We start from the raw sequence: 131,768 nt of genomic DNA, 5'->3' as shown, positions 1-131,768 counted from the left end.
GGGATTGGCGTTGAAGAGGTTATGGACAATAACTGGGGCAGTAGTGAAGATACGCCCATGGAAGATATGGTAGATGGAAATGGATATCAACAGTCTCGGAGGCAATCAGGCACTGAAGGAAGTGGTTTGACTACCGGAGGAGGGCTCAAAATGGATCACCAAACCGTATTAAGGCTTCTCAACAGCTATCTTTCCAACATTCATATTCTGCATCCTGTATTGGATAGGTCCACTATTACCAAAATGACTTTTATGTTTGCAGACCGTGTATCATCTACTCCAAAAGTAGCTACGCCTACAACTCCATATTCTACAACACCCGGCGCATCAGTAGGGCTAGGCCTGGGAGTTAATGATGGTGGAGACGGCGGTATGCAATCGCCAGGTGTCAATAGGAGAGGTTCCTTAGCATCAGTGAAAAGAAAGCGTAGCATATCTTCCACAGGTATGGGGCCAATGCAAAGCCAATTAACCTCAATGAATTCGCAAGGCTCGGCTTCTGGACGCAGTCCGTCACAAAGAATTCCGAAAACGATCCATTCAGCATTGGTGCTCTTAGTTTTGGCTCTGGGGGCGGTTTGTCTGCATAAACGCCCTGTTCCTGGTCCGCTTCAACCAACGTCCGGCTCACCACCGATTCGTAATAGCACGCCATCATATAAGACTTCTACCCCTCCATTCTCTGCCTCTACTCCTCCATATCACCACAGTTACCCACAACAATCATCTAAACGACCAAAGGGCCGAGAACTAAGAAACATTGATGTTATTCCTGGTTTAGCTTACTTTGGAAAGGCGGTAGAAATAATGGGAACTCTAATGGGAGGGAACGAACTTGAAAACGTTCAGGTTTGCCTTTTGGCTGGGTTGTATTGGGGCCAGCTGGGGAGGGTGCTTGACAGTTGGAAATGGATCAGTTACGCCTGCATGGGATGCCAGATCCTGGTCAGAATGTAAGTCGGTTTAACTTGCCTAAGTTCTAGCCCTTGACCTATGATAATAACAGTATGATAGGAGATTGGAAAGCGAAAAGGATAGCTTGCGTAAAGACCTAATTTTGCGTGCGTTCTGGAGTTGCTTGCAGCTAGAAAGGTTTATATCCCATAACTCAAGCAAATATAATCTTCAAACTAACATTTGTTTTTATTTCTCAGTGATGTGCTTGCAGAACTTGATCTTCCTCCAAGCGGAATAACAAGGCTGGAAGATTCAATGGCTTTACCAAGTTCTATCGCCTTACATCCGGCATATGACTCAGAGACAAGGGAAGATGACCCGCTCATGTGGATGTATTACTTGGCTCAGATTGCCTTGCGGAAATTGCTCAACAGGGCGCATACAACGCTGTACACCAAAGGTGTGTTTTGATCCACCGGATATATGAGTCTTGGCAGGCAATGGATATGAACGCAAACTAATATTTTACCTGACAGAGTCTAAAGATCGTTTTGATTCTCCCCGATCTCTAGCAATCGCTAGGGAATTAGATTTTCAACTTGAGCAGTGGAAACTACATCTCCCGGAGCCACTCCGGTGGGATGAAAGCGACCCCCCAGCAAGTGATATAAACGCGGCGAGGTTACGTGCCAAGTATTGGGGTGCGCGGTACATAATTCATCGACCATTTGTATATTCTGTAATCCACGGGAGCGGCGGTACCGGCGGTAGTACGTTCTCTTCGATGTCCCCTGCGAGCGAAATGTCCCAACAAGGTTCCCCCTCGGCGACCACGCCAAATCATATTTCAAGTATAAGACGACCAAGTGCCACGGGAGAAGATACGCCCGTTTCATTAGAGAAGAGTTGCAGGAAATGCCTGGACTCTGCAGTCCAAAGTACCACATCATTTCATGCGTTCGATCCCGAGGAGAACAGACCTATTATAACCAATGTGTTCGGCACAGCTCATGCGTAAGCAATAATTCCATCTTTATTTAGACCTACATTTAAGGCATATATTCGTTCATCTACTAACGTTATAACTATAGACAATTCGGCAATCTTCTTGTTCTCCAAGCCGCATATCAGTCGTCTACACTGAAACACATGATTGACCCTCACGTTCTCAGTGATTTGCTCACAAAAACAAAACGTTGGTTACGGACATTGGCGCCCATTTCTTCAGCATTACGAAAAGACGCTCAAATCCTTGAAAACTCGGCATTGAAGGTAGAATATCAGTTGCAGGGACGGTCCAACAATTACTGAATCGAGTCTTAAGTGCTGCGGTACAGGCGGTACCCCGTCCCGGAGACAGCACCCCTCCTGGGTTGGATTTATAGGTCATTTATGTTTATACCATCATTCCGGGTTTCTATATTATTTTCACCTTGTTTATTCCATTTGTTTTGGGGGAACGGTCACCGCGATCGGCCATTTTGTTTTTTGGTGCGTCTTTTCATATCTTGTGTTGTACGAGTCAGGCGGTTCATATTGAACATTTTTGTCACAAAGGGGGGTCCGGCGTTGATGGTTTCATTTAAGCACTGGCATTCGATACCCTGTTCATTGAAATTCATTTCTACCGAAGCGCGCTATCATCAAGATCTCACTCATTGGCTGAAAAGTCGTTCGCAGACCCAAAAATATATTGTCCGAAAAAAGAAAGAAAATGGGGGAAAAAAACAAAAATGCCAATGCCAATGCCAACCGATAGATAGCCCTCCCCGAGGAGTGATACATTTATAGGGAAAGAAAAAGGAAAAAGAAATAAATCCAGAAATAGTCGACATCAAAAACCTCCGTTTAACCCGCAGATATATCAGTTTATCCACTGCATGGTTCCTTCTACCCTAAACTTCGCAGAACCCCTTATATCCTGGGAGCTTGCAGCTGCATACACCTCAAACTCTGCATCCTTATCAACAGTCCACGAACGCATCTTCTCGTCCCAGTATCCTAAAGCGTACTTGTCGAGGACATAGCTCGCCGTTTTTGTCTCCCCCGTTCGTAGGTCAACCTTAGCAAAGCCCTTCAACTCTTTGATAGGTCGAATAAGTCCAGTCTTCGAGGTTTGAGAGACATAAAACTGGACAGATTCCTTCCCGGAAACCTTTCCGGTGTTTGTGATATCCACCGATACGGTGAGCGTGTCTCTAAGGACATCGCCGGAAAGACGGGTGTTCTTGTACTCAAAGGTTGTGTACGAAAGACCGAATCCGAAGGGGAACAGAGGCTGGACCTTAGCTCTCTCGTAATGGCGGTATCCTAACCAAATACCCTCACCATATATAACCTTTTCATTTTCCCCCGGGAAGTTGTGGAAAGTAGGTGTGTCTTCAAGCCGGCGAGGGAATGTAACAGGGAGCTTTCCGCATGGCGAAATGTGACCAACCAATACATCATAGAGGGAGTTTCCGAGCTCCTGACCTTGGTACCATGCTTGAAGCACAGTAGAGGCCTCATTGATCCAGGGCATAGTGATTGGAGATCCAGACTGGTTGACAATGATCGTATTAGGATTAACTTCGAGGATCTTGGCAATAAGATCGTTTTGGGGGCCGGGCAAATCCATAGATTTCATATCGTAAGCCTCGCTCTCCCATTCGATGTTTTTCCCTCCAACATATACAACAATATCCGATTCGCGGGCTAGCTGGATGGCCTCTCCCATCAAGTCCTCCTTGACTTCTTCCATGAAACCGACCCGTGAACCGTCCATCACCTCATCCCTATAAAGTTCATCGGTGTAGTGAACTGGAATTGGATCTAGCTCACGTGAAACCCCTTCGACAGTGACATTATATGTCCTACCAGCAACCATGTCGAGTTCACAGCGCTTTTCCGGAGAGGCATAGGCCATAAACATCTCAGACCTTTCCGACTCCTTTGTACGATCCCAGATGTTGATGAGTTCTTTCCCGTCAACCAAGAGACGCCCAGGGCCGCATGTGCCCATGCTGAATACATGTCGTCCTGATGTTTTAGGTGTCAGAAGCCCGACTGCGCGGTAAGAATATCTCTTTCCCGGCACAAATGACTTTGGTAGATTGTCATAGCACGAGAGCAATGTGCTCTTCCGGTGTGCGGCATGGACTGGTAGTCCTCGGTGGAGCATGTTGTCAAAGTATTCCATGTGCATGCCATGTTCGCCATTCTTTGGTGAAACACAAGTCTCTGGGAACAATGGAATCCATTTGTGTGCAAGACAGCCTTTAGCGTATTTGACCTTCAAGTTGGGATATTTAGCGGAGGCGTTTTTGACAAATGAGTCCAAAGGCGTTTGACGATAGTGGGGGTTTAATGAAGCGGATCTGTGATCTTTTAGTTAGCAATTTCATTGACGAAACAGTTGCACGAGATATTTCATTGAAGTGCAAAAAGGTGACCTTCCAGAGTTGGAAGGGGCAAAAAGCAAATATTGACTCACCCTCCACCGGCAGCCACTGACTCCTTAGCATTTGGGCCGATAAATGCGATTTGTTTTGTCGTTCCTAATGAAAGCGGCAATAATTTTTTCTCGTTTTTGAGAAGAACGATTCCCTCAGATGCAGCTCTTCGGAGAAACTTTTGATGTTCTGGTCGGTTGATCGCTTCTTCTTGCTCCTCGACCCAGTCTGGGTTCTTATATTTTCCGGTCTTGTAGATCTGAATAGATTTAAGCTTAGTTAGTATAGGTAGATCACCAATAAGATCAATGCGCAGGGGTAATAATGATGATAATAATAGTAAGGAAATTTTAATTACCAATTCCAAGATCCTCCGTACGTTGATATCCAAAGTCGACTCCTTCATATAGCCTTTCTTAACTGCATCGACTAGGTTCTTTCCCCTCTTCCGGGCAGGGCCCGGCATTTCCAAGTCTAGGCCTGCCTCGACACTTGGGACGATACTGTTCATACCAAACCAATCACTCATAACCACACCATCAAAACCCCACTCCTCTCGTAGAATTCCAGTCAATAAAGCCCTGTTGTTGCTGGCATATACGCCGTTGATCTTTGAGTAACTCGCCATTACACACATTGGTTTTGAATCGCGGAGCGCAATCTGGAAAGGTACCAGATGAAGTTCTCGGAGGCATCGATCAGTCATAATTTGGTTTACAACGAACCGTTTGGTCTCCTGGTCGTTGGCAGCAAAGTGCTTGATTGTTGTTGCAATGCCATGGGATTGGACGGCATTGATGTAGGCAGCAGCGAGCTTTCCTCCAAGGAACGGGTCATCCCCGGAGAAGGATTCGAAATTTCGACCGCCGAGCGGCGAACGATGTAAGCAAACTTAATGGTGAGTTGGTTTAACTTGAATACTTCAAAAGACAAGTGTCTAACAAAGGTGCTATATCTTACCAGTAGGTGCTAGTAGGATATCTGACTTCTTGTCCCGAACCTCAGTAGCAAGAAGCTCGCCAATACCGGCGATGATATCGACATCCCAAGTAGCGGCAAGGGATACTGCGCTTGGTGTTAATGCCGCAGTAGTTCCATCGACCATAGTACCTCCCCGGGCACCGACAGGGCCATCCGTAGTCTGAAATGAATAATATTAGCGTTGTAAGAATTGACTATAAGGGTTCCTGGTGTGAAGCTAACCTTCAACTGGGGAATTCCTAGGCGGGGAACAGGGTATGTCCTCCACAGGTCCACGCCTGAAAGCAAGAGAGATTTTTCTTCAATGGTAAGCTTTGAGAGCTTTTCATCAACCCAAGTTTTCATATCTATTGGGAGATGCATTTTGCTTTCGGTTCTGATTGTTGATAACAGATTTAAATTTCTTGCTGATTGATGTATGTATAGGGCTTCTTCAAGAATGGTGCTGATGAGTATCTTGAGGCTGCCTGTTTGAATTGACGGGGACTCACGGACAAGATATATGTACCCCGTGGAGCTCAAGGATAATGGTGGTGGTGGTGTCTAGAAAACTCACTACAACCTAACAGCTCTAGTAGGGGTAAGCGTAGTTTGTGTTTGAACATAGTAACACGTTGTCACCTATTACGGTGATCAAGAATTTGTAAATGTCACTCTAGTTTTTTCCTTCGAAAAGCGTGTGAAAGATTTGGATGAGGAGGGTTCTGCGTTAGCCCCAGGGCCGGAAGTCTATCCGTTCACGCGAAGATGTATGTACTGTATGGATGGTGGGGTTTTGGATCTAGCCCTTATGCAACCAATAGATATAGATCCCTGAAGGTACATCCGTGTGGGGGTATAACCTTCTTGGGAGCCATGTATTGGACATAGACTGACAAGGGGATTTATGTGTTCAATGCACTGATCACGTTCACTTGATATGTATCAATAAGACTTCCTCACAAAACCATTTGACAGTGTAATTATTTTCGTTATTACTCTTCTTTCAAGATTTCAAGGCGTAGTAGGTACATACGTACGATGTAGAGTTTTTGTGAAACCGTCCCAAGTTCTTGGGACAGGCTACTGGCTATGGCTGTATATAAAAATTTTCCTTAAGGTAGACATGTAGATAGATGCAGAAGATGGAGGTTATTATACTCGGATTGGCTCTTATGAAGTACCTATAGCACCTAGTATTGCCATTGCTGTGCCTCAACCCATCCCGAGGCCATTATGCAAGAGAGAGCGTAGGACCTGGTCACCGAAGGAGAAATAGGGGACAGCGTACCTAACTGGACTGGCCCAGTTGCAGACTTTGGAAGGCCAACGGGTCTAGTTTTCTCTAATTCGGCCGATGGATCCAATCAAGCACAGTGACTAGGTACCTAGAGTACAACGGATAGGTAACCCTGTGTCCCGTATCTGCGGCTACTGCAGACCCCACACTTCTGTGATTTTCTAGTAGAATAGAGCAGTTTTCGATGCATTCGAGCCGTTTCAAATTCAGTCGGCATGATTCTAAACATGGTTTTGAATTCTAAGAAAGTAAACTCTTCAGTGTAGACCTGACGTATGCTCATACTCAATAGAGTTGATCACTTCAGCATCTAAGTAGAGAAGGCACATATAGGTACATACTCTCGGGCACTTCTTACTCTCGGCTGCGAAACTTAATTGCATAAATGTAGGTACATGGCTGTTAACCTGTTCTAGATGTCCCAACTACATGTATGCCAATCAATTCAGTTATAGTTCTGAGCGGGCCAATCAACATTCATAAAGCCATGGTTACAAACAATAGCTTTTCAAGTTGTAGAATTTGCCGCTCAGGACAGAATATGATAGGCAATGTGTATGTAGCGCTTTGCTTCCGAGTTATCCTCTCAAACAGAGCATGTATACGTACTGTATGCAGATTACTATTTGAAAGGTATAGATACTTGTACAAACCACAGTGCATCGCATTTGGGACGTCAATTGTTGCAATTTTTGTTGATCGTAGTATTGGAAAAGAGTAGTTATAACCCTAACCCCACCAACCTTGAAAGAAATGATATCATATTATTGAGGGAAAACCAAAGGGCTTATTAGCGCATGAAGATGTCCGAACGCAGAAAGAGTTGTTGAAGTTCTCGAGTGGGGAGTGTTTCCGATCCGGCAATGTTAAGAATAGTTTGCGAACTTATAGGGCCTGTACACACATCTGCAAGGCGGTGGAACCAAGGACCGAAATTCCTACGATCCTAGCATATCCTAGCAAATCCGCATGTCAGCTGATATTTCTTTGAGGAACCGGAGCTGAATACGTTGAGTTTCTTTTTTGTCGTGAAATGGTCTTCACCAGAGATGCCTGTCACCTCTGGAGCAATAATCCAAAGTCATAATCCGCTAGGTTTCACGCGGGTGTATAGAGCATTGTTAGTGAATAAATCTTGGAGTGCCTAAATCTGACGTCTGATAATCCAGAGACTTCAATTTAGCATAAAAAGTGTCGCCCATCCTATTCTCGATCATCGAACTAGTTAGGTACTATCGGTGCCGGTAGCAACAGCCGCAGGTTTGTCTACCCGGATTGAACAAGCAATTAATCAATCCCTGGTGCTGGACCCACTATGTTTTGTTTTGAGGGGGATAGTTATACCCCGTCATAAGCTACCTGAACATCCAAAGGATAAGCTGTTGATCTTTAAAGTACTGCCGGTAGCATGCGGGGGTTCCGGTTTCCATCTTGGGGTTCGGACTTCCTGCCTGTTAACTGTTGCTGCTGCCATGGGCATTATGACATGCATCAAAATGACACCTTTGAATGTAGGTACTCTGGAATGTCGACCAGTACCGTGACTGCAAATGGTGTTCATCACCCACTCTCACTACTCTGAATCAAGGGTCAAAAGCCTTGCATCTGGCTGCTTCTGCTAAACTGGTTTCTACCGAGTGTAACATCGAGATAAACGTCATATTCCTTGTTCAATTTTTGCACCACTCGGCATATATCAATCCTCGCGGATTCGGGGAGTAGTGCGCCGTGTTCAAAGCAATAGCATCAAAATCATCAAGGCCTGTAGTGGGCTCCACTTCATAGAATAGGATAAGACAGAATAGTGTATAATGGAGTATAATATAATAAAGTCAATCAAAGATGGGGCGGAAATGTGGGGGTATTGTTGTCCAATCAACGTGCCTTCTAGAGTATTTTGCTTGTGTCATTGTAAAAGTTTGTTTACCTGACAGCATACCACTTATAGGGTTAGGGTAGTTCCTGGGGCGGACCGAGAAGGTTTTACTAACTGCATCCGAGTGCTTATTGTAACAACCATGCGGTACGTACTCTACATGTATGAAATATCACGCTAATCGCGATAATCTATACTCTATTCTTGCCTCATCTTATGCGTGCTAGGCAATACTGAGGACTGGGTCTCGTCTAGCTAGCTCAATTGATTTGCGCTCCAAACAGTTCACACATAACATAGAGCTCTAGGTATCTGAGAAGATCTAACTAGGTAGCTGCAAGGAAATTCTAACGGAATTCCCCGCCCATCGCGCTCCATAGTAGCTATGTATATAATGCACCTGCGTTGTAGGTTTGGGACTGAGTCAAAGTTGAGCGCCTACATCAAGTCCCTATTCTTGATATAGTCGGTGTGTCGTTCAGTACCAAAGTTTTCAACTATTGTAGTGAGACTTCTCGGATGTTCACCTCAAATCCGCATCAATAGGAAATAGGCACATAGCATAACATTGATAAGAAACCAAATTATACGCTAGAAGTTGATGAGTGGCGTTTAAGCAATCGAAATACCAAGGAAGACATTCATCACGGAAAAACTGAGTGTTAAATGGTCACCTCAGGAACACACGGGCCATGTATAATGTAGGTACATGCACATGTAGGCAAGAAAATTTCTTTCGAGTAACGGGTGATCGAATTATCATGCATCATCGACATTGCATACAGGTCATGTGTGATGCACCGCATTTCGACCGCCATTGCAATAAGCAATGCCCGGGATCTCATCGCTCCCCGGGACTTATTTTCAGTTAATGAAGAATTGCTATATAAACATTCGTTTCGTTCAAATCGAAAGCCCATCATGTTATTGAATACAACTCTGAGGATCGGGTTAGAATCATGAGTAACCCCCCACTCCAGTTCACGGCAGTTAAGGCAGACATTCCAAAAAGCAATAATAGGCCGGTCAAAAAAAAAAAAAAGAAGAGGAAAACCCCGAGTCCCTGTAACTGGCTCATGCACAACGGAGAAATCACGAGGAATCATTGGCTTGGTCCGGAAGCTGGCGAGCTAGCTTGGCCACAACGACGTGTGCCAATTACACTCGACCAAAGCTCTGAGGAGTAAATTTATACTGTAGTACTAGTTATCAATATCAAACCTTTTATTGACTGAGTGTTAGGCGGCCATTAAACAATTAAGAATCAACCACCTAGCCGTTGAACTGGATAGAAAATTACCAAGCTGAAGAATCTAAGACGCAGTTTGTGATCGGATTTCACTGCCAAACTGGTCAGCAAGCGAGCCTGAGGTTTCGCACGGGGAAGTTTGAAGGATCCGAAGCTCAATCGTTCTCTACAATGTTAGTTATTGAGAAAGGGATCAGGATTTCCACTCCCTTTTTGGATCTCTAACCAGTACATAATACTCAATTCCTATACCAATAGTAGGATACAGAAAGGGTGTGCACACAACAACTTAAGTATATTCGAATAATTCGGTTTCAAGTTATTACTGATTTCTGCAACAATGCCTCTGATAATACATTCTACATATAGTTTTCATCAACAGATCTGGAGCGAACATAGCAAAATATCCTCAGAACATGGGCTAATTAGATCAGCGAGTGATCCATTGTGACACCTTATAATGCACATACATCCTAGCAAAGTCTAGCTATAGCAAACTACTCGTAGTTTTTTGGCGTTTCCGGACGCAACTGCTATTGCATACACAGAAAAAGCTCGCCAAGGCTATCTTTTGTATGGCATGCAATAGCAGTTTCGTCCGGAAACGCCAAAAAACTACGAGTAGATGATCATGAAACAACAATTACTTTTTTCATTAACACGATCTAGAACCAACCCCAGCCAAAACCATCTATGTTTGTAAGTACATCTGCCGGATGGACGCCTCATTTCCTATCACATCTCACCATCAAATATATCACCCCATTCACCGGGGAGTTGGGATACAAAAACCCGAGCCTAGTATCCAATGCAAATGTCTAGATTATCTCCAGCCAATCCTAATTATTAACGCTACAGACTAGGAACGTCCTTGAAAAAGCCGCAACCCGACAGCTCAGCTAGGTATAGCTATGTAGTGAGTAGAATTAAACCCCCATAACATAAAGAAACTCGAATAGTAATTAATGTTTTGGGTAATACCTGCCGCAAAACTACATTGCTGTAGCTCAAGTACACATCAGATCGAGAAGTATGTATTTAGATATGATGATTGGCCCTAGCTTGAAGAACCGGATATCATTTTATATAGGATTAAATTTTAACGGGGAGAATTTGTGTCGATGCTTAATTTGTAGCTTACTTATCACTGAAGTGCAAATAAACACTAACCCAGATCCCTGTCAATAGTGGTGCTGGCCCTCACTGAATGTCTGATAGGCGCTTCACATGGCCATAGCGCTTGTTTAGTACTACCTAGTTAGCGAAAGTTAATTTGTTGTCACCACTCTCCTCGTATGCATCTAGATGTCATGTCAGCTAACCAATTACGCCTCACCCTGATTCTGTCCAGTGATAATTGTTTTGAGAATCTCGATAACGTCTCGGATCTCGATAGCGATTGTACAAAGTAATAAACGTGCTAACTAGGGTTGAGAGCGATTATATACACGGGTCCAGTTATCTACCTACCAGGTGGTTTCACCATGTCAAAAGTTTATGCAAATGCTTAAGGTAAGCATGAGGAACCTATATCGAAGACACGTGCCTTGACAGCAGAGTTTCGTTAATTCGCAGATGAGGACAAATCAGAAGGCATCATCAATAATAGTGTTCTCGGACTCGTTTTCATCCCCCGATTACTGCTGTGCTGAACCCGGCAAGGTTTTCCACTCTCACGACCTCCTAAATTTGCTTTCTACATACCCAGCGCGTCATTAATCTTTCTTAAGATAATGGCCGCAGGCAGCCGCACGTACCCGTTTATTAACGAGATTTTTGCGATTTTTTAGACAGCTATCATCCTCCAAAAACCGGGTTCGAGCTCACCTCGTATACGTACCTTAGCTGGTTGACGGTTGCTCGTTACTAGTCGATTGATTGGTTATCCACGATATCAGAAAGTCCAAAAGATTATATATGTTGCATACAGATACTCTATTTCCCGGCTATATCTGCAGCTTGCAGGCCTCGATCTAGCCCAAGTTTCAAAACTTGATAAGAGGCTTGCCCCACCTCCCCCGTTCCCCACCAACTGAATTAGGTAAGTATCATGTGCCTATAATCATGATGCACGGTCTAAAAAGTGGTTTTTTGGAACGAGGAGTAATCGATTGGTCGAAATGAGAATGATAGCAGGGATTACTAGACTAGTACTCTATGTACTTCGGATGTAGGGGTAAGAGTGTCCCTAGAGAACTGTTACAGATGCTGTCCCCACAGTCTAGATTTACTCCACTCTAGGAGTACATACCGACGGCATGTATGCTAGAAGATAGTGAGTTGGACACACGAAAGGATTCAAAGGAGCAGCCTAGATTCCCTTCTTTCGCCGAACATTGGATAGGCTAGCTAGTGTCGTGTGCATAGCTATATATGCAGCAATATGCGCAGTCCACCATCCGTTGGTACTTCCTCCAGAGAGGGAATCCTGATTTCGGAAATTATATGGTATGGAACGAATATTGGTTGAATGTCGCAGGATCAACTACTATCTAGATGTTCTTGTGAACCGGAATTGTTTGAGTCATCAGAGATCACTCACCAATCGGCATATTTGCCGCACCATCTTCGCCAAAATATCTGTTCTGGGTGACGTGAGTGTGCGTACATATTATAAGGCTGAAGATCTTAGGTACAAGGGCAGAAATTGCAGCCTTCCAGATTATCAAGTTTAATCTACAAAAGAAGGCCCGTGTCGAGAATTCGAATATTCCCCGGTCCATTTTTGAACTGGGCTTAGGTACGTAGTAGCTTGAGAGCTTCCACCCCCCACCAAAGATTGGGGTGGGTGCTTTGACATATCACTTGACAGGGAACGCTGGGATTAAATATTTCTCCGAAGAGGTATTGAAAAATTATAAATCGTTGGTTCATCTAATAAAATCTGACCATGTAAAAAACAAAAAGAAGGCCTTGTGGTATTGTACAGCTCACAGCACATATCTAAATCCGGGTGACTTGTCGCCCAGTCTAGCCATCTCCTGGACTGTCAGCCCATGATCATCACCAATTCGTTCCCGTTTGGCATTGATCCTCTTGTATCCAAAGAACAAGATGCCCACAGCAATCAAACCGGCCCCGATAAATCCAAGCTCCAACGCATGTCCCAGGGTGTACCTAGGCGCGTCATTGCTCCTATAAAAGTTTGACGCCATGGCGCCACCAAGGTTTCCAACTGCGATCTGAATCGCCATTCCGGCAGATCGTTTCAGGGAGCCAGACAAATTGTTTGATAGCCAAGTGATATTTCCGGGGCTGTCGGCGGTTAGTTTAAATTCTAACATTTGCTGGTGGAGAATGGGACTTACAATGCTGGGTAGATACCACAAGTGGCGATGAAAACACCCGCGTAGACCAGTCCTGGGACACTTGGTGGTGCGGAGATGGCGATGATAAACCCAATGGCTGTAAGACAAAGTCCCCCAAAGACGAAAGGCGATCTGATCCCTCTGTTGTCACTGACCCAAGCTGTGATGACGGAAAGAATCGACGCAGTGATGTAGATGGGACTACCAACAAGGTTAGCAAATCGAGTTCGTCTAGAATGTCAAAGTGAGAGGGTACAAACACAGTGAGTAGTTGAGCCTTGGAAGACGAATAGCCTAAGTTCTTGATGATGCTGGGAAGAAACAAGCTGATACCGTACAGAGGACAAACAATTCCCCAATAAACCTTGAATTACACACAGAATTAGTTCCTGAACACATGCGCACCTGATGGAGGAGCTCTTACAAAAATGTTCACCCAAATCTGCCAATCACTGAAGGCGTCCAGGACATACTTCCACTCAAACTCCTCTACTTCTGCAACAGCAGGCGCATTCTTCGTGTTTGAGCGGATATCCTCAACCATTGCTGTTTCAACCTTCTCGTCTGTGACGACAGCTGCTGATTCCCTCACATCAACGGAGCCTTGGTACCGTAGACGCCAAACAACGAACTTCCTCTCCTCCTCCGTCAAGAATGAAGCGGTTTCTGGGAAATCGTAAAGGAAGTAGAAGGCTGCGAATGCGACGACAACTGTGAGAAGCCCTTCGAGGATGAAGCTAGGAGTACAGTAAGTACGTGGACAATCCTCAATGATGGTTAGGTTTCAAATGCTTACATCCACCTCCAGCCCTCGAGACCTCCGACACCATCCATCTTTGCAATCCCGAATGCCAAAAGCCCCGAAAATGCACCAGCAACGCTGGCAGCACTGAAGAACAAAGCCTGTCTCCATTGTGCTTCATGTCGACAATACCACATAGTAATGTACTATGTCCATCTATCAGCACTCAGCCCAATTGGCCAAATTAGGGGAAATACATACATAAGCTACACCGGGAAACAACCCAGCTTCCGCAACGCCTAAGAAGAATCTAGCAATTAAAAGACCCTTATAGTTCTTGACAATGCCCATGAGCGTCATAACAAGACCCCAGGCCACCATGATGCAGGGCAACCAGACACTCGGCCTCAATTTCTTCAACACAAGATTCGACGGGACCTCGAAAAAGCAGTATGAGAAGAAGAAGATTGTCACTATTGTCAAGTCGTTTATTGGTTAGCCACTAGACCCTGAACAATAATAAAATCGTAAAGTTTACTAACAAGTCCAGTTGTACTCTGGCCCAGTCATTCCTAAGTCATCCACTAATCCCTCAATCCTCGCGTTACCTATATTGCCTCTGTCCAAAAAGGAGAGGAGATATAGCAATGCCAGCATAGGAATCAACCTCAGGTCCATCTTCCGCAGAATGGCCTTCTCGTCCAAATGGGCAAAGGAAGCCCGGGTAAGGTGCCCATCGTCAGGCAGCGCCGGACGAACTTGAGTGCTTCCCTTCTTAGAAAACATGATATGATATTTAAAAAGAAAGAGAAAGAGGCAAGATAGACAGAACAGTATTTAAATGCTACTGCCGCTGCTGCTTGTCTTCTGTGGAAAAAAACAGGGCAGTTGAGGAAGATATATATTTAACCAGCCAAGCTTTTTTCAAGGTAATACAATTCCATGTAGCTGTCTGTTAACTACCCAGCGATAAGGAGCTGGCCGCCGAGCTCTCTCTCACAAGGCCAAAAAATCTGGGGAAATAAGCGATTGCGGGGTTCGGCTTCTCCGACTTCTCAAGACCCACTCTACCTCTACTGTACAGGTTGTGCTTCGGTATCTTCCTACTAAACTAAAGTACGCCAGAAGTACCCCACATATCAGAGCTTGTTGGATATCTGGGGTAAAACAAGGATCATTTCCCGCGTGTTTTTTTGTCCCTACTACCCAGAAGGGAGGTGATAGCGCTGTTAGTAGTTATCTAGCGAAACAGGGAAAGATGTATTCTCGAGATCGACAGTCGTTAGATACGTAACCGTCATGCGGGTAGAACCCCGGGTTGTTGTGCACCACCGGCTGCTTCACCGAGGGGGGGTTGTGGTGCTTGACCGAGGTTCATGAACAAAATGCTTTATAAGCTCCATCGTTTTCTTAGAGATACTTTCTTTTCTTTTCGAAAAAACAGGCGTAACGATTCTCGGGCAAAAGGATAAAATACGCCATCGTGTTATGGCTTTCTTGGTTGGTCAGGAATGGGTTTAATTTTTGTTATCTTTGGCGGCTTGCAGAAAACCTAACCCTGGTCAAACATCCAGAACCAATGACGATGAGAACTTGAATTTTGAGTGTGCGTCAAAAAAAGGTTTACGACGTATCTATTTGAAATATGACATCGTGCTACAAAACGGGCCACAATTGTTCCGAATTTCTTGAGCTTCGTAATTGATAATTGTTCCCCGTCTTTGGGAACAAAACACACGTAGCTGATCACTTTGATACGTGATAGTGATAGTCTGGCTCAGGGCTCAGGGGGGTGGGGGGTTCAGTTACACTAAACTCGTTTCCTGTTAAGCTTAATCTTAAATTATAAATGTTAATCCCACTCCACTCCACGTCTCCCGGATTTGCCAGGAACATCAGCAAGCAAGGGAGAAGGTTTCATTACAAATTCAAATATCACATTCTGACTGGCTGGCTGTACGTAGAGGGCTCAGCTGGGCTGGATAAAATCAAGATGAGTTCCATCCACTTGTGAAGCTAGGCCTAAGTGAAGCTCGACCAGCTCATAGGGCCCAAGCTCACGCCTCCCCTCCACATCTGTTCCGCACCAGCGGGTCTTTGCTAGTACTGCGTTATCAAAAAAAAATCTTGTTTTATAGGGGCACTATTAATCCAAGAGTCCACTTGGGTATTGCTGAAACGCGGGAATATTTGTTTTCCGTCGAGCTTTCAAGAGTGACGGTATAGGTACATACGCTGGGTACTTAATGTCCCTCTCCTGCCTGTATAGCAGCTAGCTCGTTATTAGATCTCGCGGGTAATACGGGCCTCCTATATCCTACTAAAAAGCTGAATGTCCCATTGGCCAGAGATATCTTTGTTAGATCGAAGATGCCAACCTTCTCAATAGATCATTGGGCCAAATCGACCCTATCTCTAAGTAGTGCGGAGAAGTCCTACTAACCGCACCCAGTCAATGGAAGTCTCCGCTCCCATAAATGCCAAGCTCCTGGACAGACGGATATCCCACGATCATCCAGCGGTGCCAATCTCACAGGACAAGAATATGTGCATGCGCTCCCCACTCCACTTTTCACTTTTCCCCACTTGCGTACGTATGCCCCCACTACAAGTATTTCACCTCATCTATATAAAGTATGGGTTGTTTGTAGATTGGGGGCGAGTGATACGTTGTGACTCCAACCACCCTCCTTATGTTGCATGCACTAATGCATGGGACGTCTATCTCCTTACCAGCGTCCATTTCGCCGGTGAAGCCACCAACAGGCAGTTGGGGACGTATGGAGGTCCGAGCTTTTCTATACTGGCGGGCGAGGCCTAACTCCGGTGTTCTCCACAACTGAAGTTGCCATGCTCTGGATCGCGCCACCCTTTAGTTCTGTGAGGGGCGGATAGAATAAAACGCGGCGCAGAGCCCTACCATTGATAGCAGCGGCGGCGGCGTATGGAAACTGCTTCGATGGCCATTGAGTATTGCTTCCACGTGCTCTATGGGGACTCTCACACCCAGCCTCGGCCCGCAGTGACCATAAGTTCACCCGCGCTCTCCTTTGGAGAGTTAGAGAAGTGTGGCGAGTTTATTACCCACCTTTTATCGGCCCGCAGATCCTTAATAAAAAGCATATATATGTGGTTTATGAATCCACGAAAACGTAACCCTGCCAACAAGTCGACAGCCTATGGCGCGGTAAATGTGTCAAAAGTAATTTTACCAACGGTAGTAAATTATTTTGCCACCGGTGGTGAAAATAATATCACCATCTATGCCTTATAATACCAATTTTTATGATAAAAGTACAGATCTTTTGGCCAAAAGGGGCCATATAATGCCAATATATATAAACATTGTCTACCGGTGGGGAATCCCACCACCAGCGGCAGGTATATCGCAGGTATCATAAGTTTTGTCCTTGATGATTGAACATTTACTAATGTAGTATAGCACAGCATATATATAAAGACTGAAATTCAGTGTTTATCCCCTGGGCCGGTGAGACACGCAGATTCCAGGACTTCCTATTAAAGCAAAGCCAAGTCACGTTTCCTCGAATGATAGAGCGTGGCTTAGTGATTAAGCATCAGGCTCAGTGACTTTGCCACTGGAAATCACTACTGAGATAGGAAGTCCTGGAATCTGCGTGTCTCACCGGCCCAGGGGATCCTACCGGTGGGAAATGAACTAATGTGGTATAGCGTGATACAAAGACTGAAATTCAGTGCTTATACCACCGGTGGTGAAAATAGTGCCATCATTTATACCTTATAATGGATAAAAGTACAGACCTTTTGACCAAAAGGGGCTATATAATGCCAATGTATGAGTCCTATTGTCCACTGGTGGTGAATTTCACCATTGGTGACAGGTATGTTACCACCAATGGCAGGTATTTCACCACCGGTGGGAAGCTTTCATAAGTGTTGGCATTAATGATTGAACATCTACTAATGAAGTATAGCGCAGCATAAAGATTGAAATTCAGTGTTTATACTGGCACAAGGACTGAAATTCAGTACTTATACCACCGGTGGTAAATAACCTATCAACCGTTGGTAAAATCACTTTTGACACATTTACCGCTCCATAGGCCGACGGTAGGACATCTCAAGTGTTCTATTGGAACGTCTAAGCTCACCTATTTCGTCCAATAAAAAAATGTGTAAGTAGAATAAGCCGCTAACATAGCACGAGAAACCATATGGACTTTTGGTACTGCACGAAGCCGGTGAAGAATTAATCCGCGCTCAATCTGTGTGAACAGTGTTTCTGATGGTTCATGCCCGTGCTCCACAGACCACCCCAAATATGGACACAAGCCTCGCCTTTTGGGAACGGGAGAGGCATCATGTATCCATACAGAGTAGGCGGGTGTGTATCCTGTGGCGAAGAAAAATAAAACGCTACCAATTTTACTCTAGATCTGGGGACTAGACTTTCGACCTACCTTTCTGTATTCTAACCAGTAAGAATTCCTTACACCACAGGCTATCCCTTAGGCGGCCAGTCCTAATCGAAATCGTGACCGAACCAGATATGGTAGTTATGCTCTGATAAACGCAGTTCCTGTTTGTTCTGTCCTCGAGTTTCTTCTCACACGCTAGAATGCTCCACCTTTTCCACTAGGGACAGGGAGAGAATGAACAGTAATTACGTTCAACTGAGTACACCCCAGCCATATCTGGTTCGGTCACGATTTCGATTTGGACTGGCCAAGGGATATACATACCTACCCGTATCAAGTCTCGAGCCATACGTGCCTAGAGACAAACGCGATACCTTTGGTAGCATCAATAAGCGCTCTACTCGCCTACCAGCATATAAGAACTAGAAAACACGAGTGACAAGCAGTCAAGAATTATCCATATGGAGTGGCACAGTTCTTCCCATCCAAATAATCCTCGACTTTTAGTAAGCGCGTTATCCGGTTCCTATGCTGGTAGGCGAGTAGTAGAAACAGCTTGGAGTAATCGTTTGGGTTGCAAAACCTCTGTAATACTCATCCGAACGACTCAATCGATCCCAGGCTTGAGCATTTTCGAGATAATCGAGTGACCAGCCATGATCTGGGTCTCCACCTACCGTATGTATTCCGAGTTTCAAGCTTGGCACAAAACCTCCAACGAATTTTCTAGTCGCTTTCCCTTCCAATCCCGTAATATTTGGTAGGGGACAAATATCCTCAAGCCCTAGGAGCCTTACCCTTTCGTCATAGGAGGGTAGATGTTCTTACCCGATCCGGGATGTCCAGATCCTAGTGAAAGGCCTGGTTATGTCGGAAGGCTTATCTCAACATCTCTTCTTGGGTTTGTATCAACTCACAGGAGTTCTTCCAATGGTATAACCACTAGCTCTGTAGAGTGCTGGCCAAATTCCACTCCGCTATGAGGAAGTGCTATCCGACAATTCGGCACCTACCTGAAAACTGCAGCTGCCTATTCCAACAGAATAATTTCCGGCCTGTGATACTCGCATACCAGCATAAGAACCAGAAAACCGAGTAACAGGCAGCCAAGGATTATTTGCATGAAGAGTTTGGTCACATAAATAATCCTCGACTTTTAGCAACCGCATCTCCCGATTCTTCATGCTGGTAGGCAAGTATTGGGCCCCTTAGACGCAATTCACCTACTTTAAGAAATGATATCTCTGGAATTTGGTGAAAGATCGTGATAATATCACGGGCCGAGTAAGCCGAGATTGAGCCAGTGATGCCCGGTCCAGAAAATTTCATGCATAACAGCCCTTTTGTATACAGTACATGACCTACCTGTATCCCTTCTCACAAGACCAGCCCAAGACCTGGTTGGAAAACAACCATCCAGTTGAGCGGCGAGCGCACTCCTCTCTCTGGAGCTGTTTTGTTTCTTTATTTACAGAGAGTTGTAACACCAGGGCCAAGTAGTTTAGGCGCTGCATCATGAGTAGTCACTCGCCTGTTTGCATCAACTCACCTGCTGAGACGTTTTTTTCCTCTTCTCTTTTTTATCTTTGTGCAGTATTTGCCCAACCTTTTCGTTTCACTGCCCCCGCGGAAGAGTAGAGTATATAGCGCTTTGGGGCTGCCCTGCCCAGCTTCGCCCTCTGGTTTTCGTTGTAGACCCTCCTTAGTGCTGTTTTTTCTTCTTTTTTTTCCTCTCTTCCTTTTTTTTTTTTGTAGGTTTTTCAGAGAGAAGAACAGGGCCGAAGAGGAGTCCCGGTATACCAGAGCGCATTGTGATAGTGTGCGGCAGACCAACCCCGGCGTCTCTTGATATTGAGACCTTTATGCCCTGGCAGATAGTCCTGCGGTATACTTGAGTGAACCTACCAAGAGAACCGTGGACACCACAGGGTTAGGGTTTCCAGCACCGCCCTAGCGGCGTCCTCGAGTGATAGTAGTTATGAATTGAAAACCCCCCGAAATCTTACCTAGAGAGGAATATAAGCGCAGTTGGCGGCCGTATAAAGACCAGCCGAGAAGTCTCATATCTTTTAGGATAAGAAGGTTCTGGTGCTATCTCTCTTGCTGTGGTGTAGTATAATATACTTGCATATTTTTTTTTATTTTTTAGTTGTCAAGCGCTACCCATTCTTCCCCAATTTACACCACTACAAACCAAGAAGGATAGCTAGCGTCTGACATAACAGAAGATTCGGTAGGTAGGTGGGATAATGGGGTAGTATAAGGTACTTACATGTATGGAGCCCAAGATATTCAGAATTAGATCGAGGGAGACGGACGAAATCAGTGCTGTGTCGAAACCGCTGAAGACGTGGTAGTAGTGGATGATTCTTGTCTTTATTGCACTGCACTGGAAAGCTTTGAGTTGATGATGCTCGATGTGCTTTGGTGAGTGTGTAAGTGGTGCCGTAGAGTGGATGTAGTTCTTGTAATCGAGAGTCCAACCAAAATCACAACCAAACAAAGACAAAAATTAGTGCTGTGTCAACACCGCGACGAGGACGAGAAGGCCGGTGGGGAAGACGTATCCCCATAGCCCAGGACAGACAGGGTTGGATGCGGTTAGGTGTGGCAGAGTAAGTCCACACACACATATATATACCTGTGAATCGAGACCCCATAATATAGTAGTGAAAAAAAGGATCAGCGCCATGCCAACACCACGCCGTGTCGTGATGATATGAGGACGAGAAAGCGGGGCCACCGCGGGGAGTTAGCCCCCGCTAGCACTTACTCCACCTGCTCGCGCTATTATGTGTAGTGGGTGGGTGGGACTAGCCTTATGTGTTATGGCGGGCCGCTACTATTGTTGTCTAGCTAATGTCGGCGGATGTGTGCGTCATGGGATGTCACTCGGACATTTGTAACCTCGTATGCTGCAGAGTTGGACCACAGCGTCTCGCTCACCGTCCTACGTTTCTACGGAGAACTAAGCCCACAGATGAAGTATAGGCCTGGCCAGTAACGAGGTCTATTTCAACCCCCGACCCCGCCAGAGACTATATATTTACCTAGCCCCCATAACCAACAACCCAGCACGATAACTCCTCCAAAAAAAAAAAGGTCACAGAATTCAAGCACAGAAAAAATCAAAAAAACAAAAAACAAAAGAGAGCTCAAATCAAAGCAAAGAAAGGAACGCAAGGAGAATATATATGCAAAGCAAAGCAAAGCAGAGCGAGGTACAATATCTAGATAGCCCAAGTATAGTTACTATCTATCTAGCTGTTTTAGTTGAGAGTAGTTGTTCCCTAGTTTAGTTGGTTTCGTTAATGGTGATAAAAAAAAGGCAAGAAAGAAAGCAAGAAAGCAAAGATAACGGGAGTAATAGGTTTAAAGCTTAAGGAAGAGCAATATATGTCCGCGAAGAAGAAGAAGAAGAAGAAGAAGAGCAAGCAGCACAGCAAGTCACAGAAAGAAGACAAAGAAAGAATCAACAAAAAGGAGCACCAATCATTACACATAACCTCCATCTCCCCCCTCTCCTCCCCCTTACACCCCCCACTCCATCGCCTTCCTCCTCCCATCCCCCACATGCACGCCGCCCCTCCCACCGCCCTCCCACAGCCTCAACCGCTCATCCCCCATCCCCCTCCACTCCCTCCTCATCCTCTCCGCCCTCGTCTCCCTCAACTCCCTAATCGCACACTCCCTCTCCTCCTCCACAACCCCATCATAATCCCCGCCGTCCACCGCCAGCACCACCGCCGGCCCCTCCTTCACCGCCACCCCCAGCGCAACAACAAGCGCAACCACAAACCGCACCCACAGCCACACATGCTCCACCGCATCCTCGCCGCCCGCGCCCCGCGTCAGCGCAACACTCACCCCGCTGCTGCCACCGCCGCCGCGGTCAGTGCATGATGCGCACCGCCGCACGCGGTCCCGGTCTTCAGCGACGCCCTCGATGCGCCGCCGCGCTTCGCGAGACTTGTGTTGGAGCAGCTTTGCGCGGCGGCGGGAGACGCGCTCGACGCCCTTGCCGACGACGCCGGTGAGCATGTCCATTGCCGTTTTTCTGGCCGTCAGGAACGTGCCTGTCGGGGAGCGGATGCCAGCGCCGACCATGCTGACAGCCTTGATGAGCAGCGGGGTGGGGTTGTTCATAGCGTCTGATACAAGCGCGAATGTGTCGTCGCTGGGCGAGGTCTCGTCTGCAACGGACTCGTTCTCTGCGCGGGCAAGCTCGGCGAAGAGGCTGTCTGACGATGCGAGGGGCGGGCGGGCTGCTGAGGGCTGCTGCGGGACTGGTGCGTCGGAGGAGGAGCTTGATGGCCGCGAGGAGCACATGCTGGACGGGTCGGCGATGGGCATGTTGAAGAACGTGCGCAGCGTTGGAAGCGTCGGTGATGTTTCTGGCGCAGGCGTCGCTGACGAGGACGGCGGCAGGACGAGTGCCTTTGGTGCAGTGGAGCCGGATGGGAACCGGCGCATGCGGCGAGTGCGCAACGGTTCGCCCGGCGACGGCGGAGAGGACGAGGTCATTGTGAGCAGGACCGCATCGATCGGGTCCGTGATGCCATAGTCCTCCAGTCTCCTCCCCGGCGAGCTGCCGGGCGACGTAGTAGACGTACCGCCGTCGACACTCCCCCGCCTGCTTTCCGCTGGCGTCGTCGTATTGGTATCGGTGGCTGTCCCAATCGTCACGCACCGCTCCATGCCCGCCGCACCATCAACCTCACTCCCGCACCTACTCCGTCCCACCCTGCTCCTGCTCCTACTCAAGCCGCGCTCTCCCCTCGTCGCCTCTGCCAACATGCTGCCTAGCGCCTCAACCCGCACCTCCAGCGCCCTATTCACACTCTCCAGCTCCACCGCGCGCCGGTGCCAGGCATCGCACTCCTCCTCGACCTCTCTGCCCCGCTCTAGCGCCTCGTCCAGCCTCTCCTCCAACGTCCTGATCTTCCCGCGCAGCGTATTGTCCTGTGCAACCTTCAGATCCACCTCGTCCTTCACGCGCACATTGAACTTTGCCTCCCAGTCCAGCACCTCGTTGCGCAGGCTGCGCGCCTCACTGCTCAGTCGCCGCAGTTTGACGGCGTGCGACGTCCCGCTGCTGGGACTCGTGTAGCCCTGCAGCTGCGCCGATAGGTCCGCGACCTGCCGCTCAAGGTAGTCCACATACCTGTCGCCCCTCTGGCCGCCCTCACTGCCGCTGCGATTCCTTCTATGGTTCACGCCGGGGAAGGGGGGCTTTAGCCCACCTGTTCCCGCAGCCGCAGGCGACAGCCCCATGAGCGCCGGTGGGAAGAAGGGCGCATCGCGGCTGCGTCGCTTGCGGGCCGAGTTTGAGACGTTCTCCTCGTCGAGTGGGGGTTGCGGGGGTGGTGGTGGCGGCGGGGGTGTCGGTGTGGTTGCGGGGGTGGTGGTGCTGTCGGCATCTTCGGTCTCCCAGCCGTTGTCGTCGATCTGCGGGGAGGGGGAGGGGGCGCGCGAGGGGGGGTCGTCGGCGCCGGAGGGCCCGTAGGAGAGGCGGGAGGGGCGGACGAGAGAGTTGCGGAGACGGAGGCGGCGATTCTGGGGCGAGGGGTCGTAGTCTTCGGGGGCCGACATGTCTGGTGTATGGTATCTTGTGTGTGTGTGTGTCTCTGCCTCTGTCTTGTGTATGGTGAGAGAGGAGGGAAGGGGAGAGGGGAGGGGAGTGGTGATAGTGAGATAGTGAGATAGTGAGATAGCGAGATAGTGGTCAAGTGAGTGTGTGTGTGTGTGTGGTGACAGGTCGGTATGGAGTGAGTATCGGCCCTTCACATGTTCCGCACGCACGTTCCTGCTTGCTTGTTTGGCCGACACTGAGTGGCCCGGGTGAATAGGATAAGCAATCAAACGTCGCGAATCCCGAAGAAAAGAAAAAAAAGAGAAAAGAAAAAGAAACAATTGCTAAAGGAGAGGACGGTCTATGGAACGGATCCACAGACACAGCACAGACAGTCGAGCCGGTCGATCACAGGGAAAGTGAACGAATGGCTGTGTGTGTGTGGGCGAGCGAGTGAGAATGAGTGGATGGGGGTGGAGTGGGGGGGAGAGAAAAGAGAAAGGGAGAAAGGGAGAAAGGGAGAAGGAGAAAGAGAGAGAGAGTAAGAAGAGAGTGAAAGAAGAAGTGAAAGTGAAAGTGAAAGTGCAAGAGAGAAAGAAAGAGCACAGAGAGAGAAAGACGAAAGACTTCCCTGTCGTGAAAAGGGGTCAGGCGCCTGCAGTCAGCACTCTAAGTACATGTAAGTGAAGTGTCTGTCTGTCGTACTCTCTCACTCCCTCACTCTCTCACTTAACTTACTCTCACTCATTCTCTCACTTCACTCTCGTTCTCGTCTTTTTCCCACCACTTTCCGCACGTGCATGCCGACGGAAGAGGAAAGACGTTGCCTGGCCCTGGCTGCTGCAATGCAATGCACGAGTAAGTCAGTGAGTGAGCCAGAGCCAGAACCGGAACCAGAACTGTTGAGGGCAGCGATCTGTGTGTGAGTGATCTGACTGAGATTCCCTGACCTTTAATTTCAACACAATAGGTAGCTGCAGCAATAGGGCAATAGGAAATAGAGTAATGGGGTAATAGTAATAATAACGACCCCTCCCCTCTCCATCCCTTCCTCCCCCACCCCTTCCTCTGAGTACTTTCCCATAACTACAGACTCAATTCCACTTGGACTACATGTCTCTTCATTATCCCATTCATTCATTCATTCATTCATTCCACTACCTGCCTGTCTGCCTGCCTGCTAGCTAACAATAACGAAATACCCACCCACAACAACAATAAGTATAATTTTGCGAAAGAAAAAAAAAAAAAGAAAAAAAGAATTCTAGCTTTTAAAACCCCGCAGGAACAATGCATACCCATCATCCATCATTCATCGCCCCATAACCACAACCACAAGCACATCTATATAACCCCCAGCTTGGCAAACCCCTCCAGCACGTACTTGTCCACATTCACCACCCAGTCCTCCCTAAAGCGACCAGGCCCACCGTTCTCGCCCTGCACCTTTGCCAGGTGGTGCTTGATGAACTCGACCACGTTGACGGCGTGCACGGGGTCGGATTGGGTGAGCTGCCAGTACGCATTGTTAGCAAATGACGGAATGTGAAACCGAATGTATTTCCGGGGAAATCTCCGGCCCGGGGAGGTGCGAGTAATATGGGGAAATAAAATAAACCGCCCCAGACAAAAGAGGAAATCTCTTGGAATGGGAATGGAATGGATAGGGAGAGAGTGGGGAATTAGAGGGGGAATTGGGTACATACCGCCTTCCGCCTGGAACTCTCGGGGGTCACGGGTGCATTCTCGTCCTCGGGCTGGACCCAATAGATCAACGCACTATCACCACCACCACCACCACCAACAATCAGCACTTCATCCAAACAAACAAACACAAAGGACGGGGAAAAAAACATACTCTCCACCCTCGTTATCCAAATGCTCATTCACAAGATCCGTCCACACAACCATCAGATCCTGCAACCTCCTCAACACCCACCCCTCATTCGTCTCAAGCAGCTTCGTGAGCGCCATACAATTGAGCTTGCGCGCCTTCGGATTCCCGATATTCGAGAAATGGTCGAACCACTCCTCGAGCAGCCAGCCCATGACCTGCTCCACGCCCATGCCCTTCCGCTCGCCAAACACACGCATGTTCTCCACGAACCAGCCCGTGCTCGCCAGCACCATGCGCGACAGCACGCCCAGGTAGTCCGTCATCACGACCGTGTCCAGCGGCGGGTGCACGCGGTTTGGCCCCGTGGTCTGGTGCGCCTGGTAGCTGGCGTGGATGCCCTCGAGGGCCGTTAGGAGGAAGCCGCTGCCGATGAGCTCGTGGCCGACGACGGAGAGGGCTTGCTCGCCGCCGAGCGTCTCCGCGGCGCGGATGATGATCTCGGCGACGTGCGTGATGATGCTGTTGTATTCGGGCTTGAGCGTGCCCAGGAGGGAGGCGAAGGCCGCAAACATCTGCGAGCGCAGGTTCTCGATCATCTCGCGGGGGGCGAGCAGGACGTAGGACTCGAGGATGTCGAGCACCTTCCGGAGCGTCATGGTGCCGTTCTCGACGCAGGGGATGAGGAGTGGGGCGAGGTCAATGAGTTCGGGAGAGGCGGGGGAAGGCGCGGAACGGATGGTGGCTTCCCAGAGGTCTAGGGCGTCTTCCAGGAGGTAGACTTGCATTCCCTGCAGCACTAATTGTCAGTATCATCCCAAGGTGGGGGGGAAGAGGTAAACCTACGGATCCGGGCTCGACAGAGTACTTGATGAGCGGGAGCACAATATTGTGGTACTCCAAACTCCTATCCTTCATTGCCGACACCAGCTTCGTCAGAATGGTAAGTATGGCCTGCTTGAACAAATGCTCCTCCCCAGTCTGCTCCCACAGCGGTGGCAGGATGCGGACAATGGCCTCAGCGTAGGGCGCAATGTGATGCTCTAGTCTTTCTACAATGAGCCCAATAACCTCCAGCAGGCTCATGCGCGTCTCCGTCTCCTCGACCTCATCGATCAGGCCCATAAGCTTGCCAAACAGGTCATCTACATAGGGCAAGAACGAGTCAACCTTGAACTCCCACTCGTTGACACTACTCTTCAGGCACCGCGCAGCAGTCAAGCGCACAACTAGGTCGTTGTAGGGGTCGTCACGGTTGAGAAGGTGTTGGGTGACTTTGTAGACGGTCGTCCGCGACTCCGCCGACACATTGACCGACACCCACTGCCCGATCAGGATCGCGATTCTGCGTCGCAGTATATTGTACCCCTGCTGCTGCACCTGTATCTCATTAACCAGGGTATTATGCAGGAACCCATCAAAGTCCAAGCTGGGATGCAGCACTGGCGCCGCTAGCCCTACGGCTGTGTATATGGCATCCTTGGCCAGGACGTCCGTCGACGAGATGGAGTTATTAAACACCCGCATGAGCGGCTCCGCAAGGATTGATTTGTAGTTAGTCACCAGGTCCATAAACAGTTTCTCCGCGCAGGGGCGGATGACGAATTCCCAGCTCTCCGTCGCGTTCTCCCAGTGCTCTGACCATGTCTCCGGGTTCTCGCTCCAGCCCTCAAGGTCGCTGGGGCACAGCACAAAGTACTTTGTCACCAGCACCTCCATGCAGTGTGTGACTGTCTGCGGCGTGAATAGCTGTGTCTTGAATATTTCTGTAGCCTCTCGGTTCTCGTCCTTTTCTGCTTTGTGTCTGTCTGCATATTTGTCAATAAACCTGCAAAACCGATACTTGACCCCCCGCACCCTTGTAGACGTGAAAACAACATACACTTGAATGTCGCGACGGGATTGAAGATCATCTTTGCGCAACTCCGGAACAGGAGCATTCCATGTAGCGCGACCTTCTCTCTAAAGTTTCTCCTGTCCTCCTCCCCAGAACTGCCTTCATTGCCATTAAGGTTCTCCTTGCTGCGCTCCACCAGCGTCTCCCCATGCGCCGCCACAACCTCCCAATACTTTCCCAGCAGCGGCAGCGTGCCGGGGAACAGCGCAAACGCCGCCGAATGGCTCGTCGAGGCGTCCAGAAACAGCTTCCCCATATTCACCACATGCTTCCTCAGCAGCGCCAGCTCCTCGCCGCCGCTCGCCGGCAGCTGCGACTCGGCGTGGAACAGCACCCACACCTGCCCGTACAGGATCTGCCAGAGCTCCTGCACCTCCGGCGCGCGGTTCGGGAACTCGTACCCGGCGATGATCAGCCGGCGCAGGATCTTCAGGCACAGCAGCGTGATGGTCATCATCTCCACGGAGGTCTGCTGGCCGCCGCCGAGCTGGGCGTGCCAGAGCTCGACGTGCTTCACGTAGACGCCGCCGAGGACCCTGAAGACCTCTGGCGTGACGCTCTGCAGCACGGCCTTGGTGCGGACCAGCCGGCCCGTGGCCAGCTCCTTGACGACGTGCAGCAGGATGGAGAGCGAGTGCGTCAGGCGCAGGGTGGTGGTCTCGGTGAGCGGGGCAGCGGAGGAGTCGCGGATCACGGTGGTGAGCTCGGTGAAGACGTCCGGCCACTCGAGGGGGTACTCGAGACGAGCGACTTTGCCGACGATGACGGCGTTCTGGGCGGCCAGCTGCGAGCTGGGCTCGTCTAGTATGGCGGAGATGAGGCGTGCGCGGATGTAGGATTTTTCTTCTTTGTGCATTGCGCTGTGGGTCGCCGGGGGGGGCACACACGCCCGAGAAGTCAGCTACCGCCCACAACCCAACCATAACGAATGCGAGGGGGGAGAGAGCGGGGGGAGAGAGGTAAAGTACTTAGTGGCTGCTTTCCGCCAGTATTTGTCGACGCCCTGCTTCAGCGTGATGACCGACATCCACCGGATCACTACCGGGAGTGAGCGGTTCAAAAACATATCCTACCCGCGGCCAGGACCCAACCAACAGCCCACCAGTCAGTCAGCCCGCCCTTTGCAAATCTTTTTTTCATTTCTCTCTCTCTCTCGCCAGTATATATTATTCCAGCAGCAGGTAATAAACAAAACAAACCTGCAGCATACCCCAGTACCCCGGCACCAGCTCCCAGCTCTTCAACTGGGACGACGCATTCTGCACCAGCTCCTGGGACTGCGAGGTCGCGGCTTGGAGCACCTCAAAGAGGTTTTCAGACGTGAGGGGGACGCCTGAACTCATGGTTGTGCGGTGTGTGGGGAGGGACTCGCTCGTTGGTATGGTGAGTGTTGGTGAGTGGTGAATATGTGATGGTTGTGAGCTGAGGTAGGGGACGGGATGGAGGTTTGGGGGGGCGGTGGGGTGAATGGGTGGTTGAAGCTGCGGGATGATGGTGGGATGGGATTGATATCAACTAAATTTGTAGGTAGGTACATGTCAGTGAATCTGCATGCTTGGCGGGGGGGGCTCTGGGAAACGAACGAGAAGAGATGTGCCTATGCTATGCTATGCAGAAGGATGGATAGTCTTAGAGTTGTAGAGCAGTTGTTCACGAGTCACGTTGGTCTTTGAGTAAAGAAGAAGATGAGAGGGAAAGGGAAAAGGAAAAGGAATGGCCTTTGTCACAAAAACATTTCTTTTCTTCTTTTCTGTTGCCTACAATACCAACAGCTGTTGCAACACTACTATGTAGGTAGGTAGAGAGAGAGATTGTATGCACCGATATCCTAGAGATAAAGGATGAATTTGGGGGGGGGGGAAGACGACGACGACGAGGAGGGGTGCGAAAATGGATCTGTCGTCTTCTTCTAGTGTCTGCCTGTCTGTGTCTCTGCAAGTTCTTGCCTGTAGACTCTCTCTCCTCTTCTCCTCTCCTCGGCCTCCAGTGCTCTAGAATACTCTACCGTCTACCTACCAACACCCGTCCCATCCCCATACCAGAAATGCCTCGACATACCCCGCTGCTACAAGTTCCGTATCATGCAAACATGAAACGCGAGGGGTTCGGCGGATGCGGGTGGTGGGAAGAGAGTGAGTGAGTGTGTAAGTGGGTGGTGGTGGGCTGGGTGGGAATGGGATGCCTAGGGCTCGGGGCTGTCGCGGCAAATGCCGAGGGAACGCATTAATGGCTGGATGCCAAGCATGTAAGCGATGGGGTTATGTAGGCTGGGAAGTTGTTCCTGAGCGAGTGCACTTTGGTGATGAGGGGAGAGTGAGTGAGAGTGAGAGCGAAAGAGTAAGGGGAAGGGGAGGATCAATGTCGTGGATGTGAGGAGGTTGGCTGAATACAGACGGTACATGCAATACTGCCCTACTAGATACAGTATCACTCACATCCATGATTTGCTCTCATCCATACAAACCTGTTGATGATAGACACTGACACCGTGATACTAGCAAGCCTGCCTGCCTGCCTGCCTGCCTGCCTGCCTGCACTTTACTGTCTGGGATCCCCTGCGCAAAGAGTTACTGCTCTACTCTACCTACATGCACCTACGAGTCTAACTGCAGACTCTCTTCACAAGCAATCACTCGGCACCTCCCTCCCAACACTCAACCAGCCAGCCAGCCCATCCATCCATTCCATAATCTACGCGCACCACGTGCATCCACTCACTCCACAAGCATTCTTTTTCCCACCACCTCGGCAACTCGCTCGCCCCCATGCACCCAATCGCGCGTCAACACCAAACACCAGCTGGGTTACGGCTACCCTCCCTGCCACTGCTGCCAGTGCTGCTGCTCCTATCTCAACCCAAACTCTCACCTCCGTCTTCTTCTTCTCACGCCCCCCACCCACGTCCAATGTTCCCTCATCGGACACGATGGCCACCACGACTACAGGGACAGCAGCAGCATCAGCATCAGCAACAGGAACTACAACAATCGCTACACTACCACAACCAGCAGACTGGCAGCTTGCACATCAACGCGCCCAGCAACGCATAACTACCCTCCAGGCTAATCGTGAGCAGGAGGTCGCCTCTCATGGGCCCATAGGTGCTTTATTCACGACTCGAGGCGGTGATATCAAGACTGGTGCTAGGCCAGCCTTTCGGGTAGGACAGTTGGACACTGAGCTCTTAGACGAGGAGCTGTTGGAACTGCTGAAAGGGCAGCTGTGGAATGGCCTCAAGTATTTTCGGGTATGTGTGTGTGTGTGTGTGTGCGTGCGTGCGTTGTTTGCTTTCAGCTGGCTTCTGACGCTTTTATTTTTTTCTTTCGCCTTTTCGCCCAATCCATCGCAGGAGAATATAATGCTGACTGGTGATGATTGTAGCCGTCTCTGAAAGAGAATTGGGAGCCCGAGTTCATGTTGCTGCTTCGGGCGGCATTATTCAAGCTCACGATTTGGGACCATAACGCGACGTATGGCGCCGCCCTCCAAAACCTCGTCTATACCGATGCGCGACGATCAGGGCCCATTGATCATCCACCCACAGTTCTCCAAAAGTCTGCGTACGGCCTCATGACCGTTGGCGGGCGATACTTCTACCAGCGGCTACACCTATATCTCCTATCACACTCCAATCCCGAAGACGTAAGCTTCCACTCCCCCCCCCCCCCCTCCCCCACTTGGTCCCACCCAGCTAACCCCCCCTGTAGTCTACTCCCTTGACCGAGCGCATGTCGCGCATGATGGACACCCTCTCAACCGCCCACTCCACCGTCTCCTTCGTCTCCTTCGCCGCCTTTCTCCTCACCGGCCACTACCGCACCATCCTCGACCGCGTCCTCCGCATGCGCCTCGTCTCCCCCTCCCACATCGTCTCCCGCGAAGTCAGCTTCGAATACCTCAACCGCCAGCTCGTCTGGCACGCCTTCACCGAGTTCCTCCTCTTCATCCTCCCCCTCATCCGCGTGTCCCGCTGGCGCCGCTGGTGGTCCCGCGCCCTCCGAAAGCTCCGCGGCTCCAACTCCGCCGACCCCACCGCCGCCCAGGGCGAGCTCGCATTCCTGCCCGAGCGCACGTGCGCAATCTGCCACAAGGAGACCGACACGTCGGGTGACTTTGGCGCCACGGGCGGAAAGGCGACCGATGTTGTCAACCCGTATGAGGCGGTCGGGTGCGGGCATATTTACTGCTATGTGTGCATTGCGGGCAAGATCGAGCTCGAGGAGGGCGACGGGTGGAGCTGTCTCCGGTGCGGTACTATCGTGAAGCGGTGCCGGCCGTGGCGTGGCGGGTTGAAGGGCCTTACGGGGGTGGGCGACTGGGGCGAGGAGGTGGATAGGAGGAAGGTGGGGTTCGATGACGAGGAGGAGGGAGAGCTGGAGAGTTATGGGGAGCTGTACGATGAGACGGACGGCACGGAGCGCGCGGAGGACGAGGAGGATGATCTGAGTGAGGCGGGGACGGAGAGGCCGGATATGAATAGGTTGGGGGCGAGCCTGAAGAGGAGGAGTGGCAACTCGTTGTGGGCGGAGGAGAGCCTCGATGAGAGTGCGTATAATACGGCTGAGGACGAGGATAAGGAGAGTGAGGATGATAAGAGGGGAAGGTCGTAGGAGGAGGTGGTGGAGGGTGGAGGTGGTGAGGGTAGGAGGTGATTTATTTTGTTAGCGTTGATGATATAAAATAATAAACGTAGCGTATTATAATTGCATGGCTAATTGACGGTGATAACATGGGGATCAATCGTAGTCTTTGCTTCTGTTTTGCTTGCTTGGTTTTGTGTGTGTTCTGATGATACTCTGCTCCAGAAACCGTCAACAGCACCATCCAAACAAACAGAAGGAAACCCACACAACCAAACATCAGACAAACAACTCCACACTCCACTCATTCCTTATTGTGCATGTACATTCTAGCATGACCGTGCGTATTCCACCAACCAAACCTTATTCCCCTGCCGTTATCGCTGGCAATATATATCATTGACGCACGGCCTGCATGCCCTATAGTTCCATAAGAAGCCATATTTTGGTTTTCCGCGGCAGAAACGCTCGCCCTGTATAGATCTTGACGTTGATTCTTGAGTAAGTCACTTCTTCTCCTGCAGCCGTTATGGTGGATATCTTTAAAGGAGCAGCGATCGTAGGCCGATGCATGAGCACGGGATCAATAAGACTACCTCGAGGTATCTGGCTATGGTGTGAACTTCACCATGCCTTGGGTGAGGGTACTCTGGGGGCCGAGCTGTTTCCGTCACATGGCGGCATTCGTTTCCTTATAGCAGAGGTGCTGATTTTTGTGGTGGGTGGGTGGGTGGGTTGGGACATATGGGGTAACTCCCATTCGATCCAAAACTGAAAGCCGGCAAGCAGGAGTTCAGTGCCGCTCTCTGCCGCACCGTAGAATGGGCTATCAAAGTTCTAGCACGCACCTGGGAGCTATTGACAACCTCGATCCACCTCCCACCGGTACCTGCGGCATGAGGAGTCTGTGTTATCTACACTTTTCTGCTTGGCCAAAAACACAGCTATGTCGATGTATGTGGGTCCATAGATATCCTCAACCTAAGCCCATGTGTATGCAATTTCCCTCCTTCTTTTACGGTAGCTAGCTCCTTGAGGCACCGGGGTCGAAGCCGAGCTAGCTGGATATATCTGTCAGTTGCAATTGACTACAGGGCACAAAGTACGGCACGGCAAAATCTAGCCTTATATAATCTCACGGGATCTGGACAAGCTGGCTGCTCTGTGCTCATCAGATATATCCTAATTACCGGGGCTGGGATGCATAGTTGATATAAAAGACTGGCTTGGAGCGGATCATGGGGAATCACTCGTTTGGCGTACTTGGCTTGGGCGGTATCCCAGTTCTGCGCCAACGACGCTGTGCTTAAGCTTTGGCATGGGATTATACCAACGCCGCGATAGATACTGCCTAAGGATAGGGCTACGAGGAGTGGTGATCGGACCTGCTATTTTTTTTTTTACTGTAATGAGGGAAGCTACGGAATTCTTTTCCGGAATGAGTGATCCAGCTTAATGGATAAGCCTACAGGTATTGTATGTATTACAGGGCACGATGTCTGATGAATAGGCGGATCTGCTTTATTAAGAACCGCAAACTACATGAGCTATCTACACCAGCAGGGCCCACAGCTCCTTCTCCAGATCCCGATATCTCCCTGCCCTCATCGAATCGAGCTCAATCAACTTCTCAATCCAGCCCTTGACCTCCACCTTCTCCTTCTCCTCATCCACCTCTTCTTCTTCTTCCTCCTCCTCCTCCCCTCCCCCCTCGGCTGCCTCCTCACCCTCCACAACAACCCCACACACCCCACCAGCGCCTTCAGTATAAACCTACACCCCGCATGCTCCTCCAACAAATCCCTCAACGCCTCCACCTCCTCCCCCACCATCAACAACCTCACCCCCTCTCCATCCCCACCACCACCGCCTCCCCCTTCCCCCCACCCACCGCGCTACTCCCCACCAACCACCAATGATAAAACCACACCGCACTATCCCACGGATTCGTGCTCGTATACCTCCTCACCAGCTCCAACTCATCCTCCAAAAAGTCCATCCTCTCCTGCCCCCCCGCGCCCCGCTCCTCCAGCAGCCGCGGGATCAGCGCCGACCGCTGGTGCCACGCGCTGTAATTCGACATCCCGCCCGCCCCCTGCAGCATGGCCGTCGTGTACGCAAACTCCTGCTCCGTGAGCGAGCCCGAGATCTGCAGGACGAGCAGCCGCCGGTACATCCAGCCGTGGAAGTTGCGGACGTCGCGGCGCAGCAGGTGCGTGGCGAGGGTGAGCTCGGCGGACCAGAAGGGGTTGTTGGGGAGCGGCGTGGACTGGTGAAGCGTCCAGAGGCGGTGGTTCCAGAGCCAGTAGCATTTCGGGTGGGTTTTGAGCAGGGGGAGGAGGAAGGTTAGCTCGTTGTGCAGGTTGGCGGTGAGGGTCTGGTGGTAGGTGTCGTCGGGAGGGGTGTCGGTGGGCGGCGGGGCGAGGTGCGTGTGGAGAAGGATCTGACGGCGGTAGTTCCAGATTGTGTAGAATTCGGGGTTGAGGCGGAGGAGTTGGGAGGTGAGGTCGATGGCGGCGGGGGTGAGGTCGTTGGCGGCTCTCTGGTGGGGGGGGGGGGAGAAGGGTGTTAGTCTGGTCAAAGTAGATACCCCAATCCAATCCATGCCATGTCTACTAGGTATAGATATTTGCCCCCAGTGCTGGATTAACTACTGAGCCGCGAGGGAACGAAGGGGCGTTACTCTTTCCAGCACCTGGGCGCAGAGATCGCTGTACTCGGTGATCTTCTTGAGCTCCTTTGCACGCAGCTGCTCGTCGCGCGACTGGGCGGTGTACTCGCTGCGGGAGATGCCGTGCTGGAGGAGATGGGATGTCAGCGGGGTAGATCTAGATCTGGAGGGAGAGAGAGGACTACGCTGGCCATGTCTTGTGTGTGTATTTATGGGCTGTATTGTCTAGAGGAAGCTATAAGAGAGAATTTATGGAGGGCCAATAGTTGTAGTGACTGTGTTTGAGTTGAGGTTGTAGATGCGAGTGAGTGACATCCATCCCTGCCCGTTGCTGTGTGACAAGAGCTACCTCGTGTGCAGGTTACTACGGTCCTTTGGACGTGGGAATCTTCAACACCACAGACAGACATCACCGTTCTCTCTCTCTCTCTCTCTCCCACAGCTACAGGCGATATCTCTAGAGCAGAGAGTCTGCCTATCTACCGCTCAGTATTGGACAGCTTCTTCTTCTATCCTACTGTCTCCTACTACCGCTACTAACTACAGACACACCCCTTTCTCTACTCTACACCTACATCCTCGATCTCTCCCCCGAACCTCTCCGCCCCCCAATGCACCACCCCCGATAGCCACAATGACGCTCAAAGGCATCCTCATCGTCGCCTACCTCGACCTCCTCATGCCCCTCGCCGTCTTCCTCAACGTCTACCTCTACTTCTACCCCGTCTTCCACTTCTGCTCCTTCCACTCCCCCCCGACGGCACGCCCGCCCCCTTCCGCCTCCTCGCCCTCGGCGACCCCCAGCTCGAGGGCGACACCACAATCCGCCGCTACGCAAGCCAGCACAAGCCCGGCGACCCCCTCCTCAGCTACCTAGACCCGCAGCACCTCTCCCGCGACTTCCACCGCTACCGCAAGATCATCGACCTCTGGGGAAATGACCTCTACCTCTCTCACATCTACAAGACCATGCGCCGCCAGCTGGACCCTACACACACCGTGGTGCTCGGCGACCTGATCGGCAGCCAGTGGATTGGAGACGAGGAGTTCAAGCGCCGCGGCGACCGCTTCTGGGAGGTCTTTTCAGGCGGGAACAAGGTCAACGCTTCGGACCTCGAGGCCGGGAATGCAGACAGCGAGCACTGGAAGTACAAAGTCATCACGCTGCCGGGAAACCACGACATTGGCTATGCAGGCGACATGAACCGCGGCCGCGTCGACCGCTTCGTGGACATGTTTGGCCCCATCAACTACGACCTCACGGTCACGCCGCCGCACGACAGCGGGGATGCCGCCCCATCATTGAAGCTAGTTGTCCTCAACAGCATGACGCTCGACGAACCCATTCTCGACCCCACCCTCCGCGACGACTCCTACGCCCTCATCAACCGCATCGAATCCAGCACCGCCGAAAACACCAACCCCAAGGAGGCCACCGTCCTCCTCACCCACCTCCCCTTCCACAAGCAGTCCGGCGTCTGCGTCGACGCCCCCTTCTTCACATACTTCCCCGCCGGCCAGGGCGGCGGCATCAAGGAGCAGAACCACCTCAGCGCCGAGACCAGCTCGCGCGTGCTCAGCTCCTTCTTTGGCGCGCCCGAGCACGGGAAGCAGGCGGGGATCATACTCACGGGGCACGACCACGAGGGGTGTGATGTGCGCCATGCGCGGCTGGAGGAGGGCTGGAATGCGACGAGGTGGGAGCACCTGCCGACGGGGGTCGAGAAGAAGAGGTTGCAGGAGGCGGAGGCGGCGAAGGGCGGCGTGAGGGAGGTTACGGTGCAGAGTATGATGGGGGGTTATGGCGGGAATGCTGGGCTGGTTAGTGCCTGGTGGGATGAGAAGGCGCAGTGTATGTTTCCCCCCCTCTTCTCTTTCTTTGATGTGTGGTTGCTAATGAGCATAACAGCATGGCGGTTCGAATACTCGACCTGTGCGCTAGGAACACAGTATGTCTGGTGGGGCGTGCATGTGGTTGACATTATCTGTGCGGTCGCCGGGTTCCTCCTATATTCGGCGCATCAGAGGGATGCGGCGCGGAACGTGAGGAAGGCCGCGGCGGTGCAGGAGATGCTGGATGCGCAGAAGAAGACGGCGTAGTTTTGTGTCGAGAAGGAGGGAAGAAGAGGGAAGGGAGGGTAGATAGACTTCATGATTGATGATACCTTTTATTATATAGATAGATGGATGAATTGATTCTGGGTTTTATTGTTTTTGTGTTTTTGTGGTTTGTTTTTTGCATTTGTGGTTGGGTTGTGAAAAGCTGGTTTCTGCACGGTTTCTGGTTGTGGTTTTGTGGAGGGGGGAGGTGGCTCACTCGTAGACGGTGTGGAAAGTGGTCACTCGGACGGACTTGGCTGGTTATCTCCATTTACAAAACACCACATTCGCCTCGGCCTCGCCCGCTCCTGGATATCATAACAGCACACCCATCTTCACCTCCAGCTAAGAGGAATATCGGTCTAAGTATACTTATCTAACGTAGCCTCGGAAACAACCACAGAAAGCACAAGTATAGCTAGCTAGTGCCAGTTCTCACGCGTATAACTATGTGGGTTATGATGTCAATGATAGAAGGAACCGTAAAGCTCCCACTCGCTCGTTCAACAGGTGATAGTAGGTATGCAGAAAAGAAGATGGGCAATCAAGTGATACGTCCTGGACTCCCGACCGCCTTACTAGATACGATGATATGTACTAAGTTACTGAAATATGGGTTTAGGTTGCACCTATAGAGTGGGCCGGGAGATCGATATGAGGTCATGTCTTCGAGAGCTGTGGCCGAGGCTATACATATAGGAAAAGCTTCATATTAGAAGCTTTCAGTTGACCCGAATCACCATCTTCCAAGTACTGAAAGCAAAAACTCATGCAGCTAAAGTTGCGTCTACTTCTAGATCTGCAGCTGACATGTTACTTTCTGATAAAACAGTTCAAGCATTTAGGACAGACTCTTAAGTGGCTGCACGAGTTTCAATTCCTTTCACTTTGAAAATGGAAAACAGAGATCACTGAAATTAAGCTGGTAGAGCCGGTGAGAGAAGTGCAGGAACGGTCGGACAGAGTCGATAGAAATCGACGGACTTTAGCCCTAGCTCCTTCAATGCATGGGGCAGATCACTCTCAACCCCTCATAGTGCTCTCATATCTAGAGGTTATAAATGTATCCCTCTGCGGGGTGGCGGGGAGCGGGAAGAAATAGACGGAAGTGAAGATCCCTCTTTGAATCCCCGGACTGAGCCCATGACCAGCTATTGCTTGATAGGATATTTTGTTCTTCTGCGGGGGGAGCCTAAAGTAAGAAACGGGAGACGAGGGACAGGGAAGCAAGGTGAGAGAGAATGACCAATAAGGAAGGCCAAGAAGCCTCCAAAAGATGCAGAAATTCAACAATTCCAGGATCAAGGAACCAGGAATCGGAAACCAGGGAACAGAAAATCTAACACCCAGATTACAGGAGCCCAGGGACCAGGGACCAGGAAATTCGGGAGCCCTGCGCAAAACCCGAGAAGGAGGCTGCTGCCCATCCCTAAAGAAAGAAGAAGAAAAGGAAAAAATTGTGTGGAAGGGTGGCCTTAGAGTAGCCTATAGCCGGCACCAATGCCAGAGGAGTCCCCACTGTCAAATGGATTAGAATATGTAGCTCTAGCTTAATTGTCTTTTCCCTGTTTGCATATATCTAAATATTCCGATTTCGAAAAATAAGGTTGAGAGTATCTTGGTTACCGGAAGTGACAACAGTGGGGAAGATTGAATGTAGACTGCGCTCCACACCCGGTCCTGCTAAACTTAGGATAAGTCAAACTTCCCGCCTTTGCTGTCGAATTCAAGCAGGATGTACTTTCCTGTATTCTCTAATGCTTGGCAATTCGTCTATATTCGTATAGTACCGTGGCTAGAAGCTTAACTTTGGATTGGCGTGAGAGGACACTTGGACAGATAAGTATGGACACGGTGTGATTTGCTTAAGGACCGAGTTTATATCGTGCTAACTGTCTACCTCTCCATCGATATCCTGTGTCTTCCTTATCAGCTTCATCTCCGCAGATACCAAACATCATCATCATCAAAAAAGTTAACAACACCAATAATCCTCAGGTACCAATCACAATCCATCACTCGCATCCATCACTAACACAACCCATGTCCAGTAAAAGCACAACCCGCTAAACCCACACCTTCAAAAGCGTACCAACCACAACCACTCACCCACACCCACTTATCAGAGATAACGCATAACCACCATCCCGGAGCGCAGAGCACCGGGGTCTAAAATAAAAAGTCTATCCCAACTACGATCTTCTCCAAGAAAGTAACCTACCTGTTATTACCTAATTAGCCATGGTGCACCCACTCGCCCTCTGTGCACTCTTGACTGTCTTCTTCCTGCTTGTGCGTGGAGGCCTCGAAATCATCATAATCTCTCGTGGTGGGGGTGCGGGAGCCGGTGTAGGGCTGGGGGCGGGGCGGGGGCGGGGGCGGGGGCGGCCGTACACGTGCGCGACGAAGGCTTGTTTAAGCTAGGGATGGCGACTGTGGCGCTCGGGTTCGGGGTGTTGTGTATATGCACGGTATTGATATTGAGGACGATGGTGAGACGTGCAGGGTGATGGATGTGATCGGCGGAGGAAAAAGCTATAGCATTTTTTTCTTTCTTTTTCTTCTCTTTCTTTCTCTTTCTCTTTCTCTTGCTTTCTTTTGTTTTGACGACGAGCTGTTACAAACATGATTTTTTTTCTTGTCATGGAAAAAAGACCGGCAGAGCCCGATATCGATATCTGTTCCATCTGCAAGTCTCTTTTATCCGAGGACCTGTATGTAGTTGTCCTACAAGTTGTAGTACTATGCGGTTTTTTATGTTTTCTCCTGCATGTAAACCCTTGTTGTAAACTCCACTGCGCAATATCGTAGATATCTAAATATCGTGAGAAGAGACCGGCATTTATAAAAGTGTTAGAAGATATGTACCGGTACTGGCTTGGAACAGAAGCCCGGCCCTATCACTCCATTACAGAATCGTGCTACCCGTACTCTAGAGGAGTACAGACATCATGCATCCTATCGCACCGTCATGCACATGTTAATCCGAATCGAGCCGGATTCAGGTTGATCGTTCTTTATATTTAATTGATAGGGCTCCTCTTCCTGATGTACTAGTACCGTAGTAGCAAGTACTCTTGTGCGGCTCCAATTCAAACTCTTTATCTCTTGGAGCTTTGGAAATTTACCCGCTTACTAGAGTACATAGTCAGATCTATATATGCTACATATATGTAGCTCAAGCTGCGGGGCTCTTTCATTCTAGAGATTTGTGCCTACATTGCATAAAGCAAATGTATGCCGGACCCCGAGGCCGAGGACCATCGTGAACCTTCCCCCTAGCCTAGCCGCAACTCTTTTTGGTTTCAAGGCCGGTGATCAGCTGATATCTACAAATCATGTCATATTTTTCAAATGTGAGATTGACCATTGAAACGTCACGTCCCGAAGGAACAATTAATATGCAGTTCTTGTTTTTTTCTGGATCGACAGTCCGGCTGTCCTGCATATGTCGAGTGGGATTTTCCTTCCGCTGCCGACTAATCTCGGAATTCAATATCATGCAGCAGTACGTATAGACAGGTCATAGGTGGTCACTCGCCGGATGGGACCAGGCTTGCTACAGCGAGACAAGTCAAACACAGGCCTTGCATGTTGAATGTGCAGACAACCCTTCTTGAAACTTCCGTAATAGGTATTGAATTTACGAAACCTAAAATTAATTCATGACTCTTGGAAATTCATGACTCTTTGGCTTTATAATTTATAAGCCATAGTATTTTCCTGTAAATTTTATCGATTTATAAACCTATAAATACTGACCATATAAGTTAAAAAGATCGCCCCCAATTACTCCCACGAACGACTATCCCCCAGAATCACACATCAAAATGAAACTTACAGAATATTTGTCCTATCTCGTTCTCCTCACAGGCCCAGGCGCCCTGGCCCTCGTTGCATCTAGAACACCAGGCTCTCTATCCAAACGTCTCCAATATAGCCTCGACGGGAAGGCCTCCACCGCGGACGACTCCAAAGTTAGTGCTTCGGCAGAGGCCCTCTGCTCCCAATACATCAATAATCGATTGGGTCTATTCGCAGATACTTGCAACATTGTGGGATCTGAGGGGCGAGCCTCAATCGCTCGGTGTTCGTCCGAGGATACCAAGGCTCCGTTTGAGTGTGAGGATTTTGAAAAGATTGTGGACATTGGAGAGTATCAAACGCAGGGGAGGTTCTTGAAAAAGAAAATGTGCATCATCTTTTTCAGAGGGGGGATGATGTATATTCTTTGTAGCCCTTCTATATCTGGAGGCCTACAATAGCTATATTGTCACGAACACAGTGGTCGGGCGAGACAGTTACTCTCTTTGTGGAACGCGGTTGATATTCGTGGCGAAGGCTGGGAAGGTGAATGTTGGCTTGATACGAGACGGAGAAAATTTTTTGGCTTTTGAGATTAGGAAAAAACAGTATACGTACTATGATCATTAGTTCCTGGTAAATTTCAAGTATGTGTGAAAAGTTTGTGGCACCGCTATGGCCAAAGTTTCAAATTTGGAACATGAAAAGTAATCCGAAGTGAAAGGCTTCATTCTCACCTCCAGTAAACATTTGGGTCATGGTAATAGAGCCCGATGGAGTCCAAATAAGTGAGTTAGCAGTGCTAGTAATAAAGTTGAAATACCTTTAATGCTGATGTCCTACTCACAGTGCATAGTGCTTGTTCTGATAGTAGCACTTAGGTTCAAATGAAATATTTTCCTCACATACGATTCCATGGCTTTCCAACTTCTGTTACACCCATGGAGATAGAAAAGAGTCGAAAGCGCGTTTTATAAATTAACTTCATGGCCAGTGTCTCGAGTAGTGCAGGGTAGAGCTTCGGGAATCAACTGTAGATCAACTCCACATGTGTAGGCCTTCGTCCTTAGCTCTGGGCATGTTAGACTGTGTTAGGCTATGCCAAGCCAATATTTGGCCTCTACTACTGTAGTAGCTAGCGAAAGCTTGAATTTACTTCTGCCAGCTCTGTGATTTCCATGAGCATAAACCTTAGCGTAACGTGTAGTCTTACTTCACATATGCTTTCTTTGAGGCCAGGGGAAGCCAAAACCCCACGTAGCAAGAACTCGGCTCACCTCCATGCGCATCGAGGGTTTTTATAAGTAGACTCAACTAAACAAGCTTACATCTGACATACGCAGTCATTCCTTGTAGGTTTGTCTATATAAACTGCTCCCTCTTAGGATCCTCCGTCTTAAGGAGATATTATTTAATCGATCCGAAGAGATAGATAAATAAAGAATATTTCCTCTCTTGCCCAAATTTGAGCGTCAAGGTACGTCTCTATTATTGAGTCCAGGCAATTTGTATATGTATGGGTATCAAGCCTTTGGTTTATGCTATATTTTTGGCCCAGACGTACAGAAAGGCTCATTATAATAACCTGGTGTTTATATTCGCATATTTATATTTCATAGCCACTGGATTAGCTCCCTGGAGTGACCTTTAGCCCCAGCTCACTAGGTCAAATCTCAGAAAAACAGAGAAAACGGGCGCCAACTCCCAAGGTCCTGCTCTACCGTCTCTGTCTTTCTCGTGGATTAGACCCGGATGACAAGGCGCTGCCATCAAGTAACCAGATAAATTATTATTATAATTTCTCCAAAGGGTGTAGGAGAAGAAGATAGTTGGGGTTGATGTTGGGGTAGATCAGTCAAGGCCGGATTCTTGGTATATACCGTTTCCGTACTCCAAATGGAGGTTGGGTATAATCGCGAAGTGAACTCAAACTACTGTATGCTCCTATGCGAAATGTAGTAAAAATACTCTCCTCCTTCTGGTGGTATTGGTCCGCAGCTGGTATGGGATCAGGGCCTGATGTAGTAGCATGGTGGACGTTATGCGAGGGCTTCTGTGCAGCTACATGTATATAGCCAAGAGCAGCATCCACGGTTCTGCCGGCGAATATGCCAATAGCCACTGATTTATATAGTCAACATAATTCCACATGAATTCGGTTTAATAAATAAGTAGCATATTTGTAAAGAGGTAAAGTTATAACCTCGCCTCACTTCACTTCAGTTGGGCACGCGCAGAGCTAGAGATGGCAACGAGTGATATCATGAGAATCAACCCTAACCCTTATTGCATATTCAGATAAACATCAGCGTTCAAACCCGCTACATGTAGAGGAGAAATTTACTTGCTTCATTTTTCAAAGATTTGATAGACAGTGGTTGTTTCAGCAGTGAAGTTTATCGTTGTGGGGGAGCTTTGTGACTGCTAAACACGAAGCCCTAATTTTGCATCCCACCGCCAAGCCCCTGCCCACACAACCAAGCCAGACCACGCAAATTCCCAGACGAACATCGCAGTTGACGACTACAGCACCACGACAAAATAACGACCCCTCCACGTTACCGACCGACGGATACCTAGAACCCTTTTCCCGTACTAACACCAACAAAAACAGCTCAAAATGTCGAAGCGTGGGTACGTTACGGAAACCCCAAATTTTTTCCCCGCCGAATTGGACACGGCGAACGAAATGACGACGATGGAAGATGGAGATTAAATGCTGATTTCATGGCTGTTTTGCAGACGCGGTGGTGCCGCCGGTAACAAGCTCAAGATGACCCTCGGTCTGCCTGTGTCCGTCTCCCAGATTCCCTTCCAGGCTGCGACCGGAAAACTAATAGATTAAATAGCGGAGCCGTCATGAACTGCTGCGACAACTCTGGTGCCCGTAACTTGTACATCATCTCCGTCAAGGGAATTGGTGCTCGTCTCAACCGTCTCCCTGCTGCTGGTGTCGGTGACATGGTCATGGCTACCGTCAAGAAGGGAAAGCCTGAGCTGAGGAAGAAGGTCATGCCTGCCGTCGTCGTCAGACAGAGCAAGCCATGGAGGAGATCCGACGGAATCTACCTCTACTTTGAGGACAACGCTGGTGTGGTATGTATTTCCGATATACCTCGGCGGGGAAGAAGAATTGGGGGGAATCAGTGGCTGGATGCTTGCTGGTTGGTTGATTGGAGAGGGATAGAAAGGCTAACGGTGGGGCCTTGCGAATAGATCGTCAACCCCAAGGGTGAGATGAAGGGATCAGCTATTACTGGACCCGTCGGAAAGGAGGCTGCGGATTTGTGGCCGGTAAGAGCTCACTCGCCCATCTATGTTTACTAAAGTTCCATACTAACAAGTTATATAGCGTATTGCTTCCAACTCAGGCGTTGTCATGTAAACAATCTTTTTTTTCAAAATAGGGTTTTTCTTCAAAATTAAATAAACGGCTGTCCTGTCTCCCTTTTTTTCTCCCTTTCGTCCCACATGGAATATGTGATCTTGCAGGAAGCATGGGTTTGCTTCTGGTGCTAGGCGCCAGTGCTGGAGAATAGGTTGAGAATGGGTGTAGCGATATAGTTTGATATCCAACAAATATATCACTCTGGAGCCTTGAAAAGTAGCAGTGCTATGAGACTAGAGCAAGCTTTCCGTCATTCTACCAGTCCGTTTCCCCCAAATCTATAACTTGTCCCGAACCACCTTCAGCATATACAACACATCCTCCCTTTAGGGACAATGAGTGTGATTGCCTATATTAGGTGGAATATCAAATTCTCCTCCTATTTAATAAAGAGCGACTTGTTTGCATTTACGGACGTCGAGCTTTATATTTTGCTTGGATGAACATCTACTACTGACTTTGATACGCTGTGTATTCTTAAAAATAAACAAATTACCGAACGAGAACCTTCATAATTTACGTGATAAGTCTGTGTGGTATCACATACTGCATACATAGCTTCTAAGAGCTTACACCCTTGCATTCCGATAACACGGAGGGGCTCCATGAAACCAAAACAAGAAAAGAAAGAAAAAATGGTATAAAAGATAACAGCCAATCGTTACCGAACGATAATCTCCTTGAGATAAATCCTGTAACTAGATAAAACTTGGTGGTGAGACAAATACCCATGGGTGCTAATATTATATGATCCATATCTTATCATATACTACTGATTTCCTCAGTAGGTGCGATTGACCCTTATGATAGCGGGTGATCGTTGTAACTAGCGCTAGCAACTGCATCGGGCTCTATCGTTCCCGCTGGCTTTCTGCAGCTTCAGCACGCCTTTCTGATTCCCGCCTGGGTCTCTTCCTCTCTGGCGCTACTGCAACATCCACGTTTACCCGTGGCTCAATAGGACGTTTGCGTTCAGTTGAGGGTCCGGCTTCTGTACGTGGAGGTTTCTGAGACCGCGTTTGAGACGTTAGAGAATGGGCTGTAGAGTCACTGTAGAGAAACGGGAGTGCAAAGTCGGTTGATTTGAATTTGAAAACTAAAAAGATTGACAGGAATTAGCATTCGGATATCTAGAAAGAAAGCCGTAGGATCTAGCCACCATGTTTGCACTTCGGGTCAACTCCATCGATGAGTAGGATGCTCTTCACCTCCGGCAATGGGCGGTGCCTGATTAGTGTAGCTTGGTAGTCCCTGACAGTTGCGACCTCCGGTTTAGGGTCCTTTCGGCTTCTGATACGGTGAACTTCTTTGTATACACATTCCGGGCTTGTATTTGTGAAGGCGTCCTTTGAAAACGACGGGAGTCCCTCAAGAGCCGACATTTTTTTGTGTGATTTGGGAAGACGTGAAGCTTCGCCAAAGTAGCTAGGAATGAAGGAACAATGGCGTCCTCGTTACCCGGATGCATTCGCAACCCTAACCCGATGAGTTAACTGCCCCTCCCCACCAAACCAAAAATAAAAGAGTCATACCTGACCAACTTGCTCGGACAGTAACACTTGCAAAATGTCGTCGTTCAATTTGCTAATCGCTCAAAAGGTTCGTAACAATAATTAGGATTCCTTATTTAACTCAGTTACCAACGGTGTTTATTACCAGGCTCAACTTGCACACATCTACCCCGCGCTCATCGCGAGCAGTGTCATTAACGGATCAGACCCTGTCCAGCCAGTTGCGGTTGTCATCAAGGAGGTTGAACTCCTCGACAAAGCTGTTCCCGAATCCTCAATTGGTGTTCAGCTTGAGGGCGATGATGTCGTCTACGGACCTGAAGCTGTGCTTAAGAAATTGATTTCTGCATACCCACAGCACCTCCGTGGAAGCCAGGGTTCTTTGGTAAGAACCGAATTCCCGGCATTCTTATAGAATCAGGATTTAACCTTATCATATAGGAAGACGAATGGATTGCCTTTACTCTTACCCGCCTTTCCGGTGGGACTAAGGACTTTAAATCCACCTCTGCTGCGCTCGAGGAACTCAACAACCACTTGACCCTTCGCACATTCCTTGTGGGATACACTCTTACCATCGCCGATATTTCTGCATGGGGTGCTCTCAATGGTAACGGCCAGGCCATCTCTGCCATCAAGAGAAACCACCTTCCCAACTTGGTCCGGTGGTTCAAGTACATTGGTTCCATCGAGCGGGTATCTACTGTCGTTGAGAGCTTCAAGGCGGAAATGACTACCAAGAAGAAGGCAAAAAGCAAGGAGGGCAGCTATGAGATTGGCCTCTTGGACACCGACAAGGGGGTTGTCACCAGATTCCCTCCTGAGCCATCGTAACTACTCCCCTAACCAGAGACCCCGAGTATCCCAATTCTAATCGCATGAATTTGACAGAGGTTACCTTCACATTGGTCACGCCAAAGCAGCTATGCTCAACCAGTACTTTGCGCAGCACTACGGCGGAACCATGATTATCCGTTTCGACGATACCAACCCCACCAAGGAGAAGCAGGAGTTCCAGGACTCCATTCTTGAGGATCTCGCCCTTCTTGGAATCCACGGTGACAAGATCACCTACACTTCTGACCACTTTGACCGCCTCTACGAGGAAGCTATCAAAATGATCAAACTCGGCAAAGCCTACTGCGACGACACTACACAGGAGCAGATGCGCCACGAGAGAATGGAGGGCATAGCCTCCAAGAACCGCGACCGCACCGTCGAGGAGAACCTCGCTGCCTTTGAGGAAATGAAGAACGCCACCGAACAAGGCGTCAAGACCTGTCTCCGCGCCAAAATCAGCGTCGACGACCCCAACAAGGCCATGCGCGACCCCGTCATCTACCGCTGCAACCCCAGCGTACACCACCGCACCGGCGACAAATACAAAGTCTACCCCACCTACGACTTTGCCTGCCCCATCGTCGACTCGCTCGAGGGCGTCACCCACGCCCTCAGAACAATCGAGTACCGCGACCGCAACCCGCAGTACTGGTGGATGATCGATGCCCTCGGCCTACGCAAGGTCCACGTCTGGGACTTTGCAAGACTCAACTTCATCCGCACCCTCCTCTCCAAGCGCAAGCTCACCTGGTTCGTCGAGGAAGGGCTCGTCCGCGGCTGGGACGACCCGCGCTTCCCCACTGTGCGCGGTATCCGTCGCCGCGGAATGACGATCGAGGCCCTCCGCAACTTCATCCTCGCACAGGGCCCGAGCAAGAACGTGGTCAACCTCGACTGGACCATCATCTGGGCGGGCAACAAGAAGGTCATCGACCCCATCTCCCCCCGCCACACCGCCGTCTTGGCCGCCGGCGCCGTCAAGGCCCGTGTCATTGGCGGCCCCGCCGCCCCCGTCGTCGAGATGAAGCCGAAGCACAAGAAGAACGCCGAGATTGGGCTGAAGAAGGTTGTGCTGGGCGACGAGGTGCTGCTCGACCAGGAGGACGCGCGCTCGTTCAAGGAGGGCGAGGAGATCACGCTCATGGACTGGGGGAATGCGTTTGTGACCAAGATCACCCGTCCGGACCCTGCGGGCGATGTGACGGCGCTGGAGCTGACGCTCCATCTCGAGGGCGACTTTAAGAAGACGGAGAAGAAGGTGACGTGGTTGGCGGCGGCGCAGGAGACGGTGCAGGTCGAGCTGGTGGACTTTGATTATCTGATTACCAAGGAGAAGCTGGAGGAGGAGGATGAGTTGAAGAATTTCATCAATCCGAAGACGGAGTTTAGAGAGGATGCGATTGCGGATTGTAATATTGCGCAGGTGAAGGTGGATGATATCATACAGTTTGAGAGGAAGGGGTACTATAGGTGTGATGAGGCGGCCGCGGAGGGGAAGAAGGCGGTCTTCTTTTGTATCCCGACGGGGAAGACGGAGAAGAAGTAGGGCGGATGGAGTTTGTGAGTTTGCTGCTTGGCTAAAGATAAATCGCAATTTAGCTTTTTTTCGTGATTAGATGTGGACCGAGTGATTGCTTGTGATGACTATTAATTATGGACAATACCGTGCTTTTTTAGTGTATTACAGATATTTCGCGTTTTAATGTAATCCATTAAGTAGGTATCTATTCTATTGCCTACGGAACCGCACTTTACTGCAAACTGAAATCTAGGCATTTTGAAAAAGAAAAAAACTCCAAAGCACCCCCTCATCACAACGGCTTCCCCACCGCCACCGCATTCCCACCACCATACCACAACAACCCCCTCCTAAACTCCACCCCGCGCTCCTCGCCCACCACCCACCTCACGCGCCCCCTCCACTCCCTCTCAATCCACGCATTAATCCTCTCAATGCCCCTCACCCACTCCTCCCTCCTGCGCACATCCCAGCTCTCCGCCCCGCCCCCCGTCACAAACCGCGCAACAGTCACATGCGCCGACGGCACGGTGTACCGCGAGCCGATGGCCACCCCGCTGTCCACGGCGGCTTGGTAGAAGTCGCGCCGCAGGTGGTGGTAGGTGTAGCTGCTCTCTGAGGTGGCTGCTTCGGGGACGAACGAGATTGCGAGCGCGGCGCTGTCGAAGGAGAGGAGTGGGCGGATGAGGACCGCGCGGTGCTTGGGTGAGAGCGGGAGGTTCACGGTCTGTTGGAGTGTGGGCCGGAGGAGGGCGGTGATGGCGTCGATTTCGGGGCGTGTGCGGGAGTGGGCGATTTCGAGGACGGTGAGGTGGAGGTTGTCGAGGGGCATGAGCCAGATGTCTGTAACAAACAGAGCTATAGTTAGCGGGTGGTCTCTTGGACATTGGTTACGAATAGCTCCAGCTAGCCAGCTATCCTCGGCGGCGAGAAGGGAAAGGAGCTACAAACCATCACACAGCTTCCTGATCCTCGCCTGCACCTCCCCAATCATCTCCCTCACCTGCGCCGTCGGCCTTGCCCAGAACGTGAGGCAATTGCGCGTATCGATCTCGTCCGGCCGCCGCTTCTCCCTCGCGGCCGCCTCGAGCTCCGGGATGCGGTGGGTGCCGGCCGCGTACACGAGCTCCTGCAGGATCGGGTCGACGCTCATTCCCGTGAAGGACGGGGAGAGGAGCTGCGCGCCCTGGTGCGCGTTGCGCGTGGTGCGGTGCGTCTCGTAGGCGTGTTGGATGAGGGGGGGGCTGTCGTGGCAGGCGGTGATGAGGGTGTCGTAGGGGGTGGGCGGTGGGGGGGTGCCTGGGTGTGGGGGGGTGCCTGGGGGAGGGAGGCCGGAGAAGTCGATGAAGAGTTGTTGCACTTGGGCGTCGACTGTCATAGTGGAGGTGTGTGGTGTTGTAGTATGGCTATGGTAGGGTGTTTGTGGTATTAGGTGGTGAGGTTAATTCAAGTAGATATAGCTAGCTGTGAGCTTCTAGAGCTTGTGAATCCGGGGTAGGGGATCTGGGGAAGATTTAGAAGATCTTTGGTCTTTGGGTCTCTGGGGGAGGTTCTCTAGACTCTGGGGGGTCTCGGGGGTTTATAAAGTATTCAGGTACTGTATGTATTTAAGGTGCGCCATCTGACCATGTCTTTATTACTCTACTCTACATGTGTGTAAATCCTAACCTCCCATTCTCTCTCGGGGAATCAATGCAGAATAAAGGAGAGGCCACACACAGAGAGAGAAAGAACACCCGCCCTTGGCTGCCGCGTCACCTGGAAGTGCTAGAGACGTTGCCAAGAGCTGTCGAGAGCCGTTGGGGGAGGGATTACCGATAGAGCATAGAGTAGACACTGGGGGGTTTCAATGGTGGCACAAGGGAGGGAGGTCAAGTGCATAAACTGGGTTGGGTTGGGGATGGGAGTCAATTTGTATGTATGTATGCACTGGGGGGGAGGGATTGTCAGCCATATCCGGGTTTGCGGGTGCGGGTGCGGGTGCGGGTGCGGGTGCGGGTGCGGGTACGAGGGTGTGGATGGGAAGGGTCAGGACGATAGCATTGCTTAAACAAGCAGAAGGAGTAAAGTGCATGCATTTCAAGGAGAGAAGTGCTAGCCTTTGGTTAGATGAGAACTGTCAGTGTTCTTTGGCAAGAACCACCGCCTCCTGAGTTGGGTTGCTCAACGGCCATGCAGGAACCACCCACAACGTCCAGTCCAGAGGCTGAAAGTGCAAAAAAAAGAAGTTTCAACTCAACCCACCCCTCGGGATAAAGGTGCATGACACATCTCCGGGAAATTTACCTACATACCTTTGATACGAGGAAGCACAAGAGGCACTGACTGTATACATATATACCCGAGGAACCACTTATGTATGTACACTCACTCACGGGGTGAAGGCGGATCCTGTCAGGGATTTGAGGCCAATAACAGAGTTGGCATATGCAAACAGAACCATCAGACAGGACCCGCTGTCAGTAGGTGAGCGACTGTACTCTGCAAACATCGCCTGTACGTCGGGGTGAGTCTTGAGTCTTATATACATAGAGTAAGCCACCACTTCAATACTCGATTGCAATTGACTGGTTGGGGAGGGGCTGAATCGAAGTGACAAATTTCTCTCACACAAGTCTCATCCGCCCTTTCTTTCTTTGCTATAACTGTGCTCTAAGTCTCATACCATCTTTGGTGGAGATTTAAGCTTAAGTGGAATAGAGTAGAGTGTACATGTAGGTACTCTACCTCATGTAGGGGGGTCGCACATCGTTCGAGGTTCTTGTGGCTGCATGGTTGATTGATACTCTCCAGTACTCCTACATAGGGGTTTGCATTATATGTATTTCCATCTCGCGGTTTGATCGTGATATCTCCAATGAGTCTACCCTCGACTGTCTTGAGAAGATGGCCTGGTCATGTGCCAGAGAGTGTCCTCTCGATTTGAGATGCTTCTCTACCGACCGGCGAAAACACCATAACCCGTGCACATCATAGGTATCGGGCCGGCTGTAATATCTGCAAAAGGACTCGCAACGACAGAAACCCGAATTCGAACCCGAATCCAAAATATAACTCAACTCAACTCAAGCCCCCCCAAGGAACTGCCAAGCAGCGTAGCGAACCAGAAAAGCAATAAATACGCTACCCCCAACACCAAGACTAAGAGCTGAATCCAAAGTCTCTGGCGCCCCCTACTCAAACTAGGGAGTTTTTCGGCGCTGGACAGGATGGCAATGCTTATTGTGGCCGTAGAGTATCCGCAGCCAATGAATCAGTGAATCGGGAAATTACACTCCCCGAATAGAAGCCAAAGGCAACCTCCGTCGCGATCGGGAAGCCACAACACTCGGGTCGATCACACGGAGCCACCACGGGACAGAAAAACTCGCGGTGGAGGAATCAAGCTCTCTTGGCCGCGGGTCGGGCCGTAGCACGTCACGGCTAGCTGGAGTGGGAAGAGGAGCCAAGTGTTAAGTCTTGAGTAGCCTGTAGAGTTGTGTACAGCAAAACCTACTCTACCTAATTCCACCTCTGCGGTGGCCGAATTTGCTGAAAGGCGTGGAATTTAGAGAGAGGCATTTGTTAGCAGACCACAAGTTTTGTTCCCTCCGAACGCTGGAACCTCGAGAGTTGGGGTTATGATAGGTTTCCCTGTGGTTGGAGTTAAGTGTGCAGGGGCGATTCACGGGTTGTCACTCGATTCTGAGCCCTGTTCGGTCGGTTGATCGGTCGGTCGGCTTAAGGTATCTGTCGGCTTGCCTGTAAACCTTAAACCCAGATTTCCCAAGCGGGCTGTCATTTGAAGGTTTGAACAATCGCACTGTAGTGTGAAAAAAGGAGATTTTTTTTCATCCTCCGTGATAGAACCATACATCATATTACCTATTGTGTCTTCCTACGTGCGTTGCCTCTCACTACGCATCTCCAAAATCCCATGTCTTCGGCTACATGGTGTTTCTTTCTTTCTTTTTAACAACGAAACTTGGTGGAAATGAGGTTGAGCTGTAGGCACATGTACACACACGAGTTGATACGAGCGGGCGGGAGAGAGCTTGGCAGGCGGGTTGAGTTATGCGGGGAAGTATTTTGTGACTTTGCTTCTTTACTCCTTTGGCTGCGTTTGTTTGGGGCTTATGGTTCGTGTTATTATTATCATCTTGGCTTGCAACTACATAGTTGAATCGGTGTCTTTTCTTCAAACATTGCCCAGCGCGGCAATATACTAGGCTTCTACACAACAAAAAGTTTGGCTACCGAAATAGCTGGTGCATGTCTTTAAGAATGTTTATTCTGACCCATTTGATTCATGACGCAGTCCAGTCCAGTTCGAGCGGGATACCTACTCTATCTGCGCCTCACACAAAAAACAAAAGCCACAACTGCAGGAACAAGCGAATAAGCAAACTCGCTCTCCTGATGATCTATTTCTCGTTTGTATCCAAATGTCTTTTGTACCTCACAGCATTTCTTGCACCGAGACACGCAGATGGGCGGATGGGACGAGGAGGAGATGGAACCGTACCGCGCGCATGCAGATCGATCTATGCAGGTGTACTGGGCGTTGCTATTGCCTTCGTCTGAACTCCGAACTCTAGAGTCTAGAATAGTTAAAGGAGTTGACTCGTTTAATAGGCTTCTTTTTGGATCTTGGAATGATACATGTTCTACGCAGAGCGTGTGATGTCTATCTAGAGTACCGCACTAGAGCACTCTAGCTGCCCGAAAAGGTGCCTCGGATGCCTGCCAAGAGCACATACAAGTAGGCCCATGTACCCCCAACCTGGCCACTCGGGAGAGCTCGTTCCGATTCGATTCCCAAGAGGAGGAACTTTCGGCACCGCGATATTTATCATGCTTGGTGTTCTCAGCTGGGCATGAAAGGATTATTGGTTTTTCAACAGTAACGTTCCGGGCTCGGCACTCGCCTCCTGAATGCTAGATATGTAAGGGGGACGGGCTAAGAATAGCAGGAAGGCAGCAGGATCCAGGAGGCTAATAACAAACCTAGGAACCCATATCAGACCACAGATCCACACGGTTTTTGTCGCTTAAAGGGCTTGGAATTTTGCCTTTTCGCGCAATCAGGAAGTAGACGAGGGGTTATGGGCAGGGGGGGGGGGGGTGGAGGAAGGAGGATTAGTTACTCTAGGAGGTATGACATCGTGGGCGTGTGCCTCTATGATCCATACACCCGCGATACCGATACTCTGCTGCGTGAAATACTTCATGTAGGCCGATGTGTACAAGAGGTACATATGATCAAGAATTGTCATCTGAGGTTCTGATAATATATTCACATTCCAATGGCTGAGGCTTTATATTTGATGCGGTGATGATGAGGTTCAATTCAGGACTGCGTGCAATGGCAGAATAGTTAGAGCGTTAGTCTCTTTACCACCCCCCCCCCTTAAAGATATTTACCAAAATGCTTTACAGAGCGAGCCAAGATGCCCTCGTTCCTCGGCAGGTTTCAATGATATTGACACGCTCTGAAGTGCGGGCTCCGAGAAGATCACGAGTTTTCAGTAGCAGGGTATATGTGGGTTTTTTTCTTCGCTTTCTATCTTTAGCTATACTCGCTAACTAAGTAATGTAACTACTAACTCTACCAGCGTATGCATCCTTTGTACAACGGCCAAGGCAAGGCCAGGTAGGGTACTGTACTTTAATTTACAACTCGGCTCTTTTAGTGTAACTGGCCAGGTCAGTAGGAGAAAAATCGGGCTCGATTGGGAAAACACATCATCGCTGGTTCGTTTCAGCCGTTGCTACTGGAGCTAGAGTTTCCTCACTCGATTGACGACATTAGGAATGGAGTGATTCTGCTCGGATGGGTTACTGGTCTCTACCTTGTATGTACCTAGATACATGCGATGTAACAGTGCTCTACCAGAACTTCAGGTGTTTATGAGGTAATCACGATTACTTGGGGGGTGGAGTACGGTACATGTCTACCCCTGCTGGATTCGAACGGCCGGGTTGTTGTTTTCGGTTTTCGCCATTCCATTCTTGAAACTGCAAAACAACTACTTACTCTAGAAATAAAGAAAGAGAAAAAGCTAAACACAACCTACTCTGGAATTGCGAGATGAGACACGCCACAAAGACGGCGAACCGCGATTACTTATCGAAGCTTCAAAGAAATAGTCTCCATACGGACTCGACCTATCGGCAATCCGGATGGTTGAGACCTGGGGTCCCTGCTCGATTCTCGTATCTTAAGCTTATACTGATATGTAGGGTACCTACTCTCTTCTCAGACAAGGGTCTGTGGCGAACGAGAGGAGAGGAAAAAAGGGTATTCTCCTATTTGCATTGCAGTCGGTAGTTTGTTTTCCGAGACTGAGAATCTATTTACGACCAAAAAGTTATCGTTTACCAAAGAGCTGAATTGAAGAGAAGGTTGAGAAAAAGGGTTCAAAGAAACAGAATGTTTCATCCCGGTACCTATAGAGAAAGGGGCCGAAAGCTGGGAAACGAACAATTCTAGAACAACCAATTGTAAGGGCACACCCAGATGTACCCACACCATTTAATCGTCCGAAGAAAGTAACAATATTGACCCCTGTACCAGATCCTCACTAGGGGCGGGTTGCTTTTCGGGGAGGGGTATAGGCACTATACAGATCATGTTGTTATTGTTGTTGCTGTGGAACAGAGAGCCCAAGCACAAAACAGTTGCAGTTACTCAGGCTATTACGGCCAAAGATAGGCTTCAGTTACTTGCTTTGTCTCAGTCAAGCCCACCTTTACCAATCCGCCCCTCCCTTCTTCCCTCCCGCGTTACAATTGGAATCCTCCCTTTTAGAGTTAGTTGGATTTGGGCGGTACACATGTTACACACATGTCTTTATCTGGGGGGAGATTTCTTGGGAGCTTTTATATATATCCGGCCCTCGTTCCCCATCTTTTTCAGTTCTTCACCAGTCCAACATCTCTCTCTTTCTCTTGAGGATTGAAGTCGGTACACAAACGATCGTGAACTTACGATCAGTCATTCGCTTTTGTGGGGTTCGAGTTTCACTTTCGTTGCCCAACTTACACACGTTTTTTATTATTATTATTATTCATTACCTACAGAATATAATTCCTTAATAGCGCAATCATGCGTGTTTCTACCAGCCAGTTTCTGGCTGTAGCGTCTGCCTTCTGGGGCACGGCGTATGCTGCATGCACTTCAAATTTGGTCATAGACGACTACGCAACTTATTCAACTAATATCAACAAGCAAGGAAGTTGGACATCTGGTATGCTTCTCATCCGCCTGCGCCTGAATTTCCTATGACTACACATTACCAGTAGCTTCATAGTGCATTGATCTAGGAATTGAAGCTAATTAATTATTAGATGATGGTTCAATGGCTTCAATTACGGCCAACACCGCCGCCAAAAAGCTCACCTTCACACCCAAGGCAAATGCTTACTTCTATGAGACTTTTGACTCATGCATTGCTGCCACGACCCAGGGTTATAATGCCATTACATTCCCGTTCAAGAGTCCTGCTTCTGGAGCTTCCTTCACCCTGGAAATACAGACCGCAAGCACCTGTGCATCAACAACCTACACCAGCTACTACTATACTGTTTCTGGTCTGACGGGTGCAACTCAAACTCTCACAATACCGCTTTCCAGCTTTAGTGGTGTCACCAATCTTAACGTGATCAAGGCCTTTGTCTGGTCTGCGTTCAGCTCCAACACCGCTGGATGGGAACTTGGTGAGACCAAACTTGCCTGTGCGGCCGGTACTGGATCATCAAGCTCTACTACCGTAACACCCACCGGAACCTCTTCGTCAACTAGTGTAACTGTCACCTCTCCAACGGTCACCTCCTCGACTCCTACAACTTCAGGGACTTGCTCGCCTCTGGTCGTTGATGATTGGGCATCACAGTCCCGTCTTACCTTCCTCTACTACAATGCCATGCTTAAGGCATCGTCAGATGATGGTACTATGACTTCTATCGTCGTTGCCAATAACCGGGTTACCTTTACCCCTACGGGCAGCTCTTACTTCTACACCAACTTGGACTGCACGAGTGCCACCAACAAGTATGGTGGTGTTGGAATGCGTATCAAGGCTGCTGCAGGCACTACATTCACTGTTCAGATGCAATACAGTGCTTCATGCAGTGCTTCTAACTTCCAATCTGTCGACAGGACCACAACACAGCTTGGATGGACCTTTGACGGCACTGAGAAATTTTATAGCTTCCCATTGTCGACCTTCACTGGCCTCGATACCGGCCACTTGATGTCCATCATGTTTTACAACTACAACAGCAAGCCAGTTACCCTAGGCCCGCTCGCATTCTACTGCGGCAATACTGCCACCGAGTATGTTGTTGCACCTACACCCACTGACAGCGTCGCAACCAACACTGTTCCCGCAACTTCTGCCACTGCCACCGCTTTCGTGATTGACCAGTTCGCCAACCCTGACTCCAACGCTCTCGGATTCTGGCACGGTGGTGATGATACTACTGGATACACCATTTCCGGCGGAACGCTTACCATCAAATACAAGGATAGTGATCTTGCTTTCTACACTCAGCTCACTGGCACGTGCCGTGACATGACTACCTACGACAATGGTTACCTCCACATTGCATACACTGGCTCCAGCGCCTTCTCCATTGCTCTCCAGCAACACAACTCGGCCTGCAACGAAGCAATTGCACCGTACCCAGAGACTTGGGACGAGGTTGATGCCGGCCGCTATGCTACTGCGACCGATATCTATGTTCCAATTTCCCACTTCGACATCGTCAGGACCCGCACCATTGGATTTGCACTCAAGGGCTTCACCGGAAGCACCAACACCGTCATCTCCAAGATCGAGATCGTCAAGACCATCCCATCAGGCGTCACTATCCGCTCTAAGCTCCCTACCGCGCCATTGGTGTTCTCGTGCTCTGTTCCAAACTCACTCGCTTTCGCCATCGATGACGGCGACCCACAGCTCGCCCAACAGGTCATGCAGATTGTCAAGGAGGAGAACATCAAGGTCACCTTCTTCACCGTCGGTGCCGCCCTTCTCGACGCCTCAACCAATCTTACAAACGTCTACAAGGAGATGATGGCGCAGGGACACCAGGTCGCGTACCATTCATTCACTCACCCTAAGATTGAGGGTCTCGGCACCAATGAGGCTATCGATTGGGAGATTCAGCAGGATATCGACGCTGTTACCAAGACCCTCGGTATTACCTCAAAGTACTTCAGACCTCCGTTTGGAAATGAGGGCGCGAAGATGAGACAGAGAATTGCTGCGTTGATTCCTGGCGGAAAGCTGATCAACTGGTCTATTGGTATGTCTAACCTTATTCCCCCCCAATTTAATATATATAGAGTAACACGAAACTAACAACTGTGCTACAGACTGCGAAGATTGGCTCTACGCTACCTCAAGCACCCCCGAGAAGCAGCTCGATGCCTTCAAGCGCGATCTGGCCAAGGGCGGTAACTTGGTGGTTATGCACTACCTCTACCCTAGCACCGTTGGGTACTTGAAGCAGTTTATCCAATTGGCAAAGGCCAGCGGAAAGAACTTGATGAGAGTTGACCAGTGTCTCGGTGACCCGAATGCGCCGGCTCTTTAGATAAAAGTGTTATGATGTAGATGTAGTTTTTGTGATTATGGTTATTTGAGATATGTGTTTTTATAATTTTTAGTTTATTTTGATGGGCCCTTTTAAGTTAAGGCGGGCGGGAAGAGAAAGGGGAGAAGGGGGGGGAAATCAATTATTTGGAATCAGAGAATTGTGTATGATGGGTCGATAATGTGTGTATGTGAAACTTGGACAGAAGAAAAAAAGAGTTTCTCGTTGATAATGGCGGCTTTGTGGTGTGTCAGAACCCGTATTGATTGAGCGCCCCGGGCCTCCACCTTGGAGGTCAAAGTAAGGTTTCATCTTTTTAAGGTTGGGGTTCACGTGACATGCGCAATCTGACCCCTAGATATGTGCACATAACGTAACTATATGTACATATGATGAGGTTATTAGTTGCAGGGCTAGTGCACATATGAGGCCATAAGATCTAGAATTTTTGGTAGGACGTATAATTTCTTTTCTCTAAAACTATATAAAAGTACTTAACGCACTCCTATGTAGTTATGTAACATACATGCTGAATTAAGATTGTATCTAAATATTAGTTACTCGAGCGATGTCTCTTGAGCGTTAGAGATCCCTCACCGGTTCAGCAAGCGCCACGGGGTATATATAAAAATGACAACCTCTTCTAATGCTAAATATTAAACGGACAAGTTCTTTTGCAACAATACCGCTAGAGCTGTGTAAAAACCTCCCTTTAAATTTGGTCACTAAGAAGAACCCCCCTTTCTCTAAAGTAAAAACCATAAAAAATACTCCGAGATACTTTCATATCCCGTTATGTCGCCCACCCGCCAATCGAGCTTTCGTGTGTGTGTTCCTATGACACTTGAACTACCAGATTAGCAGACTCGTTCCCTTGCCAAGCTCAAATAGCGTATGAAGAAGAGGTTACTTCTTGGCAAGCGAGTGATCTTCTATGATTATGTGCATCAAGCAACCTACCTACAAACTGCGCTATCCCTTAACCCGTCAATTGCTGACCCCGGTGATATAGGGGTTGAACTTGTATGGGGGATCTATTATTTGATAAGAAAGATAAGAAGATCTGTTAGTAAAGCCACACCAAATTTGCTTTTTTTTTTTTTGTGGGTCAGCACTTTGGTGACGGTTTAAGGCCTAGGGCTATCATAGAGAAAGAAGCGCTGGTGGAAGACCTTGGTGATCTTAAGCGGAGCCTGGAAATGTTCCTAATTCTGGTAGCTAGGAGATGTAAAACAATCAAACGTGCTAGGCAATGCGATAGAGTAAGATGGTAAGTGATTAATTTGCTATCTACTAAAGTCTAAAATAGAGATGGAATATACGCACCAGTGAAGTTATAGACCAGTTTCTATTATACTAAGGCGTGGTGATGGATTTCAGTCCATTTTTCACTTGAGCCAGTTGATTTAGGGTTAGGTGTATATACTAGTTAGGCTTGGACGCTGCCAACCTATGTGTTTGCATATTGTAGTGCTCTTGCCGATAAAGGGCAACAATGATATATGGTTAGTTAAAGGGGCGGGTACGTGGTCCGTTTTAATGAGAGGATGCCAGTCGCTATTATGGATTATGTAGTTAAATACCCGACTAGACTCCCTTCCTTTACAATCAATTCCTTGGTTATGATCTGTGATAAAAGGATGTCCCATTCTCCAACCCGGGGATTGTGTGCTTTAAGTTCTCTGGGCCGGGACCAAACCTGGAAAGCATCCAAGACTGAAAGGGAATTCCTGTCTTTAGAATTCATACTCCACACGTATATCGCCGCCCTCGATCGCCCTGCCCCTCCAGCCCCGGAGAACTTACTTATACCACCTAACTGCACCGGACTAACAAAGCCAACACCTCCATGTAGTACATAAAGGATGATGATGAGGCCATTTAATTATGCGCTGGGTTATAATTATCGTACATCCAGCCCCTTAAAAACGGACCGCTCTGCGTTTTTTCAGGATATAAAATCTCGAGACATGTTTGGCTTGGCTCGTCTCCTCCTACATGGTATATCACTCGGCTATCTAGTGTCAAGATTTCACTCACGGGCAAAATGATTGGGCGCGTAAAAGCCTAACATTCATACTCATGGGGCCGCATTATAACTCTTTTTGCAAATCCTTCTGCGGGGCTTCCCTACGCCAAACACGTTCCATGTAATACCTCCCCTATCAGCAACCCTTGGCACTCCCATGGCGCCGACCAACTCTTAATAAAGAGAAGCTTCTCATCCTTGAAAAGTGGATTGGCGACCTGCCAAAACCGAAAGCTTGAGGGTTACAAACCTCAATGGTTTCAGGGGGTGGGTTGGTATGGCGGGGATGTTTAAGGTTGACAGGGTATAACAGTCATTGACACATAGCCTGAGTGTGCGCAATGCCTGAATGAGCGAGTTCTGCTATGCAACAACTACAACAACATATTCTACTTCTGATAATGATGATGATGTTGTTGGGACAAGAGGAAACTGCCCTAGTTTCGTCTCTTTACAGTACAGAAACTGTACCACATAGCTTATTTCTCGTGATCCCCGTGGATCTGACGAGATATGTGTTTTATATGTTGATCTACTCAATAACGATTTTATTTATAAGGTCTTTGACTTTGACTGTTCTTTTCCCTCCTCCTCATTCTCTTCTCTACCCACTATTAGTTTCTTCCGTTTTCCTAATATCGCTCGCTGCGCGACCTTCCGACTTGTTTGACTGGCTCAATTACGTTCTTTGGCTCCTATTCTTTTCATACACACAGCATACCTGGGCCGGCTCCCCTAATAACTAAATAACACCCCCCCCCAAAATACTCCAAAAAATGAAGCTCACAATCTCTCTCACCTTTCTCCTCACCCTCGTCTCCGCACGCACGCTCACGCAGCAAAAGGCCCGCCGCAGCCCAACAACCCACAGAACACTCGGAAGGCGTGAGGTTCCGCAGGAACACTCGCACGAGAAGTTCCTCACACTCACCGGCGCCGCGCTCAACCTCGATAATCCCGACGAGATTGCGGATCCTGTGTTTGGGCTCTTGGGGAATGCTGTATGTCCCTCCTCTGCTACGATATATGAAGATACTAATAGTGCATATATAGGCGGCCATAAAAGGTGCTGGCAAGATCACGGATGCCGACTGCCTCCAACAAGCCACTGCAGACCAAGCATTCACCAATGCAAAAGCCGCTGGCGCCGTCGACGGCATGGTGGCAGCCCTCGTATACCGAACCCTCGAGCGCAACACAGGTAGCGTCGGTCTCGCCAGTGTCCTCTGCACCAGCATCACCCCCGTTAACCCCGAGATCGCCGCATTGACCCAACACCAAGTTAGCCCCCCCCCCTCTCTCCCATGTTAGATATATAACACATAACTAATACCCAAAAAACAGGACCCAGCCAGCGCCGGCGCGGCAGCAACAAACAAGGCCATCGCTCTCGAACTCGCCGTCCAGATTGACTCTGTAGGCGGCGACCCACAGGTCGCACTCCAGTCAGGCACATTCGCCCCCGGCGAGATTGGAGATCCGACGGGTGCTGGAAACACCTGTGATACCTTGGACGATCCCGAGGGGTGCATCTTTACTGAGAACCTACTAGTGGAAGACGCCACAGCCGCCGAGATTGCGGCAGCTGTTGCGGCGGGGAGTGGGGCTGCTGCTGTGGGCGAGGATGCTGCTGCTGGGAATGGTACGGCGGTTGATGCTGGTGCTGGTGCGGCGGCGGGTAATGGGACGGAAGCAGCTGCGGGCGACGGTGCGGCTGCAGGAGATGCGGCGGCGGCGGGGGATGTAGAGGAGGTCTTGTCTGAGACGGACCTGGATGCAAATACGGTACTGAGGTTAACGAAGATTACGAAGGCGGCTGCTGCTGCTGCTGATGGTGCTGCTGCCGCTGATGGTGCCGCTGCCGGGAAAGGAAAGAAGGTGAAGGCGAAGGGGAAGAAGAATAATAACAACTAGATGTATGTACTGGTAGAAAAGAGGGGAGGATTTATCATTATTAGGACTAGCATTTATTTCGTATCTGTTATTTTTTTCATATAGCTATTGGTACTGTGGTTAGTTGTTATTCACATACAAGTATTCCTGGACAATCAGTATTATTATCATAAAAAGCGATATTTATTTTATTGCGTTTTGAGAGCATGGCATGCATCTCTTTATTTTCCCAGCTCAGTAGATATTACAAACATCAAAGTAAATATCTTGCCTACATGAGCGTAAGAGTAGAAAGGGGAAGGGAAAAAAAATAGTATGTAGAGGAAAAAAAAGGAAAAAGAACCATATCCATAACTCCATTCCTGAACAAAAAACTCCAAATATCACTAATACACCGCCATCGCCCTTTTGATCCGCTCAACGGACCCCCCACCCCCCACCCTCCACTTCTATCCTCCCAATTCAGTCATGTGAATTCTTCAAATACGTAATCACACCCGCAAGCGCACCACACAGCGCCACAATAACGACCATGACAATCCAACAAAAGATCCAATATCTGCGGCGCTTCTTCTGCTGCTTCGAGAGCCATGGGGTCGGGGTGGGGGTACTGTTGTTGTTACTGCTTTGTTAGCAAAAATATTGCATCGGCCGAGGAATGAACGAAGGGGTGAATTGAATCGAAGGGAAGGGAAGGAAGGGACGGGACAAGGGGAAAGCTAACACGGTGGTAGTGACGCCGTCGGCCTTCTCGGTGTCGGCGCGGTCGGAGATGATGGAGCGGATCTCGGCAGCCTGGTGGGCGGAGAGGGAGAAGCGGTTCCAGAAGATTGGTTCGCGGACGGTGAGAGCCATTGTGAATTGTGTTTTGTGGTGGTGGTGGTTGTGGTGTTTAGTTTGTGATGTGGTGAGGTGAGGCTTGGGTGTTTGAAATGTTTGTGGTGGGCTGGAAGGAGTGTTTGGAATGGGTGTTTTTTTGGTTTAATGAGCGTGGTGGGGGATAGAATGTGGTGTAGATGGTTGGTTTGAGTATGAGGGTTGAATTACTGCGAGTGATAGTTTCTGAGTCTGCTACCGAGATCTGATAAGATATAAGCACTAACTGGCTGTAACCAAGAAATAAACGAATGTCGGCCACTCAAGAAATTCAACAAAGAATCCTAAGCGAGAAAAGAAAAATAGTATACAGCAACAGACAGCCAGAACAAACAGCCAGCATTTAGAGAGAGGAGGGAAACCAGTCTCCTTTAATATTCAAACAAAACCTTCCATCAAAGTAATGTAGAGTACATACTGCAGGTATACCGAACAAATTAAAATCAGTACCACTGTTATCCTTTCCTCAGGCGGATAACTACCGGGATAGCCCTCCCCAAATGACTTGTTATTGTTGTTGCATGGCAGTCAATCCAATCCCCCCTCCCTCCACCACCCCTTGCACGTTTCGACGACGGCCACACACAACCACTTCCGCATAATAGACCCTCCCTCTCCCCCCCTGGAGAAACAATTGATTAAGCGGGTAGCCACATCCTCTGTCGAGTTTCACGTCTATGGTTGATCCCTTATAGCCAATTGTGAACGTCAATATATTAATTATAGCCTAAGCATGTAACTTGATAGACGGATATACCTATGCCAGGGGGAACGCGGTGAGAAAAGGAAATGGCAATGATGTCAAATACCCAATTAAACAGTATCCAGGTTTCTCCCATAGAATAAACCAGGCCTCTCGAGATCCCCGCCGCCGTCATCAGGTTTCCAATCAGCCCTATGGCTATGGCAGATAGACTTAGTACCAGCTTCTCAGGCGCGCGCGTCTGGCTGGGATAAGCTGTGGCGTAGGCATCGTTGTCGAGTGACTGGCTGTGATAGGCATGATGCGCCATGGCCCAGATCGATACCCGAAAAAACGTCTTCTGATTCGATCGGACTAACCCCCGCGAACCTTAACTACATCATGTACCTACTGGTAGGCGGCCTTGTGTGTCTCTCTCGCCAACAACACGCACGGCACTGGATCCACAATGAGGGTTCAGTCTCCTGCTCATGTGGGTATGAGGTGTACTCTACTTGCTGGGTGGAGGCTTCTAGTCTGTCGGAAGGCTGCGCGGAAGGCACGGGTTTTCGCCGCAAAAAAGAGCAACTCAAGTCGACCTGATAAATCGAAGAAGAATTAAGTTGGGGCAAGCTCTTCTGATAACCATAGTGAGAAAAGAAGAACATACGACAAGGCGCACCAAAGTTGCGCAACGGCCCGAACTCTGTAGTTGTTTCCCCTAGCTACCCCACAAAGAGAAAGCACCGCCATAGGTTAAGGCCACGAAATGAGTAAAAGCAGTGGCCCGCAGCGATCCGCAGCGGTGATTAGGCCCAACCACCACTCCCACACATAGTCCAAGATCAGCTACACGCGCGGGTCATATTTCCTAGGCCAGAGTCCCTGTCAACATGACTACATATATCAGAATATACTCCAATTTCCTTATGGTGATTGAAAGGGGGGTAGGGGTAGTAGAATATTAATACCTCACTATAATTATCTAGAAGCTTAATTCGGCGCAACCTAAACTTTATCTTTATTTTATCTCACACAGGATATATTCAACGTCTTGAACGGTGTGCTCCCTATATTTCTAAACCGGTGTACTCGGGTTGAGATAATAATCCCTTGCGCCGTAATAGTTTTTCGGAAAGAAGGTTGATAGTGCGGGTATGTAGATGCGCGTAGAGATGCAGTTTGGCTTTTGTGTCATGGACGCTATGTACGTACATGTACACAGGTGAGGGAGCCATGCAGAAAGTTTCCGATACAGTTTTTGGCGGTGAAATGTGGGGAAAGAAGAGGAGGAGATACTCATAGGATGGGAGGATAAACTGAGAACATGTGGCAACTAGATGTAGTACGTAGTGTCCTTTTCTCACATAATCCGTTCTACAAGACACGTATATGAGAGAAATGGACAGGACGAGAGCGCGGAAGAGGAAAGAAGAGAACGAGGAGATGGGTGGGGAACTTTGAAGGACGCTAGAGATGAGGAGTAGTCCGGACTATTATATCTGGACCGGCCGCACGTGTCTTGTAGATTTTTTTTTGTTTAATTCATTAATTGCATGCAACCTTACAGTTATGGCAATGTCCCCTGAACTACCCCATCTCATCCACCGCCGCTCCCGTAGTATTTTAGACAAATGAAAAATGAAAGCACATGTTCGAGTGATGTGTCATGATCCAGACAGGATGGTTTAGTTTAACTAGGTTAAATGTTCAAGGAGATAGCTACAAGTAACTATGACGCTATATATAAAACTTCTTTGAGCAAAGTATCGACACTAATCTACCGATTATATATATACGAAGCCCAAGCACAATTATCTCATACCCATTCCTATAACTACTTGAATATATACACACCGCACCCCCACCCCCGCCATGGGATCGTTTCCCCAGACCCTTATGTTATTGTACGTGTGGTCCCGCGACCTGTTCTTTGTGAACTTTTCCCATGCAAATAGACAAAGTAGGTGTACAAAAAATTACCTCTGCTCACCACACCCATCTTGCATTCTCCGCCACCACATTACATGTTTTACATCCTCTAAGCAAGCCCTGCGCCCTCCCCACCCCTTGCTCCGCCACTAGTACCTTCAGCATTCAAGGTCGGCGATAACGTACTTGCATCGCTAGGCCTGTGGCCAGTCTTAGCTTCATGCTCGTCTTTTTTCCGCTCCATTGCATCTTGGTCTGGGTTTGCTGACTCGTATTCGAGGATCTTGATTAGCTTGTAGAAGGAAGAAGCCAACATTGCACCTAGACCGGGTCCAACCCCTATTATATGTGTTAGGATATCGAAGAAGAAAAGAGGTTAAAGATTTCAAGAGATTACAGTAGATCCAATGATAGCCAGGAAAACTTCCCACTACAACTGCGGGCCCAAAGGCACGGGCGGGATTGATAGCGCCACCGGTATAGAATACAGCTGAGTGATATAAATATTAGCGGCCAGTGGAGGAACTTTCCGGATCCCTTTCTCTGGTGAGAGTTCAACTTACCAACCATCTCGGAGATAAAAAGCGCCAATCCGATACCGATTGGCGCAATAAATGTTGCTCGGTGTTTCTATTATTTCGTCAAAATTACCGTATGAGAGAGATTCACAGTAGAAAACAATACCTCAACAGCCAACATCAATATCGTAAAAACCAACAGACAGGTACAAAACATCTCAATGAACAACCCTCTTACAACGCTCGTGCCTGCCGCCCATTCTAGTCAGTGTGGTTTTCTCAAACAGCCCTCTGGATATAGAAAAAACTCACCAGTGAGTAAAGCCTCGACTGACAGGCGTCCTGGGAGTAAGGCGCTTATGATTGCTGAAGCAGCAATAGCCCCCACGATTTGGGATATGCATATATAGATTCCCCTGCGGTTGCTTAGTAGGTCGAGTGACAGATCGTGAAGAGTCCGTTACCTGCGCAACGACATCGTTCCCACCAACACCAATGCTAGCGTGACCTGCAGGATACAAAATCAGAAACCCACCAACTAGGTCATACTTGGAAGTCAACGAATGATATGGGATCCGGATTTACTTACAGCAGGGTTGAACAAGCCTCCACTGACCCGAAAGAATATCCAGGCATTAACCGCCAAACTGAAGCCAAAGCTAAGAGCAATATACAAAAGGATACTAGTATCAGAGGCGGACATGGTGGTACTTGTTGTTCCATGTTGGACATCAGTTGTGCTTGCAACTTGGGTCCCTCCTGTTGAAGGATTAGCAGAAATGCAGGGATGCACGATTGTCACTAGATGTGAATAATTATATTACCGAATGCGAAGAACAAAAACAAAACAGTTCCTATTCGGCACATCAGTTGCGCGCGGAAAAGCAGCAGCCAGGGACATAGCCAACATACCAACAAATTCGGCTAACTTTATTTACGCCAAGAGTTCAGGACTCAATATCAATATATTCCACTCACGATAAAACAGCAGGCAACATATAAAAGGATAGAAAGGCCTACAGACGCAACAAAGTCTATCAGATTTAATTATTCTAATTAGCTATCCATTCCCGCAGAATGAACACAGAAGTTCCTCTATCAAAAAACTCACGATTCTTCGCATCAGTATTCATCCACCCAACCCCCGAAATTCTCTGGTCATTAGGATTGTGCCTAAACAGCACATAGAGCGGCAGGAGGGGATTCTTGAGCTTTGTCATATTGGGCGTGTTGGAGTAGTAAAGATTCGGTAGGGCTTGTCAAGAATCTGAGAGATTCAGGGACAGGAAGGAGAAAAGAAGAAATAAGGAGTTTTAATCAAAAGGTGGCACCGTGACATCAATTTTCCGCATCGGTAGGTCTTTGCCCCCCTCAGCTGACGTACGTCATCATGATAGTCTTCTGATTTTGAGAATTTTTGGTCCTCGGAAATGACCACAGCCAGTCTGCTTGAGCTTGGTGCTTGTTTACAGGATGGCCCTGGTTGTAGGGAGGCCCTGTGGGTCAATGTAGTTGTGGGGTGGGATGCGATCGTCGAAGTAGTGCGATTCTTCCTCGCTGAGAGTAAAGTCCGTTAATCGAAACCTAGAGTTCAAAAGCTGAGCCGACGAGATTCGATTAACGGCTTTGCGGGGTAACGTGATCTCCGTCATACTATATCACTCGACACCCATGACGCTAAACCCTATTCTCGTTTACTGAGGGTGTGTGGTCCTTCGGCATATGCATGAAGGGTGAACGCCCATTTCGGCGGTCATGTAAACAGATGATAGGCGCAATACGGGATTGATGGTGTCGGAGAATGAATTAAGAAGCATTAGATAAATACAGAGCAATAATAAGTGCTGGGTGCGGCGAGAGGAGGGTTCTAGTTATACGTGCTAGCAATGAGCCGGGGGGTTTTAGGTGGGGTGAAGTTATCAGCAGAAGCCGAGTGTAGGTGGAGGTTGAGAGAGAGATAGAGAGATACATGTACATGTACATAGCTACAAGTGCTTTACTACATGTGTATATATATTTAATTTATTACTATTAACATTTCTCGCTCTCTTACTTTATCTACTTACATCCCCGCAGCAAAAAGAAAAAAGATTTTTAGGGTGGGCCGCATCTTTTCGTGGTCAATGAATGAAACAAAAAAACAAAAAGCTTTTTTTCGTGGCCCGCTCCATCCCTACATATTGAGCCCGAGTACAGGTATCCGGGCCCTAATTACCTTGTACGCAATTGCAAGCAGATCTTCCCATTAGCTCCGGGACTACCCCATATATCCTTTTGTTAGCTATGAGATTTATACCTGCTGTATTGAAACTTTCTCGGTACACATTCGTTTATAGGATGTAAATAGTAGATTGTAAATATTGCAGCTCGTACGCCCCGTGCGTCTCCCCTACCCTCGTCATCAGCGTCCACCACCTCCCACAAGTAACTACCTCTGCAGCATACCGCCTCACTCCGACAAACCCCTCTACTACGCGCAGTCTCTACTCACCTCGCTCTATAGACCACCTGCAGGCCCCATACCCACGAAACTCACCCCCGCAGCCTTCCAATATCACACACGGCGCTTACATCGCCGACCCCGGGTGCCCCATCATGTAGTTGATACTCAAAACCAGGGAAGTGGGACTTGTACACAGCAGTGAGGATGGGGGATCATGTTGGTATTTAAATTCGTATTTCGTATGCACACATATCTGCTTGCAGTCAGGCAGACAAGTATCCGCAGGTCCCGTGCTGCCATACAGCGTAGAACAACACCTTATCATACCATACAAGTCATACAAGTACAACTACTTCGCCTCATAGACATCGATGTGCGGGGTAGCTAATATATACCTTCCGGCCCCGTAAGAACGCAGTTGGGGTGGCGGGGTGGCGGACGAAAGCCTATTCGCTATCCATCCTCACCACATATCACTCGCCACTCCACTCCCCTCAAATCTCCATGTCTCCGAGCTGATCCACAGGAACAACCTTTCTCCCCTCACCCCTCTTGTTCCTGTTCCTATTCCTGTCATCCAATCCAATACCTGGCCACAACACCTATCACACCCACACATATACACACACTCCCACCTCGTCCCCCCATCTCCCAATCCAGGTCCCTACGCCCGTCCCGCCCGCGGACCAGCGGTACTACAAAAACCTCCGTGGAGAAACAAAAACCGCATCACGTGTCATAACCTGGTTCCTGCATATCGATACCCGTCCTCCTCCCCGGTCGGTCTTGTGATTCGCAGGGTGCGCGAAAGCTTATTTTGTTGGATATGCACTTTGATGCGCGATGGGCGTGGCTGCCAGGGTACAAAGTAGGGAGTTTTTTTTTCTTCCTCTCCTTTTCTTTTTTCTCTTTTTTCTTTTTTTTGATCGCTTGGGTCATAATATAAGACAACTAGGTATTCAGGAAATTGATTTCACACACACACACACTCAGGAAATTGATTTGAATTGGTATTGTGCTATCTAGCTACATGCTGCTGGTACGAGGTTAACTACATACGTACATGTAAGATGTAGCTAAGGAAAGCTCAAGAGAGCTGATAAACAAAGCTTAATTAAGGAAACGTGAGGAAATTCGACTACATCAGCTGAGCCTATCCATACTACACCGCGCAATAGGGAATGTTTGAGGCAGAGTGGGGAAAGGAATTCGTAAATTAACTACTGCTCATGAGAACACCCATGGTCGTATCATGATTCCGTAACAAAAAATAAAACATGGTCCTATTACATTAATTCATCCGACATACTACAAGAACGCCACAACAACCGCCACAACAACCGCCACAATTCCACATCCCATTCTGTTCCTCATTGCCTCTCCGGTAAATATCGGCTGAGGCGCCTGCTCTGATACAGTGGGCGACACCCCACCAGAACGTGTTCCATTACCGGCCGCCACCACTGCCGCCGACGATGAAGACGGGATTATCACAGTTTGTGAAGTGAACGTAACCGTGACTGTGTTTGGTGCAATGCTGGTATAGGAAGTGACGGTATCAGTCTCCAACGTTGTGGAAGGGGATGCCGCGGGTGTTATTGTCGTAACTGAGACTGATGTGGAGCTAGTTCCCGTGGGGCACGCGGGCGAGGTGAATGTCGGCCAGACAGTGCCACCAGTACAGGTTGGGTCCGGGCTGGATAGAAGGATGATATTTTAGTACGGGTGGCAGGTGTAATGGAAAAAAAGGAAGATTGAAGAAACTTACAAGCAGCCGCCGTACGTCTGACCGCAACTATTGATTTTATCGACGCAGATAGTATTGCATGTTTGGGAGGGGGTATAAGTTTCGGTAATAGTAGTGCACGGACTTAGGCTGTAGGTAGTCGGGAAGACGCCATTGTGGGTACAGTATGGGTCAAGTCTACAGGAGGTTAAGATTTTGATATATCTAAAGACACACCGGGCACATGGAACTTACAAGCAGACTCCCTCGATCCTACCGCAGCTGTTGATAAAGTCTGAGCAGATAAATGTGCTACATGTAGTAGTCGAGCCAGGAACTGTAGTGATAGTTGGCGGTGGTGCCGTGGTGGTGGTAGGACATGGGGGTTTGGAGAAAGATGGGAATGCAGTTCCACCAGTGCACTGTGGGTCAGGACTAGAGAAAGTATACGTTGTAAGCTAGATATTCAGATATAGAGCTAGAGAAGTGAGAGCTAAGAACATACAAGCAGCCGCCGTACATCTGGCCACAATCATTAATGTAGTCTGCGCAGATAGTTGGGCAAGCCGAAGATGTGGGACTGACTGTAGGGCAGGGTGGTTTTGAGAATGTTGGCCATGCAGTCCCGCCGGTACATTGGGGATCCGGGCTTATTACAGGTTTTAGCGGTTGGAACAATGACTCGAACCCGGGAGGGGAGGGGATGTGCAGTAGTTAGATTGGGATATTGGGGAAGTATAGAGGATTCATAAATCGATCTAAGTTAAGAAGGTAGAAAAAGGGTATACTTACAAGCAACCGCCATACATCATTCCACACTCGTTGATATAATCCGCACAGATTGATGGGCAGGCCGATGTAGAGATGGAAGACGGGCACCCATATGGGGCAGGAGTGTTGTCACAGGCATCCCATTGGCCTTCATACTCAACCGTTGTCGAGCTTGGAGCAGGGCTGGAAGTACCGGAGGCATACACATAGGTAGTTTTCGAGACCGGATTTCCCATGGCACCCTGGAGGAGGACAATGGCGAGGGCAACCCCGGATATGGATTTAGCGAAAGACATGTTGGTGATGAATTAGAGCTCGAAAGTATGGTAGAAGATATTCTCAGTTAGGTATTGACTATGCGTGATAATCGAGATTTATACTATTAATCTCTGCTGAGCTGAACGAGCGTTGATTCCTTAGAGCGAACGACAATGGTATCCACAACACTGAACGAAGGTTAGTTGTTGATATACCGAGTTTTCTTCCTTTCTGAACACCTAACGACCGGTTGCTGTCCAAAAGCTGTGGGCAGGCTGGTGGGAGGGGGGCCATACAGCCAGCATAAATACTTCTCCCAGAACATCATACTGGTTGCACGATTCCTCGAGAAACGACTGGGATGGCTCACATTTTCTCTATGTAGATGGTAACAGTAGACCTGGTGACCACACGAGCTACAAAGTGAGGCCTTGGCAAATAAATGCGGGGAGGAGAAACAATCGGGCAGTTGGGGGAGGAATACGGATGAGCGTGGTACAGAACCAATCAGGGATCGTGACAGAGTATATTTGCCTTTTCTTGCGCTGTATGCACACTCTTACGGTAACCGTACGGGGAAACTCTTGGCCTTGGTGCATATCTACAGTTACTATTGAACCGCAAACAACGCAAACAAAGGAATACTATCCGGAAGTCCATCCACCAAGAAGTAAGAACTAACTCAGACCCTTCCTCTCCCCAATCCCCCAGGTATTGTGCGTATTCAGGGATTCACCATTCGCGAACCCCACATCCACCATGCACGCCCTAGCGATGTCTTCCTGGCTGTGTCTATTTTTGGGTGAAAGGTCAGAATCGGAACAAGATCTGAAATTGCCCTTGTAGGCACCTACATCCATACAAACCTAGAGTACGGTACATGTACCCTCACTCTTTGCCTCGTGTGTCTCACAGCCGAATAAGCTTCGCGTACATAACATTTTTCGTTCCTGCAGAGCCGGCAAAGGTCGAATCCTCGAACCACGTCATTAAGTGAAACATTTTTTTTTGATATTTTATTTTATTTTTTAACCTTTCAAATTTTTGTTCAAAGGGAAAATAATAAACCTAGACTCGTATTTTAGGCACATGTTTGTTAGATTGCGGTTTTAACCGTTCGCGGCGTAAAATGGATCCCTTCGTACTGCAATGGATTGCATGATGTCTACAGGGATTGTGGTCTAAATCATGCACTAAAGAAATCTACCCGTATGATACTCGAAATTAATCTCCGTGTGACCTGACCCGGCATCGGGACAGGCAGAGTAGAGTAGGTAGGGGGAGAGGGAGGGGGAGAGGGAGAGGGAGAGAGGGAGAGAGGGAGTAGGGTATAAGTATAGCAACCACATAGAGACAAAGGGTGTTGGTTGGTGCGACTTGTACGATTCCTCAAACTATTCTTAGGTCTTAATTTTGTGTCAGCTTCTACTTGGTGAAAGAGGCAAGTAATACAATCTAATCACGATAGCACTACATGTATACTCTACTAACATAGAGTGTTGCAAACCGATAGGTACATCTTGTACATACCTGTACCTACATGTAGAATGAATACGAGGAACCGTCCAAATATGGGCATGTGTGTATCCCTGTTGTCAAATGCTCGGCTAGTAGCCGGCGAGTGAGAGGCCGTGATCCTCCCGCGGAGAGTGGCTAGGCTGTAACATGTTAACAAGCCACATATGTACATGTATTGTATCTAAACCTCCGAATTTGCGCGAATTCGTCTGATCATGATCAAACCCTGCGGTGTGATTTCCTTTGTGCCATGCAGTTACTACCACACCACATACGCCTGGCTATCAACCCGTTCGATCGTCATTGAGAAAGGGGAGGAAGTGCTTGATACATGCACTCAACGGGGCTGCTGACAAGCTTGCCTCGTCCCGAATCCCATGCCTGACAATGCGTATTTTGGACGCCCGCCGGTCACAGTTAAGGGAGTTACCATGTTCTTTGTAAGATAATACAGGCAGCCATTAACAACATGTACCTAGCAGTAATGTGATGTAAACAAAAAAAAATTTTTAAAAAAAGGAAGGGGGGGGGGGGGCATTCCATGTCAAGGCCCCCATATTGGCACGGCAGTGCTGATAGTGGGTACCCATCCTACTCCAGCCTTGGCATATATAACCTCCTCGCTTCTCCACCCTATCAAGAAGAAGAAAACTATAATATATTAAAATCACCAAGTATAACCCCCACCCAATTCCATCAAAGACATGAACCATGTCCGTGTGTGTACTCTTGTAGAAAGAGTCTATCTATGTGTGCAACTAATCTGGAGAAAGAAAAGTAATCGGGCCCGAATCATAACACCCCCACGTAACACCTAGCTGACTGAAATCACCATATTACAATATATTCAGACTCCTGTCAACGTCGAAATCGATATAGCGTTCTGATTGCTGTAACTGAGCTTGACTTTTGCCGGATAGGCTTCATGGATCAAGTCATGAACCAGGGGTTATGTAGAACTCCCTCTCTGGTGAGCTTTCTTTATTCCGAAACGCACGTCGCTATTGAACATTATAAGAACGATAGTTTGGGGGGAATCGAGGACTCCCTAAAAAGAACTACTTTTCCAGTTGAAATTAAAGTACTTTACACAACAAATCTCCAAGAGTCGTCCTTTTTTTTTAAAAAAAAAGAAAGCCAGTGGCAACCATGTAAAATACCACCTCCGCTTTACTAACGTCCTACAAGTATCTACTACCAAAACTCCGTTTTGCAAAATGAAGAAACGAATACCCACCCAGAACACCCGTACATAACCCATAAATTACAGACCAAAAAGGAACATTTGGTACAGTTATACGATGGTGTGTAAGTACATACAAATAAAACATTAGTAAAAAGAACATGAAAAAAAGACGAACTCCCATACCAAAATGTTGAAAGGCGTTATACAGTGTAAGGTGTTAAAAGATGCAAAAAAAGGTCCGCAAAATCCTAAATACGTAATCTAGCCTGATCCACGTAACTACCTAAGGACGTCACTCTACCGTTTTGTACGGTTGACAATATCTCCAGGTGCGGCTATGCCGGCCTGAGTGGGAATCAAAACATCTTCCGCTGAGACCCCATCTCCTTCAATCCGCTGCTCGCGGTGCATCGTTATATGTTTCGTCATCGTATCCTGCTCGAGAGACCCCCCAACAAATACTGCTGCCTCCTTAGCCATTTTCGTGTTATCTTCTTCCTCATCCTTGACCACTTTGGTTTTTTTAAAAGGCGCTGCTGGGTTACTGATAATTCCCAGGCTCTCTCTCTCGTCAAGTTCCCGCGCCCTAGGTCTCTTCCGACGACCAGTGGCGGAAGCAGATGCGCGGGGGGTAGTAGCAGTGGACATACTCTTCCTTGTCAGCTCGGGCAAGATCGTATCATCACTTGTACCACCAGCGCAGTCAACCACTCCTTCCAAATCTTCTGGTCCGAAACTTAGAATGATAGGCGCATTATCACCTATGCACCTCGAACCACATGGTCTATAAACCTTGTGTTCACTCTGATCATCTTCACCGGATCCAAACACTTTCCTCCACCCCTTATGACCATAGCCACACGCTTCATTGACATTCACACCCTCGTTCCATCCTTGATGGTATGCCAATGGCCATGTAACTACTAATTCTCCGGGATTTTGACTGAACTGGATTGAGCGTGCCCCAGCGGTTTCTAAGGTTTCTTTAGGCAAAAACAATGAAGCATGTCTAACAAACTGAGAGCATTTCGCCGGTTCCTTTCCGGATGAGGAGGAAGGATGAAGAACCCCATCAACAAAGCCTTCAACTAAGTAAAAGTCACGTGGGCAGACGACACGCCACGTCTTGGGGGCGCCAAGATGTTGGTAATTCAATGAAAATGCATTATAGTCTTCTGCATGGAGAGCAAAAAGGGTGTATGCTTGCCCAATGTAAAGGTAGGGCGTGTGAATACCTGTAACCTTGTGCTTTGAATCATGAACGATATTGCCAGGGAGCTCAGTTAATCTAGGGTCCTTGAGACCAAGGTAAGAACGTAGCGCTTCTGTGGCATCGTTGTCCGATGAATATTTTGAAACCCCCCCTTTATCACCTGTAAGAATTTCCCGCCAATCTCGACCACGTGCTACCATTGTCTCTTCTTGAAGGCTGCCATAAACCTGGATGGAAGGGTCGCGGGCTGCAATCCGTCGTTCCCGTTCGAGCTGAAGGTTAATGTCCTTCAGCCAATCTGTCCCAGAGACAAGTGTCTTTGGGGTTGAAGTAACATGGTAGATAGGTGCAATACTAGAGCTGGATTCAGGGTGAAGAGGTAAACGCTGGTCCATGCTAAAAACTTGAGGGATACCCATTTCATCGACTGCAGCCGGGGGAATTATGGAGGTATATTCATATTTTTTTGGGCGGCGGTGAGATTCCGTAGCATTCGAATTCTCAGCGGTATTAGAGAAGGCGGGAGGTTTCTCTGTATTGGGACTTATCCCATTTTGAGCGACGTATGAGGTTGGGTCTAGCGAAGAGTGTGGGTTGCGATTCTTGAATTCTGACCATGGTATGGGATCATCTAAGCTAGTCCCTGTTAGCATACCTCGTATAATAACCCGTCATGGATAGGGAAATGCTCGACCGGACGAAACCTCTTGCCTATGCAGGAATAGACGAGGAGACGAGATAGGGACTGTGTGTGAAGAAGAAAAAACTATAACTATACCATCCATCAGGAACACGGATCTTAGCCACTCCGATTTCAACCCCTATGGGCTCTAGTGCTTCAAGAATCTCCAAAAATCGTGAATTAAAGTCTTCCTTGCTTGGGCTACATATAAAAACTCCTGGACTACCATCATGCTGGGTCTCCCTGGTGGAATTTAACCAAGAAGGGAGTCTAGGAAGAAGCAGCCCGTCCCCGGTCACCATCAAATCTGACTCGCTGTAGCCGGCAAAAGCTCTATTGAATAACCTCTCTTCGATCGTTGCTGTAGTTGATGTTAGAAATGGGTATGCCTTCTTGGTTACAGAAGGGAACAAACATTTTCGCTTATTTTCCCATTCAGTTTCTTCGGGCCTCCGTCTTTGGTTTTTCTTATGTTTTGCGGCACGTGCCTTTGACCTACGTTCGCCAAAGAGCGGAATATCCTTGCTGTCACATCCAAGCTGCTCTGGACGAAGTACTTCATACGTGATGCCGTCATATTTTATTTTGGATGGGATATCTTGAGATACAGATCTCGACCGCGAATCAGTAGAAACGTAGGCAATGGGTTCCTCTTCGGTGGGACCAGCAACGGTCATGTCTGCGGCCATTGAGTTGATATTTGCAGCTCCGGCGCCGGAAGAGGCCTGAGAGTAAGTAGTAGAGGATATGATTTGAGAAGCGGAAGGAGAAGCAAGATCAACAAAAACCGAGGAAATCAAAGATGGATCTAAGGAAGGGTTTGGAGATGCCATTAATCCCATAGTAAACGATTGAACAGGAAGTAGGATATGGGAGCTGGCGCCTGTCCTAGAAACAAGTTAAGGAAGGCGGTTGTGGGGCTGTAGACAAGAACAAGGACCGACGACGTCCATACAAATGTCAATATTGACGCTTAGTCATCTATTTATCCTTGCCGTTGATCAAGGCTAGCCCATTACGGATACAGGTAGCGTGGCTTAGGTTGGACAGTGACACTGCCAAGTCCTATTCTATCTCGTTTTAACAGTTACGCTTGGCCACTTAGAGATGATGTGCAGCAGGACCTGCACGGTCTAGCCTTGTGTACTGGGGCATAGAGAGGTACATCATAGAAACCTCACGAAACGTAACAAATGAACAGACGGTAATCCGGTCAACCCAAATTCCACTCCAGGGAGAGGTTCTTTTTGAAAGCTGTCATTTTAGGTCTAAACATCGAACCACTACTGCGCTTTGAAATCCTTCACCACCTGGTAGGGCCCAAATATCAGTGTATACTAACATGATGATCATGTCATGGTCATGGTTTTTTGTTGTGCCGTAGGTACTGCGTTAGGCTGTATGTGCGCACCTAGCATGTGTGAACTCGGCAGCCTAGAAGGAACATGCGGGGTCAGGCGTTTCTACATGTATGTTTACGCCTCCAAATACCAACGCTGTCAACCCCGTAGATTATGCAAGACCTTCCTTAGATAAAACTGGTGCAGATGATATGTAAAGTATATCAAGAATACACTTTTTTTGACCAGCTTTGGTCTTCTCGGATGTGATTTGGCCTCTGATTTTTTTTCTAGATATCCCCGATAACTGAACCGAACACTTGGAACATCATACTCTATCGGAAGTCCTCCAAAAACTCATATCATGAAAAATATCCCCTTGGCGGTCAGGCGAGACAAAACCCATCTAGGTAATGAGAGAAACTGAGATGGTAAGCGATTATTAAAGTTTTAGTAAGGCGCGTAGGTATGGTCACTCTAAGAGTTTTTTACACCATACCTGCCGTATCGTTTGGTTGGGTGCCGCCAACGGGAATAAAAAAAAAAAAAAAAAAACGGACAACGAGTGATGTACTGTGACGGATAAAGGATCCTCTTTATGGGGCAGTAGAGCTCTCAGAGTTAAAAAGAAATGAGTGGCAAACAATAAGAGGATAAAGGCGAAGATTCAACCTGTTACAGCGTTTGCTTCCCATATAATATCAACCTCATGGTCAAGGGAAATTAAAATCAGGTAAATAGAAATCCAGGCCACCATCAAGAGGAAATTTTATGTCATCATCCTGATAGCGTAGTGGCAAAGCAAGCCGACCTCTATCAATTATACATGTACGTATCTACCAGAGTCTTCTTATGGAATCGAATGAGCTAGTAGAATGTATCAATCTCAGAATCTCTAGGCATGATAGTGCTGAGTTTGGCTATAATTTAGAATAAAGGTGCCTTGGCAGTAGAACACCTCTGCCCTTGTTCTCATAGTGGGGTTTTGCCCTGCATGGAAAGGTACATTAACTTAGGCTCTGTTCGGACGGACGTGGTATTCAATACTGTGGTAAATTTGGTTGCATGGTATCATGCCCTGAGATAAAACCAAGTATTCGCCAAAGGGGGAAGCGTTCGGACGGAGTTGAGATATTGTTGGGTAGAGGCATAAAGATACGGGAAATAAATACCTCCAGAGGTATTTGTTAAAACCATGGTATTTTGTGGCGTATCCATGGTATCAAAACTAATAATTTGGGCCATCCGAACACTAAAATACTACATTGACTTACACACCTTCCTACTCGGGGTGAATACCATGGTATTGACGTCCGTCCGAACAGAGCCTTAAATTTATCTTGAACTTCAAATCCAGAGTTTTTAATGCAAAACCAACCGAAAGAAAGCAGTTGGCCGACCGTATTTGTAAAATTGGCAACCTAAAGTGTGTAGATTTGGGAATTCCGGATGATTAAAGATCGAGTGCCGGTTCCTCGGAGTTACGACTAATTTAGTCACCCGCTGGTTATGATATAATGATGTAGTTTCGGTTCGACGCTAAAAACTATAAGAGCTGTTGAGGCCACCTATAATTCCGCTGAAACGAAGAATAAAACGAAAGAACAACAATTAATAGTACCCATTATCACAAATTCTTCCATAAATATACACCGACTCAGGAAAGAAATGAAATCATGCGCCGTTACCGCAGCTGGTAGTGCTTTGATCTTTGCGGCACTTGCTATTGCAGGACCTTTGGTACGTTGATCAATTGAGTTCTTGCTACCTTAACATTATGCCTTCAAAATCTCTTTGCAGTTCCGCTGTTGGGTTTGTCACTGATCATATATATTCAGCCTCCGGCAGTGAACACGGCGGTCGAGACTTCTCAACACTTAATAATCAGAGAAACACACCCACTCTCTAGCGGTTCATCCATCTCATACAACACGATTTCTCATGCCGAAGAGGGAGCCATTGCTACCCAAAGCTCGACCCCCAGCGGTGTAAGTTATAGGCTTGACACTAATAAAAGGACCCCGCCTGATAACATCGGTGTGACTGATGATTCCCTATTGGTATGTGTAACATTCCTGGAATATGCTTTTATTAATGACATGATAGCATGACCCAGGCACGCTTGAAGATGCATATAAAACACTCGCTCCTGCCGAGATCGTGGCATATAATAACCTCGGCCCAGTTATTCCAAGTGAACCTCTACCACCAGTATTGTCCTCAGCAATAGTTTCCAGCGACCCTCCGCTCCCGAAGTCCTCTACCGGGCCCGCAATTGGTAATGAGAGTGCCGCTGAAATCGTGAATACAGAGATCCCCGACTCAATAATTCCTGACAATTCTCTGCCTCCGGGGCCGGGGGACTCCTCCAATTCCGAACAGACTGGGACTGGGATTGTTGTAACCGCTCATCCTGGTCCTGTCATGTTTGATGGCCCGTTACCACTGATCACATCTGAGCCAAAGCTAGTGGCAAGATCAGTTATGGATTTAAGGACCGTGGAGGTCGGGGATAGTCTACAGATTCAACCGCAAGCTGTTCTGGGAACATCGAAACTCTACTCGCGAACTGGTCTTGATGTAGGGACTAGTCAACGTGTTGCTACCGAGGGCGTGGGTGGTGATGCAGGATCTCGAACCTTATCATCCCAGCACCCGGCAATATTTGAAGGGAAATCTTCTAGAAGATATGTTCCGGTCGGTGTCATGTAAGCTTTGTTAGCAGTGGCTGTCGCGTTTGTAATGATGTAGAAGGTGGAAACCCATGTATGTAGAAGGGACTAGAACTTTGATATTGACATTGTAATCTCATCTATGTATGTACATGTATGTACATACCGCAGTAATTCGTCTTAGCGGACGGCTACACAGACGTCAAAATTGCCTTTTACAGTGCGATGAGGGAAGATTAGGAGGGCATTTTCAAGACAAGTAACCAGATCAAGGAATTTCAACAATGTAAATATGCGCCTTCTGACCTGTCGCCTGTATAAATCTGATAGCGGATTCACAAGTACTGGTAGAGCAGCGCAGTGGAGTGAGGTATATATGATTCGGGGAGGGATGGCAACTACAGTCTTTTACCGTCTCTTGACGAATACTGCCAGTTGACGAACAGGGGACTTTGGGCCAATAGACCGGAGATCTCGTAGTTTGGCTGTTGCTTGGGGTCCCTGTTCGTCAAGTGGCAGTATTCGTCAAGAGACGGTAAAAGACTGTACCCATCAAACACCAAAGGCTTCTTAGAAACAGAAGGAAGAACTTTATAATTATAAATCCCTAGAAGTCGCCGCTGACGTACTTACTTGCGGCTAGGCGGGATGGGCCGGTACCTGTGTTGGCGTGATCCCTCGTGGCGGATCCCGACCGCGCTAAGACCCCATCCGTGTAGGTACAGTACGCGGTGGTGTCGCGGCAGTGCAATTTGCAAAAGCGCGTTTTCCTCGCCAGCACTTCTTGTCTTCATCTACCCCATCCCATCCTACAACACCGCCTCCTACATCTTTTTCAATCAATCTATCAAAGGAAAAAAAAAAGCCTTTACGTTCTATCTAGCTTCTCTTTGGAGACTACTAGAAGAGTTCAGTTTCCCGTATGTACATCCCCCCCCATACCCCCTCCCCCGAGATAACCTAGACTTCCCGTCATTGTGTTTTCATCTTCCGTAACGTCCTTACCGCGACTTTTTCTCATATTTTGCGACAATCCCTTTATCAATTTACTAACCTGGCGGTCTATATTAATTGCAAAGGAAAAGAAAAACGCATATCAAAATCATCTACAGCGCAATTACTGCGCACTTCCGTCGATGGCAACGTTTCCCAGGCGGCGTCGCGCAGTTGTAGAAGAATCTTCTGATGACTCTGATGGCGAGGGTAATTCCGGACAGGGTGCTGATGCAGCCGAGGATTCTCCAAAGAAGAAAACTGCAGGCAAGATGTTCATGACTGCTGTAGAGAGTATGTTGAAAATTTCCTTCATTTTTCTTCCCGTGTATCGGAGTCTGAGCAAACTAAACAAATAAACCTAGTTCCTGTTCGTCCTTCTGGTCCAAAATTCTCTAAAAATCCTCCGACAACTGCTTCCAGGCAATTGTCCATGAGAAATTATTTTAGCAGTTCTCCCAGCTCGAATTTAGTAGTGGTACCTTCAAAGGGAAAAAGCACATCCAAGTCTTCACAAAAAACATCCACACTCAATACTTTCGTTGTTAGATCGCCACAAAAGCCGCCTGCCCCTCCACCAGTCAGCAAACCTAGAGGTAGAGCTCGATCCCTCAACAATAGCTCAAAAATGGTTATCGATTTGGACAGCGATAAAGATGACGAGTCCGATTTTGCTCCGCCCTCAGAAGCGCCCTCCGATGGCGAGGCATCTGTAGCTGAGTCGGCGGTTCCTACTGACGATGAAATTGACCCAAAGGAAGAGGAATCATCTGAGCTTGAACCTATCTTTGCGAAGGGATCCTCTAGTAAAACTGCTAAAGTTGCTGCAAAAAAAAGCTCGGGCGCTGCCGATAAGCACCACTCGTTACCCAAAAAATGTGGTTTGACGATTAAACCCCGAGAAGGGGACCTTCCACCCATCTCCGATCTTCAATTAATCTTCGATGATATCGTTTCTCGGATTCCAGCGGTGACGGGTTTATTTGGTGATAGAGGTGGGAGGAGGCTTAGGGTTGCAACTATGTGTTCAGGAACCGAAAGTCCTTTGCTTGCTTTAGGCTTGTTTGGAAGAAGTTTCCAGAAAATGGGATTGGGCAAGCTCGAAATACAGCATGTCTTCAGCTGTGAAATTGAGCCATACAAACAAGCGTAAGTTAGCATCTATGCCCCCGCGTTACATGTGCTGATTTTTTTTCAAGTTATATTGAGCGAAACTTCAAGCCACCGATCTTGTTTAGAGATATCAGAGAACTGGGCCAAGATTTTGCGTGAGTTTATTTATTTCTTTCTCATATATGGCGCATATTTTTTCTGGGTGCTTGATTCTAATATATTAGATAGCACTACGGCTTATGGTGCTAAAGTTGCTGTCCCTGGGAATGTTGACCTTTTGGTTGCTGGTACATCTTGCGTAGATTTTTCAAATCTCAACAACAAGAAAAAGACGCTCGACGATGTAGGTGAATCATCTGATACGTTTCATGGCATGATGAGGTGGGTAAATCGTCATCGGCCGACCATCATCATCCACGAAAATGTGGCTGGGGCGGCCTGGACAGAAATGCGGGCTGAATACTTAGAAGCCGGATATTCGGCCGAGTTTCTGACAAGTTTCGATACGAAAAACTATTACATTCCGCAAACCCGCTGCAGAGGATATCTGTTTGCCATCGATCAAAAAGGAAGCTCAATTCCAAATCAATGGATTGATGCTATGAGAAAGTTGCGCCGGCCAGCATCGTGTACACTAGAAGCATTCCTCTTGCAATCCGACGACCCAAGAATTCATCAAGTTCGAATGGATCTGGCTACCAAGAGAGACGGAAACAATAGACCTGCCCGATCGGTCGAGTGGGAAAAATGTGAGGGAAAGCATCAAAAGGAAAGGATTGTCCAGAAACTGGGGCTGAAAAGACCGATGACACAATGGGAAGAGGGGGGAATCTCTAAAATGTTTGATTTTGCTTGGCAAGACTGGGGTCACTCGCAGGTTGACCGAGTGCTGGATTTAATGGATATCAATCTGTTAACTCAAGCAAAAGCTGGCGTCGATGCCAATTACAAGGAACAATTTTGGAATTTGTCTCAGAACGTGGATCGCAATACTTTTGGTAAAGCGAATGGGATTTGCCCATGTCTCACTCCACATATGATTCCTTTTTTGACATTCCGCGGTGGCCCAATGATTGGCCTCGAGTCTCTTGCCATGCAAGGACTTCCTATCAATGAATTACTTCTAACGAGAGAGACGTCCCAAGAACTACAGAACCTTGCAGGAAATGCAATGTCGTCAACTGTCGTTGGAACCGCTATTCTCGCAGCTTTGATCTTATCTCAAGATCATCTCAAACCAGCAGATAACGACGACATGGAAATTGATGTCGAGGAGGTTGATATATCTACAAGAATCAGTGGTGTTAGCAAGTTGCTTGAGAGGCCGTTGGACTTGTCTACATCCCAACAACTCCAGATTAAAACACTTCTCAAGGAAGCACAAAGGAGTGCCAGGCTCTGTGTATGCGAGGGTAGATCAGACATTACCGGTAATAAGATCTCGGTTTGTAAGGAGTGTGGACACACTTCTTGCGAGAAGTGCGGTGGCCGCCCTGAACATCACTACATCCCTTTCAAATACACGGATAACCGCATTACCCCTTTGCAGTTTGAACACAAAGTTAAGAGTGTTTTACCTATGCGCCTTTTAGTAGACGGCATATCTAGCAATCTTCTTGATGATCTGAAGAATAGAAACCCTGACATTGCAGCAAACATCAAAAATAGCGACTGGAAAACCTTTCAAGACTGCTTGACTTATGCCGTTAAGTCTGAGTTCAGATTTATGAGCCTTAAGCGCCAAGAGATCTGGAGTGCAAACTACGATGCCCCAGAAGCCCGAATCGAATTATTGCTTGACCCTCTACAACCGGAGTGGAGGCTTTTTGCCAAGTGTCCAGCGACGGACGGGGCTCTAAGTTTTAGACGTAAAATGTGCGAGATGCCACTTGCCAGAATGAGACTCGCTGGTGCAAGTGATCCTATGGAAGGTCAGTGGGAGATATGTCTCCCAGCTAGATACGAATTCAAACTTGAAATCGAAGGCAAAGGATCATTAGTAGAAAGCTGGGAGGCTTCGATCGGTTTACAGGACCCTAAATTTGCGGACAAAAAAGTATGGGATCACATCCAGGTCTCGGTTCCTGATGATATGAAGCACTGCTTGGATCAGAACATCAACGGTACTTACAAGCTTTTGCCTACATGCGGCACTGCAAATGGATCTTTGCACAAAAAAGTGGATCAAGACGGCGCTTTACCCATCTACTTCTTTTTAGACCCGACAAAGACCAGCGAAGCTAAAAGTGATCCCTTCGTATTCTCAACCACGACTAGACGGTATGCATACGGCGAAAAAAGGCCACTTATAGCAAGGATGGAAACAAAATTCCGGCCCTCTTCAGCTAACGGCCCTCGAACATTTGAATGTTTTGCAGATGGACAGTGGGTTTCCACTGATGAAGTCACACTCGCAACTCCCGTGGGTAAAAAAGACATGGTCAACGAGGGCGTTTTTTCTATACCCGGTCCTCAAGGGTTGTCAGTTAGTGTTTCGAATGATGACTGTAAGACTGCGAATGCGGTCTTGACTTGTCGAGTTCCCTTGAAGAATCAAGCCGAGGAAATTTGGACGGAAGGTGCCTGGACTGAGGTTGACAGAATCCACGAAAGGAATACATTCGAGTCTTTGGCTTGGCTCACAGAGCGTATCCGTTCTATGGAACAGCTTTCAAAATGGAATAATCTCAATCTCCCTAGTGATTATTCGAACTGTGAAAGGTGTGCGCCAACAGCGCCAAGTCTGAAATGGGTCCGCAAAGGCAACAAATATGTTCCTCGCGAGGATTCGGAACAAGCTGCGCCTTATGAGCGAGCACTGAAGAACAGGCCCTCCCCATTCGTCACACAGTTGAAATTAGAACGCTCTAGCAACGGGGACAAAATAGGCCTCTTAAGGATTGGTCTCAACATACCCACACTGGTCCACCGAGCACTTTCCAGGCTTCCATATGCAGAGAACGCCATTCCAATGCTTAGCTGGCGTCTTACGACAGACTACATCCCGGTTAGCAAACTCGTTCTCCCGCCCTTCGAGCTTACCAGCAACAAACGAGATGCTCAGTTCACCCAACCGCCTAATTTCATTACCAAGCTGCGACCAGAACAGCTCAGGTCGCTTACATGGATGATGAAACAGGAGAAAGATGAAGCTCCCCCATTTATCGAAGAGGAGGTCTCCGAAGCTCTTCTTCCGCATCTTAATTGGAAAGCTGAAGGCAGAGCGGAAAGGCCTGTTCAGGTTCTTGGGGGCGTTCTCGCGGATCAGGTCGGATACGGCAAAACCGCGATCACTCTTGGATTGATTGATTGTTCTCACACCGACATTACACTTCCTTCAAAGACTCCTGGAATGATCCCCGTGAAGGCCACCTTGATTGTCGTGCCCCCTCACCTCACCAACCAATGGCCATCTGAAATCGCAAAATTCACTGGAAACAGGTATAAAATCATCAAGCTTAAGTCGCATACCGATTTGAACAAGACCTCTATCCAGCAAATAATGAACGCCGACATCATTGTTGTCTCGTCAACCTTGTTTAAAAGTGATGCATATCTCTCTAGTTTGGCTACGTTTTCAGCATCGAACACCCCACCTGGGTCAGATGGCAGGCGATTTAATGCCTGGCAGGATCAAGCTCTCATAGATCTGAAAGAGCAGGTTGAGAACCTTCGCAATGGCGGCGCCGATTTTGTTCTGGGCAGGATGGAAGAACAGTCCAAAAAATTGAAAAGCGAAGACGTCGGAGAGGTATTCGTACAGACCAAACGCCTCATTGGCAAAGCATATGTCGAAGCAAAGGAGAAGGGGAAAGCAGGCGCTAAACGCAAGAGACCTGAAACTGACCAAGATTCTGATTCCAACGATAGTTCTTCCAGTGTATCTGGTCGTACGAAGAAAAGCAAAGTTTCCGTAGCGCATACGGAAGGTGATCCGTGGAAACTCAAGTCATCACTGGTAAAACGAGATTGGAAACAAATGATGGCGCCACCACTTGCAATGTTCCACTTCAACAGGCTGGTGATTGACGAGTACACGTATCTAGGAGGCCGGATCCATTCTTCTATCACATGTTTAAAATCAAAGTTCCGCTGGATTCTGTCCGGTACTCCACCATTAGATGACTTTGCAGATGTCAAGACTATCTCGGTATTTTTGGGTGTTCATCTCGGTATTGATGATGATATGGTTGGCAAGATTGATAATAGGAAAAAGATCAAGAAAGACCGCACAGGTAAGTTGAAAGATTAGCCGGAAGGAGGTCATAACTAACCCGAGTCTAGATGTTGAGGCTTTCACTGCTTTCCGCGAGCTCAGGTCTCCGAATTGGCACCAAAGGAGACAAGAGGTTGCCCAAGCTTTCTTGAACCAGTTTGTCCGTCAAAACATCGCAGAGATCGACGAAATTCCCTTTGAAGAGCATGCAGTCCCTGTGTCCCTCCCAGCTGCTGAGCGCGCCATTTATCTTGAACTTGAGCACCATCTGCAGGCTTTAGATATGAATATCAGAAGGTCGAAGATCAAGCTCGATAACGACAGGGACAAGAGGTTGCAGGAGTCGTTAGGAGACAGTGCATCCGCTGAAGAAGCATTGCTTAAGCGCTGTTCTCACTTTGTTCTCGATTTTACGAAAGAGGACGAAGAGAACGCTGTCCAGGCGTGTCAAGTTATTGTGAAAGATCGCAAGCGTCAACTTACCAGCTGTCGCGAAGAGGTCCTTCAACGCTTGGTGGATTGTCTGAAGCGGCATAAAGAAATCCCCAAGTCCTCTTTTCCTGGGGAGGATCATTTCAACACTTGGTTGACTACTACCCGTACTGCTGGTATCGGTGACGCAGAAGCTGGGGAAGATATACTTGCGTTGATTGATCAGGCTTATGGGAACGGGAAAGGCCCTGCTCCTTTTACTGACATCGGGAACGTCCCTAAAGTGAATTATCTATCAAAATCCAAGAAAACCGCCAAGGGTAAGAAAGAGGATGACGATGTTATTCCATGGCCAACTTCAATGGAGGACAAGATTCAACAGCTCCGTGACCGAACCAGTCAACTCCGCGCTCTCGTAAGGAAAGAGCTTGTCGGGCGCCACAGATCCTTGCGCTATTTTAAAATTGTCCGCGATCTACAGCAATTCGGGCTAGCGGAGTTTGCGAAGCGTAATTCTATATCCAATGTTTCATGTCCCGGCTGTGGTAGATCCGGCCTGCCTGTTTCTGAAATCGCTGTTCTTTCAAGCTGTGGGCACCAGGGTTGCTACACCTGCCTCGAGGCCGCGGCACACAGACAAGAATGCCTTACTGCGGGCTGTGATGCCCCAGCACGTGTTCTCAACGTTGTTAAGGGAGACAGCTTGGGGGTTGAAGACCCTAAAGAAGGCCTTGGAAAGCACTATGGGATGAAATTGGAGAAGGTTATGGAGCTTATCAAAGAAACCATTCCGAAGAAAGACAAGGTTCTACTCTTTGTACAGTTCCCAGACCTCATGGAGAAAGTTGCGGAGGTCTTGTCGGAGTATAAGATCGACTTCCTGCAACTCAAGGGCACAGCGGCAGCACAAAGTAAGGCTTTGCAGCGTTTCCAGGAGGCCGGCGATAAGGACAGTCTCAAAGTGCTGTTGTTGAACGTAATGGATGAGAGTGCTTCTGGAGCGTGAGTGATCTCCTTCTTGATAGTTTTTACCCTATGACACTAACGATTCATTTACAGAAATCTGACCAATGCGAATCACGCCATCTTCCTTTCTCCACTCTTAACGACAAGCGACTACGAGTACCGTTCTTGCGAAACTCAAGCCATTGGCCGTGTTCGTAGATATGGCCAACAGAAGAAGGTGCATGTCTGGCGCTTCTTGACAGAAAACACCATTGACATCACCATATTTGAACAGCGTTCCGGCCTCAAGTTCAAGGATTATCCACAGTATAGAGTTTAGAATTTTTCTTTTGTCGTCATGATTCCTTCAGCACGATTGTTTCATAAAGATGGATTCATTGGGATACCTTCATTTTTCTTTTAGGAGTTTATAATTTTCTTGGAATGGGCTGTAGAAGTGTTTTGGGAAAGGTTCTTTGGTTCGAACCGATATACGAGTCCTATCTCCGGTATCGATACGTTTTTACTTCGATAATTTTTGTGCCTTTTTCTATATCCATTTTTGTAAGCTTATTTCATATTAAAGACCAATGAAGTACAACTTAGAACGTCCAACCACTTGGTTGGTTTGGCTGACTTGGAAATATTTCTAAGGATACCCCCAAACACTGAAAACAAGTGAAACCAGAAAGGGTTTCTCCAATCATGTCTTTAATTTGGTATATTTGTATTTATAGGATGCTCGAGTGTTGGACCGTGCATGAATAGCATTGGACGTAGAGAGGGACGCTAGTGCAGGCCGGGACTTTGTAGAGTACATACGATTGGCACGGTTATTGTTAGTGTGATGAGCATCGGGATTGGGAGTTCATGATTGATTCGATATATATATATATAGCTAGAATAGAGTAAATAGAGACTTCAATTGCGAGTCGTTTTTTTTCTTTTCCTTTTAGGTTAATCATACAAATACTTAAAAACTTTACACAAAGCACACGCGCCCAGCCAGAAACAAATAATAGATAAACTCCACCGGCCGTGTGACAAAAGGAATACCCAAGAACTAATAACCCAAATATAAAAAAGAAACCCGATTTACTTCCTCCCTCTCCCGACCCTCAAAGTCGACGACCTGCCCCTCTTGCTCTTCTCCACCCTTGACCGTGTGGGGGGCTCAATCACAACCGCCATACGCCTCGTCACGCGCATCGCCTGCTCATGCGTCTCTTTCACTACCACGGCTGCCGTCTTTGATAAGTTTTCCAGCGGTTCCCCAGTCACGGGGTTGATTTTTAATTTCTTACATGCGCGCTCACACTCCTTCTCCGCGTTCCTCGTCCGCTGCTTAAACACCAGGCTGTGCGCCGTGCTGTCGGAGAACCCGTCGGGGATGTCGGGCAGATACAGGGCGCTGTCGGAGCGCTGTCGCTTCGGCGGCCGGACGTGCTCCCACGTGACCTCTGTTGCGTCCGTTTGCGCCTCGGCGAGCGACATGTGCGGGAACAGCAGGCGCGCGTACATGACCTCTTTCATCTCGTTGAGCGCGCGAGTGAGCTCTGAGACCTCCTGGCGGAGCTCGGCGAGTTCGGTGCCGCAGGAGCAGGCGGGGGTGGGGTTTTGGGCGGCGGCGGCGGCGGCGGTGGTCCTGGTGGCTTTCTTTTGCTGGTTGGGGGCGAGGGATTGGAGGACGTGGGCGGTGCGGCGTGCGGGCATGATGGGCGGGTCGTCGGGGTTATAGCTGAGACCACACATGGTTGTTAATGTTGGTTTCTTTTTTGTTTCGTTTGAGGATCGGGTATGCGGTGTGTGGTTGGAGAGGGGAAAAAAAAATCATACCAGATAAAAGCGAATGGCTGCTTAAGTACTGGCTATTCTGATACGAAGCTAGTGTTGCTTCAAGTTCAGAAGGTTTGAAAAATTGACAGCGCAGCAAGCCGGGATTGTTTGTTAGGAGACCCTTGAAAGTTTTCTCAGTAATGAGTGTTTCAGGGTAAGTTGTTTACGGGCCCAGTCACGTGGAGATTGGGAGCTGAGGAAGGAGAGCAGTAAAAGGAGTCCAAAGGGAGGTGGATTTAGAGATGTATTAGGGAAGATAGAAGGTATCTGGAGGAGGTGGTGGCGGTGGATGTCCTTATGGGGATTCAGCAGATATCTGGTGTGATCAGACGTTTGTTGACATGGGCTGAGGTATCGGAATATCGAAGCAAGAGCCAATGGTGCTATCAAAGGACGTTAATACTCCCATCAATTGGCTTCCCATAGCTGATTATACTGACCGTATGTGTACAGACAGAGGTTGAGAGGGTCGTGATGAGGGAGGGTGTTTGTTTGAAGAATGATCCAGGAGAGACGAATTTGATGTTCTCGGACAAGGCTGACAGACAGACAGACAGACAGACAGACAGAGACGGTGGTCGTGGGATTGACAAATGACAATTGAGGTTAGCTCCAGGGGACGCAGGTCACGTGCCCTCCGCGTCCCACTTTACACGTTCGCCGTTTTATCCGAAAGCCGAGCCAGTGATGGGGTGACGTCACGCGTTGCCAGAAACGAATGTGTCAAACATCACACAAAATCACACACACATCACACAGCAGCTCAACCACAGCAAGGGTTGGTTGACTACTCTACATGTACAGAACAGACTCTACTCTAAATAACAGATTCTACAATGTCATATACTTATTTGAACCCCCAAATCCCAGCACTATATACTAAAACTACACGGCCACGCATTCGTTGCAGTTACACCCCACACTCCCAAATCAAAATACTCCTCCCCAAGAAATGATAACTATGAAGATACATGTAGTAAGCGTCGAACGGTAAACCCCCCCCGCCCCCCCCCCCCCCAAATGCAAAGAGAAAAGAAGATCCTCATAATATGATGCACAAGAGCTCCGCTCAAAATAGTAATGCAAGTATACCCCTCCTCCCAAGAAAAAAGAACAAGATAGAAAAGAAAAGAGAAAGAAAGAAACCACGCTTGACGTATGAACAAAGTACATAGAAAATGAAATCATCCCTTAGACCTTAAAGGCCGACGTGTCGTTTACCCATTACTAATGCCTCCTCTTAGTTTATATCTATAGGATCCTCCACCGTACCATCCCCGCTCACATTTTCCTCTTCTTCTTCCAGATCCTCTGGAATTGTGTTATCGTTCACCCATCCCAAGGTTCTCGGGTTCGCCTGTACGGCTGAAAATGAAAGTGAAGATAACCAGGAATCTCGCGCACTACTGCTTTTTCCACTTGTGGTTATTGAACTCGATTGGCGTATGCTACTTCTTGTTGTTCTTGTTAATGTTGGTGTTAGGCCTTCTATGCCAGCTGCGACCTCTTCCATCAGAGAGTCTTGCGACTGCTTCCACTTCTTTTGTCGTCGCAAGAGTCTCCTCGTCGTCTTTTCTTCTCGGGCTCGACTACCACTTTCTTGGCGCGGTGATGAATTCTTGCCTTTTTTATTCGAGAACGATACCGGCGGTGACGGTGGTCCCAACGAATCACAATCGTTCAACCCAGAATCAACCAAGTTCGCTGGAGAAGGTGTTTTCAATTTTGGCTCCTCCTCCTCCTTCTCCTCTTCATCGTCCACTGCATGTTGGGCGCGTGCTTCATCTTCCAATTGGAATGGCCCGAATGAGCTCCATGAGGCTGCGGACCTTACGGATCTTACGGATGGTGAAGCTGCTTGCTCTTCAGAAGTGTCATCGAGCGTTTCTTTCCACGCCCAAGGATCTTCGGCATCCTCGAGATCGGGTTGTAGGCTGGTCGGTGGTTTTGTATCCTTATCGAGCTCTGAGACAGCTATATACTCCGGGAGGGTTTTTATGTCGTTCCATGAGATAGATGAAACCGACGAAGGGCGTGTAGGAAGTAATGATGTGATGTAGAGCACCGCTCTGCGGCCTTTCATGATACAACTTCCCTTGAGGAAGTCGACTGTCCACATAATTTCCATCATCTCACCTGGCTTCAGGAATTCCAGGTTGGTTTGTTTGTGGACCTTTCTGAGTGGCTGCCATCCGAGACTCACCCTCTGATATTGTGAAGGGAGACGGGGGGATACGCTCTCATCGGGAGTGTAGAAAGAATGGCACCAATTGATCACCTTTCCAAAGCTTGAATCCACCGCAGCTGCTACGTCTTGAGCTGTGGGTCCCAAAACATTAATATGCTTGACAAAACCTCTAGTTCCTAACCTGCGGTATAGGCGAGAGTTTACGCTAAAACTCCGAGGGACAGGCCCGTCACTAAAATCGTTGGACTTCCTTCGAGAGCAGGCCCCAGAGAACGTACTGACCGACTGTGGGTTACTACTTTCATACCCACCAAATTCAGTCCCGTCGTTCCAGATTCCCTTCAGTGGCGCTGGCGGAAGCATTACAACCTCTATCTCCCAGGGCGATTGAGGAGAGGGGCCCGCATTCTGCTCCATTCTGATTAGACGTGACTCTAGGCGTTCCAAGAGTGAAGAAGTTATTTTGCGTGAATCTCTGTCTGCCGAAGTATCTGTGCAAAGGCTGCTCGATGCGCTGGTATTCGTGTTAAAGCTTGCTGTGACTGCGGGTCTAATGTCTAATTGACTGGTTTTTTCAGGCAGCGCTTCATGTTCATTTCCTCGTCCCCCTTTGCGTCGCTTTGGAACCCGAATTGATCCATCCTCATCAAACCCCCTCTCTCGAAGCTTTCTCTTCTCCCGGCTCTTTTGAAGACGGGACTCGATCGTGACGAAACGATCATCTAGTCGATTTTCAAAGCTGAAAATCTTTTCGTCCACTTCATTTGTACGATCTTCCATCAAATCAATTTTTTCGCGGACTTCTTCCAGAACGGCAACGTATGTTTCCACTGTTTCTAGACGTTCAGTATGAGACCTTGATGAGTTTTCTAGCTTCTCATTGAGCTTAATCAGCTTTGTCAATTTCGAATTGATCTCAGCAATCCCTGCAGCATTTCCCGGAGCTTGCTTCTCTATTCGTGACACCAGGTTTTCTAGGATTGACTGGAATCTTTGTAGAATATCACCCAATCCATCACCTCTCCTTAATCCATCACCTTTCCCAGTAGTAGTGACCTGTAAGTTAGATTTTGAAGCAGGCAAATCTGTTCCCACCTGGGAAGGCTGGTACATATGATTCTGTTTGAAAGGCCGAGTAGCTAGAGCCGATTGACTTGGTTCGGTTGTCGAGAATCCGCTGGGAGCTACATTTGATGCAGAATTGTCGAGTCGCAGAGAGGCTTGGGTGTCGGATATCTGAAGAGAATAACGCCGTCCAGTAGATTGAGGATGGGCAGGAAGGGTAGGGAGCGGGGCAATTCTTTCAAAGGAGTGGTAACAGGCGTGATGACCACATCGACAATCCTCCTCAGACTTGTCAGAGTCGCTGTCATCATCAGCAAAAGAGGAAAATTCTCGAAAACTGTCACCCTCCTTCTTCTTCTCCTCGCCGAAGCGACCGATCCTACTGATTTCTTTCCCACCGAACCCCTCGTTATGGGATTGATTAATTCTTCCTCCCCCTCCTCCCCCTCCTCCTCCCGCTGATGCTGTGATTTTTCTTCCCCTTTTTCGTTTTCTGCGCCAAAATTTTGACAGCCGCAAGTGAGGGCGATACCGGCCTGGGCGAGATCACGAAAGTTACACCCGCCAGTGGGTAAAGCTCTTGGAGTAGAGCCCATCATATCATGTCGGGCACTCTGTCAATTAGACCCAGAAGCGGGTGGATGCGGTGGTTAACGGAATTCAAAGAATTAGGACGATTAGAGAACGCTGACTGCGAAAGAGAGATAACAGTGGGATGAAGAAAAGGGCACAGACGCATTTTCTTGAGGTGGTGGTGGCTGTCTCGCACCTCTCGGACACGATATCCCTGCCAATTCACAGAGTGGGTCCTCATTACTTAAGAGCTCGTATCAGCGGAGAATCATGCTCAAAACTCCCAGCAGATATATACTATCCATACAATCTGGCCTCAATTGTTGTTCTTATCGAGCCCAATTGATCGAATTGGAGGCCCCGCTAGTTTGGGGCCCCATGGTTCGCAATTGTCTTCCAGCGCCTGAGCTGTTCAAAATTTCAGACGGGTCGAGCACTAACCGCATAACAACCATTCAGAAACACCCCCCACCTTGTTGTAAGACACCCCCCACATTTACTTGATCCGTCGTGCAAACAACTTGAAACACCCTAAAATCTTGGTATCATGGCTTGGTGGTCTCGAAGTGTGTACCTGCGTATGGGTTTTTCGTGTGATCGGATAGGCACATATTTACCTGAACGCGAGGAATCCGTCTGGAGTATCAATCAAGGCTCTGGACCCGACAACGCCTGGTATAATAAGGATGATACGCGAGGAACTAAACCACCAAGCCTTGACTCGGTACTGTAGCTATGGCAGCAGGCTTTCGAAGTCGAGGAGATGAAAGTGAACAAAGTCGAGAAAATTGATAGATAAGAAAGTATATTTGCGCTCGCAACTCGATATGCCAGATTGCCAAGAAAATTCAGTCCATTTCGTACGAGATAGCATATACTTATGAGAAACCCGGGATAGCAAATCGATTTTATAGTTAATAGTCAAATTGAGGTGGATTTCATATGGGGTAGTATGGGATCCGGGGTACAGAGAAAGCTTGCTATAACGGTACTTTCTATAAGGGTAATCTCTCTATAACGGTAGCACTTCTCGGTCCTTTTTGCCTGGCTTTCAGCACCAGCACCTCCTATATAAGGGTAATCTCTCTATAACGGTACCAAATTCCGGTCCCGAGCGTACCGTTATAGCAAGCTTTCGCTATATTGAGTTCCGGCATATCGAATTACGACTGTAACGGCCAAGATAATTATAAGCTGTCGACGTGATAAAGGGTGGAAATGAGTTCATGTGTTGGAACAGACCACCGGGGTAGCACCAAATACTGAGTGATCCTTTATGATTCAGAAAGCTGAGTAATAACACCCCGTAACTCTTTTTCCGCCCCTCATTTATCTTACCTACTTGCAGCGAGTGGGTGTTAATCTGTAGGTTTCTATATGATAAGCCGACGAAACGGCATATAATGATGAATTAGAATTAACTGTAGACGTTATATGCAATATGGTATAAGAGATCTTTCGACAGCCCGAAGGTTTCACCAAAAGTACAATAGTTAATGATTCTATGACAACAATTAGCGCCACGACACCTTTGGCACACATGTCTATAGCTACATTTACAGCGGCTCCTCTTACACTGAGCGGAAACTCGTTGAGAAAGCACGCGGATACTCAAACCTCTCGCTCCCCGTAACGCGGATGAGCCACGGAATAGCGATCGATTGAAGTACCCTAATCCTGTATTCATGATCGGCACAAAACAAAAAGAGAGAAGAACAAGGAAGATAATATCGAAGCGCCTGCTGTAGCACATCAGAGAGACGTTAACTCGGATCCCCTGTATTGTATCTACCTCATTTTGATTCATTAGTCCTTTTTTTCTTTTTTTCTTTCATTCATTCCTAAGAAGCTTTACTTCATGTACTCAAGATGAATGAAAGAGAGAGATATAGCACTATACATGTAGATATACATATATACCCGCAAGGCTAGATGTACTCCATTAACTAATTAATCTTGTGTTTTAATCATGGATTATCACTCGGTATGACCAATGATTTGACTGTTGAATTTAGTTTCTAAGGGTTGGGACAAGCTAGGAGAATACACCAACAGAGCATGAGTGATGTTTGAAATCTATTAGAAGCTTTAGATGGCCTGGTAGGAACAGAGTGCATATAATGCGGGTAGAAAAAAGTGTTTCTATTATGTACCAAATTCAAGGCATCTCCCGCTCGAATTCACAAAGCGGAGGGTCCCCTATCAGCATACATATAGAACCCGCAGAAACAAGAGAAATTACGTAGCCCAACGCAAAAAAGCCCCCTCCTTCTTTCGAAGAGGAGAGGGCAGCGGGAACAGTGACTTAACGCAAGACAGCTCCTCTCTCTCCACATCAAGCGAAAAGAGGCCGACCCCCAACACACGCCAGGACCACCACCAAGAGAAGTCCCCTCGATAAGAGGAGAATAGAACAAGCATCGATCTTTTCCTCAAGCCTTGCTTGGGCTCGAGTACCAAGGTGGCCGATTTACTATCTATCCTTTTCAGGGAGGGCAAGAAACAAGCTAGTAGAGAGGTCCAATAGTTTTTGGAAAAGGTAGTAAGCTGATAGGCGGGCTTATACAGAGCCGGTTATGGACTTTGACCGCCGGGGCTTGGCCGTCGAGTGTGGTAGAGAATGCTTGGCATATATAATGGACACCTTGGAGGAAGTGAAGGTAGTACTGACTTCATGGGTAACGGTTTATAATCACACCTCTTAGTAACTTACCTAACCCTGACCCTGTACTTGAGCCAAATCCGAAACCACAGCCCAGTGTGCCTAATACGAAAGGTCGATGGATAAGCTTTATTGATGGAATCTGAGAATAGAATGGCAGTTGAGTAAGGGTGGGTATGGTATAGCTTAAGGCATGGTTGTGATCGATCTATCGGATCCATCCATCCCACTCGAATGGCTGTTGCGGCACACATGGTTTACGTTTAGCTAGGATGCATGTTGGGGCCAGTTCAAAGGGGAAGCTTTAGGCCCCTATCCCTGCGATATACATATGATATCTAAGTTACGGATACCTTAGAATTTAGTTGAATGATAATAATGAGACGATCTTATACCCTAGGCTAACCAGAAGTTAAGAAATCAAGGCAAGGCAAACTCTACGTGGTGCTGCGCCGCAAAGGCTGAAATCGATTAAATCAACTGATGTAGATACACATGACTACATATTGTTCCGTTTTTTTTTTTACATAAGAGCCAGATGATCAATCGAAAGCAGTAGCCGTGTTTAAAGATTCATTCGAAGAGACCTTAACACTCGGCATACTATAGTTTTTACGGGGGTGTTGAGTTGGCTTACCCGAGCCAGGAAAGAAATCATGGACCAATGATACCAGGGTTAGTGTTTAGCACGTGGAAACTTAACCTAAGGGTTTCGATATGAAGTTAAAAGAAAAAGAAACAAAAGGGAGTAGTCTAATAGACTAATGGTCTGAAGAGGGTATCATTTTCTTTGAAATCTGCGCATGAAGACCGCCTAATTATCACGAGTGATAATCCATGATCGTGTCCATCTGGTGATGCCCTCAAGCTTTGTGCATACTTGGAGCGATTGGTAGGATATGGCAAGCGACCAGTATTTAATTTCAAATAAGTATCGAAATACGCGGTGATAAACTCTGAAATACGTGGTGAAGGGGCGGTGGGCCTGGCTAGGATCACCTCTATATGGTTCGAAGTGACTACAGGCACGAGCAAAAACCGGTTTGCCCCTGATTCATCGACATTTTCAGCTGATATGGGCATTGGCATAGCCCCCAACCACAGCCTTCAATTGCCCTCGGCCTCGTCTTCAACGGCAGTTCCGGGTACCTTTACCAAGGCTGCCCTATTAGATCACTGGAACGCTAAACTAGACTAACCGTTGATTTAAACGGCTCTGGCAAACCAATTTTTTTTCTGCCTGAGACCGTTGAAAATTTTTCATAGGTCTCGTGTCTGGAGGGCATGTCTTCTATTTGATGCCGATCCTCCATCAGATGACTATCGGACATGGAGAAGCTAGACAGCCTTATTGCTCCCCACACATATGAATTAGGATGCTATGTGGGGGGTTGTTTCCACCACATCAAACCAAGTAAGAATTAGGCATATCTAGATATCGGCGCCTGATTTAGAATTGGCACGTCCCACGCCCGTTGCGGAATACCAGCCTCTCCACTACATATACCCAGAGTTTCAGAAACAAGATGGCACAGTAACTGGTGTGCGGCAACTAATGCGCGGTAGGTAAATCGTTCCCCTGCTCCTTGCATCAAGTAAACAACCCACAAAACGCAGAGGAATGGCAGCCAAACCACACCGAATACGATATATAGAGCTATCGTTGCGGAGCAGGGCCCGAACAAGGGGAAAGTCTCGTGAAATGTGACGGGGCAGGCGCCGAGACTCTTGAAAGCCGGAAGACATAAAGATCTGATAAAGATCCCTGGCTGACGATCTCAGCCTCTCGAATCAGGACGTCTGTATGGTTCTTTTTGGAAGTTAACGATATTCTATTTTTAACTGAAGGCTGTATGGGTTAGCAGCTGCGAAAAAAAAAGGTCCGATAGACGAATGGGGCAGTTTTTTCTCTTATTTCTTTTTTCGTGGAACTGAAAGAGGAGAAAAAAGGTTTTCCATGGGGCAGTTCGTAGCTTTCCACTCTGGGAACCGGCCATGCCTTAGCAGGCGATGGTATCTATCCTGCTTTAGAAGAGTGGAGCGGTGGAGGAGCCAACAACATACGTATGTAGTTTGATCCCTGGGCAAGTATGTATCAGCCTGCGAAGGCTTACATAAAGTTTGTGTAAGATGAGCTTGAGAAAAACTGGTCTTGTAAGGCTCATAACTTGTATATCAAAGGTAATTCTTGAAAAGAATACGCCGCAGGAAAGCCAGGAATTCAAAAATGCCCCCCACGCCCCCGTCTCGATGGCAGGGAGCTTGGTAAACATACTCGAGTGCCAGGTCGTCGTTTCCGAGCTGATTTGTTACAACGGCGATTGACATTGACATCGGCAGCGATGGTAACATATAATTGCTAGGGGTGGGAAGGTAGAACGTTCCGTTCCAAAGTGGTTCGAACTAGGTCCATGGTACGATCTTGATCAATCAGATGTGGAATAAGAGGTTGTTGTAAAGCCAGGAATCCGGGATGAAAGTGTTTTTTTACTTTCAATCCAAACGTCGAGCCAAGGGCGGGCATACGCCGCACTACACCAGGCTGAGAGCTGTGGGTTTGTGGCACAGGATAAGGCTGCAGTTGGATCCCGCACGAACGCACGAACGGAGACAAGTCCGCTAGATAAAGGTTAAGGAATAGGTAGAGTTGTTAAAGATGTAGGAGGTTACATTTCACGTCGCTACATGTGAAGTTTCTGTGATAGGTGTAGTTGTAGTACCTAGGCCACATGTACCTACTGTACCCAGTGCTAGTACCCAGTGCCAAGTCCCTCCGTCTCTCAGGGTTAGCCCGCCGAGGTTAACAATAAACCCTACGGCAATCAGTTGAGTGAGTGAACGAATGACGCTGTAGTTACTGTACAGGGATTTCATAATTGCGGAAAGTGATAACTTACATGTCTGTACTTTAGCCTTGTTTCCCCATCGTTTTCAAAACGAAACATCAACACCATGCTTGAAGCTGTATCGTTTTTCTGGTTGAGCACGAGGCGTATTCGTATGGTGAATACGTATACGCGGATAATATCGACAGGTTTTCATTCTCGCGGTCCTCATGCGCATGCCTTGGACTACCCAACTCTAATGAAAATTTCGACGACAACAACAACAACAGCAATAACGGGGAAGAGGAGGACGGAGGCCGCTCCGAATCCTTCACCGGAGAAGGAGGAGGGGTCTTCAATAGAGCTGAACGTACGTAGATCTATCGCACCTGTGAGTACTTTCTGTACGCTTACACACACGTCTTGCATTGCACAGCCCGCAAAGCCCGCAAAGGCTACGACGGTGGCAAAAACACCAAAAAATGCATCAAGTCTCGCCGAAGCAGATGAAGAACTACGGAGGAGGTTGGAAGAGATTTCGGGAGAGGGAGGAGCGAGCGGTGTAGAAACCGAGGACGGGAAGCCGACAAGTATGAAGCGGGCTGTACGTAATAATATGTTTCGATACATTTAACATTTTAACGCGATACACACGCGTCCCTGGCAGATTCACGTGAAACATGCAGAGAGCCACAGAAATCAACAACTGCGTCTATTTACGCCGCGTCGTCTTCAGCTTTGGAACTGTCTTCAGGCTTGGATAATTTTGCGGGTATATCACTTGGCATGCGTACAATACCTGCTATCACGTACCGCAGTACTTGCCTATGCCTAGCTACGATATCTTCTGTATGCCTGGACACAGCCCCCCCGCTCCCCACCCACCAAGATTATTGGGTGTACCTACGTGGACAATTAAGCTCCAGCCTTGCAATAACAGTTGGTGCCATAAAAAGCTCATCCAAGGTCAAGCAGTTATGCAACCCGGCCTTTTTCTAGGTTATCGCGATATCGGTTAGCTAGATATCGATCATTGGCAGATTTATATAACACCAAGCTCCCTCCCTCCCCGTAAATACATGTACTCACTACAGGCTAGCGCAAGAAATTCAATCAATCTACTCCACATTAACCTTCCAATACATAAGACTAGAGCTTTCCCGCAGAACGAGCTTCACTTTCATACCACCAGCTGCAGACTTGGATATCAATCGATTAAAATCACACAACAATGGGAGACCAAAACCAATACGTTTACTGCGACTTTTGCGGTAACTCTCTCGAATATGCCGAATGCATAGTGCATTGTTTAGACCCTGCCTGTAATGCAGACGATCATAGATATGATCTTTGCTGGGCTTGTCATTCTCAGCACAAAGTCTCGGATTACCATCGACCATGGCATGAAGTACACTATCATAGCCAAATACAGTCACACACATACCTACAAGCCACTCCAGCCCCTAGACCCGGGATACTCAGAGTGAGCTCTTTCTCTTCTCTTAACTCTCAGTCTTCCGTGGACTCTCAGCTTTCGTACAATTCAGCCAACTCCGGCGACTGCCGAGCCTCATACAACCCTCACTATTCGCATAATACCCAACATTCGTACAATATCCAAATTCCCTATAACCCCCAAGCCGTGTATGGAGGGCCTCGCGAGTATATGATCAACGGGGGAGCCGCCGCCCCAAAGCTAGTTCGTCTTGCCGCCGCCATCTTCGAGGATATCGACAATGCAGATGATAGAGTCATATGGCCAGTATTTCCACGAAATACCGATCACTTTGAACCCGAGAAATGCACCTTGGTTATGCATCTCCTACAATTCTATGACCAGCACAACATTTTCCAGCGAATATACGATGAGGGAAAGGCGAATGGCAAGGGCATAGCCTGGAGCGATGCACAGGTTGCTCATATGTACGACAACCACTGCTGGGAATACCGGTTGGGTCAACGAGAGGGTGGTGGTTATTTTATGCCGGTGTTGACCAGGAATGGGTTCTTACAAATGTTGATGTCTGAGGCATTGGTGGACCCAGAGGGCTTCTCGGTGAGACTGAATGGATTGTTGGTGTCGGTGGGCGGCCTGAAAGACCCTCTGACCCGTCATTACTTCCACGTTGAGAGGGAAAGCTGGCCGAGTGTGCCAGATGATAGCATGGTGCAGCAGAAGAATGAAGTCTTAGGGATGGTGGAGGATGCGATTGAGGCAGCGAGGGAATACGGGTCCGGGTACCCAGCACAGGAGAGCGGTGGATGGCAGCAGGGCAGGAGTATGAGGGCGTCTAAAGGGCCCCTCTTCCAGCAGGACAGGGATATGAGGGCATCTAAAGGGTCACTCTTCCAGCGTGCAAGGAGGTTTGGGAAAAATATCTAGTGGGTCGGTGGAATTTTCTCCTTTGTGAATATACTACATACTCGTTTTCTTTTCCTTTGTTTGTATATGGTATTGTTTAGGGTGTTCAAAAGGAGGTTACGGTTCTTATGGGTTCATTTTATTTTCATTTTATTTTCATTTTTCGGCCTTTTTTTCTTTCTTTCTTTTCCTTTTTCACCTTCTACCGCTTCAATCAGTACTCTACGCTTATCAGTAGCTCAACATACTTGTAACTATTTTATTTGTTAATTATGATACTTTTCACTATTATTCAAGAGCCTCCTAAGTGGTCTGAAAGTAGTTACGTGATAAATACATGTACCAATGGTGACAGCTTAAGGTAATTGAACATGACTAAAAACCGAAGGTTGTACTAATTTTTGTATTGATTTGAAACGGAGCTACCTGCACCAATGGCTTCGGGACCATTGAAATCCCAACCCATGAAAGAGCTAAATTTCTATTTTCGCGACTTGCTAGACTTGCTAGACTTGCTCTACATGGACAAGCATGTGCCAGCTATGAAGCCTGTTGTACTACTTAGCCGCCCCAGATTTCGTCTATAAGCCTCCTTAGCTATCCTTTGATGCTTATATCCCCCACCCGTTCGCTACCATGTTGGGTCCCGATAGGCCCATTACTAGCGATAGGGCTTAGGCACCTGTGGTGCCGCTTGCTTAGTAGGTACCTACATGTACCTAAAGTACATTCATGACTTCGCCTTGGAAAAGCTAAATTCGTGTGCAAATCGATAGTCCTGAAGTTTTAATCGAAACAAAAGCCATGCGCCCGCCTGGTAATAAATAACGTACATATTTTCTACATCAAGGATGTTATCTGGAGTTTCTTTCCGCCTACGGGTCTGGCTGTAGCCTAGAGTAGAAGGCGGAGCTGACACCGTGATCTTCCTTTAATATTTAGTCCTCATAACCTAAATTCCGGGTGCAGAGAATTTGAGTTAATTCATCCCATGGATCTCCGAATAATCTCGCTATAAGGCTAGGTAGCAGTATCTATCTTCGATTCCTCAATGGGTGGCAGATGCGAATCTCGGAACGATTTCGCTTGATGAAACGCTGCACCGGAGAATCGGAGGCGCTCATAGCCACAGAGTGAAGTATAAACGCGTATTTACTCAAGATGGAACGACGGCCGGTTAAGCGAACATTGTAGTTATGTGCTGCCATGCGTAAAATTTTGGTCTGGGCAGGAGATCTCGGCCCTACCACAGTAGGATAAGAATTGTGGATTTAGGCATCGTGGCTGTGTGGTGATGCTGATGATCGTGTAAATACTAAAGATAGGATTCAATGGATGCCTGTAAACGTGCATTGAACATTGCAGCTTGGGTTCATACATACAGGATGTTGTTTGAGGCGCCTCAGGTTTATGGCTGTCCTCTCAGCTGTCATGACTTGTGAAGGTAGCTAGGCACTACGCTCCTGTAATTACTTAGACCGATAATGCTACTTGTGAGATGGGGGTTATGTGAACGGCATTCCGAAGCTTCTTTTGAATCCGAACCTTTGCGTTTTAGGGTTCCACTAGCTTGAATATGCGCGCTCAGAAGGACCAAGCAAGCCCAGCGACTTCCAGCGATCTCTTTTAATTTTAACGTCATCCCTCTCTTTCGTTTTCGAAACCAGCGTTTCGCGTCTTTCGAACACTCGAAACGGTCACCCTTTGGTACATAACAGATTCCCAGTTTACAAAATATCCTTCGTAAGTGGCAAGTTCGTTTTCGTCGGCCACTGCGTTTCGACAAAGACCGCCGGTGGATTCGTGGCGTTCAGGGTGTTCTGCAACTGCTCTTCTCGTACTAACTGTGAGTTGGGCTCTTGATTGATTTCATCAAACGCAACTTACCATTTTATCACCTATCATCCATATAGCGTCCCGGGAATAGTGGGGCCTTTGAAATATTGCAGATGTCAAGTTTGGCTTGAGCGCACCATTCACATGGTGATCTTTCCAGCGTTCAGTAACTAGCTGCTCTAAACCGAATGGGTAGTTCAAGCTTTACAGCTGCGACGATCGAGCCAGCTAAGTCTTGATGGCTGTGCACGACGGAGACGGCAATGTATGACAGAACGAGTTAACATGTTTACAAGTTCATAGGGGATAAAGCTACATAAGGCCGAAGATGCTGTTTAGTAAAGGCGGGTAGGCCGGGAGCTGCCATAATGGACTAACCTATAAACCAGCACGATTCCTAGTTTTCTCGAAAACACCTACGCCTACGCCAAACCTAGTTATAATATCGATGATTTTAATGTATTCTCCTATCTGCGGTTTCTGAAATGCTCCAAAACGACGATAATTATATAAGGCAGCAGCTCTAGTCTGAAATACATCACATGTAGCGGCTACAATAATGTGTAGGAAACCAGACTCCTAATTCACTTGGACCTTCCTGCACTGATCATGGTTAAATACATTCTACAGCAATAACCATATAATACCTGAAGGAGCTTTCCATTCGATTCTGACTGGGAATTTGCTGGTAACAGAATCCGGGAGAGTGGACCGAGCGAATACTCAACAAGTCTGATGGAACCTTAAGAGTATCCTGACATCAGGACCGCAGAGGATGATTTATCAATAAAACCGGTTTCATACATTGAATCGAGTACTTTCCTAAGTCGTTCAGACCGAGGATATATGAGCTTTCGAAAGGAACCTCACAATCAGCTCCGCTTTGATCTTCTGACATGTGCTTCTGATTTCTGATACTGGAATGCACTCCATTACTAGGGATGCTCCTGTTAAACGATGCAGACCCTAGAACCAAAGAAAATAAGCCAGGTGCATGATTCTGGGTCTGGTGACTGAATAAATAAAGATGTTGAGTATTGCAAAAGTTTGAATTAATTACGTCGGCCTTTCGATAGCCCGAATAGCGGATGGAACACTGTCGAAGCCGAGAGATGGTCGAAGGTATATTAGGAGTTCTAAGACTTTATCAGTTACATCAACGCCATCTTACCATAATCAAGAGCCACATCTCTCGGAATTGGGTACAGTATCTCCGCCTGAGAGAATTTACCTTCAAGATTGATTTTGGTGGATTGTTGATTGGTTTTTTCCCTTCAGTCCTAGTACATTACCTCAATTATTTCCTACTGCTCAGACGATACAGTTAATTGAAATACAGTACTACACTTAAGGAAGAGGCAAACAGTTACAAAGATCTCTTTCCGGATTTTCTAATAAATACGTGTATTCGAGCACTGGAATCCTCCAAATTAAAATCACGAATTTAGAGTTATATCTTGTGTAGGAAACAAGGAGACTGATAACAATTCAAACACACGGGCTAATACGGTTTTCTGGCTTTACCACTCAAAATTCGATTGACTCTTGATCTAACTTGAAAGAACAGAGACTACAAGGATCATTATACCGCTCTACTGGAGTATTCGTGCATATGCATGTTTTACTATCCAAACGAAACATGTACCTATAAACAATTTCTATTATCACAGCATCGGGTTCCGATACCGATAGCAAGAGTGCAGTTGAATAGACGGCTTATTAATCCTAAAGCTGACAGGCCATGGGACCCCCGCCGGAGCTCAGACCATTGGGTATGCCGGCACCCCGGGAATCGACTCCGCCTAAATATGCTTATTCTCAAGATGTGGGGAAGGAGCGTATCGGAAGGGTTTCCTTCGGTACCGTTAAGCTTAAACGCTCGTGTCACCTACCATGACTCTCTTAAACTCCGACAGCGGTACGACAGATATATAGGCGAGTACCAAGGTTACAATCTGCCAGTGCAGGGCGTTGAGGACGGAGTTTGGTGCGTCCCCAAACTCAGGTCATGCATCAATATATGTTTAAACACTTCCCGAGACTCCCGGAGCCCTCACATTTTATGGTTAAGGAGAAGAAACATTTAATTTCTGTCTGAACTCGTACCACCGCCGGCCGGAATTGGGAGGTGTATATTGCCCTTAAAAGATTAACTACATAATTCTTCTCAAGCCAAGGTTTTGACGATGCTCCCTCTGACGAGGTTATGAAAAGAAGTATAAAATGGCAACTATCCCTCTAAGATATAGCCTCTCCAGATCATCTTGACTTGATCCAACTTCAAAATGAAGGTCGCCATTGTTTCCCTCCTCGCATTTACTGCTGGCCTCGTATCCGGGCACGGGTATGTCAGCCAGGCTACAATTGGTACATCCTCTTTACGTCTTCCGACCTTTCCAAGCTAACAATACCATAGACAACGTCGTCTACTCTGGCTACCTCCCGTACAGTGATCCTTACTATAGCACCCCTCCCTCAAGAATCTTCAGAAAAATCAATGGGAATGGACCTGTTGAAGATGTGACTCTGATTGATTTGCAGTGTGGTGGGTATACTGCTGGTGGGATTGTGGGTTCTGCACCGGCTGCTTTGACGGCACCGGTTACACCAGGTTCCACTGTTAGTTTGCTGTGGACTCAATGGTATGAATACCTCTGAATATCTTGGGGGCTTTGAGTGCTAACGTGTTATATAGGCCCGATTCTCACAAGGTATTTTTCAACTTCAACTGATGCGAAACCGCCTAGTAGTTTGACAACTGAATGCCTTTAGGGACCGGTCATAACATATATGGCAAAATGCCCCTCAAGCTGCACAGACTATATGCCGGGCACTGCGTAAGTGCACTTGTATCCTCCTATAGATCACTGTTGTTGATAATTGTGTAGTGCTGTCTGGTTCAAGGTCGCCGAGACCGGAAAGTCTGGAACCACGTGGGGATCCGTAAGTAAACCTTGGATTCTTTTCTGACTGGCCTGGGATATGATATCTCACAGGTGGTATACAGACCCCTCTGGAAACAAATGTTCCATATACATTCAAGATCCCTAGTACACTAAAGCCTGGGAACTATATTGTCCGCCATGAAATTATTGCTCTACACAGTGGTGAGTTACAGCTTCCATGAACAATAAGCGTTGAAAACAAATACTAATACTTTACTCCAGCCTACTCATAGTAATCTCTCACCAAGTCTTAGTACACGAAGAAAACACAAAACTAACCTATTAATTTAAAGCCCGGGAGCGCAGTTCTATCCTAGTTGTTTCCAAGTAACCGTCAGTGGAAGCGGAACCGGATTTCCAACCAGCTTTGTGAGCATTCCGGGAGTCTATACCGCCAGCACTCCAGGTGTGGTTTACGACATCTACACTACTGGGACAGCATCCTATCCTATCCCTGGACCTGCCGGTAAGTGATTCTTGTAACCCTGGATGTGGCAAAATACTAATCTTTTGGTATGACAGTCTGGACTGGTTAAATATCATCTTCAAAAAAGAGAGGTTACGGTGTCAACACGTGCACGCATGAAAGTGTTCAAATGGAAATTGGATGAAATGTTTGATCAATTGATCTCGCTTACATAAACACAATAAACGTTTTACGACGATGATCATTGACTGGTCAGTTCCGCGAGTGATGATATGTGAACCTGAGAGTGAAATAAACATATACAAAAAGAAGCGTAAATGGATTGAGCATAAAATAAAAGTGTTGAAAGGTTATTGTTAGTTTTGCAAGTCTTTTGTTACAGGAAGTGGTACATTATTTTCTAGCGAGATCTTTGAGACATTATGAGAACGCCACAAATATAAGCCATGGCCAAGGCTTTCTAAAATTGGGAGGCTATGTCGATTTCTCCTCGAATAGTTAACGTTAGTTACTGTTTCATCTAATTTCTTACCAAACAGTGCTTGATCGTCTACTGCCAGTATTAAACTAGCTTGGCTCATGTCACTCCCACCCAGTCAGAACAAGCAACATTGCAAGGGCCGACAGGATGGATCATCATGATATGCCCTATGCATAGCCGCTTGTTTGGTGAGAAATAAGCAGAAATCGAGGTAGTTTGAATATATATCACAGGGCACCCCCCCCGCCCGTTCAAATTCCTTCACTCCCAAACCCTTAAAGAAAAACGCATCCTGAAATTTTACGACCCCCACACATTCTTGATTGGATATCGATCATCACCAACCAATATTAATTAGCAGTCTTCATATTATCACCAACTCACAAGATGGCCATCAGACGCGGCCGATTCGGTTACTCGTTCACAGCCATCCGCGCCCTCCAGTTTTTCTGCTTCGTTGCTATAGTAGGCCTCTGTTCCCTTCCCGCTGCTGAGATAAACCGTCTGGACGCACCGAAACAGGCAGCACCCATAGCATATGCTCTTGCAATTGTAAATAACGCCCCAATGCTTTAATTCCAGAATGCGCACATGCTAACGCGCACATAGTCAGTATTATCAGCAGTCTGCGCAGCTACCGCAGTACTATGGCATATCTGCGGCGCTCTCCCTTACTTCGCTAATACCATCGTGGACGGTGTCCTTGCGGTTCTTGTGATTGTCATGGCTATTCTAGTCGGGCGCCCGCTGACACGCCTTAATTGCGGGGTAGTTGGGGATTTCAATGAACACATCACTTCCCTTGGAGATGTGCTTTACTCCGTCGAGGGAATGGGCTTGGAGGGCGACGGGGTTTATAAGAATATTACAGATGCGGCAAAAAAGTTCAAAAAAGTCCATGATGTTGACGGGTTGCAGGGAGTCGAAGGACTCCCGGCACTTGGGAAGACAAGAGAGGAAGTATGGAACAAGTTAGGGGACTATGACCAGTGGGTTGGGAGGGTAAAGAGAGTGTGCATCACCATGAAAATTGTTTGGGCACTGGCTATTATTTTGATGTAAGTCTTTAATTGGTTCTATGGTGGATTTTGAGATATATATTGACGGATATCGTATAGATTCTTACTTGTTGCTACTGCGGTACTATCGTGGATCTTGCACCGAAGGGTCAACAGTATTCCGACTTTTCATGTCGAAGAAAACGAGGACGGTTCACATTCATACTATACCGAGCACGTGCCCGCCTCGGTAATGAGGGAGGTGAGTATGACAGATGAGGATGAGGGCGGGCAAGCGGCGAATATCAATACGGATATGCAGATCATCGACCAACTGTTGGAAGGGAAGGGTTGTAAATGGTGTTTCCCTTTCGTTTCGTTTCGTTCCTTTACTTTTTTTTTCTTCTCTAAACTTGGGGCTCGGGGTTATATTGTAATGTCATAAAGGAAAAACAGGAATTTCCTTTAGTAGTCATGATTATATACTTAGATAATATCATGACTTAAATCTCTATGAGAACTTTGGACATTACACTTGTGGTTAGGCATGGGGTTCTGTATCGCGCTACCACGTGCTGCAAGCTAGAGTACATGTATTCCGTATGAAGTCCCAAGGGCTGTTGATTATAAACTAGCTATAAAGACTTGGGTTTACCACAAAGGAACGAGGGCGCCATGTTTTCGTTAGGAATATAATAGGTATTCTTTCGTGACGGTAAGTAGTAACGATGAAAAGTCGGGGGAATATATCACGCTGATGTTCCAGAACCTGTTTCTCGAAATCGCCCGAAACACTTGGTACCAGAAATGAATACATTTTGCTGTTCCCCACTACCACGTAGCGCCGGCGATGTCGGTGGCCGGAGGATATCCTATACTAACGGTCCAGCTTCCATCTTGTGGTTAAGTTGATCCTAATGATTGTTGTGGTCGTTTGGGGGGGGGGGGGGGGGGGGGGGGGGGGGGGGGTTTACATAGGGGATTAGAAAAGAAACCGTGGGGTTTCATCTAAGAACTGTAAATGGAAAAAAAAAAGAATAATATTCATGGGTATATACGTATGTATGCGGCAAGACTGAAGGGCAGTGTAATAGGGAATGGCTAACTCGGCGCAGATTTTGGCATGGACCGAGTGATATCTCATGACACATCCAACTTTTCCATTAATTGCATGCAACCCTATGGTTATGGCATTAATATCGCGCAGGACCCCTAAACCTCCCGTCTGCCTCCGCCACCTCTCACAGTACAATTTAAACAATGCACAAAACAAAACAAAACAAAACAAAACAGTCACATATCCAACTTGGAACATTTTGGCGTAAAACATCAAATAATGCTTTCTTTTGACTAGCCGTCTCAACCGGTGCGGGCATAAGAATGACAAAAAATAAGAAAGAAAGAAAAATCATCGAAATCGCTCCCTTCAGCGCAGTCCTCGGTGTATTCATTAACCACCCTCTCAATCTCACAACCCTGCTCACTCTCTTTCCGCTTCCTTTCGGCAACGGCCTCAGCCTCCTGCCGATCTCTCGCACCATCCTCCTCGATCATCCCGAGGAGCTCCCCATATTCTGACGTTCATTCTCAGCAACCGCTGCAGCCACTTTATGTTTGATAATACCCTCGGGCATGAACGGATATCTAAGCATATTTGCACAGAATTCGTCAGGAACCCCGAATAGATTTTGGGCGTTTTGTGGGTTGCAGATGATCCTGATGCGATTGAGATGATAAGTCCAAAGGGAGGAATAACGGGGACTACGCTCGTCGGCGAGAACGAAGAATTTGTCCATGAGAGAATGAGAAACTCCTATGGGAGGGGACTAGGGAGGTGTTAGTGCTGTTATTCCTTTGACTTCTGGAGAATTAAGGTACGCACAACGGAAGAATGCATGGCACTGGCTGAGTTCATGGCTAGGTTAATTGTAAGTATTTGTAGTGGAGATAGGATGATGATATGATGTTGGTTTTTCTGTTGTGAATGTGGGTTGGAGAGGTAAAAGATTGAGGAGAGAGGTCTTAGGTATAAGGGTGGCCGAGATAGGTGAGTATTGCAATTTTCATTTGAAATGGTCGGTATCTGACGTGATTATTTAGCTTATAGTCGTATAGTATTAGGTTTCAAAGGGGCTTTTGTATGCCAGAACTCAAATCTATTGATAAGCAGATTTCAAAAGCTAAATATCTGACTGAGTGTAATATATATTACGAAGGAAAACTGCTCGAAATCATTGATACGCAGCCTTATTTCCCGTTAAAAGTAGTGATGGGAGTGAGCTAACAAATCTCGAGGCTTTGGTGGGACTTGCGGTTTCGGGAGTGAGACATCCTGATAGAGTATGTAAGTGCGTGAAAGGGGTGATCCTGTTACTCAGGCTAGAGGGGTTAGAACTAAGCCAGCGCGACACACGGAGCAGCGTCTGAAAGGAGGTTTCTAGTGCGGAATGTCCTGTTACGGCAAACTTTTCGGTAACATGCTCCTAGCCTGCTTTACTAGAACTTCGGGGGTCAATAGATAAGCAAGCAGGTAAGTAAGGAAAGACGAGGTGGGGAAGTTCGTTTGAGTTTTGACATTCTTTAATTCCTGTTCCATTACTACCATTACTAGTAAAAATGAGATCAATCATTCTCAATCACTCGTCGTCACCCCATACCGGAATATAACTTTTGTCCTACAATTCAGTTTTATGTTTTGAAATTAGGCAGTCTAATAGATTTAAATGTTCTTCCGCTCAAAGACTAGATGCGCCTATATATATGCGTCCCTCATGAATATGCATAAAAGATAGGTGTTTACATGACCCCACCAAAAAAACAAAATGATAGCATAAATCATGATCCCGTGTACTTAACAACGAATGCACCCCTCTCAATAGTATTTACTACAATCCACCCGCTCTTGAACAGTGCGTAAGATGACCACGACCCCACAAAGTCCAATACACCATTTCTAGGTTCATTGTCGTCCTCGGGGTAAACTAGTACCTTGTTAGTCACTAACATCTAGCTGAATATTAATTTAAAAGGAAACTCACCATCGAAGAAACCGATCTCCTTCACACCTGCACCAGTGGGATCAGATGGAATGCTTGAAACATCCAAAATTCTCAAACCAGCACCGTAGTTTGACTGGTAGGCCTTTCCGTTCGCTACATATTGGTTGTGGTCGATTGAAACCTGGCCTGATTTGTAGTACCCAGTTTGTTTGGGCGCAGTCAGGTCCTTGATATCCCAGATATAAGTTACTGGGAATCCATCAGCTGCAGGGCCAACGGCATCGTATTCATCGTATTCGTCATCCATGATAAGGTACTCTTGGTTCTCAGTGTCTAGAAGCCAGCCCTGATGTGTGTAACTGGCACCAGTATACCCTGTACGGGAAATAATTGTTGTGTTCTTCTTATTGGTCACATCGTAGCTATGGGATATTAGTTATTATGTAAAGAGGTTATCGGGTGTGGTGGAGTTGCATACATAGTGAGGGTATCCTCGTTGTAACCATAGCAGATATCCCTTCCGTGGTAGCGAGTATCGGGGCCTTTGTAAAGAAGGCACTGTGCGTCGTGGACGTATCCGTCTTGTTCAGCACACCCAGGGCTAGTGGGGTTTGAGGGGTTGGTGAGGTCGATAAAAATTAGCCCAGATTTACAGGTGCTGTTACGAGGCGCGGCGCCGACCTTTTCGATGATTTATCAGAGCCTGTTGAAGATATATATCCCGAGAAAAAGTACTTACTGCTACGGCATACTTCAGGTCGTTGTTGACAACGATATTGTGAGTTCTTCCGATGGGAAGCCCGGTGAACAGACTAGTGAGATCCTTGGAGGTGCTAAAAGTTTTAGGCTTTTGGTTCTTTTTAATCTTCAGAAGTTTTCTCATGTCAAAGATTTGGACATAATGGTCGACAGCTTCAGAACCGATGACGGCGTAATTGTCCATGACACGGATTTCTACTAGACGTTAGCATGGGGGTACACAGGATATGAGAAGGCATTCAGGAACATACCACGCCAGATTTCGGGAGTGCTCTGTTGGGGAAGTCTCCCAAGATAGTCCAAGTGACCATTGGGTAGTACTTCAGAGAATGAAGCACCGTCGGCCTGGAAATGTTAATTAAACGATCAACTTGAAGGTTATAGTACACAAAATAAGGATTAAGAATAGCTACCTGTGCAACGATGATAAACTCTCGACCATCGGGAGAAGTCCATCCCCAGCTACTACTTCCCTCACCAGTAATACTTCCCAGGTCTGCATGAGATGCAAAGTATGCCAAGTCCACGTTCTTACACCTGAACTGCCCTGCAGCCATGCCATCAACGCAGGGGCTATATTTCGTGATTTTAGGATATGCCGACGAGTTGTATGCACCTGTCTCCCGATGGATGTCGAAACTGTGTCTCTTGTTGCCCATGATCATCATGTGCATTTCACCAGAATCATAGTTTTCCTGCCGGGCTGGATTGGCAATCTCTCCGCCCAGGGCGGAATCGAGAGCTGCAGCTAACAAAGCAGTGGCGGCTACTGAAAGGAACTTCATTTTGGTAGAAATGCGAGATCACTGAGACTTGCTTGAAGAATGTGGAGGAGCTGCAGGACAATTTCGTGGAAAGAGCCATCGAACTTTATATATTTTCTAGCTGGTGCATAATTGTTCCCCTGAGCAAAACCGACCTGCCAAAATTGATCATGGTACTATTCTGCAATATCAATTCTCAGAGATGAGAGATAATCCGCGGTGCTGTCCGCAGTAGGCCAAGAGTATCTCTAGGATACATGGAGTAGGTGGTTGGCTGAGGTTGGGGCTCGAATAATCATGCATTCCAAATCTTGGTGTAGATCGCTTCCGGGTCCTACAGTTACATGCCACAAACAACGGCCGGCCCCGCTATTTTAAACGGAAGGAAGTTACCGTAACCATGGTATAAAGTGGCTGGCCTAGCTGTAAACATTCATACTCCCAGGCCAAGTATGCGATTTCGCCCCCGAGATTTCAGTTTAGGAAAACCAAATGGTTGGTTTATCTTGGAGCTGCTTCCTGGAGCTGGCCAGATATCGTCATCGACCAAACAAAAACCGAGGGTGGATTATTATTTCGGCATCTGAGAAGGAGATAAAACGTCTAATCAGGTCCCGATATCATCAAGTCTTTCAAGACTTCATCTTAGTCTTAGTCTATCGGGCGTTACCCCGTCTTTAACCGTTAATAATCTCCGCAAGGGCCAGCATCTCACCCGAATCCTCCAAACAGGGTACCTCGGATGCCTCCGAGAAGAGGAGCTTAATTTAAGCTTGAATCGATCGTTGTCCAACGAACTTAGTTGACGCAAGAGGTGGGGTGTAGGGTAAATGCCGCCGAGGCACATGTCGAACTTCCTTATTTGGCGCATGCGCCGCAGTTGCATCTTGGGCTCACAGTAGTAGTTAACGTAATTCAGACGGTGAAATTTATAACTATCTATGAATGCTTGTTTATACAATTATAGCTGAGGAGCAACAGCCTAAAGATGCTCCTGCAGTGCTGAACTTGAGGGAAATACCTATACGAATCGAGTGGTACTGGAAGATTTGGCAGTTAGTAACTTAGTTGGCCTTGATAGGATATTCCATCTAGCGTCAGTTTGAGACCTATATAGAAGCACATCACCTAAGATTTCTAGCACCAAGTAAACCTTCAAATTTGGGGCGCTGAGTCCCACACGGTTGAGATGCTGTTACCTTCCAGACTTGTTCCTTGTATATAGTGCAGTGCAACACTTTTGTAACCCGTTTTCATCCACCCTATATCATTTGAATGCAAAAAACCGGGTATACCAATGAACTGAAAAGATTTCTAGGACCTGAGGCCCGACTGCTGATGAACAAACATGTGAATCACGGCCAGTTGATAGATAACCACAATAACTATTCCGAAATCCTATTGGACGCCTTAGTGTTGGCCAAGCCGAGAACTTCCAAGAGTCAATCAATAGTATATTGATACGATGTATGAGTAGAAAGCCTACATCTTGATGGATTCAATTAGTTAAAGGGATGGTTTTATGTGGTTAATGGGCCCCAATTGAAAAATCAATGCTGTAAGCCAGCTACAGGCTGTAAGGTAGTAGCATAAACTCCAACGGGTTTGCGTTTCGGGGTTAGGTTGCATTTGATCGCCTACTTTGATCAACTATCCGGCCTGTCCAAATCGTTCTCCGCTGGCCACCTTACTGACAACTTGTAGTTACTGATGATAAAGTTTGTGCAGGAACCTCCGATTCGTTTTTACCAAGAACAAGATAATAACGGAATCATTGACGCTAAATAAACTCTTGCGGCCATGTAACGTCTAAGAGGAGCTTTGGCAGAGCCATAGGGTTAGGTTTGTAACGTGTGCTTAATCTGTTATCGTCACGTGCACACAAATTACCAGCATGGGACACTGTAATTTATCGGCTAAAACTTACAACCAACGTCGTCTCCCACCTTCCCCCACCAAAGTCTACACTAACTCTCCAGAGAGTGACAGTAGGTAATCCGATAGATATCTTTACCCCCAAGAGCAATGTGCAGCGAATAACTGATGAGCCTGACAGACAATGCCCGATTTGAAGCGTGGCGGGTCCTCTAGGAAGAGAGAACGCTCTCCGAATCCCTCAGCAGATGCATCAGAACGCGACGGCAAGAAGGCAAAAGCGAAGAAAAAAAATGCGAAGTCAAGAAGAGCAAAGAAGAGGCTTGAGCGAGAAAAAAAAAGACAGGCCGCTGCTGCTGCTCAGGCAGAGGGGGAAAAACCTACTGGACAGAAGGAGCCCGCTGTTGCAGCCCCAGCAACGAGAAAAAAGTCTACCGGGCAGAACACACAGAAGCCCAGTAACTTGGACCCGGTAGAAAAGGTCAAGCAACAGGTAGCAAAGGGGCTACGGCGACATCCTAACAAAATAAAGAAGCCTGTAGATCACACCGGAGTAGAAGTGGTAGGTTTCCTCTCAGAGATCTTTTACTCATGAATTGTAGTTCATTGATATTACAGCTCTCCCATCACGCGCCTCACAAGATAAAAGCTGAGGGTTACGTCTTTGTTCCGGCAGGAAGCAGGTACATTACCCTCAATTGCAGACGCTTGACCCTACAATCTGGTAGGAACGTATGGAAGATCGATCATCCCAAAGGAAAAGGTATCCAAGTGCCGAAGGAGATATATGAAACGGTCATTGCAAACGAGGAGGCAACCAGAACTCAAAGGAATGCAATAGTTGCGAAGATTGACAAAAAAGAGAATGACGAGGCTTTGGAATGTTTATTAAAGCTATTCCCAAATCTACCGCCTGGGGTCAGTGACGAGATTTTGCAAAGAGCTTGGCAAAAAGTAATTATTTCAAGCACAAGTTCACAAACAAGCGGGGTTCAGCAGCGAAAGGACAGATTTTGACAATCAGATAAGAAATGGGGCCCTTAGTGGGCACGCCTGTTTTAACTGACAAGAATCGTTGCTTGTCGTTGACCCCAATTGATTGTGCAATGGAACCAGTACATAGCTAATAAATTATTAGAGCTCAGGTAGGGTCGGTCGCACAAAAAAGTTGACTATGGAGCAAAAGGTCCGACTTGCAGTTGTTGCCCATGTCCGTCACTGCCATACCAGCTACGAGAAAAGATTGCGAGACGAAGCCAGCAAACATGAGGGGCAAAGGGCTCCAGCAAAGGCAGTCCGGAGAATTAAGTCCCAGATCTGGGGGGAGGTTAATGCTGTAGTGAAGCGCTGGCAGAAGACGGGAGCTCAGGTTGCTCAGGTTGCTAAGCCCATCACCGGAGAAAGAGTAATACCACAGCAAAATCCCCATAGAAGGCCGGATCCACCCAAAACCCAATGGCAACAAAACATTGAGCAAGGATTTTTCATCACTCATCCCCCTGTTAATCGTCCGCGGCCAATCTTTGTTCGACATGAAGAACGGAGGAAATTGGAAGGAGAAAAGACGAAGAAGACGGAAACAATGCCTAAGCAAAAGAAGAAGCGAGTTGAGGTCATTCTGATTGATAGCGATAGCGAAGAAGACACCGCTACCGGAGCCGATATACCAGAAACAATTAATTTACAAGATGATGAGGAAATGGAGGACGGTGAGATTATGGAAGGAAACTCCAACGATTGGGATGCTGCTGTGGGAAACGCCCAAGATTGGGATATCGGTGGGGACGACGAAGAGTCAGACGTTGACGAAAATTGTTTCTTCTATCCTGGCGAGGAAGGAGACGAGGGTTACGTAGAAAGTGAACGAGGCTTGGGCTCAGATGCGGATGAGGACGATGAGGAGGAATGGAGTGACCATGATATGGACAGTAAAATGGTTCAGGATGAGTCCGAAGAAGAAGAGGAAAAAGAGGAAGATGATGAAGCTGCAGCTGCAGCTGATGATTATGATGATATCATGGCTGAATCGGACGAGCCCATAAAGCAAGACGAGGCTCTTCCGGTGAAGCAAGAAAATGATAAGACAGTATTCGCACCTTCCGGATTGCTGGGTACTATTCCAGCAGAAGGTTCGGCAGTATCCCAAACTAACAATGAGGCCAACCCGCATCAGGGATTATCCGATCTCGAGCAACTCAAAGTAATGGAAGAAATAGAAGAAACAGTATCTACGCCTACCGGAATTGAGAGTACTATTTTGAATAAAGCCTCCGTCACTGTATCCGATCTCAACCCCAGAGTCGAAGAGGCCAAGAAATCAGTAAGAGAAGAGGATAGTATAAGGTCCGCGTTAGAGAAAGCGGCTAGAATCTCGAAAGAGGAAGAGGAGGAGGTAAGATCTGCGGTGGAAGCAGATGAAGATGAGATCTATCGTGACTTTGGATTTTAGATAAAAGATTCCTACATCATCATATAATGTACTTCCCATGCAGCGGTGCGCTTAACACTCTACAGCGTAGTAATAAAGAAAGAGATGGACATCATAGTTATTTCACATTAATGAAGTATAGTACATAGCTCTGACGACGGCGATGCATGGCACATGGAGGGCACTTGAAAACCAACTACTGAGTACGCACTGAGAGAGAGAGTATATATGTTCATTATCATCATGTAAAAACCTAAAACAAAACAAACCCCTGCCATGAAACCGAGCCAAAACGAAACAGCCGCTCCAACAGATAGTACAGAAACAAGTCATTCTCTACGCATCCCGAAAACAAATCACGTACTCGTCAACGCATTAACAGCCTCATTCAGTTCTGCTGGGTCATTGAATACCCTCCACACAGTTTTGGGAATACCCTTAAACGCCGTCTCAAACCTCGTGTCGCTGTTTAGGTCCTTCTCTTTCGCCTCATTGACTCCCTGAACTCTCCTGATGAATATTGCCCTCACCTTATCTGGATGCAATTTGTAACTGCAAAAGTTCAATATTAACACTCATTTCCAAGAAAATACAAAGCTAAGACTACTTACAGGCTTGCATAAGCTTCGGGGTCTGTCTGCGTGCTATCGCCAATCAGGACCCATTTCCTCATCGGGAGCCACTTCATAACAGTCCTCATACGCTCCTCCTTGTACTTCTGCGTGCCAACTGTCAAGCTCACAATGAAGCTCTCAAGCTCCATCCAGCTCATCTCTCTCAAGATCAGCTGACCGCGGGGGTAGTAGTCTGATGTGAAGGAGCGGAGCATAGGGTAGAGGTTGTATGGCGAAGCAGAGAGATAGAACCATACGGGCTTTCCAAGCGCGGTCTGGATATATTGGTACAGCTGCGGCATTCCCGGGACAGCTTCGGGAAGCTCTGCGAAGGTGTGACGAAGAAGGGCGAGGCGGTCACGAACTTCTGAAACTTTGATGGTGTCGTCGATGTCTACAATACCGTTAGCTATCATGAATATTATATTGTAATAGTGGTAAACAGCTAGGAGGACATACCAGAGATAACGCCCCATCCCTCTGGATCTGCAAAGGCGGTTCTCATACTCTCACCCCCCTCTACGAGCACTGCACGACTTTCTACAACCCGGTCGTCCACCCACCCCTTCCCTGGTAAGGGCAACTCATTCACACTGATACCATGTCCCGCCGCGGGCCCTAACCTCAGTCGTCCCTGACCACCGGCAAAGTCAACCTCAACAGTCTTCGCCGCAAGAATCAGATTCAAGAACGGCTCCACGCGCTCCGCTATCCTGCGCTCCGCCTCGGCATCACCTTTACCGGCAATCCCGAGCTTTTCGACAATGTCCGCAACAACCAGCGAGGCATCCTTGCCAGAGTCTTCACTGAAGTATGCGGCAACGAACTCGGCGTGCCATTGGTGAGGGTTGGTTGGAGACCGGAAGGCGGTATTGTCGAGGAGCCAGACTTCCTGCCCTTTGCGCACCGGGGTTGATACGCGTGAGCCGAGGCCGACTTTGTGGCGGATGTTAGAGAGGAGACCAGTGACCCAGCTGCACATTTGGGTGTATTTTTTTTGAAATTCTTAAGTATGTTAGGAGAGAGAGAAGCGGCCTGGGTGGGATCAGGCACATATTATAGTCCTCTGTCCAGCCCTGGGCAGCGCTCCCTTCACTCTACCTACTCTATTCCTCCCTACCCAACTAGCCAGCTGGTGCCTGACAAGGTGAGTGATGGATGATATGGTAGGAGATCCACTCTCCTCTAGCTAATGGCCGATCATCCCTTTCATCCATAGCCACCACGACCACCACCATCAACGTTTGTCCACTCAGAACATGGCATTCACCTTGTGACGACCGCGATGTGCTACAGGAGCTGCGTCACCTTTTTGCCAGCTTTGCGGGGCGCAGGGATTCTTCGGCAATGAAGACATCCTTGCAAAGACAGTTGTCCATCCTGGTTACCACGAGCTGGTACGTCGGGCTAGAGTTTGAGACCTGGGGAAACCCTCGTAAAAAGGTACATTCTACTGCTTGGGTCGGTTTCGTCTGGTCTTTAGATAGAGTATTGATAGGTGTTGGGAATATCTGTTTGTTCATCGGTGTCCCATCTATGCAATGTACGTTATCTCGGTGCCTGTTATAGCGTATCAGTTAAGGCACTGTGCGGGTGTGGATGTGTGAGGAATTAATAGAGTGGCTATATACATACCAGGTTCCTAGGGAGCAGTTACAGCCCTGATATCAGCCATGATTGCATCTGTTGACCAGCTATATCAAAGGTTCGATACAGCCCTAGTATTAGAGGGAGAGGGCGTGAAGTCAAGTGGATGGCGTGTAGTCGAATCTAAGCTGGCCATCTGAGACATGTGTGTCAGCACTGTAATGTCAGGCGGTAGGGCATTCGGAAAAGGTGGTTTCAACCAGTCAGAATGGACATCCTTGTGATCAGAAGATGCTGGGATTGTATGACAGGACAGGTACTGAGCGAGGGATTGAAGACTCAAGTACATACAAGTTTCACAAATGGCTGTTGGGTTCGATTCTCAGCGATTTGCAAGCTACATGTATGTGTGGTCAATATACCTGCATGTTGTACTTGCGTAACTTCATGTACTTCAACTACATTGTATTTTCTATTCTACTACATTTATATTCTACTACTACCGAGTACTTATGTAGATCATGCAAGTACAAGTATGCACCGGGTATGCGATGCGGGGTGGAAAATCAACAATAAGCTCAAGAAAACCGGCTGAACTACAAAACTGTTAAGACCCAAAACACTGGAGCCTAGGGCACAACATCGTTAATAAGTGCAATCTAGAGTTTTAAAACACTGTCCCGTGAATGCTCCGGCTTTATCTCAAGAGCGTTGAGCCGAAGCCACAAAGTTTTAAAATACCTCAGCCTTGTGGGCTACATTCACTCGGAATTTGTTTACCGTAAAATGATATATGTCTTCGCTATTAATCACTTATTATAGTTGTATGTACTCTACCCAAATAAACAAAGCATAAAAAAAACCCTAGAAATTAAAAGAAAGCACACCTTGCCCTCCGGGAAAGGTTTCAGTATCGTAAATAATTTCCAGAAGATAGCTGCCAACTACTCCCTTCGACTTGACCTGCTCCTACTACCCCTTCCCCTTGCCTTTCCCTCACTAGCACTGCTACGTAGAGTTGTCCCATGGATCCAATCCATGACGCCCCAGGTCGAAAAGTTGCCCTAATCCCAGTCAATACTCATTCCTTAAATCATCTCGAAGCCAATACGTACCTTCCCCTTGCTGCCAAAATGCTTTTCAACCCTCCTCCCAGCGCCGCTCATAAGCGCCGAAAAGAACAAGGCCGTATACCCACTGAAAGCGCCCGCCTCTTCTAGAGAAACCACCGCCAGAAAGAGGAAGTACGTCAAGATGTGGAATCTAAATATCACCTGCAGCACCCCACCCATCAGTATCTAGTGCCTACTAACTACATAATCGTCAGGTGTATCTTACAGCTGGCAGATAGACAGGTAAAAACTTCCACAGCAGCCATGGTAGTGGATGATCGTAATGTGCGACCGCGGCCCACGGCGATGCCACCGAGTGCTGCCATTTCATATGTAAATGTTGAGGAAGCTCTCCGCCTTGGTGTAGGACGAACCGGTGAATGTAATACTGGAGAACCTATTAACCACACACACACATCGTTAATGAGTACCTCTGCAAAACCCCTGCGTAGCCGCATGTCTGCCTAAATAATTAGATACTAACCTCACGCAACAAAAAGGCCTTCAAAAGGTCCAGCGCGACCCCACCCGGCATCGGTAACGCATTTGACACCCGTAGCGCGCTCTTCCAGTGTATTCCGTCGATCAGGAACGTCTCCACTGCTGCCTGGATCCCTGCGCCAAGCAGCATGTTGAACATTGCCCATGCGACGACTTTCCACGACTTTCTCGGGTTCGGGAGTGCCGCCGCACCACGAATCTTAAAGTCCTGTGAGAGACTGGGGAGGAGCGTGTCAAAGAGGAGGAAGAGCAGCGAGGGGATCCAAAAGAAGATGAGGCGGACGGCAAGAGTACCGAGAACCTCAATCTTGAGCGGCGCTTGGGAGAGTAGGAGAGTGGACCAGGTGAGATAGAAGAACAGTAGGTTGAGCGATGTGGACCAGGAGGTGAAAACGGAGGTTGATAGGAGTGTCAGGCCTGAGAGGGAGAGAAGCGCTTCAAGCATGATGGCTAGCTGATGTTGATAAGGGAACAAAGATCCTAACTATTTCATGTAGCTTCAAAGGTTACGGAAATGATGGGAGGTGAAGAAGAGGGAGCACGGGGGAGGATCTCTTTTATCTCATGGGCGGCGACCTGATAACTATCGGTGCTGAGGCCAGGTTTGTTTTTGGTGTTTGGTTCTGTTTGGAGAGTGGGAATGCAGTGATGTCATCCAGGGCAATGGCACATACACTCTCCAAGATGGTAACGACAACACGACCCCGTCGACTCTGTGGCATTAAACCCCCCACTGGTTATAGGATGCTAAGAAAATATAACATCCTAAAGTGCTTGTATAATGAATGTAGACCCTCATCCCACAGAGACAGTAGATCTCCCAAAATCATGTACTTTACCACGGCCGTTGCAAAAGATCTCAGACCGCTCAAAGCTGCGGTGAGTATCACTGTTACTTATGTACTCTAGTGTGTATGAATAAATCCGGTCTATACCCGTAATTTCATAGCGTTTGTGAAGTTGCATACCCGCAAAATCCTGCATAAGGCTCCAGATTTTGGTGTATGCAGACCCAGCTAGCTGTGGCGTTCACAAACGCTATGAAATTACGAGTAGAGCTTTTACACCACCTTTATCCATTCTCCCCTATGTACCTTATCATCCCCTGACAAAACGGCCACCTACCAGGCTGGCCAACATGCAGCTCATCCCAATAACCCAGCTGTGGAGCGGGACACCGTCCACTCGGATGTGAGTTCGTACCTGACCACCAAGATGATGAACTGGTCAAAGCTCGCGGCTTCTAACGGGTGATGCTCTGGGGAAGTTTGCTGTTTGATGTGGGGTGTGTTTTGACACACCTGTAGCGGTTAATTAGTGCGCCTTATTCGAAAATTTAGGTGGATTTGGTGGATATTTCATGTTTTTGCGCATGTGGGCCTCCTAGGCGGGTTGGATAATTTAATTATTTCTCATCATGAATTATCACTCGAGATCTAAGAATGTTGGAGCAACCCTAACCCTTGTCATTGAAAAAATGAAGACGAGATTCTGGGTAGATGAAGGCCGAGGGGTGATACGGTGCCGGTTTGAGGCTTTCTACAAGGACTCGGAAAACTACCCGTATTGCTTCATGGTAATAGTTACTATTTCTTGGCAGGTTCTCTCGGAAAACCTGCCAACGACCATCATGACTCGCACGTGAGATTCTAAACCCAGAGTACTCACGGTCATCAATGGGGCTAGTTATATAAATGAGATAATGAAATAAAGAACCAACATAATACTGATGCCTAAACGTGCTCTCGGCTAAGAGAAGACTGATATATTAATTGCAATAAACTTCGCCAATTTAGGAACCCTGGGAATTCCGGATAAATATATAATCCCAACCCGCCTAGCTATGTAGCTATGCTATCTAAACTACATACGACTTTGAGAATTAACCAACATTAGTGGAATACACGTGCTCCATATAATGTCGTGTATAGGCTACTTCGAAAAGTAACTGTAACTTAATAAATCTATAAATTGGAGCTCGTAGCCATGAATTGAGACTGTCAATCACCTCCGACAGCAAGCAAGATGGTGCGGGTAATTCTTGCTCTGATTGTGCTTTCGCAGACTGTAATTGCAGCTAGCCCCCGGGGCAGAGGGAAGACGTTTAATCCGTTGGAATGGGTTGGTGCGAATAGTCCATGGTTTCCAGGTATGTAGTAGTCATCGATGCCCGTTTGTGTTAAATAAACCCTTAATCTGACGTTTCAATCAATTGCAGGACCGGATGTGTTTGGTATATCACAAGAGATTCCTCAGGGTTGCGAAGTTGATCAGGCGGTGTAAGAGCAAGATTCCGAGTCCTAAAAAGTAGGACATCAACTAACACTCGCGACTCACTTCAGCTACGTGATCCGTCACGGGAGTCGTTACCCAGATCCCGGTGCCTATAAAGAATGGCAGACTCTCTATGCAAAGGTTCGACTTTCCACCTCCTACCGTAAAACTCCTTGAGCCCTGATATTCCTAACACCATTCCCACAGCTCCAATCCTCAACCTTCACCGCCTCTACACCCCTCACCTTCCTCCCCACCTGGAGTCCGCCAGCCCTCTCCAGCTCCCAGATCGCCCAAGTCTCCACAACCGGCTACCAAGAGCTGCACACACTCGGCACCACCCTCCGCTTCCGCTACCCCTCCTTCTACACCTACAACACCCCCTTCACCCTCTGGGCCAACAACTACCCCCGCACCATCGACTCCGCGCGCCTCTTCTCCCAGGGCTATATCGGCCCCAATGCAACCTCCCTCGTCGACATCCTCGTCGTCAATGCCTCTGATCCCGCTGCCGTGGCCAACTCACTCGCGCCCTCGGATCTCTGCCTGGCGTACAGCGACGACTCGTCGGTGCAGACGGCGGCGTGGGATAAGGTGTACCTACCATCCGTAACGAAGAGGCTGCAGAAGCTGATCAAGGGGAACCTGACGCTGGCGGACGCGGACGTGGGGATATTCCCGTACCTGTGCGGCTTTGAGACGCAGATCTTGGGGAGGGAAAGTGCGTTTTGTAGCACATTTGAGGAGAAGGAGTTCAAAGCATATGAGTACCGTCAAGATCTGAGGTACTGGTACGGCACTGGTAGGTGTTCTTATATATATACCTGGCCCTCGTTAGGCTCCCAACGCTAACAAGAGCAGGTCCTGGGTCCGGGTTGGAGTCGACGATGATGCTGCCGCTCCTCAGCTCCATCATGGATGTGCTACAGCAGGGGCCGAATAGGACATACACCACCCACACGGGTAGTAGCTTCAAGCCACCGCCGTTGGTGGTTGCGTTTACACACGATAACCAGATCAACCAGCTTGCCTCTGCCACCGGTGTGTTCGATAGCCAAAGGAATTTGACGACTGATAAAATTGATGAGTCGAGGGTGAGTCCACCGCTTCGAGACGGAGACCCTTTGTAGATGTAGCGCTGATACGGGAACTAGATCTTTATCAGTAGTAGGATAAACCCGATGCGTGGTACTGTAGCGTTTGAGCGCCTATCCTGCTCTGCATCTTCCTCCAGTAAGAAGAACAGTTATGTCCGGATCCGTCTCAACGACGCTGTATACCGTAAGCCATTCTCTCCATATATCCGCGCTCACAAAGATATATATATATATTATACATGTACTGATCCAGCTCATTCGACAGCTGTGTCATCGTGCCAATCCGGCCCTGGAAGATCGTGCCCGCTGGATCAATATGTCAAACTCGTCCAAGCAAAGAACGCCAAAGCAGGGGACTTTGTAGAGACCTGCGGCATTCAGAATGTCACCGGGACGGCAGAAACTACGTTTTTCATGGATGATAAGCTTGAGTGGGTTAGGGTTGTGAAACCGTAGGGTTAGGGTTGGGTATGATCATATGCCCTAGGTAGGACTATAATACTTGGGAGAGGGAAGATTTTGGGGGGATAATAGTGTAGAGTCTCTCTCTGTAGATCCAGTTCTATTTGATTTTTGCAAGTAACAATTGTGCGTGATGTTCTGTGTAAGACATTTACTATCTACCTAGCGTCGCATGAGCTATCACTCGCCCGAAGCCGTACTAACCTGTTTCATCATTATACAGCTGTCTACTAGAGTACATAATACTTGAATCCATCTTGTAGAAATAGGGCATTGCGACATCGGTTATGTATGGAATTACTCATGTATAAGGGATGACTCATAGAAGGAACAGGGATTCAGATAAGGCTTAGTCTCAAGGATTATGTAATCAGGGGATCACGTGGTATTAGAATATCTGTATATATAGAGCGCTCAAACGCCCACATAGTCGCTGGAACTTTAGCGGCGCAATAGTATCTTCTTCGCACTACAAACACATCCTCCCTCAAGGTCACGTGTTCATACCACACTCAAGTCATTTTCTCCCACACTACAAACTTCAGGTTATGAGCCCGGGTTTTGCCAAATAAAATCCGCACAACACTCGCCACATTCGGTTAACTCAATTACACTTCATACAACATCATGTCTGACGCTGGTGAATCATCCAAGGTCGTGTAGGTTAAGTCCTCAGACAACACGAGCACCAGTAACATTCGCATCAAGTTTGATGGACTCCCAAAATTAAAGGGACAATCCAACTACCAAACTTGGGCGTCTGCCTGGAGGATTACATTCGATGCAGCAGACTGGTGGGAAGCATTGAGCATCGAAAACCCCACAGAGGATGACACAGACCTCACCAAGGCCGAAATCAAAAAGGCCCAAAAACAAATGCATAGCCTTCTCATCGGAGCTGTAGCCGAAGACATACAACCAACAGTCGTCTCCGCCGAAAATGCATACCACGCATGGAAGGCGCTCAAAGACCTCTACGATCGCGTATCACCAAACACGACGATCACACTCGTCAGCCGTGTTCTAGACACGAAGATGCAAGACAACGGTAACCTAACCGAGCATCTCGAGACCTTCAACACGAACTGGAACACTCTCAAGACCAGGTGTCAGAGCGGCGATCACAAACTCGCTCAGGCCCTGCTACCCCTCACCAAATCCAACGAAGCAATGGCAGCATTCCTACTTGCCTCACTGCCGAAGTCGATGAGCAACGTCGTCGATAACATCCAGACTAAACAGGATGTTACATACGAAGATGTACGCCAAAGGCTACAAAACCTACAAGAGGAAAACCCTCTCACCGGCAACAACAGGGTACTTCACACCAGAAATACCCCCATACCAAACGGTAAGGAATGCACCTGGTGCAAGAAACGGAATAACCCGTACCAGGGCCACGAGTACAAGGAGTGTAGAAAGCTCAAAGAACAGAACAAGACAAGGGATTCAAACAGAAGGAGACCAGGCAGAGATAACTCAGCATCGGTAGTTATCAATGAATCATCCACAACAGTATGCATGGTACGCACCGATACCTCACCTTCTCTGCCCCTTACCTGGATCCTTGATTCTGGAGATACTTCTCACGTAACACCTTTCAAAGACCAACTCTTCAACATCCGCCCTCACACCAGCACAGTCCGAACAGCCGACGGCACCATCCACGCTGTCACCGGATTGGGAAGCGCTAGTTTCGAATGCTACCTTCCCAATGGAGATAGATCCACCGTTGTCCTCACCGACGTGCTGCTGGTCCCAACCATGGGAAATGTGGGATTGGTCTCAGAAACCGTACTCGACGAAAAGGGGTATAGAACAGAGTCAGGAGGAGGAAACAAATTGGTCACGAAAGAAAAGAAAGGAATAATTTGGGCGAAATTGGATAAGGGACTTTGGAATGTACAAGTAGTTAGCAATACAGTTCGCTTGACCACTTACTCTGAATGGCATCAAGCACTAGGCCACCCTGCGTCACTAGAAAACTTGTACGAAGACATCCATAAGCTACCCCTCAAACCAGAAACATTCCATTGCAGTCAATGCGCACTATCAAAAAGTGTAAACAAGAAACCTGAACCAATTAGTACAAGATCCCAGCGAGCATTCGAACTAATCCACTCTGACCTATCTGGAAAATTCGGCACACAATCGCAAGGAAGAGCTCTGTACTATATGTCCTTCATTGACGACTATACCCGCTTCGCCTGGATATATCTGCTAAAACAGAAAGACGATGCGATAAAAGCCATCAAAGACTACGTCAGGAAAATCGAGAAACAGTACAATACAACAATACTGAGATTTAGAACGGACGGTGGTGGTGAATACGTCAACAAAGACACAATGGATTACTTCAACCTACAAGGAATAGTCCACGAACAGACTCCCCCATACACTCCCAAATCAAATGGAGTTGCAGAACGATTCAATAGGACGATAACAACAATGGTCAGGTGCATGATCATAGACCATCCTAAATCGTTATGGGGTGAAGCATACTCAACAGCTGTCTACCTCAAAAACAGGCTACCTCACAGTACGCTAAAGGGAAAGACCCCCTTCGAAGCCCTGAAAGGTTCAAAGCCGAGTATCCAACACCTTCAACCATTCGGAAAGAAATGCTATGTCCACATCCCAGAAAACTCTAGGCCAGCAGGAAGCAAACTAGCACCCCGAGCACACGAAGGAATCATAGTCGGATTTTCATGGATCGGTTGATGAAGTAGTTAGGTTACACTGAGTTGGATTAGTCAGGAGGTTTCCATCGCGTTCTATGGATTTCTGTTCGGTTGCGCGGTGTGAGTCACTTTGGATTAGTCATCGTAGGATTTCCTTGGGTATATTAGGGGGCTCTCCCTCGCCTCGTTCCTGTTTCCCTTTCTCTTCTTCTTTCCTTACGCAACGTCTTCTGTACTCCTCGCAACACCAAAACTTTCGAACAACAATAACTTTTGGCCTGCCTTTCCGATAAAACTTTTACTCGAACACGATCCTGTATGTCAATAGACCGCGTAATCTATTGGTATCTTATCGCACATCTGTTCGTACGCGAAGTTATTCACGCTCTAGTCACTGAGTTGTGATCTCCTCACCCTTCAACCCTCGCTTAAAGCCTCGCGACCGTAGCGGAAAACAACAACAACCTGGCCTCACCAAACCCACCTAACCCACCAAACATTGCGGGCCGAAAGAGGACTCTATCAGAAGTCTTTCCTAACCCAATCCGATCCGGAACATCAGTGATGTCCCAGCAAGCCTCGCTGAGCTCCTGGTTCGCAGGGGCCCCCCCTCCAGGAACCCCAGCACCCCCCCGCTTTCCCGACACTCAATCGACTCAACAAACACAATCCACCACGATCGAACAAACCCAACTCGGTAACGAACCTTTCTCCATCTTCGCCGAACATACTCAATATAACGAACCATATGCCCCAAAATACGATTACATCCACCCCAGCATCGTTCCTGAGGAAACCCACGCCAGAATGGACTTGAACTACATCTCTTGGGCGGTTAGAAACGCCCTCACCGTAGCACTCGAACCCCTCAACCAAACGACCGAACAAACCAACAGGGACCTAAAAGCCATCATTGAAGTCCTATCTACCCAAAATGACTCCCTCAAACACACCGTCGACGTCCTGGCCAAACAAATGTTTGAAATGACAAAGAACCAGGACAAAACATCCGAAAAACTCCACCGCCTCCAACAACAGCTCACCAACCTCTCTGTCAACAGGCCAGCAACCAAGCAATCACTGAAGGAAGAACCTCCGCAATTGCCGCCGTCGCTGCCGCCACCACCACCGCCCCCACCACACCCGCCAACAACCCCAATCACCCAACCATGCCCAACAGCCAAAAGGAAAAGCTAAAGAAGTACTGGCTCCACCGGCACCAAAATCCTACGCGTCCGCCGCGGCAGGAAACACAAACCCCGAATTCACGACGGTCACGAACAAGAGAAAAACCAAACCCAAAGCAGACCCTCTGTTCAAACCGGAAATCACCAAACTTAACCGGGAAATCGTGATCGAAACCAATAAGGAACTCCTAATCACCCCATCAGATATCAGAGCCAAGATCAATGCAAAAATCCAGGACCCTGATTGCCAACTAATCGCCGCCAGGAAAACAACCAAGAACAACATAATCCTGGAATCAAAGTTTGCAACCCCAGCAACAAAGGTCCTTGAATATAAAAAGGAAATCGAAACTGCCTTAAACGAACTAAAGATACCCTTCGTCGACATCCGAATTAACTCCAGATGGTCAAAATTCATCCTTCATGGCATCCCCACCTCCATAGGCGAAGCTTTCGACGCAGGACAATGTCTAGCATCGGAAATTAGAAACAACTACGGCAACACGTTTGAACTGGCACAAATCCCGAGATGGCTATCAAAACCAGAAGCCAGAATCGGAAAGTCACACTCCTCCATGATCATTGCCCTCCCTGGACAATTCACTAAAGAAAACCTCGGCCTCCGATACCTCACCCTCTTCGACAGGAACTGCAAAATCGACAGTTACCTCCCAGCAAACCCAGAGACCCAGTGTGCCAAATGCCTTGAATACGGCCATAGACAGGAACGTTGCTCCAACAACGGAAGATGCGGACACTGTGCCGAGGAACACCAAACCAAAGACCACCCATGTACAGAATGCGCCGGAGGCCTCAGATGCTCACACACACCTATCCGATGCTATCACTGCAAAGCCCCCCATAAAGCAACAGACGTCAACTGCCCGGAACGAACCAAAGTCCGAATCACAAACAGACTCGGACCAGATACAAACCCAAGCCCGCTACCAATTCCCGTAGTTATCCCGGCCCAAGAACCCCCACAAGAAGACGCAGCCATGGACAACACCCAATGAGTCACATCAAAAGAACCACGGCTATCGCACAGCAACTGAACTGCGCGAAAAAACGAGCTAACAACAAAGTCAGTAGTGGAGGAAGCAGAACAGGACCACAACATACTATTTCTTTTGTTACAGGAACCATGGAACAATAAGGACGGCCACCCACCGGAATCTCCTCTTTTTTATCTATTTACAGCCAGCAACAAGGGCACCAAAGCCGCCACATACATCAGAAAACACGCCAACCTAAAACCAAAACACCATTACACGCACAACAACTTCATCGTCTCCGTCACGGTGGAAATTCAGAACCAAAAAAACACAAATACTCAACATATACTCACCAGGGCGAAGCGGACCTTTCGCAGAAATCTCCCACCAAACAATCACCATCCAAAACTGCCTCGTAATGGGAGACTTTAATAGCCACCACCAACTCTGGTATGGACATAGATCCCACGACTACACCAACACGATTAGAGCAGACAAATCGGGATCCAAGAAGCTTAAAAGATGGATAGACCGACAAAAGTTATCCCTACTCAACGAACCAGGCGAATTTACACATTTCCCTAGGAACAACAATAGACCGACCATCATCGATCTGACACTCGTAAAAGGACCAGTACTGGACCATGACGTCCGCTGGAACATCGACCGATATGGAGCAGGTTCCGATCATGGGAAAACGATCCTGCAACTACGAATAGAGAAACCCCCCCATATCCCCAGAAGACTATGGCACCGAACGAACTGGAGAAACTGGAAGAAAATATCTCAGGCCTCCACCTCCCCCCCGAAGCATGGGAAAGCCAGAACCACACAAAGCAATCGGTCGACTTCATACTCGATCATATAGACAACCTGATAGACCAAGTAACCCCATGGAGCCAAGGACACCTTAAATCCAAAAAATGGTGGACCCCAGAGCTGAAGGAAATTAAAACAACCCTCAACACACTAGAAAGGAAAGCCAGGAACACCCAAAAGGACGAAGATAGGGAAGCTTTCAGAAAGACCAGCAGGAAATGGACGGCAGCAATCCGAAAAGCCAAGACAGAACAAAGGGAAAAAGAACTCATGGAAGCCAAGGGAAGCACCATTTGGAAACTAGTCAACACGGGGAAAAGAAGGGACTCTACAATCCCAACTATACAAGGTGAAGAAACGTTTGCGGGAAGTGCCAAGCTCTAAGAGCCCAACTCTTCCCCACAAATTGGACGTCCCCCAGCAACCCTCCACTCCAAATCAGACCCCCCTCTTTTGACCTTAGTGACGATTTCAGGAAGTAACCACAGAAGAAATTACATCCGCAATCAGATCATGCCCGACACATCGGCCACCGGACCCGATAACATCCCATACCCGTTTATACAGGCAACAATCAAGGCAAACACCCAACTCTTCCAAGACATGTTCTCGGCCATGCTCCGGCATGGAGTCCAGCCGGATCGATGGGAAGTGGCAAAATGCATACCGATCCCGAAACCAGGAAAATCCGACTACTCATCAGCCAAAGCCTACCGACCATCTCCCTATTACAATGCTTCAGCAAAGTACTGGAAAAGATAGTGGCAACAAGACTATGCACCGCCGGATCCATCCTGGAGACCCTCAGCAAAGACCAGTTTGGAGGAAGACCAACAATCTCAGCGATTGATGCCCTACTACGGACTCTTACGCCCATACAACAAAACCTCCTAATCAAACGAACCACAGGAACCAACCCAGACAGACCAGCCCTCCTCACAAATGATATACAGGAGCCTTCAACTGTGTCAACCACCTCCTACTCGCAGAAATCATGACCCAACAAAAATTCCCAACATACCTAACCAACTGGTGCAAGGAATTCAACACCAACCGAACACTCCAATTCCAATTCAACCACGAACTGGAACCACCACAACCATATGCCTCAGGACTACCCCAAGGCCCCCCCTCCCAGTATTATTTATGATATATGCCGGGTGATAACAGACCCACCAACTCCCCAAAGAAACCAACACCACCTATATCGACGATGATGACTCGTACAACTCGCAAAGTCCCCCCTCATACCAAAAGACTTCAATGAAAGAATGTGGAAGCGTCAAGAAAGCAGCACCCCTCAACACAAATACGAACCCAGAAATCGACCTGGTCTTCTTCAACCCACATCGAACACTCCAACTTCCCAGAAACTCGGTAACAATCGCAAAGAAGAAACCAACCTAAAATAGACTCAAATACGTTGAGTATGGCTGGACTCAAACCTCTCCTTCCGACCCCACATCGAAGAAATCACCGCCAAAGGCTGAAAGCCTAAGCAGAATCAGAAACATCGCACACCTCCTGGGACAACGGTGAAATCATTCACCACCTCATCGTCCAAGGCTTCCTCCCACCTCTATGGGGATCAGAGGCATGGTGGACGGGAGCCGACCACATCCCGATCACTATCCCCACATATAACGAAGCTGCCAGAATAATAACAGGCCTACCCCGCTGGACAAAAACCGAAAGACTGCTGAAAGAGGCAAGCACTTCCCCCACTGACACCTCCTCAACACAAATCAGAAAAAAGGGAAGCGATCCTTGCCACCCTGCCGACCACCCATCAAGAAGGAATATAAGCCCTCCCCCAAGATAAAAAAATAAAAGGCACAGGCCTACACCGAATTAGCATCACTCATGCTACCCTTCAAGACCCAGCAACCGTAGGAGCGTGGATCCAAAACGACACCCTCACCAAACGCATGCTGGAAGAATGGAACTCCATCCATGCACCAACTACCATGAGCCAGAACCTTAAAATTACCCAAACGAGCAAACTCCCCCGATCCAAAGCAAAACTCATACACCGCATACGATGCCAAGCCACCAGATTAGACAGCACGCAGCACAGGAACCTGACCCTGCCAATGTGGCTTCGGAACAATCCTCCAAACACACCAGATCGACTTGCCCGCGATGGGACCCAAATCGAAGGCCACTTAGGATAAAAAATCCCAGGCCGCACACCTGGGAAAACTGGTTATTTACCAACCCAATGTTAGAACTGATCTACAATCGCATCAAACAACCTACTCGACTGGTACGAAATGGACGAGGAGGACCCGAAGGAATGACGATAGGTTTCTTTGATTTCTCTTTCCTTTTCTGTACCTTCTCGTGATCTTCGTTGCTTTCCGTTTTCTTTTCCTTTGTTTTCCTTTGTTTTCTTCGGTTTTCTTTGTTTTTCCTATGTTAATGGCGGAGGGTCCGGCGTGCGATAAGTCCTGTACTTCAAAGCAATATAAAATCTATCTATCTATCTATCTTCTGTACTCCTCGCAACACCAAAAC

The 131,768-nt window shown here is 47.9% G+C and overlaps 32 protein-coding genes across 32 annotated transcripts; 15 read left to right on the top strand and 17 right to left on the bottom strand.

Moving 5' to 3' along the window:
* Positions 1-2,761: 2,761 nt before the first annotated feature.
* Positions 2,762-5,672, bottom strand: LAJ45_03832 (uncharacterized protein; the record flags this gene model as incomplete). The annotated part of the gene is made up of 5 exons (XM_046113415.1): positions 2,762-4,253; positions 4,370-4,587; positions 4,687-5,219; positions 5,289-5,469; positions 5,532-5,672. 5 exons carry the CDS (start codon positions 5,670-5,672, stop codon positions 2,762-2,764), a joined length of 2,565 nt encoding a protein of 854 aa, XP_045973144.1.
* Positions 5,673-12,643: 6,971 nt separating this feature from the next.
* On the bottom strand, positions 12,644-14,123 carry LAJ45_03831 (uncharacterized protein; the record flags this gene model as incomplete). Its single annotated transcript, XM_046113414.1, has 6 exons — positions 12,644-12,968; positions 13,022-13,222; positions 13,282-13,385; positions 13,446-13,758; positions 13,818-13,969; positions 14,025-14,123. 6 exons carry the CDS (start codon positions 14,121-14,123, stop codon positions 12,644-12,646), a joined length of 1,194 nt encoding a protein of 397 aa, XP_045973143.1.
* A 19-nt stretch (positions 14,124-14,142) lies between these two features.
* Positions 14,143-14,526, top strand: LAJ45_03830 (uncharacterized protein; the record flags this gene model as incomplete). The annotated part of the gene is made up of 2 exons (XM_046113413.1): positions 14,143-14,257; positions 14,330-14,526. 2 exons carry the CDS (start codon positions 14,143-14,145, stop codon positions 14,524-14,526), a joined length of 312 nt encoding a protein of 103 aa, XP_045973142.1.
* A 7,168-nt stretch (positions 14,527-21,694) lies between these two features.
* Positions 21,695-23,755, bottom strand: LAJ45_03829 (uncharacterized protein; the record flags this gene model as incomplete). Its single annotated transcript, XM_046113412.1, has 1 exon — positions 21,695-23,755. One exon carries the CDS (start codon positions 23,753-23,755, stop codon positions 21,695-21,697), a length of 2,061 nt encoding a protein of 686 aa, XP_045973141.1.
* A 1,324-nt stretch (positions 23,756-25,079) lies between these two features.
* On the bottom strand, positions 25,080-28,809 carry LAJ45_03828 (uncharacterized protein; the record flags this gene model as incomplete). The annotated part of the gene is made up of 7 exons (XM_046113411.1): positions 25,080-25,247; positions 25,442-25,514; positions 25,594-26,360; positions 26,416-27,377; positions 27,452-28,326; positions 28,435-28,535; positions 28,666-28,809. The coding sequence occupies 7 exons, from the start codon at positions 28,807-28,809 to the stop codon at positions 25,080-25,082; spliced, it is 3,090 nt and encodes a 1,029-aa protein (XP_045973140.1).
* A 1,056-nt stretch (positions 28,810-29,865) lies between these two features.
* On the top strand, positions 29,866-32,076 carry LAJ45_03827 (uncharacterized protein; the record flags this gene model as incomplete). Its single annotated transcript, XM_046113410.1, has 4 exons — positions 29,866-29,890; positions 29,965-30,713; positions 30,848-31,108; positions 31,174-32,076. The coding sequence occupies 4 exons, from the start codon at positions 29,866-29,868 to the stop codon at positions 32,074-32,076; spliced, it is 1,938 nt and encodes a 645-aa protein (XP_045973139.1).
* A 1,521-nt stretch (positions 32,077-33,597) lies between these two features.
* On the bottom strand, positions 33,598-34,911 carry LAJ45_03826 (uncharacterized protein; the record flags this gene model as incomplete). Its single annotated transcript, XM_046113409.1, has 4 exons — positions 33,598-33,819; positions 33,938-34,588; positions 34,730-34,843; positions 34,903-34,911. The coding sequence occupies 4 exons, from the start codon at positions 34,909-34,911 to the stop codon at positions 33,598-33,600; spliced, it is 996 nt and encodes a 331-aa protein (XP_045973138.1).
* A 440-nt stretch (positions 34,912-35,351) lies between these two features.
* On the top strand, positions 35,352-36,817 carry LAJ45_03825 (uncharacterized protein; the record flags this gene model as incomplete). The annotated part of the gene is made up of 3 exons (XM_046113408.1): positions 35,352-35,441; positions 35,522-36,569; positions 36,627-36,817. The coding sequence occupies 3 exons, from the start codon at positions 35,352-35,354 to the stop codon at positions 36,815-36,817; spliced, it is 1,329 nt and encodes a 442-aa protein (XP_045973137.1).
* A 3,830-nt stretch (positions 36,818-40,647) lies between these two features.
* On the top strand, positions 40,648-41,082 carry LAJ45_03824 (uncharacterized protein; the record flags this gene model as incomplete). Its single annotated transcript, XM_046113407.1, has 1 exon — positions 40,648-41,082. The coding sequence occupies one exon, from the start codon at positions 40,648-40,650 to the stop codon at positions 41,080-41,082; it is 435 nt and encodes a 144-aa protein (XP_045973136.1).
* Positions 41,083-43,241: 2,159 nt separating this feature from the next.
* On the top strand, positions 43,242-44,006 carry LAJ45_03823 (uncharacterized protein; the record flags this gene model as incomplete). Its single annotated transcript, XM_046113406.1, has 5 exons — positions 43,242-43,255; positions 43,364-43,414; positions 43,471-43,717; positions 43,838-43,915; positions 43,974-44,006. 5 exons carry the CDS (start codon positions 43,242-43,244, stop codon positions 44,004-44,006), a joined length of 423 nt encoding a protein of 140 aa, XP_045973135.1.
* An 854-nt stretch (positions 44,007-44,860) lies between these two features.
* On the bottom strand, positions 44,861-45,391 carry LAJ45_03822 (uncharacterized protein; the record flags this gene model as incomplete). Its single annotated transcript, XM_046113405.1, has 2 exons — positions 44,861-45,105; positions 45,169-45,391. 2 exons carry the CDS (start codon positions 45,389-45,391, stop codon positions 44,861-44,863), a joined length of 468 nt encoding a protein of 155 aa, XP_045973134.1.
* Positions 45,392-45,575: 184 nt separating this feature from the next.
* LAJ45_03821 (uncharacterized protein) lies at positions 45,576-47,906 on the top strand (the record flags this gene model as incomplete). Its single annotated transcript, XM_046113404.1, has 4 exons — positions 45,576-45,608; positions 45,669-45,905; positions 45,962-46,350; positions 46,412-47,906. The coding sequence occupies 4 exons, from the start codon at positions 45,576-45,578 to the stop codon at positions 47,904-47,906; spliced, it is 2,154 nt and encodes a 717-aa protein (XP_045973133.1).
* A 265-nt stretch (positions 47,907-48,171) lies between these two features.
* Positions 48,172-49,257, bottom strand: LAJ45_03820 (uncharacterized protein; the record flags this gene model as incomplete). The annotated part of the gene is made up of 3 exons (XM_046113403.1): positions 48,390-48,449; positions 48,517-48,737; positions 48,831-49,257. The coding sequence occupies 3 exons, from the start codon at positions 49,255-49,257 to the stop codon at positions 48,390-48,392; spliced, it is 708 nt and encodes a 235-aa protein (XP_045973132.1).
* A 5,709-nt stretch (positions 49,258-54,966) lies between these two features.
* LAJ45_03818 (uncharacterized protein) lies at positions 54,967-57,461 on the top strand (the record flags this gene model as incomplete). The annotated part of the gene is made up of 3 exons (XM_046113402.1): positions 54,967-55,108; positions 55,209-57,170; positions 57,241-57,461. 3 exons carry the CDS (start codon positions 54,967-54,969, stop codon positions 57,459-57,461), a joined length of 2,325 nt encoding a protein of 774 aa, XP_045973131.1.
* Positions 57,462-60,266: 2,805 nt separating this feature from the next.
* LAJ45_03817 (uncharacterized protein) lies at positions 60,267-61,404 on the top strand (the record flags this gene model as incomplete). Its single annotated transcript, XM_046113401.1, has 3 exons — positions 60,267-60,491; positions 60,544-60,771; positions 60,835-61,404. 3 exons carry the CDS (start codon positions 60,267-60,269, stop codon positions 61,402-61,404), a joined length of 1,023 nt encoding a protein of 340 aa, XP_045973130.1.
* A 441-nt stretch (positions 61,405-61,845) lies between these two features.
* On the bottom strand, positions 61,846-62,238 carry LAJ45_03816 (uncharacterized protein; the record flags this gene model as incomplete). The annotated part of the gene is made up of 2 exons (XM_046113400.1): positions 61,846-61,993; positions 62,108-62,238. The coding sequence occupies 2 exons, from the start codon at positions 62,236-62,238 to the stop codon at positions 61,846-61,848; spliced, it is 279 nt and encodes a 92-aa protein (XP_045973129.1).
* A 2,744-nt stretch (positions 62,239-64,982) lies between these two features.
* LAJ45_03815 (uncharacterized protein) lies at positions 64,983-66,611 on the bottom strand (the record flags this gene model as incomplete). Its single annotated transcript, XM_046113399.1, has 11 exons — positions 64,983-65,212; positions 65,271-65,363; positions 65,437-65,503; positions 65,558-65,640; positions 65,704-65,807; positions 65,856-65,899; positions 65,981-66,150; positions 66,216-66,245; positions 66,304-66,319; positions 66,370-66,425; positions 66,503-66,611. 11 exons carry the CDS (start codon positions 66,609-66,611, stop codon positions 64,983-64,985), a joined length of 1,002 nt encoding a protein of 333 aa, XP_045973128.1.
* Positions 66,612-69,142: 2,531 nt separating this feature from the next.
* Positions 69,143-70,627, bottom strand: LAJ45_03814 (uncharacterized protein; the record flags this gene model as incomplete). The annotated part of the gene is made up of 5 exons (XM_046113398.1): positions 69,143-69,530; positions 69,603-69,758; positions 69,816-69,995; positions 70,066-70,209; positions 70,353-70,627. 5 exons carry the CDS (start codon positions 70,625-70,627, stop codon positions 69,143-69,145), a joined length of 1,143 nt encoding a protein of 380 aa, XP_045973127.1.
* Positions 70,628-73,590: 2,963 nt separating this feature from the next.
* LAJ45_03813 (uncharacterized protein) lies at positions 73,591-76,030 on the bottom strand (the record flags this gene model as incomplete). Its single annotated transcript, XM_046113397.1, has 3 exons — positions 73,591-75,142; positions 75,285-75,549; positions 75,604-76,030. The coding sequence occupies 3 exons, from the start codon at positions 76,028-76,030 to the stop codon at positions 73,591-73,593; spliced, it is 2,244 nt and encodes a 747-aa protein (XP_045973126.1).
* A 2,166-nt stretch (positions 76,031-78,196) lies between these two features.
* On the top strand, positions 78,197-87,239 carry LAJ45_03812 (uncharacterized protein; the record flags this gene model as incomplete). The annotated part of the gene is made up of 10 exons (XM_046113396.1): positions 78,197-78,268; positions 78,367-78,588; positions 78,635-79,236; positions 80,084-80,120; positions 80,280-80,487; positions 80,559-81,342; positions 81,393-81,461; positions 81,535-85,541; positions 85,591-86,956; positions 87,014-87,239. The coding sequence occupies 10 exons, from the start codon at positions 78,197-78,199 to the stop codon at positions 87,237-87,239; spliced, it is 7,593 nt and encodes a 2,530-aa protein (XP_045973125.1).
* A 755-nt stretch (positions 87,240-87,994) lies between these two features.
* On the bottom strand, positions 87,995-92,036 carry LAJ45_03811 (uncharacterized protein; the record flags this gene model as incomplete). The annotated part of the gene is made up of 6 exons (XM_046113395.1): positions 87,995-88,140; positions 88,204-88,637; positions 88,736-88,763; positions 89,067-89,118; positions 89,176-89,273; positions 90,008-92,036. 6 exons carry the CDS (start codon positions 92,034-92,036, stop codon positions 87,995-87,997), a joined length of 2,787 nt encoding a protein of 928 aa, XP_045973124.1.
* Positions 92,037-92,107: 71 nt separating this feature from the next.
* LAJ45_03810 (uncharacterized protein) lies at positions 92,108-92,587 on the bottom strand (the record flags this gene model as incomplete). Its single annotated transcript, XM_046113394.1, has 1 exon — positions 92,108-92,587. The coding sequence occupies one exon, from the start codon at positions 92,585-92,587 to the stop codon at positions 92,108-92,110; it is 480 nt and encodes a 159-aa protein (XP_045973123.1).
* Positions 92,588-98,307: 5,720 nt separating this feature from the next.
* On the top strand, positions 98,308-98,682 carry LAJ45_03809 (uncharacterized protein; the record flags this gene model as incomplete). Its single annotated transcript, XM_046113393.1, has 2 exons — positions 98,308-98,418; positions 98,485-98,682. 2 exons carry the CDS (start codon positions 98,308-98,310, stop codon positions 98,680-98,682), a joined length of 309 nt encoding a protein of 102 aa, XP_045973122.1.
* Positions 98,683-99,714: 1,032 nt separating this feature from the next.
* LAJ45_03808 (uncharacterized protein) lies at positions 99,715-100,431 on the top strand (the record flags this gene model as incomplete). The annotated part of the gene is made up of 1 exon (XM_046113392.1): positions 99,715-100,431. The coding sequence occupies one exon, from the start codon at positions 99,715-99,717 to the stop codon at positions 100,429-100,431; it is 717 nt and encodes a 238-aa protein (XP_045973121.1).
* Positions 100,432-104,531: 4,100 nt separating this feature from the next.
* Positions 104,532-105,727, top strand: LAJ45_03807 (uncharacterized protein; the record flags this gene model as incomplete). Its single annotated transcript, XM_046113391.1, has 9 exons — positions 104,532-104,613; positions 104,663-104,888; positions 104,942-104,957; positions 105,019-105,083; positions 105,135-105,189; positions 105,254-105,353; positions 105,414-105,423; positions 105,485-105,657; positions 105,714-105,727. The coding sequence occupies 9 exons, from the start codon at positions 104,532-104,534 to the stop codon at positions 105,725-105,727; spliced, it is 741 nt and encodes a 246-aa protein (XP_045973120.1).
* Positions 105,728-106,486: 759 nt separating this feature from the next.
* Positions 106,487-107,683, top strand: LAJ45_03806 (uncharacterized protein; the record flags this gene model as incomplete). The annotated part of the gene is made up of 4 exons (XM_046113390.1): positions 106,487-106,651; positions 106,709-107,157; positions 107,218-107,450; positions 107,643-107,683. The coding sequence occupies 4 exons, from the start codon at positions 106,487-106,489 to the stop codon at positions 107,681-107,683; spliced, it is 888 nt and encodes a 295-aa protein (XP_045973119.1).
* Positions 107,684-108,647: 964 nt separating this feature from the next.
* LAJ45_03805 (uncharacterized protein) lies at positions 108,648-109,012 on the bottom strand (the record flags this gene model as incomplete). The annotated part of the gene is made up of 2 exons (XM_046113389.1): positions 108,648-108,923; positions 108,980-109,012. 2 exons carry the CDS (start codon positions 109,010-109,012, stop codon positions 108,648-108,650), a joined length of 309 nt encoding a protein of 102 aa, XP_045973118.1.
* Positions 109,013-109,932: 920 nt separating this feature from the next.
* Positions 109,933-111,640, bottom strand: LAJ45_03804 (uncharacterized protein; the record flags this gene model as incomplete). The annotated part of the gene is made up of 6 exons (XM_046113388.1): positions 109,933-110,078; positions 110,136-110,518; positions 110,575-110,777; positions 110,836-111,050; positions 111,107-111,200; positions 111,269-111,640. The coding sequence occupies 6 exons, from the start codon at positions 111,638-111,640 to the stop codon at positions 109,933-109,935; spliced, it is 1,413 nt and encodes a 470-aa protein (XP_045973117.1).
* A 2,038-nt stretch (positions 111,641-113,678) lies between these two features.
* LAJ45_03803 (uncharacterized protein) lies at positions 113,679-115,943 on the top strand (the record flags this gene model as incomplete). Its single annotated transcript, XM_046113387.1, has 3 exons — positions 113,679-114,056; positions 114,113-114,448; positions 114,633-115,943. 3 exons carry the CDS (start codon positions 113,679-113,681, stop codon positions 115,941-115,943), a joined length of 2,025 nt encoding a protein of 674 aa, XP_045973116.1.
* A 335-nt stretch (positions 115,944-116,278) lies between these two features.
* On the bottom strand, positions 116,279-117,518 carry LAJ45_03802 (uncharacterized protein; the record flags this gene model as incomplete). The annotated part of the gene is made up of 3 exons (XM_046113386.1): positions 116,279-116,474; positions 116,534-116,930; positions 116,996-117,518. 3 exons carry the CDS (start codon positions 117,516-117,518, stop codon positions 116,279-116,281), a joined length of 1,116 nt encoding a protein of 371 aa, XP_045973115.1.
* Positions 117,519-119,067: 1,549 nt separating this feature from the next.
* LAJ45_03801 (uncharacterized protein) lies at positions 119,068-120,181 on the bottom strand (the record flags this gene model as incomplete). Its single annotated transcript, XM_046113385.1, has 4 exons — positions 119,068-119,187; positions 119,239-119,397; positions 119,462-119,632; positions 119,720-120,181. The coding sequence occupies 4 exons, from the start codon at positions 120,179-120,181 to the stop codon at positions 119,068-119,070; spliced, it is 912 nt and encodes a 303-aa protein (XP_045973114.1).
* A 1,580-nt stretch (positions 120,182-121,761) lies between these two features.
* Positions 121,762-123,563, top strand: LAJ45_03800 (uncharacterized protein; the record flags this gene model as incomplete). The annotated part of the gene is made up of 7 exons (XM_046113384.1): positions 121,762-121,885; positions 121,955-122,015; positions 122,079-122,151; positions 122,218-122,812; positions 122,872-123,104; positions 123,165-123,291; positions 123,373-123,563. The coding sequence occupies 7 exons, from the start codon at positions 121,762-121,764 to the stop codon at positions 123,561-123,563; spliced, it is 1,404 nt and encodes a 467-aa protein (XP_045973113.1).
* Positions 123,564-131,768: the final 8,205 nt, after the last annotated feature.

Source organism: Morchella importuna (assembly GCF_003444635.1).
Source record: "Morchella importuna strain M04M26 chromosome Unknown Morimp01GS009, whole genome shotgun sequence".
In the NCBI taxonomy this organism is placed as follows: domain Eukaryota; kingdom Fungi; phylum Ascomycota; class Pezizomycetes; order Pezizales; family Morchellaceae; genus Morchella; species Morchella importuna.
The sequence above is the reverse complement of the archived record's forward strand: the minus strand, read 5'-3'. Positions and strand labels throughout refer to the sequence as shown.